This window comes from Coloeus monedula (genome assembly GCF_965178545.1).
Source record: "Coloeus monedula genome assembly, chromosome: 11".
Lineage (NCBI taxonomy): Eukaryota > Metazoa > Chordata > Aves > Passeriformes > Corvidae > Coloeus > Coloeus monedula.
Genome location: NC_138791.1, coordinates 2,605,027 through 2,740,358, shown reverse-complemented (window position 1 = coordinate 2,740,358; position 135,332 = coordinate 2,605,027). Strand labels below are relative to the sequence as shown.

At 43.5% G+C, this 135,332-nt stretch overlaps 1 protein-coding gene across 1 annotated transcript; it reads left to right on the top strand.

Moving 5' to 3' along the window:
• Window positions 1–24,588: 24,588 nt before the first annotated feature.
• Window positions 24,589–107,400, top strand: SLC6A11 (solute carrier family 6 member 11; the record flags this gene model as incomplete). The annotated part of the gene is made up of 14 exons (XM_082288499.1): window positions 24,589–24,808; window positions 27,603–27,737; window positions 27,904–28,044; window positions 29,462–29,552; window positions 45,974–46,106; window positions 65,984–66,118; window positions 93,070–93,173; window positions 98,230–98,354; window positions 99,998–100,110; window positions 101,431–101,568; window positions 103,522–103,628; window positions 104,350–104,446; window positions 105,675–105,845; window positions 107,248–107,400. 14 exons carry the CDS (start codon window positions 24,589–24,591, stop codon window positions 107,398–107,400), a joined length of 1,863 nt encoding a protein of 620 aa, XP_082144625.1.
• Between the last annotated feature and the right edge of the window lie 27,932 nt (window positions 107,401–135,332).

Here is a 135,332-nt window from a genome sequence, read left to right as displayed (position 1 = left end):
CTGGCAAAGCTATAAATGGAGGAAAGTTCAGTAGAACTAAAGTGATAGGAGAACTCCACAGCTGTGTCCAAAAGTAAGACTTTAACTGAAGCCTGAGATTCTACCTGGTTTTAGGGACTCAGCTTTGCTCAGCTGAGCTCAGTGCATTATGGAGTAAATGGAACTCCAAAGTTCTACTTCCAAACATGGATAGAAATAGAAATATATGAATTTATAAATAAGTATTAAATTTTCTTCAAACAGCAGGACAACCTTACCATAGAGTTTGTCATATCTTAATGCAGTGAGGCAATGCTTTAAAATCCCATACGCCTGTGAAATTGGGGCTCTATAACATTCTGCATTCCTCTGTCTCAAAAAAAAGGACCATGAAATTTTGGCAGTCGCTGGAACTGGACGTTTAACTCAAAAGGTTAGAGATTTTTAATCCTTTTGTTTTATTCCTAGTGCAGGTAATTTGCCTTTTTGCAAGTATCCTAGCAACCTTTTTTTTCCTCCCCTTTCCCCAGCACCGTAAAGGTTAGGTAAGGATTCTGGAGAGATTGGCCTAAAACATAAAACAAACTGACAGAAGAACATTTCTTAAAGGCACAATTTTCTTTAGTACCATTCCGACAATTCCGACACGTTTTAAGGGAAAGGGGACAAGAAGCAGAGAAACAATCCTGGAATAACTTTCAACAGTTTGTGACTCTGTGAAATATTAAACTGAATAAGGGTTTAAGCTTCACAAAGGGCTAGGGATCATTCCCTATGGAGACTCAGGGACCAGTCCTTTAAAATAATATTTGGTGGAGTGCAAACTTGAAGCAACAAAAAATTGTTGAAGCCTATTCAAACCCAGAGTTTGTTGTGCTGCGGCCAAACATTTACAGCTGGAAGTGGGAGCTATCAAAGTTCCCCTGCATTTTGCAGAAGCTCTGATGAGATTTATATCAATAACACAACACAGAGATGGCGTGAACAGAAACCATTTCCTCATCACGGCGGGTGCAGTCCCAGGAGCTGTCAGACATCACCAGAGTTAACTCCAGTCTGGTGTGAAATGTTCTGGGTGCACTTGGGTTACCTATTGCAGCTCCACGCCTGCTCCTGACCTGCTGGAAGGTTCTATCCGTGCAGCATTTCCTGACTGGCAGGCTATATTTAGCCATGGATGAAATTTTAACTACTTCAGTCAAAATCTGGTAGGTCTTGGGCAGGACCACATGGGATCAAGGCTGAATAGCCAAGTGCAAGTGCTGGAAGCTGTGCAGTGATGCTGATTACACAATCACAGGACCCTTGGTTTTTTATTTTCAAGGGTGAAATATGCTTATTTTTTAAATTTTGACAACTTTTTGAGATAAAAGACATGTGCATGTCCAGTATCAGCTTTTTCAATTATTTACACTTTTGGTTTGTTGTTTTAAACGTCTTTCGGTCTTCTTTTCTAAACATCATTTTATTCCTATGCCTCTAAAAAGTAGCAAATATCTACTTTGAAGTAACCACAAGGATGGTAATTTTTCAAATGAAGCAGGGGTGGAATTAATAATCAGAATTTTCAAGCATTATTAAATAAAATTACACTGTTTCACCGTTAATATACTTGTTTTAAAAGGCTTTTATTTTTAAAAAAATGAAGATTTCTCTGCGCTTTCACAGCCTGCATAGCAACAACGAGCCTGTACAACCCCCGAGTCTTTACTCAAAATAAAAGAATTTGTTGTTCAGAGCCTTACAAAAAGCCGTAGAGCTTCCTGAACCTACGTGCTCTCAAACAGGTTCCACCTCATCCAGCCAATTCCAATGGGTCAGACTGCACAGAATATTTTTTTGGGGAAAAAATTGTCATTTATGGAAATGAGCCACCAGAGGGAGCCTGTACCTGCGCTGGTACAGATGTGATCCTGTAGGAACTTCAAACCCAAATGAACCCCCAAACCAACCCCAAACGAAACCAAAAAATCCCAAGCCAAACGAGCTTGATGGATTTGAGTTAAATATGCTTCCCATGCTGACTGCACCCCCGTGCTGCAAACTTCAGCAGCAGCCAGTTTTAGTTTTTGGTGGTAAAAAGTTGGATAACTCTCCCTTTTCTCTTCCCGGTTTAGATTTTTGCCTTTCTCAGGTGGTAAACTGAGGGCCACCCTCAGGAATGAGCCCCACTCCCCTGTTCCTCCCCAGATCATGATCCTGTGTTTTCTGGATGCACTGGACTTTCTGCTTTCCTGGAAGATGGTCTGTTCCTTAACCAGCAGCTTGGAAGTCATATGGAAAACCAGCTGGGAACAGCAGCAAGAAAGGGTTTGGGAAGCATTCCTTCCACGTGTTTTTCAAGGCATCTTTTGGATGAAATGAGAGCGTGTTGCAGGAATGCCTCGATATGGGCATGGGTTACATTTATGCATTTAATACAAAGGTTATATTTAATAAAGATTACAGCAAAAAGAAGGTTGCACTGAGAAGCCTTTTTAAAGGGTTTGTTCCATCCACGATCCGTTTGTCTGTCCTACAGCTCAAAACTGTTTTGCTGCCAAGCTGGTGAATTCCCAGAACACAGAGAGGAAACAACAAATATCAGAGACTACCAAAGTCACACCTGTACATTGTGGCTTCAGAAAAATTAACCGCCAGCCCCACCAAGCCTTCATCTTTTCCTGAGGTTAATTGGTGTAATTGCAATCAGACACCTGAAAACAGAGCACCAGAGGGGACCATCAGACGGGAGCACAGGGACAGCTCCTTATTATCCTTAATCCACAACACTTGTGCTTAAAGCCAACGCAAGGAGGAGATAAAAGCTGAGGTTGGGGGCTGAATCTCTCGCTTCGCAGGCTCACACAGCCAGAGGGAGCAGCTCCTGCCCAGGGAAGTGTTGCCAAGGTCACTCTGAGGTGAGAAGGACTGAAGGAGCCAACAGAAAACTTTACCACAGATGAGTACTTGTACCTGCACAGTGGGCACAACTTTTGCTTCCTGAGCCTACTCCCAGGAAATGTGGCAGGGATTTGGGACTGGGAAGCATTGCTGCCTCAATAAGGAGGAGTCTCCTCTCATTCCCAGAGACCCACGGTGAGGATTTTCCCAGCACAATCTCAGCATAATCCAACTTTCCCCTTCTGCTATTTACACTAAATACCTGAACGATGTTTTCCAAAACCCCATCTCAGTTCACATCCGTCAAGCAGCTCCTCAGGCACCTTTATTTTCACCAGCAAACAACTTTTATGAGTTATGTGAGGAAACTCCTTCCTATTCCAGCTACAGAAAGACAAATGTGAACTCCTGGCATGAGTTTAGATTTCATGCATGTTCCTGTGTGAGCAGATGTCCCATTTTCTGTATAGATTTGGTTGCAGTGTGGAGATTAAAGTAAAACAGATGAGTCAAATTAGGTCACCTTGGTTGAAGGGGGAGACCTGAATTCCATGGTGGTTACTTTGGGGGTTTTAATTGATATTCTGTGTGCAGCTTCGCCAAATAAAGGGAAGAATGGGTGATGCTTAATTACCAGCACTTACTGCTGCACAAAAGCTCTTGCCTGTGTTTTCTTATCTATGAACCATCCCCAAATTCTGATTATAGTCATTATGTAATTCATCCAAACCAAACAGGGATCCTAGTCTGACTAGATGAACAATGGGCCTCCACTCTCAAGCCCCAGAACTGTAAATGCTGCCTCTCCTAGGCTGGTACCCCATGGCAGATGTCAAAGGAAGGATGGAGGTTATTCAGGGTGTTTTATGTTTCTAAAGTTCAGGTAAAATCAGCCTTTTCTAGGAAGACCCGCTGAGGTTTCACTGCACATACAAATGAGGTTGATAACCTTTTCCATTTTCGTAGCAGTTTTAAATGATGTTGGAACTCCGCACTAAATTCAGCATGTGGTTTTCTAAGCACGGCTGCTGGAATTCTGCTGCTGCCGTAAATGACGGTGAGGACTGCCAAGGGCTGCCTATCCTTCTGTGAGTGAGAGAGATCTTTTGTTCTCCATTACATTTTTAGAATTCGGGAGATTCTGATCACTCAGTTATGCACAGGACCTCTGACAAGTGCTTTGGCTTTCGTTTCTTAGTTGTAAATTGGGAGATAACTCTGTCCAGCGAGGCTGTATAATCAATAGGTCATTAACTGAGGTTTGAATATCATAGCCACTTAACAAGGACCACAGGGATTTGGAAATTAGTGGTGTGATTGTTCACTTGAAGTTTAGTTTATTTTTAACACTCTGGCCACTGTGCTGTGTGAGCAAGTGCTCTGGAGCCAGAGGTGAGCAGAGGAAGTATTTCTGCAGCACACAGAGTGGACCACCCTAATTTGGAGGGCAGTCTGAAAAGGAATTTTTGTTGACCATCTTGCCCGTTACTCTTTGGTTGCTGTCTGAATGGGATAGCACTGCCTTTGTCTGTAGCTTGGCTTTTTAACTGGGTCTATAATTTACCTTCCTACTTTCACTACCTCATTAACACCTCATTAGTTACTCTGCTTTGCTTCCAACCGCAAATATTTCATCTCTTTCAAGGGGGTTGCAATGCTAAACTCAGGGAAACAGCAGAAAACCCTTCAGTCTGCTAATCCTCACAATCTCAGCTCTTGCCCTCTGGAGACTTGCTCTTCTCTCGTGCTGCAGCACTGCCCGTGCTCGTGTGACTGACAGGAGTCAATCACTGCCCCAGTAGGTTTACACCAGTTTACTGCATTCAAACAAACTCTGAGCTATAAAAGCTGAAACAGGATGCTTTTATAAATTTCTCAAAAACAGAAGGAAGATCAAATGCTTGAATGTAATAGAGCTACAGCCCTTTTGAGTTTGGAAATCTCTACTGTGCAGTTCATTAATAGGAAATGCACATTTTAGTACTGGTTGACTGAAGAATTTAACATATATCATCCACACTGATACTCACTATATTAACAAAACCTTAATTCTTATTAATTGTGAGTATGTGGCCAAAAATACTGGTGTGGTTTTATGGAGTGGAGGATACAGAGGTAACCTGTAATCTTGTGCTTCACTCACACATTTATACTGAAGATACTTGAATTTCAAGGCTTGACAAGACGAATGGCTGGCTGTGATCTGGAATGGTACTCTGCCTCTACTCCTGTAGTAATCCTTTTTGTGTGATTACAGCAGTTAATGTAATGTTTGGTGTAAATCATTTTTCTACAAATTCACACCACCAGCTATATCAGGATCATTTCCACAGAGGCAATTCCCGAGCATCTTGTCTAAGACTCCCAGTATCGTGGATACAACAGACAGACAAACAATTTATCTTCACATCCATTAGTGCTGAGATTAACTATTGCCAAATATCAACTTTTTGTACTAAATTAGACTTTCTTTCATCTTGCCACAAACTATACGACTTTGATATGCCTCCAGTTTGCTTTTCAAAGAGAGTGGCAGTGGATGGGTGCTCATAGGGTCTTCTACCCTCTAGGACAGGCTGACCTTGTGCTGGGACAGAGAGGATTCCTCCCCAAAACCCACTGTGTGTCTGGAGCAAAGCCTTCATCCCGGGAGCTTCCAATGGAAGGGAAAGGCTTTGCTTGTAACAGGACTAAGATCTGAACCAAAAATCCCAAGGATGAGGGTGAAAGGTAACTTACCAAAGGGGCCAGAGGAGATTTATGAGTACGAGTCAGTGCCTTGGATGGGGTTTGAGGTGCAAACGTATCTTGAGGCTCTAGCAGTGTGTCCTGGCAGCCTGGGGGGACATCAGTGTGCAGGGGGCACCATGCCCAGCATGGCTGGCCAGGCCAGAGAGGGGATTGTCCTGCTCTGCTCTGGGCTGGGGCAGCCTCACCTTGACCATTGTGTGAAGTTTTGGTGCCAAAATACAGGAAAGATGTTAAAATATTAGAGAGTGTCCAAGGGAGGGATGGGAAGATGGTGAAGGGCTGTGAGGGGAAGGTGTGTGAGGAGCGGCCGAGGGCACTGGGGCAGTTCAGCTGGAGGAGACTGAGGGGAGGCCTCAGGGATCTGCAGCTTCCTCGTGAGGGGAAGAGGAGGAGCAGACACTGATCTCCTTCTGTGGTAGCAGTGTTGGAATGACCTGAAGTTGTGTCAGGGGAGGGTTAGGTGGGTATCAGGGAAAGGTTCTTCCCCAGAGGCTGCTGGGCACTGCCCAGGTTCCCCAGGGAATGGGCACGGCCCCGAGGCTGCCAGAGCTCCAGGAGCGTTTGGACAGCGCTGCCAGGGATGCCCAGGGTGGGATTGTTGGGACAGGAGCTGGTCTTGAGGATCCTTGTGGGTCCTTTCCTGCCCAGGACATTCTGTGGCACAGCTGGTGTCCTGGTGGCAGCACTCAAAGGTGTTTCTGGAGTCGTTCTGCTCCTTGGGAACCAAGATTTGCTCTCTGGGCACTATTGTGAGTGCCTGACGTGTAACGTGAGTGCAAGGCCACACAAGTTAATTTTGTTTTTTATTTTATTTTAATGCCTGCTGCTCTTCCTGCTCAGAGGAGAAAATGTATGTGAGCTTCTGTTCCTCTAACAATCCATTAAGCTTCTCTGCATTTATCCCAGAGATTAAACTCCTAGAAGTGTGCTCCCATTCTTCCTTTCTCCGTAGGATGAACACAAAGAAAGCCATTCCAGCATTTTCCTTTCTCCAGCATGTTTTCTGGCTGCCTGGAGTGATTTTTCAGTGTGCACTGCAGCCCTCCTGCTCCGTGTCAGTGCTGATCTGCACCGTCACCCTTGGATCCCTGCCCACAGGCTTCAGGAATGCATCCAGCCTCCGTGTGACACCTGGGCCTGGCTCTGGGAATGCACAACAGACTTTGATGATATATTCAGCTTCTAAAAATAGCTCCATCAGGTAGCTAGCAGTCCTTTTCCAAGACCTAACTCAAGAACACAGTAGCACGATGCACTAGATCGCTGTAAAGCTACTCCATTTCTCCTTTTAAGAAAGGAGAACGATATGGGAAAGAAAAAGTAAAAAGATGAATATATCTAACTTCTCGACAAAGAATATTTTTTTAACTTTAGACCGTTTGCCTCAAGGTATTTCAGTTTGTAACAGGGATTTTTTAACTCTGTGACTCAATTGGTTTTTAATTAAATGAATGCATGTAATGTAGATTACTTCATGTGCCTCGTCTCTGTAACACAAACTGTTGACCAGATGGGGAACAAAAAATTCTAGAAATTATCACCAATGCTAATATTTTAATTTTTTTTTCTTGATCATTGAATTGTGTCTGTAAATGTGTCGATAAATTTTGTTTGTTTTTTCCAAACAGTGTCTTTGGATATACTGTGGCAATACAAGCTTCCACATACATGAGCTCTATTTATGTAAAAATATCAAAGCTTAATGCTGCTCTCAAAGTGCTGGGATTGAATGTTTCTATTGCCTGGTCATGTGTACCAAGGCTAAGCAATAATTCACTTCTCACAGTGAATGTACGCTCTCACAAACTTCTGTGTTTCCCCGATGATTCATAAATTTTAATTTTTCTTTTTTTGAAGGCTGCATCTCTTGATTTCCGTGTTTTCCACATTCAAAGATCAGATTATTGCTCAAGGAATATTGCAAGATGTCTCTTTTGTGCTAAGTACGTATATCTTTCCCACAAGGCCACCAGGTGTGGGTTTTCCCTAACGTGGGTAGCTTTAGCTGTGAATTTTCTCCTGTCCATGGGTACACTTAAAATAAATTGTTTTTCAAATGACTTCATATTGCTTTGCTCTTCAAGAGAAGATTCATGTGAAATGTAGCATTTCTTTTCACAGTCTATATTTAAACAGTGTTGATTTCTAGTTCCACAATGATCCTTAGGCTTTATTTTTACTTTTGGAGAATCCCTGTGGTTTGGGGTGCTGGTGCTCAAAGACACAACTGAACCACATGGAAAGTATGAATATATCTGTATAGTGGTATAGCTAATTTCCAAATATTAATGTAGGAGAAAAGTGGAAAATAAATGTTAGATAAATTCTAAGAACCTTGGTCTGCATGCTGACTATTGCCACAGAGTAATTCCCACAAGCCATCCCTGCTCTTGCCTGAGCACAAGGAGAACTCTCCAGGAAAACAACTGCAGGCTTGCAAAATAATTAAGCAAAATGCTCACATCCAGACTGAAATCCTGTTAGTGAAATCTGAAAAAAGTTGTAAGTTGTTATTGTAACCGTGGGCTCTTAGAGGAGCACCAGCAGCTTCAGGGAAGAAACACAGAGAGGGAAGAGGCTCTTTTTAGTCAGGAAAGGTAAAAAATATTTTGCTTTTTTTTTAGAAGCAATTAAAATACAGAACATGAAAGCTGCTCAGTCAAGGCCAGACTGAGGTCAGGATTATTTGAGATTCACAGCAGAAGCTGCAGGTGAAATCATAATGTGCTGAATATTTCAGAGCAACATATAGATGTTCAAAAAAGGTGAAATGAGGCTCCCTCATTGTGCAAACATTGGGCCAGGCTTTGGTTTATAATATCCTGTGATTTTTGTGGTGGTTATTCTTTCCCATCACAGTTGATATTGCACCTCCACCCACAGATTTTCTGATGTTACTGCAGTGGAATATGATGGATTTCCAAAGCAATCAATAGTGGAGTGTTTTAACTCGTTAGAGCTCAGCAGTGCCACCACAGTCCGTGGGTGGTTTTTTTGAAGTTGAACATGATTTCCCACATCCTTTCTCCCCACAATGTTTATCTGGAACAGGGTGCTGCCTCACCAAGTTGTCCTTTCCTAACTTGCTCTAACCACTCTCTAAATAATGTTATAAATAAATGCAAATAAATCTCTCTCTGCCTTCCCATCACCTACCGCTTATTACAGCCATTACTTCTTGGCTGAAAGGAAAATTGTAACTTGCAAAGATCATTCTGAGGGTGGTTATAACATTTTTCTTTGTGGACAGCAACAGCATTCAGAAATTTTTCTGTAGTGGTGTGAAATTACAGATGAGTTATTAAAAGTCTCTCCTGCAGTCTGTGTGCAAACCTCAACTGAAATCTGTTCTAGATGGCCAAGGGTCCTTATCTTTCACAAGGTATTCACCAGCCAAACCATAAAACTTAACTGCTTTTAATATACCTCAGCTAAACTTTTCTAAGCAGTTTATTTTGCTGCAATTTCTCCACCAAGCGTGTGGAAAATGCATCCTAGTAGCCACAAAACCAAGTGAATCCTCACTGAACTACTGTTGCATTCAGTCATGTTTAGAAAAGGCAAAAAAAAAAGCAAATTCCATTTCTTCTTTAAGCTGTTTTATCCACATATTACTAAGTTTTTTAGTGCATCTATCAAAAACATGTCACATATAAAAAAAATTCTGCATGCATTCATATATTCCTGTGGATTTCAAATGATTGTGCTGCGTAAAAACACGTTTTGATAACTCAGAGGACTATTACCAAAAAAAGTAACAATTGCAACAGTCACAAATCATCTTGACTGTGATGTAAGTTGATAAATGCAGCCACGCAATGAAATTATAAACAGATCAATTTTTTTTTTATTGACCAAAACCAGTCCCTTATTGTCCTATGGAGAATTGAGCTTGATAGAGTTTGGGTTAGGGATTAATTACTTGTAAACCCCAGCAAGCTACTCAAATATACAATAAATAGGCTGAGAGTATAACAGCAAATGTGTGGATTTAGAGAGAAAATATCCCCCAAGTCCTGCTCAGCATTAGCAGGATTAGCACTGAACATGTGCCAGAAGATTACAGCAGACAAGATTCTTTTTTTTTCTTCTTATTTTGGCAGGGAAAAGCTGACTCTTTCTGAAGGATCAAGCTAAGTGATTCTGTTGTATTATAATTTTCAGCATTTTTTTATTTTTATTGAGAGTTACTGCTGGCTTTTCCCCCTTTCCTGGGCAGAGCCTCTACGAGCAGAGCAGGAATGTCCTTTTTCAAACTGCAGGAAGGGGCTCCAAGGCTCTGACTGCTCAGTCTGCTGTGTGGAGCAATCAAAGCAGTCACTTGCCCTTGCTCATAGCATAAGAATGAACATATATTTTTTGTATAACAACTTGGAGCTTGCTTTGTTTGCCAGAGCAAATGAAAAGGTGCTTCAACTGAAAGTCAAATAGACACAGTTGGTAGAGGATCTGAATCCCTGTCCTTCCACCAGGTGATATTTGTGAGCAATGCTTGATATACATACCATGTTCGGAGCACTGCCTTTGCTTGACATTTTTGATGTAGCAATTTTCTGGTTGAGAAGTAACTTTGTTCTGGCTGTTTCCTCTTCTGATGGAAAGAATATATTTTACCCTCTAGAGGTAGAATAGCTATATTTTTTTACCCATAAACCTGAATATCATGAAGTCAGTTTAAAAGCGTTCTTAAAAATACATTTTCTGAGAGTAGTGGAAACATTTGGGAAGAAACACACGATTTCTTTGGCATACCAGTGGAGTTTATCAAGGTAATATAGAAATATACACCTGCCAGCTGGGCTCAGGCCACCACAGCTGATTTAAATCACTGAATTAATCCAGGGGGACTGGTTTGATCACCTGCTCTGACCACTCCCTTTGCAATGAAAGCCAGGGACCAGGGCTCACAGTTTAGACAGTGGAGTTATGATCTCTCAAATTATTTTTGAGCCCAGGCAGGTTCTCATGATTTTGTTTGCTGATATTGTATTGATATTTTATTGTATTGGTATTGTACTACCCCACAGTTGGTGTTTTGTGCTGCACAACTCCCCTTGCACTTCAGATGAAAGTGCTTTAGGAGACTCCAGCTTTACCCAGATGGCCTCTTCTCAACTTCATCTTACAAGGTAAGGTCCAGACCCCAATTCTTAACTCTTCTCTGTATAATTGCATTTGAAATCCACAACATTGTGGATTTTTAAAGAAGTGCTTCCTTTTTTTCTCAGTGGTATTTGCACAACACAAATTTGCCATGGGTAGATTGATGACTTTAGCCTGCAGGAGTGTTGGAAGTCAGTGTGTATTAGAACTCTAATATTTGTATTCAAATTTTAAACTATTTTGAACTCCAGGATCCTTTCAATTGTCATCTGAACTGACACTCATCCAAAACCTTGATTTGTTTTGGTTATGCTGGAAGAAGTTATTCTGAAATCTTTCTGGACTTGTGTAAGTGTTTAATCATTCAGACTTGGTACAGGATGAAAATGATCTCTTCCTCAACATGAAATGAGATCAAAATGACACAGTTTTGCCACCAGTAAAAACTCATTTTCTGTTTGCTTTAGCAGAGTGGTTCCAGAGGCTAAAGGAGGAGCAGTTGTCTGTGAGTGGCCAGAACAGGTCATGTCTGTGGGTAGTCATTGGGTAAAAAGAGACTTTTGGGTTTTAGTTGTTTAGAGATGTTGCTATTTGGATTTATTGAATGTTTGAAGCTAAGCAGGGGTTAGGCCTTGGAGGCTGCAGTTGCTGATATCTTGGGGAACTCTGATAGTGGACAGGCAAAGGAAAGATGGGACTTGCACAGAACGAGGCCGCACAGAACGAGGCCTCACAGCCTTTTGATTGCTCAAGTAGCTGACAAATTCGTGATTGTCTGCATGAAAAGCCCTTAGAAAATAATCCAAGAAAGCGGTCAGGGTGAAAATAAATTTTTATACTTTTTTATCCATATATCAGTGGTGTAATTGATGTGGAAACACCCTGAACGATGTTGTCATGAACACAAAGCTCTGGCGAGTCCCACATTACTGCGCTCAGTTAATGGAATCCCCAGACCTGCAGTTGCTCCGTTTACCCCGTTCCAAAGATTAACAGCAGCAACAAAATGTGCATTAGTGGAGCACAAGCAGAATTATTGCTGTTTGCCAGTCGTTTTGGTCACTTGTAAAAGTGCTAAACACACAGGCAACTGGTCAGCTTGGGAATTCAGCATGGGGGGGATGTTTGGGCGCAGGGACTGCCTGTGCCCTGGCTCAGCAGACATCGCATTTCCGAGGCACTGAAGCTCCCAGCAAAGTGTTGGAGAATGTTAATGACTTTTAGCTGGTTTCACTGGAGCCATGTGTTCTCTGGGCAGCGGGCAAGGCCAGCCTGGGCTTTGCTTTCACCCACGTCCCTGCTTACAAACGGATGTCCTGGCATCCTTGGTGGTCCAGGGCTGTGTTTGGGATTGCATTGATACTTTTATCTTCCTAGGAAGTAGAAAAGGTCAAACAGTTAATGAACTTATTTTAAGGAATATCAAGTCCTGTTCCAGGCAGATATTCAGCTCTGACAACATTGGGTTGCTGAGCCAAGGGCCCATTTTGTTGTCAAGCAGCTCCTGCTGAGAAACTCATTTTGTAGATAATAGAGAGCCCACTTGAGGGTGGGAGGGGGTGGAGGAATGCTGCTCCTTGGAAAGTTCTCTCATTCAATAGCTGCATGTTCAGGGGAACTTGTGCATCTCCAGCAGTCTGGAATACCTGTCAGAGCTGCAGCAGGCAGGTTTCAGGGAGGCAGGAGCAGGTTTTATAGCTGTGAGCTCGAATTCGCTGCTGTAGGTCACACACTTTAAAGAAACCCTGAACCTTTCTCTTCTGCCAGCACAGGACAAGGTGACAAGAGGAGGCTTTTCTTTTAAAAAGAAGTTATGCCATGAAGATTCAGCTGTAAATCATAGATGTCAACCCTTTGGGGGAGTAGTCATACAAAAAATTTTCTAAGCTGTTTCTAGAGTCAGGGGGAGATTGAACCAGACTCTTCACAAAAGGTAACAGGGATGGGATGTTGGGGCACTTATGGTTCACCCAGACAAAGGATTCCTCTGGGATTTCTCTCTCCTCCTTGCTGCTGCCTCTCTCACTGATCTACTGTTGCACATTATCCCTGCTGAATTAAGAATTCTGTCCCTACATTTATCTCTACCTAGGTGAGGTTTTTAAATCAGTTTACGTGCTGGCATCCCAACAGTGATGTGCAAACAGCTTCAGCCACTGAGGTGAGCCCGTTGGTGACCCAGAATGTTCTGTTTGCAGCGATTCCCTGGGAAGTTTATTGGATCACAGCACATCTGGGCAGAGTTCAGAGCTGCTCAGGAGAGCAGGCGAGACTGGCTTGGTTTCTTTTTCAAGTGCCAAGATTTTGTTCAGCTCTGTGAATCCCTCCTTGCAGCAATTAGGCACAGTGCTCCCGAGGTAATGACAAAAATAAATGCAGGAAGTCCATTCCTCAGCAAGGAATTTTTGCTGACGGTGGCATTTTTTGCAGTCTTTAGAAAGCACCTGTAGGAACAGCGTGGAACAATACAGAAAACTAGAAATATTCCATATAAATAGTCACCTGTTACACCTAGAAGTGGAGCAAACACAGCCTGATGGGGAACGTGATTTAGTAAATCAGTCAGTATTAATAAAAAGGACAGTGTAAATGGGAAGTCCATTTTCATAGAATTCCAGAATGGTTTGGGTTGGAAAGGACCTTAAAAATTACCTCGTTCCCATCCCCTGCCATGGGCAGGAAACTTTAAGCCACGAGCTACAGAATTAATCATGTCTAAATATAAATGTTTTTTAATTTTTTGTTGTGTTTCTGAATATATTTTAAAGTAATCTCAAGTGAAGGAACTAAATGCAAGGTGCAACCTGAACAATCAATTTCAACATCATAATGCTAGAGTTAAAATGACCTATAAAATACTTATGGATTCTACTTATAAGTAAAATTATTTTCATGTTAAGTAATATGTTAAATAATATTAAATAATACATTACAGTATTAAATAATGCATTAAATAATGTTAAAGATGTTAAATAATAAATTAAAATAAGGTTGTAAAACCATAGAGAGCTCTTTATGGCCCAGAGACATATTTCAATCAATGGAAAAGCTGTTCTGATTACATCCAGGTAATTATGCCTGGCAAGCCAGTAATAAAAATGCTTTAGAGAGGCATTATCAAGCATTAAGAGAAATAAAAACGAAAACCTGACAGGGCAATCCAGCTGGACTATTCCATCCAAACCATTTAGTTCCTAACAGTGAACTGAAAAATCTTGGAAGTTTTTGCTCTGAAAAAACAAAGAGCTTTGTGAAAAATTAATTCAAAGCAGAAGAAAAATGAGCCTTAATTTGTCAGGAGAGTTTTAGGCGTGCAAGGGTTTTGATGTCTTGCTGTAGAAAATCCCTGGAAAATATATCCTTTCTATAATAGGGATTGAAGTACTCTACAAAGTTTTAGGAATATTTTAAAATGTCCTACTACTGCAACTTAGTTTTCAGTGTCATATTCAGGACTGGGACGGCATTTGCAAGGACTCATTTTTCCATACTTTAGGGATACACCAACGGGAAAGGAAAGCCCAGTATTGGAATGGAAAGGGAATTTTACCAGGAGCTGCTTTTCAAACACTCCCCCCCCCCAAGTCCTTAAATAAAACAATGAGCATTAATTTGCTTTAATTGTGTGGAAATCCTTTCCACTTGAGTAAGGCCCTGCTATAAAGGGTTTGCAGAGGTGATACCACAGGGTCAAGAACAAGGGACGAGGAATCATTTGGGAAAAGGCATTTTAAGATAATCTTAAAGGCTGCAAACATAAGAAGAAGGTGTGAAGAAACCAACTGTAAGCAAAATACACTATAAGGTAACCCTTTTTTATACAAACATAGATGCAAGATGTATTTACTTCTCCTGAAAGATCTTAATTAGTGCTTGGAACATGGAAAGTTTAAATACTTTTTTTCCAATTTTGAGAATGTATGTTCAGCACCATGAATTATTTTAGATTCTTCATAGCTGTGGATGCAGAGTGAGAATGAATTTCAGCCAAGAATTGGAATAGGATGGTGTTTGTAGAGTGGAAATTGTAGATTTGTGCAGATTTTCAGATATTTTAGTGCACCTGACAAGAGCTGATAACATCATCTGTGTTAGAATAATATCTTGTAAAACAAAAACCTTCACTAAGATGAAACTTCTTATGGAAAAATAACATTAACTACAGGACTCGTGTGTCTTAAGTTTATTGCATTTAACTACCACAGTTTCCTCGAAGAAGTTTTCTTGAATATCTCATTTGCGTTAATAGGAAACCATAATTTAAATCTGCTTCAGCTAAGAATAGAGTGCTAAATGTTGAAGGTGATAAAAAAGAGTTCCTGGAAGCTGTTCCACAGATTAGGTGCCATTCACTCTGGTGTTTTGACCTTTAACATCAGATTTTGAATGCAGCTCAGGAACTTGCTTTGGCCTCTTCATTTTAATGCAACTCAAACGCTTCCTGAGCAAGCCATTAGGCAGCAGCCAAATTTTGTTGTAATCAAATGGACTCATAGATGGGTTGTTTTCTGTGTCTGGCCAGGATTCTGATTTGCAAATTTAAAAGGGGACTCAGGGCTTCAGGATGCTGTTAGCAAAGGGGCACTGAAACAATTTGAGAAAGCACGTAGGGCTCCTGTGGTTAAAAAATGATGTATTCATGAGAGTATAAAGTACAAACAAAGAGTTGCAGGGTTTGGAGCTGTGCCAGGGCAGGTTTAGGGTGGAGATCAGGGAAAGGTTCTTCCCCCAGAGGGTGCTGGGCACTGCCCAGGCTCCCCAGGGAATGGGCACGGCCCCGAGGCTGCCAGAGCTGCAGGAGCGTTTGGGGGATGCCCAGGGTGGGGTTGTTGGGGTGTCTGTGCAGGGCCAGAGCTTGGACTGATGATCCTTGTGGGTCCCTTCCAACTTGGGCTATTCCATGAGTCCCTCTCGTGAATCAACACGAAATTCAATCTGTGTCCTGCTGAGGGATGGCACTGCCTTCGAGGGGTCAGCGTGCTGTGACACAGCCCCAGCCCTGCAGAAAGCTCAGTGCCCAAACCCCAGTGTGCATCTCAGTGTGCAGAAACATTTGGTAGATAATGATTTGTGTTACAGTTCACAAAATCCACATTTAATAAGTGCAGTCTGTTGCAGATTTATTGGCCATGCAGCAAATGAGCATAAATTGTTATTTCTTTGAGTGTACAACAGCCCAGGAAAAAGTTTCCAAAGCAGCTGCTATCTCTGTATTAAACCAGGTCTTGCACCTGTAAGTTCAGCCTTCGCTGGAAGCAGCTGAAGCATCCCAAGGGCTGAGCAGCTCAGCTGGAGAGGGAAACTTTGCTCTGCTCCGTGTTCAAGGCTCTTGTAAAACCCAGAGCTGAACTGGGAAACTCTTAATCAGCTTAAGGAGACTTAAAATAGAAATCAAGTTAAAATCAAAAATCCATGTAACACAAGCAGCTGAAATGTAATGCTTTCTTATCATCTGAAATTCAATGCGTTCTTATCATTACTTACAAGGAGCTGAAATTAATTGCACTAAGAGCTGGCTGCTCCAAACCCTCCCTGCTTTGTTTAAAAACAAACCTCAGAAGAAAACCTTGCCTGATTTAAAACCTTTATTTCTATGTGTATTACAGCTTCCTATTCTGTGTGTCAAGTTAGTAAGGAACTGAGGAAACTCACACTTCCTGGAGAGATAAAAGCACTTACAGATATAAATCCATATCTCCTTAGTCTCAGCTACTTTAATCATCAAAACAATCAATGTCTAAGGTGCACAAACCCCTTTCAAACTGCAAACTATGAATCAAGTGCCATATTCTGTCCCTTTTCAGCAGAAAGACACCTCAGGAATTTAGCTCCTGAAAAGTTGATCTTTAGGCCCCAAATCTGTGAAGCGTCTTAAGAAATGAATTTCTGGCTGAATATGCAGAAAGTTTTGTAAATGAGGCGCTGGTAGAAAATTTCACTGTTTATTTGCAGCATATTCTGTAGCCTGTAAAAGTTAAAAGGTTGTGATTATGGAGATTTCTGCAGAGGAAATTTTCCTCTTCTGGATGCAGTTTTTCTACTCTTAAATGATATTTCATCTCTGCAGCAGGTGGAGAAGTTGACTGCAAAACACAGAATGATGCTCCCAAAAATGGTATGCTTGTGATATCAGGGCTGATGAAGATGTGATATTTGTGGATGTGCCACTGTCACTCATGATCTGACATTTTAGGACATCCAGCCTTATTTTCCTTGACTCCATCAGCAAAGACTTCCTTTTCCAGTAGGATAAGTCAAAGTGGCATGGAATAAGGAGATCTTTGTAAGTGTTCTTCCTATTCTAGTTAACTACACATACCTAGTAATGAGGAAAAAAAAAAAACCTAGAACAATATTCAGAGAAAGTTAAACCAAAAAAATTTGTTGTTTTTTCAAAGTGATGCCTAGCATTCCTCAGCATAGGGAATTTTTCCTGTAAAAAAAAAAAAAACACCAAAAAACAAGTAAACTTTAGAGAAAGAGTTTGAGAAATAGGTGCTGCTTTGGGGATTATGTTCACCAGATATTGCTCTTAAATGAAAACATGGTTGGAGCACAGAATCCCAACTATTTCCTTCCACTGAGCAGTTCTATTGCCACCTTCCTTATTACAGACTGCAAAGAAATGAGTCCAGCTTCTTTTTCCTCCTGTTGTGAAGCCAGAACTCCATCTCTCAGTTAATGACAGAAGGATGTTTCCTCTCTGCCTGATAAATTCCCATAACTCACCCTACAAACCCCAGGGTGTTGAGGGAATCAATCATAGGCCTTTGGCAGAAGTCATGCATAAAATGACCTCCAGCAAAATTCCTTCTCTTCTCCTGCATTCAGTTTTCCATGGATTAGGCTCTGTGTTTCTGGTAGTTTGATGATTCTCCTCAGTGCCAGACACTTGGAAAAGAATTTGAGACAAGTGTATTTTAAGCTTCTCTTTCCAATATAGTCAAGCCCTGTAGGATCAGTTTCAGCTTTCCTGTGGATAGAAAAGAAGCTGAGATGAGAGGCAGTAAGAACTGTCAGAAATACCCTGAAACATCAAAATAATCACAGAATATCCCAAGTTGGAAAGGACCCACCGGGATCATCCAGCCCAGCTCCTGGCCCTGCACAGACACCCCAGCAATCCCACCCTGGGCATCCCTGGCAGCGCTGTCCAAACGCTCCTGCAGCTCTGGCAGCCTCGGGGCTGTGCCCATTCCCTGGGGAGCCTGGGCAGTGCCCAGCAGCCTCTGGGGGAAGAACCTAAAATCAGCTCAGGACTTTGTGAAAGTTTCCAGGAAGGCTTTTCCCCCTTATAGGAATCTGCCTGTTTTGTTCTCTGTGCCTGAACTGTTCATCCATTTCCAGAGGAGTGCAGCAGCAATTCCCACATCTCCTCTTGCCCTCCCACCACACCCATTGTCAGGCTCCTGGAATCTGTGCCAGCAGAGTCGGGATCTCCCTGCTGGTCTGTGTTCCTCCAGGCCCAGCTTTGTGCACCTAAATATGTTGCTTGCCTTGTTGCTGTAGGGCTCTTCTCTCTCTGAGTTTCTTTGTTTCTTTCTTTAACAAGTCATTGGGAAGAATCATCATCCAGCAGAGATGAAATTCTGGGTAATCTGGTGCGCTTGTATCATCTCCATTTGCCTTCCCAGAGGATGAGAGTCTACAGTGAACTACTCCCTCTTTTAGCTGGGAAAGACAAACAAGTCCCTGCATTTTTAGTGAGTGGATGCAATAAAATTTGAGAGTATTTTCTCTTTTGGCTCTTGGAACAGAGATGTTGGTGGGTATAATTGTGTGGGGTTTCAGAAGAATTTATTTTCCTGCTCTGCCAGCTAAGTTCTATTTTGACCCAATTTTCAGGTTATAAACCTACAGGTGGCAATTAAGAACTGATGATTCACAGCTGTAAAGAAAGTATTTCAGTAAGAGGAGTTTCAGTATTAAAGTACTGCAAAATATTTAAAAAAAATAACAAAAGGAATATATTTCTGATTAAAAACACCATTACAAAAAGCAAAACAGTAAAAGAAATCTCTGGGCACTTTGCAGCACTGCATGGAAATGCAAGTTGGCTGAAACATCTGCAGTATCACATCATCTGCTCTGCAGGAATCTTGTTGAAGGCAATTAATTGTTAATTAGCAATGTGCCAGCAGACAGCTCAGGAAAGGATTGTTTGCTGAGTTAGTCCAAGTTGTCATCTGTAATTTGTGTGGCAGAGCAGTTGCAGGAGCTCAGTGTCTGTGGGAATGGACTGGGGCTGCTTTAGAGAACTTCACACACACCCCTTAAACTCCTGTGCCAGTGCTCAAATGCTGACAGAGCTGAAATGAAATCCTCAATAGAAAAGGGTGTGTTTCACAAGAGCTAATCAATATTTTCCAGGCAATTACTTTGCTTTACTGATGTGCAGCATCAGCCAAAAAGACTTCAATAAAGGAAATGTTCTGAGAATACAGGACCTCTTTTTAACTTTTGAAGCAATATATTGCTGTTGCACTCTAGTTAAAAAGTAAAACGTGATTGAGTTGAAATTTTAGGGGCTAAAACATATTTCTTATTATTTTGCATTGGGAGGAAAAATAAATGATCTTCATCATGGGTTGACCTGTGTTTTGGAGCTTTGTTCTTGTTTCAGATCTGACACAGAACAAAACCACTCCCTCATTCACACCAGTGGTTGAGTTTCTAATGGTAACTTGCTGGGGATTTTAATGCATTTTAAAGCAATACTTGGCAGAGTGTGCAGTGTTGCTGCCACCCCTCACTGAACCTGAATATTGCACAGGTTCCCATACTGGGAGGGTAGACAGTCAGAGGGGGAAAGGTGGGAAAACTCATGGGGTGAGATGGAGATGGTTTAATACGTAAAGCAAAGCTGCATGTGCAAGCAAAGGATGAATTCCCGATTTCCCTTCAGCGGGGAGATGTTCAGCCATTTCCAGGAAGGCAGGACTTCATCCCATGGGATATTTGGGAAGAAAAATGCCACCACTCAAATCATCATCCTCCCTCCCTCTTTGTCCCATTTTTTTTCCTGCTGAGCATGACACCTCATGGCATGGGATAATTAACTTCATCTTTAAGCTGGAATTTTATTTCTTTAATTACCATGCTCTAGACTCAACCTAAAGCCGACTTGGATTTGTGACGTTCCAGGTTTAACCCAAAGCCTGGCTCAGTGGGCTGCTTGTAGAAAAGAAGGGCACTGGACCACTACCTCAGGGTTGGGGGAGATGTTTCTTCCTGTCAGGCTCACTCTTTTCTATCAGAGGTGTGAGAGTTATTCAATTCCTTGAACTCTGTAGTTCCTAACAATTTTCCCTTATTGACCTGGAGCATCCAGTGCACAAAGCAACCCCTTACCCTACTTTACAACAGGGAAGAAAGAGTGGCTGGGATAAGATAAAGGACTTTAGGTGCCTGCAGAGAGCATCTGTAATTTGAATTAAACTCTGGCTTTTTCATTGAGTACCTTTAATAATACAAAATATTTTAATATAATCAAAAACGTATTGAGAGGACCTGAGCACAAACTCTCCTCAGAGTTCATGCCTTTTCCAGGCTGGAGCAACTCCCACTAATTATGAGTTAGGCCTGCTGATAACATCTATATCTTCATGAAACCTGCAAATTCAGGCTTTGATCTGGAAGAATGATTGACTATTGACAGTTGTGGTGTTATGCATCGAGTTTTCCTCAGGTCTCTTTGGTGTTTCTTTTATTTGGTCTCACCTGTAAGTCCCATTCAAACATTCCAAAGGTGTCTTCTCATTTAGTGCTGTCATTTATTTGTTATTTTCCAGGTTTCAGTTCAGTCAGATGGGTGACTGCTAATTCTAGGAAGGTGTGTTTAACCTCGGGGTTGGAGGTTCTCTCCAAAATTCATGTTTAGGAAGCTCAAGGTACCATTACCCATTAGCAGAGGGGTGTGTCCCTAAACCACAGTGGGAATGGATGAATCAACTCAAGGAACCCACAATTTGTGCTGCCTCTTCCAGGAGATCAGCACAAGTCTGCAGCAGAAACTCCTTTTTGTGGAGTATTATCACCCACTCCTGTCTAGAAGAGGGTGTGGAAGATAAAATGCAAGTAACAAAACACAGATCTCACACTGACAGCAAGGAACAAAGAAAAGGCAACACCAAGAGATAGAAAACTGATTTTTACAGCTCTCCTCAACCCCAAACTCAGCATCTCACCCATTGTGAGGCAATAAATTGGATGGAGAGATATCTACGGCGATAGAGGTTAAGCCTTTCTAAATAGAAGCCAAACAATCAGGTGTTGCTTTACTTAAAATTATCTGCAACAACTAAATCTTTTTTTTTTTCCCATTGCAGAAAACTGATTAGGCACAAATCAGCCTATTTTTGATTGAAGTCAGCTCACAAAAACAGCCAAAAGCGTCTGTGTTGCTCATCATGGCTTTGTGATTTTAGCCTTTTGATCCAAAATATTGTCAGATTGTTATCACTGATGAAATTCTTACGACGTTTCTTTGCTTTTGTGTAGCTATTTACCCACAAAGAGTCCAGCTTTATGAAATCTTTATATAAGGCTTGTGCAGATTTTGCTTATAGCAAATCTTAACAGAGGTTTTTAAATCTGAAGAGAATTGTTGTTCCCTCCCCCCCAACCATATTGTCACAGGGTTCTGTATTGCAGAAACAACACAGAAATTCAGAGTTACAAAAAGGAGAAGAAAGGACCCAAGCCCCAGTTTTTAATTTCTGAAACTACATCACATGACTTTAGCTGACATTAATTTTGGCAGTCTGGCAGAATCTTGTGGAAATGTGGATTTTTCTTGGAGGTTGCTTTCCCAAGTTACTCTAGGTATGAATGACTTCCCTTGATTAATTTTAGTTTATAAATCTAAATAAATGTAGCCTTGGAACATTGGGTACTTCACAGCACCATTCTCTGGTTAGCAGAAACATCTGATTTCCACCCCCACCCCTGTACTTTCTGCACAGAGTTGTAAAGGATTCCTTGGGAGTGTGGAAATAAACCTGAATAAAGCAGGACTTGGATTGCTTTTTAGGGCACACCATATTAATGTAGGGCCTGAAAGGTGTGGCCAGGAAACTTATGCAGGGTCTCCCAGCAGGCTGATGGGAAAGGGCAGGATGAGGAGCACCAGAGACACAGGCAAGAGCATGAACTGAGAGCCAGCCTGCAATCCAGGGAATTTCTCTCATTGCTACAGCAAAGGCTCCACCAGAATTAAAAAACTCCAGGGTTCTCAACGTGCTCTAAAATTTATCATTTTATGTTGCAGACACTGTGCAGTGTTGACAAGGATTAGCAGCCAGCAATTACTCCCATAAACATTTCAGCTGGTAGGAGACTGAATGGGAGTTGGGGCAGGAGTACAGCAGTGGGTAAAACACTCGACACCAGGAATTAATCATTTCAAATGGTGACCAAATCAGCAGTGAATAAACACCTTCAGCATCTGCCCGTGGCCTGTCTCTTGCAGCAGGCCCTTCAATTGGGGGTCATCAATCTGTTTGGTGAAGGTTGGTCTCTCCTCTGTATTGAATCATCAAATGTTTACTGTCCCTTAGCTCCCCTCCAGTTTTAGAATTACTCTCAGGAATAAAGTGAGAATTCACTGTCAGCTTTGATGTTCAAGTGTATCCTGTTGAGCCTGTTAGGCCTGGCTGGAATACAGAAAAGCAGTGTCTGTTTTGATCCCTGCTGAAAACAAGATGAAGGAGGGGGTAAAAATAAATATACAAAAAAAAGCCCTTCGAGTTGAGTTTGGTTTATGCAAAGTCAGCTTGGGAAAAATTGATCTATTCCATCCTCAATTAATTAATACCAACTACATTAAAAACAGAGACAAACCACAAATAGACCACCCCAGACCAACCTAGATCTGGTAATACCCGTGGGGAGGATACTTTAAAAAAAAAAAAATATAAGAATTTTGCATTTTTTTCAGCAGTTTTTTCTTTCCCAAGATAGGTGTGACTAGAACTGGCATCAAGAAGAAAAGAGAGAGGCTCATCCTGCACCTGTTAGGTGCAAGGGTTGATGTGACAGAAAGTTGACAAAGTGAAGCCCCAGCACCCACCCTTGTGACAGGCATCGTTGAAATGCAAAATTCTGAAAACTTTAACCACAGCAGAAGCTCCAGTGTGTAATGTACAAGCAGGGTACAAAGTCAGCTCAAGTTAATATAAAATCTATCCGTGGGCATCTTTCCACTGTCCTCCGTGCTAATAGGAGTCCAGGCAGTGGGAAAAGTCCATGGAGCTGGAGAGTGAGGGGGGGAGTATCCACCTGGAAGAGGAGCAGGCTCTCTCTGGGGCATTGTCCAGCAGAGAATCCTGCATTTAGGAGCCTGTGTGTTCCAAAGTGCATCCCCTGGAGCTGCAGAGCAAAGCCTTGCTGATCGTAGCTGCAGCAGAGTGTGGAGCCGAGGGAAGATTTGAAGCAAGAATCTGGCTTGGGTGCTGCCATTTGCTGAGGAGAAGCTGCAGAGATGAAGACAGGAAGAGGTATTTAATTTGGGTTTGGAAACATGGGATGAAACTGACTGACCTACAAAAAATTTTAAAAAGGAGAGGGTTAAATGGGAAAAAATTCTCTACTCGAAATATTTGATTCAACCTGAAACAAAACCATTTGTAATAATTTTTTTCCCTATTCTCGCCTCTTTTACAGCTTGAATTTTAAGCCAAGCCCCAGCTAGCAATGCCCACATGGGCTGGTTCTGCATTTTCCTGGTGTAACTCGAAAGCGCCCACATTGTTTCCACACTTCCCAAATGTTCCCCCTCCATTTATTTTTTCATCCCGTCTGTCCCCCGGCTCCCCTCGCCGCCCTTTCCAGCTGAAGTTTCTGTCATCTGTTCCCGGCGGGTTCCTTTTTTTAACTTGCCGGGCCTGCGCCAGCCCCCGAGCGCCGCAGGTGCGGGGCTGTCCGTGCGCCCCGCCCGCCGCATGCGGGTCCCCCCTCCCCGCCCGAGGGGTGCGGAGCAGCGCCGGGATCCGCAGGGGATGCGGAACGGGGCTGCCAACCTGCCGGGCTCGGCCCTGCCCGCGGGGCGGGGGAGCGCAGGCTGGGGATGCTCGGTGGTGATGCTCGGTGGTGATGCTGGGTGGAGGAGAAGGAGGAGGAGGAAGAGGAGGAGGGGGGAGCTGGCGGGACAGCCTGAGGTGGGCGGAGGGGGGAGGCGGGTGTTAAACCATCCCTCCGGGGAGGGCTGAGCATTTGCAAATTCCGGCTCCAGAGCGCGGGGAGCATCCTACTACCCACGCCGGGCCGCCAGCAGCGGCAGGGCAGGACGAGGCTTCCCGGCTCCCGGGGATCCTGAACGCCTTCTCCCCGCTCCCGGAGCCGCGGCCATCCGCCCGCAGGCAGCGCTGAGCCACAGCCCGGCCCCTGTCCCCGGCGCGCAGGCACGGGCAGAGCCCTGGGTGAGTAATCCGGGAGCTCCCCCGCTCCTCCAGGCAGGCCACAACCATTCCAGCCCTTCTGCACGTCCCCGAGGGCTCCTGGGCTCAGGTGTGCGCCTGGAAGGTGCAGCAGCTCTCTGTCCTCTGGTAGGTCAGTCAGGCTGGGATCTGTGCCCGGGGAGGGATTTTTGAAAGGCTTTCCTCGGTTAGGAAGTTGTCTGTCCGCACTTGGAAATAACTCCCTTCCCTTGAACATAACCTTCTCTCTTCCCCCCACCCCTTTCTTTTCCTTTTCCCCTGCTTTACAACTTTTCCAGCCCTGTGGAGTTGCCTCCCTCACTTTCACCTGCAGATTTCCACAGGTAACGAGAAGCCAATGCCGCGCTGGGAGATTTCAGTCATTGGAGATCAGTACCAGCAAGCGTCCTAACACACCTGTGTGTTTTTCTTTTGTTCTCCACTAGGCTGAAAAGTCATGACAGCTGAAAAGACTATTCCTATAATTAATGGCAAGCCAGAAGATGCTTTGGACCCAGAAGCTTCAAGTACTAACCTCGTCCACATCAATGATAAGAAAGTTCATGAAAGAGGCCACTGGAACAATAAGGTTGAATTTGTGCTTTCTGTGGCAGGGGAGATTATCGGGTTGGGAAACGTCTGGAGATTCCCATATCTTTGCTACAAGAATGGAGGAGGTAAGATGGCATCACGTGTGGATTTGCATGGAATTAAACACGGGAATTAAAGCGTTAAGAATGCTTTGCAGTGATTTATTGCTCTAGTAAGAGATATGTGTTCAGGATTTCAGTGCATGTGCAGACAGGGAAGCTTTAAACATTTGACAACTAAGAAAAATCGTTGTGTTTCTCTCTCCTTCTCTCCAAACACTGTGTGGTTTATTTTTACAAGTTTCTTCTGTGTTAGTAAATTGAGATATTTTTCTCAGTAGCATTTTTCGTGCAGAAGAAGCCAGTGTTCTGTAATAGTAGTACAGGCTGTCTTCTGCATGTGAATACACACCCAGGCATACTTAACTAAGTTTGTCTGACACAGAAAAGGAGGCAGCACTTTATTTGTCACAACACTGTACTTGGGAGAGGATGAATTTTTTTTCTAATAATGCCACAAGGACTAAATATTTTTTCTTTGTTACTTGAAATTTTTTATACCTCAGTGTACCTTTTCTTCCCTCAGTACTTCCCCAGTTCCTACAGCAAGGTAGGGGAAGATGTAAAACTACAGGTTACTCAAAGAGAGCAAGCACTAATAAATGTAAAATGTGAATGTTGGTTGAGAAAGAAAAGAGCAGACTCAACTTCTACAGAAGTATGACATGTGCCATGTGTTGGTTATAGCTGACTATAAACCGTGTAAGATGTATGACAGTTGGGAATAAGCACATCAGCTCTGCTCGGGAAGCAACGAAGGAAGAAAAGTAAATTACAAACTCAGTTTAGAATTCTGTGGACTGGGTTCAGCATTCTCCCCACTTAAGGCCTGGGTCAGTGGTAGTGTAAACACAGAGGCTGGGAGAAAAATGGGATGTGCAGGGCTGATAAGCAGTGATCTGCTCTTTGACGGGCTTGTTTGCTAACACTGCTGGGCCAAATTTCTATTCCTTGTCCTTCCTTATCTGAACTCGGGGATGGTTTTTAGCCTGTTTTGTCTGCTGTTTCTACAAGACAAACACTGCTGTGGAAGTTGTGTTTAGTGTTGGAAGTTCCTTTCTTTATGGATCTGTATTTTGGCAAAACTTAGGTCACAATAGTTCACCCTTTAGAGAATGCTGCTACCAAATCCTGCTGTTATACATGAATATTAACATGCTGCATACCAGATACACAGCACTTCTTGTTGATTGTTAAAGTGCTCCCAGAGAACTTCTGGCAGAGAAAATAACAGAAATATATTTCTGGTGTGTAATTTTTGGGTTCACACGGCCACCTTTAGGTGCCTATTTATAGGTATGTGCCAGCTTGTCAAATGGTGATGCTCTCATTTTTAAGGCTGTAACATGAGGCACAAAGAATTCTAATCATTGTTTGGGGTGATTTGATGAAAGACTAATTACTTGAATATGATATTTAATTAAGAATAGAATGAGCGGGTGTGATTGAATTGGTCATGTCCTGGCACCATGGGACATTTGCCATTGAGCAGTTTTAGTCAATGAAGGCTCAGTCTGTGACCTGTGGCTTTGTAACCCCGCGCTGGAATTAGACCAGAGCTTGTTCTTAGTACTTTCATCTGATGCATCAAACTCCTTGGTGTGTGGTAGGGGGAGGCAGTGGTAAATATCTGAGCTAGTTGTGAATAAGTTGCTGCTTACAGAACAAATTTGGAAGCTGTAGTATGGAACTTGTGAGGTCTGACCTCTCTGGGACTTACTCCAAGTCATAACATGGAGTGCAGGAATCATCTGCTACAATTTTAGGTTCTTCTTGTGGATGTTCAGGTTTTAAGGAAAATTAATTTCTTTGCGTGCTTAGAATTAGGTATTTCTTGGAACGTGATCTTTTTGCAAGCTGGGAAACCTGATGTTTTCTAATTTTCCTGATGTATGCCTGTTGGAACAGTGTTGGAAAAACAGTCTGAGCTGATACTTTGGTTTTCCACAAGTTGCCATGTTAAACTCACTATGATTGTGTGCATGAGAGGGCCAAGTGCATTTGATATTGACCAGTAAATCATCCAGAGAACCCATGCAAATATTCCATTCTTTGTGGAATCCCCATGGATTGCTTGAGAGGCACCTGGGATTCAGCTCTAGGGAAATTTCCTGGCTGAGGGAAGAGACTCCTGGTGATGAGATGTGAAAGAAACAGAGTCAGAGCAGGTGGATTTAATTGTCTCAACTTTCTGATCAAGGTGGCTGAAGTACAACAGCTGTTTTGGGGTGTGGGTGTGCTGTGTTTGGGGTTTGCTGTGGTTCACTGCCTGTGCTGGACTTTACTGCCAGCATCCAGCAAAAGTGTTGATGCTTTGTTATTTTCCTAGAATTTCACATTAATATTTCTGGCTGATGAGGCCAAGCCCTGCTTTCCTGTCCTTGTAAGTAGTTCTGAAGTTTGTTTCCTCATTCCCTTTTCACAATCCTTATCATCAGGCTCATATAAATAATGTGAAAAGGATTTCTTGGATTTAATATCTGTAACCCTTCTTCACCCCTGAAAAAAGCAGGGGAGGTAGTGTAGACTGTCGTGGTGCTGAGCAGAGCAGAACTTTGTAGCTGAGCATGGCTGGGATCTTTTCTGTGTTTGAGAGCCTCATGAGCTGACTTTATGCTGAGGAACTATGAGCTGGTCTGGTTTAGCCCTGGCTTACAGGTTAGCTCTTGATATTTGGGGCAGGAGTAAATCCTTCCTGCCCTGCCAGCGTGATGCCTGGGGGATGGCTCACAGCTGATCCTTCCTTTACTGGGAAAATCCTCACTGTGCTGCTGAGGAACTGGATTCATTCTAACCAACACCCCCCAATACTCACTTGCAGGTGCTTTTCTCATCCCCTACGTGGTCTTTTTTATTTGCTGTGGAATACCAGTATTTTTCTTGGAGACAGCCTTGGGACAGTTTACAAGTGAAGGAGGCATCACATGCTGGAGGAAAGTTTGCCCTCTATTTGAAGGTAACAATTCTGTGTTCTACTACAAAAGAAAGCATTCAATTTGAAGTAAAATGAAATAAATAGTATCAAAATGGAAGTTAGGATATACTTAAGAATAAGCATTTGTTTTTAAATTACCTGACAAGCAGTTTTCTTTTGTATCTCACTTTTTATTTTGCTTCTCCAGGCATTGGCTATGCTACCCAAGTTATAGAGGCACACCTAAATGTATATTACATCATCATTTTAGCATGGGCTATCTTCTATTTGTTCAACTGCTTTACTACAGAGCTTCCCTGGGCTTCCTGTGGCCATGAATGGAATACAGGTATGACCTCAGCAGAGATTACTGCTATACAAATCCTTCCAAGTGATTTATTGACACTGAAATGTCCTGAACAAAGCCATTGGTGTGGCCAAGTCAGTGGAAGTGGGCCAACCACATCCCACTACAGCAAGAGAAAGGAAACCTGGAGTGGAACTGCCTTGGACCTTTCTGGGTTGGGTCATTGTGTAAGCATTTACTCCTGGAGAATTTAATGTCAGCAGAAAAAGACTATGGATTTCGTTAATTCTGTAAGATGTTCTGGCTAAATCCCAAGACTCTCATTTGCAATCATATCTATTCTCCCTGAACACAGAGAGTGAATTCTGCAGCAGAGAATGACCTGATGACAGGTTGCAATCTTGCTCTTTCACTCTAATGAGATCAGGAGGAGTTTGAATGGAGAGGAAAAAATATTAAATGTGGATCTTTGGATTTGCTCTTTTAAATGCCAGATGTTGAGGGATAATGTTCATCAAGCTACTTCTGGAAATTTAGTCTCATAAATAATCCTTACTGCATGTAAAGTAGCCTCCTGCATGAAGGATGAGGTGTGCATTCATGAGGGTTTGCAGGGTAGGGCTCTGCATCTGTCCTCTCATTGATATTTATATCTGTAATTCTCTGCTCATTGAGTCTGTAGATCACAAACATCCATGGGGAGGATCTCAACCCAGTGCCATGTTCCCATGTTCCTGAAGTTTTGCATTTTTCCCTTAAATCCCAGTCCAATTTCAAATCAAGTACCCATTGTATTGTCTTTCATGGTTTCACTCATTGGCCATTTGTTGTGCTCTTTGAGCCCACCTAAAGCTGCCTGAAATCTTAGTTTATGTCAGGGAATGAACTTTGGGCCCAGTGGATGTAGAAGGCTTTGGTGTCAGTTTTGGCAGCCCTGCAAAGGAGCTTGGCCAGTGTTATCACTGCTCAAATGCTCAGCAGCGCTGAGCTGCTTTGGCCTTTCTCTGTGTTAGAGATATTATGATAAATCAGAGGAAATATCCACTTGTCTTACCAGGAAAAAGTGGAAGTTTATGGCTGGCCATGTTCCCTAAACCATTTGTAGCCGTAACCCATTGAACCAGAAGCTGGAGTAGGAGCATCTTGCAATTCCCAATCCATCGCCTCAGTTTCTCAATGTTTGTTTCTTCTGCCTGAGGGGATTTTTTGGCCCTGTGCCTCTGGGAAGTGTTGTAGGAGGGTCCTCACGGATGTTCCCCTGGGTTATCCTAATCTGGTGTTGCAGAAGTAGCAGCTGTTGCATTTAGTGCACCCAGAAACCTTTAAGCCCACCCAGAAAATGTGGTGTAGAATGGAGGCTTTTTCCTATTCCCAAGGTGCACAAACTGGGAGATGAACAACAACAACTGTGCTTGCATGTCAACAGAGCAAACTCTTTTTTTTTTTTGTTCTTTTCTAGAAAACTGTGTGGAATTTCAAAAACTTAATATGAGCAACTGCAGTCAAGTCTCCTTACAAAATGCCACCTCTCCAGTGATGGAATTCTGGGAGTAAGTGCACAGGAACTTTATATTTGATCAGACTGTTTGTTACCTTGCAATGATTTGATCATTTACACATGGTTAGATACCTCGTAACCCTATAGCACTTAGGGATGTGAGCTCAGCTGGAAATTTTCTTATTTGCCTCAGTCAGAATGAGAGTTTTTAACTCTTTTTTTAGAGGATACAAGGAAAGGAATTCCATATCCTGAAAGGACATAGAACAAAGTGTGCCACTTGCTCGGGAGCTTGGCTCCTGCTGCTGGAGGAAAGAGCCTCAAACCCATACTAATGAGGAGGCAAAGGTGAAAGAAAGAGGATGATTTACAATATTCTTTTTTTTCCTTTTCTTTTTTTTTTTTTTTTCTTCCCAAATGTTTCTTCCCTTAGGAGTTTGAGAGCTGCATCCTCATCCTTGTTTCAGCTAACTAATACTCTGGCTTCTGTATCTCATTATTGTTTAAAGGACTGTGCAAGTGCTAGTTATTCAGCTAGAATAACAGCAGAGTTTAACTCTCTCCTGTCCCCCTGACTCTGATTTCTTGTTAGACTAAGAGAAGGAAATCATCTGTTTGCAAAAGATGATCTGCTTTTGTGGTGGCATATTTTTCCTGACTATCAATATTTAATCAGGGCAGTGTAGTCTCCCATTTGCTCCTCGCAGGGCGTTGTGTGTGTTAAGCCAGTCACACAAATGGAATGTTGCTTTTAACGCTGAGTGATTTCACAACTCAAAGCCTGCTACAAAATTCTGGGTTACTACAATTTCTTGGGGACCCATTCATTTTATCTTGAAGACAGAGCCTTATTCTGAGGCTGTTTTGTGTTCAGGATAGCAACAGCTACACTTTGAAAGAACCAAGAATGAAAACTCCTTGAGGGGAGAACTCTACATGGACATAATTTCCTTGAATATTAGGATGTGCTGTTGTCTGCCTGAACCTCTTTTTCTTGCTACATCAGTTAACTTAGACTTCATGGGTTCTTTCAGCAAATAATACTGTTTTATTTAAAAATAAAATACCCCCCCCCCCCCCCCCCCCAACTAAATTAAGCCTGAACAATATGAGAGGTACTCACTCTCTGGGTAAAACTGAAATTTTATTTTCTGTTCAAATTTTCAATAATCTGAACACCTAGCATCTTAAATCAAAATATACCTGCTCCAGTGTTTCAGAATAAACAAGAGTTTCTCAGGTGGCATCACTTAATGCTACAACTTAGTTTTATTTTAGTAAAAATCTCTTATGGCTCTTTGGGATAATGAGAATTTTCATATCATTAGAGTCAATGAACAGAATATTTTCTCAATTATTAGCCAATTTACCCCTGCATTTATATTATTTTTCAGCAGTATTCCCAACTCAGCCACTGATGGTAACTCCAGTTACCCAGAGAAGTAAGAAATGTTCAGTTCAATTGCATGGAGGGCACAGAGCAAGTGTTATACTCTCACGTTTCTATGGTTTTGTGGGTTTTGTGTTAGTGCTCATCTCTGGATTGCCTGAATTCCTGTGTCAGTGTTATTTTGAAGCACATCCAAAGCCATTTTAAGCACGTTCCTTCTCAGAGATCTCTAAAAATGAAGCCAAACAAGATTCTCTGGCTCAGCTTGCAGTCAAGTTGCAGTGGGTTTTAAACCCTTCAATTTTGGGGCATATTTCCCTACCTGACTTTGGGTAAGTCAGGAATGAATTATGAAACTAGAAGGGATAATCGGATTTCAACTTTTCTCTTAACTGGGTTTACAGTCTTGTGTATAAAAAGTTGAAAACATATGGTCTAAACCTTTTAAAAATCACAAACACCAAAAGAAAAGATAAATTAAATAATCTGTTATATATCTGAAACTTCTTTCTTTACTGTGCCACAGACAAACTTCTTGTAACACTAACAGTTTACTGGCCAAAATAACTTAAGATATTAAATTTATCTGCTTTCTCTGTCCAACCAAAACTGGAGTTCTTCACACAGAAGAAAAATATACTTTCTTCCTGCTAAGGAAGGGGTTTGCCTTGTTTAAAACTTAAGTGGTTATGATGTTGCATGGCTTCAAAATTAAAAAAAAAGACACAACAGTTTCAAAGTGGAAGAATGAGCCTCATTAAAAATTAGGACTGATTTTGCATTGAAATAACTCATTGGAATTAAGATTATAATTGAATTATATGTCTTAATTACACAGCAGTGGCCTTTCTGTATAAATGTGCAGAGCAGATCCCAGAGCAGTTAATACAAAGTAAATATGAATTTGTTTGGAAGATAAGTGTTACCAGCAATGTTATTTCCCTCAGCCAGAGGTGGTGTTCTCGTGATGATGCTTTACTACATTGTAAATTCTGGTGCCAGGAGCCATAAACTCGTTGTAAACTTGTTGAAACAATTAGTAAGTGGCGAGTAGCTGGAGTAGACTGCACAGAGCAGCTGCTCAGGGCTATTTCCAGAGCTCGCATGGGCAGCGTGTGAGGATCCTCCTTGCAGCAAAAACCCTTCTCAGACCTGGGGTTATTTGCATAACCACCAGGTTCCTTACAATTAATTAACTACAATTAATATAATTAATTAAAATTAAGTTAAAAATACAATTGATGCTTGGCAAGGGGAGGGGAAAGCTCGAGGTTTCTTCTGAACAACCATTCAGAACCTTTCCCTGTAATGCCAAGGCTGCCATTGAAATTCCTCCAAGTCGTGGCCACGTAAAGCCAATTTATTGTGTGAGGGGTTGGCTTTGGGGAAAAAAAATTGGGGTTTTGTGGGATTTTTTTGTATTTGTGGTGGTTTTCTTTGTCTGTTGAGTTAATCTGTGGATTAGAGTGGGGATTGCTGTGCACAGTGATGCTGTTTGTTTGCTGTACGTGAGCTTGTTTACACGTAAAACTCAATCCTGCATTTCTAACGTGTCAGGCTGATGCTGCAGCTTTCCTTTCAGAGCTGTATCACATTGCCACAGCCTTGCAGAGTAATCACAATGTCTACAGATGGTTTTAATTAAGCCCAGCCTAACCAGAAGAGTGCTTGGGGAAGACTCAGTAATTCCCCAGCGTTTTTGCTGTGCTCTGTATTGCTCTCAAGTCCAGTGCTCCCAGTCTGAGAGTTACTCGTGCTGAGGGAGGTACAGGAGCAGGGGGACAAGTTGGATTTGGTTTTGTGTGTGCAAATGAATACACCAGGCCCAAAACATCTTTATTTCTGGCTTTAGAAAGGAATCTTTTTTAACTGGTGCTGCTAATAATTTTCCACCAACTATGCTGTAAGGCTCAGCCTTTATTTACTCGTGACTGGAATTAAATCCAAATCCTCAGCTGGCTTGATGATTGCAAACAAAAACTTCAGCCTTTCTGCTGAAATGTTTGTAGCTGTTGGTGCTTCTGTGGCCTTGGCGACTCCTAAAGCTGTGGCTTGAGTCAGGCAGGGATTCACCCATGGGCAGAGGTGGCAGAGGATACCTGGCAGTGCCATGAAGCTTTTCCAGTTCCCCTTCCTCAGGTGTGCCCAGAGGATGCTGTTCCCTTGTTCCCTGAGCAGGTATAGCCTCACTTCTTCTGATAATTCATCATTATCTACCTGCTTTGGTAACTGTCACACAAAGGGTGTGTGAGGGTTTCGTTTTTACCTTTCATGGATTGATTATTTGTTAAAACAAATAAAAAAAGGATTCAGAGAGAAAACCTGCAGCAGGTCTTAGATGCTGTTTTCCTCTTGGTACATGCCAAAGAACTCATTAAACTTCAAAACTTTAAATATTTTTGTGAGGCTGTGATTGATAACCACCTACCTGTAGCTACACAGTGAAAACGGTCTGATCCTGCTGGAGGAGCAGCAGGCAAAGTCTGGGAGTTTGAACATTCTTTTCTTCTTCTCCTGCTTGGAAATATCTATCCCTGTTATTGTTTTAAGACCTCATTTGGGTGAGGAGACTAACCACTGGCAACTGATCAAAATTAAGGGATTAAAATGTTTCTTGCTTTACTCAAAAAGGCCTTGCAAACCACAGCCTCGACAAGTTCCACACTCTGTGGGTACAGTTCCTAAGATAAGCAGCTAAACTGATATAAGTTCACTTTTTATTCCTCAAACTCTCTGCTGCTGTGTTCCAAAGGACAGACCAGAGTCTGAACCTCCACTTTCCCCTTCATGGTGGTGCCAGCATTCAGAGACTGACCTGTTTTCTCCCTTTAAGGCATTTCCCTCACTCCAATCGTATAGTTTACTTATGGATTTTCTAAGAAAAAGTAATAATCATAGCTTCAAGGTGTGGCACATGGAAATTTAGTGCCCAAATTTCAAACATAGTGGAAGCTGCGATGTTGATAATTACTGATAAATTTAAGCAGGACATTAAAGAGAACTGTGGCTGTAGGTGAGGGTGTATTTGTAGGAATCAGAACAGGAGGGGGAGATGCTCTGCTCCATCACTTTTCTGCTTTCCTAGGAGAGGGAATTGCCTGGCAGGTGTGGGGGCTGCAGCCATGCCTTGTGTGCTCCTTTGGCTGCTGCTGCAGTCTGTCACCACGGGCAGGGATTTGAGGTTTCCAGCGCCTGGGAAGGGAGCTGGACAGAAAGAGGACCCACGGTTTTGTGGCTGATTCCACCTCAATAGTTTTTTATTGGCTGTGGAGCAACAACTTAGTCCTCTGTTAAAGGAGGTCTGGTTGTTGGCCTGTCACTCTCTGGAGGGGGTGACACATCCTTAGCTTTTCCAAGTAGAGCCTAGTGAGAAAAAACATCGGTTTTGTCTGGGCAAAAGAAAAGGGGCTGTTCTCAGCAAAAAGGAAAAGGCACAAACCCTTTCCTTGCAAAGTCAAAAAAGAGGTTTTTCCTGTTTCATTCAGGCTACAAATGAGTGCAGGAGTCACATTGTGGTTAATCCCCAGCACAGTGAGAAGTCAGGGGCGAGCTGAGTCTGGTCCTGCTGTGCTCAGTACCCAGGGGACTCAGCACCACTCCAAACCAGCCCTTTGTGGGTGTCTTGTAGGACACTGAGCTGTGCCAGACCCTCCTCTTTCTGCCCAGTTCGTAAGGGGCTGTGTGAAAATTGCTTTTTGTTTGGAGCCACGTGAGCTCTCCATCTGGGTTTGCCTTAAGATCACTGACTTTGCCTGACTTTAGCTGAAAAAAGCAAATGAGATTGGTGTCAAAATGCTGCCAGTTTCTCCTGTATTGAGGGCTGAACCCTAAGCCAGGTGGATGAACTTCCATGGTTTTTGATTTTTACATTTCCTGTTGTACATAACACTTTTGCTATGGACAATGAAAAAGGGACCTTCAAGTTTGCAAGTTCTCCTGACTTTCTACTCCTTTGGGAATTTGTAGCATTTGGTTGATTCCTGTGTTAGAATATGGTCAAGCTTTGGCTTGCAGTGGTGTCAAAACCAGAAACTAAATTTTTGTGGCAAAGATCATACGTGAGCCACTTAAAATATCCCTTAATTGTGTAATTGTCAAAGTTCTAGAATGCTATTATAACTATTCATAGTAGGTAAACACGCTCAGAAGCTGAGCGAGGTGCTTAAATTATGATCTTTTGAAGCTGCTGGCTTAGATCTCCAGTTTGGCTGCAAAATGGGAAATCTTGTTTATTTGTAACCATAGGGGCATTTCCATGGCTGTGGTTAACACAGGAACGTGTGTTTACAGACGTGCACATCTACAGATGCCAGTTTTGCTATTGTAGGGAAAGAATTATAGGAGAGAAGCACATTTAGCTCCAAGGGGTAAAATTAATATAAAATGAAAAGTCTAAAACAGCAAAACCTCAGTTGTGCCAGGATGGGCTTGGCCAGGAGCAGCACGAGCCAAAAGAACCAGGGGTGTTCCTTCTGCCTTTGCCAGGGGTTTCATTGCTTTCTCATGAGCTGTTGGTTTGCTGGGTTTGTCATGTGAGGCTTTTTGGTTTTAATTTTTTTATTTATGAACAAAACCCCTCTACTGAAAGGCCTCCCTTCAGCTAGACCTGGTTTTATGCAAGTATAAAACCAGCTCATCCCCTTTTTCCCCCGAGTTATCATGTACAACCTCCCACAAGTATCTACACAAACTTTTAAATCTTCTAGAAAACTGAAAATAAGATATTTCTGGTGCTATTTGCTGCCTGAAACCAATGAGTCCCCTCCAGCAGCTCCCCTGTGTGAGAGGTCCTGCCTAGCACAAACTGAAAAGTCACATCCATGCTTGACAAAGTTGCCCACTCCAGGAATTATTTTCTTTCCTGGCTGACCACAGGAATGGGATGTGCAAGGCCGGATGTGTGAACAAATCACATGAAACTCTTCCAAGGCATATTTTTCAATGCCTCTGGAACCTCTTAAATATCCAAGTGGCCTTGTAAATAATAGATTGTTATTTCCAACTGTCCAAGAATGAGTCCATTGCTTTTATTCTCTGTCTTGGAATTGGGAATGTGAAGGGCTTTGGTGAGAGGCATTTTAGAGATGAACAAGTAACTGGAAACATTGTCAAGCAGGAATCACATTCCTCTGGTTTTTGGCTATCTCAGCACGGACGCTGTGTAAAGGACTTATTTCCATGCAATTCATCAAGCCTCTGTCTATTTTTGGCTCTTGAAAAAGTATCATCATAAGAAAAATCAAATGTTTAGACACTTTTTAAGAGTATTTCCCAAGTATGGCTTTGTAGATTCAGGGCATTAACAGAAAGGGTGGTTGCTAGGGATTTTAAATTGAATTAAATTTTATTTTTTTCATTATTTCACTGTTTTCTACTGTATTCCTATAAGGCAGCAAAATTGCTTTGCAGTGTCAGGAGGACTTCCAGAGGAAACTCATTAAATATTGCAGTGCAGTTCCTGGAAAGGCTACAGAACCTTTCCAATCAGTCAGTGCAGGCCTGGGAACAGCAGTGTGGGCATAGCTGTCCTCAGCTGCAAAGGAAATAACTGATCTCTCCCCCAAATCCCTTCAACAGCTCTTCTTTCATTATCTCCTATCTGATGTCCATAGGTTTTACTTCATAAATGAAAAAATGAGTCAGTAGAATTTATCTGCATTTAATTAACAATACTGCAAAATTTGCAAGTGCTACAGCAGAGTGATATTTTGTGAAGACTCAAGTCCAGGGTCAGTGAGTATAAGAAATGTGTTGAAGGAGGGATTTTTTCAATTTTTAAATTTTTTTTTGCCGGTCAGGTAATGGTTTTCTTTTAGCCTGCTCTGTGAGGAAGAGATAAGAGCTTATCACCATTCATTTGTTACATGAGTTTGGAGCCAAAACCTCTATTTTACAAGAACATGCAGTAGTTCTCAATATTTTGTGCTCTGTAGTTCTCATTTGATGGACATTTAATTAAGAGAGAAAAGCTGAGTATAACTGCACAGGTTGTCTAAAAAGCTCCACAGAAATTCTGAGAGGCAACAGCTTGACTCGCATTTCTTCTGGGTGCTTTCAGTTCACAGCTGGTGCTGTGTGCTGAGCTAATTTATACCACTTAAGGTGAATAAAAAGGGAGATTTTTGTCACTGGATGACTTCTTCAGAGAGGAGAAGAGGGGAAATTACAAAAAAAAGCCTGAAGGAGTCGTTGGATGTATTGAGAAAAGAGACTGTAGAGCAGAGGTGAGTGGAACAGCACAAAAAGAGATTGAACAGGATTAAACCCTTGGGCTTGCTGAAGGAGAACGTGCCATGACTTCAGTGAGAGGGGTAAGGAAATAGGTCAGGAATGGTTGTAGGAATGGGATGTTCTGTGCTTGGCCCCCACTGTCTCTGTGTGACAGAGACACAGACACACACACACAAGTAAAAATGATAAAAACAATATATACATAAATGCATACATTCAAATAACCTAAGTCCTGACCTTAATGAGACAGGGGTCGGCACAAGAAATGTGTGTCCTTTTTTGCAAGCTGTACTAGAAATTTTAGAGAAAAATCTGCAAAGAAAGCCTAATTTCACTTTTTAATTGGATGTGTGGAGAAATGGGTAATGAATGGAACAACATTCAGCCCTAGCAGGAATTTAAGAAGCAGGAACCAGTCTGAAGAGCAGCAAATGTGGCTCAGCTAGGAATGGTTCACTGTGGTATGTGTAGGTCCCACTGGATCTGCTGGAAGAGGTAAATATTTCAGAATAACGCTGGAGCTGAGGGATTCTTGCTAATGTGGCCACCGGGAATTGTCTGTCTGCTGCTTTGAGAAATAAGCCAAGTATGGAATTAAGTGGATTTCCAGAAATGAAGTCTTACACTCTAAAGGATTTCCAACAAATTTCTCTCAGTCTGTAACCCACAGATTACTCTAAAAGCTGAACTACATCTTTGTAATCCCTGAGCGCTGATGGTTGGAGAGTACGAGTGGGTATCAGGCAATATCTGTCAAGGATAATTTGTAGCTCTTTCACAAACCTGTGGGTGTGCTCTATTCCCTATTTCAGAGTTGACATGAAACCTTAAAAAGAGACGTTTGGACATTGCAGAGAACCTGTACCTCTTGTTCTGGATATGCAACTTCCAGAAAAGCCAAAGTGTCAGCTCACGTTGACTTCCAGGGAGAGTTTGGCATCCAGACCCTCTCTCCTGATTTTAAATACTTTTAGGGGCTAAATCTGCAACAAATCCACTGGGAGATTGCCTTTGTTTAACTTTACAGCTGTAGCCATGCTTGTTCTGGAGGTGTTTCAGTGATTACCACACCGCTGTACCGGGAAAACCCCTGGCACAACCAGCCCATCTTTAGTTTCCCAAGTATCAGCCTCTAGAGGGGGGGAAAGAAAGTCTGAAAGGAATAGATTCTTTGTAAGGCATCCTCTCTGTCAGATCCCTGCCCTCTGTATGGTTCATGTGTCACCGTGCCACTCCTGCCCATGTCATCCTCACATCACTGAGCTCCTCAGGGCAGCAAGACAAAGCAGGCTACAGCAGCAGCCAGTGTCTCTCTGCTTCTCTCCTCCTCTCCTACTAATCCCAGACTGTAGAATTTGGATGGAAGTGAGGTCAGAACCAATTTAGTATCCAGCCTGAGTCATGTGCTGCTAAATTCTGATGTTCACTCAGTGTGTGCTCTGGGCAGTACAGGAGCAGTGTCCGGCCCTGGGGCCAGCACAGGAAGGACCTGGAGCTGCTGGAGAGAGTCCAGAGGAGGCTCCAGGATGAGCAAAGTGATGGAGCAGCTCTGCTGGGAGGAAAAGCTGCGAGAGCTGGGATTGTTCAGCCTGGACAAGAGAACCTTTGGGGTGACTGAATTTTGGCCTTCCAGGACCTGAAGGGGCCAACAAGAAGGATGGAGAGAGGCTTTTTATAAGGGCCTGGAGTGAGAGGATAAGGGGGAATGGCTTCCCACTGCCAGAGGGCAGGGATAGATGGGATACTGGGAAGAAATCCTTCCCTGTGAGGGTGGGCAGGCCCTGGCACAGGCTGCCCAGAGCAGCTGTGGCTGCCCCTGGATCCCTGGCAGTGCCCAAGGCCAGGTTGGATGGGGCTGGGAGCAGCCGGGGACAGAGGGAGGTGTCCCTGCCCGTGGCAGGGAGTGGAACTTGGTGATTTTTAAGGTCCCTTCCAGCCCAAACCATTCCATGATTCTGTGATACTCTGGGGCTAAAAATCAGAAAGGTTATCACTGCTCAAATAGGTGTTCTCTTCCTGGAAAAAGGAGAGGTCTCCCACACATTTTTGTTCAAGTCCCTCATCAGAGGTATGCAATCTTCTACCTATTAATTTTTGTTTATGCAATGAAGCTCAAAAAAATCTCTAATTTGCCAGTTATCTTTTAAAATACAGTCCTGTAATGTGTAGAAGAGGATGTTTAAGTGTTACAACTAGAAAATGTTTGCCAGCTTTGATATTTCCAGTACATAGAATGTTCTATACCCGTTCTCTAAGACAATATTGCACCATTCTTTACGTTTTCTGTGTCAAAAGATAAAAAGCCACACCAGAGAAATCTTGCAAACCAGCACAAGTGAGAAATGCAGTCATGAATTGACTGAAAAATTAACAACACTCTTTTTAGGTTCATTTTATTGCAGGATAATTTTCCTTTTTACCTTGAGCTATATAAAATATGGATATCTTTAGTTAAAAATCCCGAGAATTTCACAAAGTAAGCTGCCAGCCTTTTGGTTTCACAGTTTTATATTTAGCATTCAGCATAGATTTTTTTAAGTTTATCAGTATCATTTTCAAAAGTTATCATATGAGTAGATAAGGCAGTGGAGAACATCTCAAATCTTTAATATCTTGTGTACTCTGGTTCTTCCAAAACAGCTTGTTCCTTCTCAGCTGTTTCTTTTCCACCTTGGAGCTGGAAATGCATACATGGGTACGTGGATCTGCCTCTCCCAAATTAGACAGTAATTAGATTAGACAGCCACAGGGAAATGTTTGACTTTCCTGACAGGTATTTTGGCACGGGAAAGTTCCTGGCACTTCAAGCATCCACAGAGGATTCTGGTGCATGGAATTGGAATCCTACAATTTACAGAATTCAGTAGTATCTGTCGAGTTTCTGAGTCAGAAACTGTCTATTTGCACAGGATACTTGAACACACTTGGGGTTGGAAATACACCAATAAATTAAAGAATATTAATTGCATAAAGCTCAAGGAGAGAAAGAAAGGTGTGAGTTTAGGAAATGTCTTTAGATGGAAACAAACTCACTTTCACACAGGAATAGAGGATGTCTAAAAGATATCAATCCTTTTCTCCTAAACTGATGGGAAATCTGTGCAGCACTGGCACTCAGGTGTGTTTTCTTTTCGAAGGGGACCTCAGTGACGAGGTTCACAAGGGAAATATGGACTGGGTTTGACAGCTGTAGGGATAAAATGCACCAAAATATAAAATAACAAAGGCCTCTCTATAGTGGCACTGTTCAGTGGCATCATTTTGTTGTCCTTTCATCCCCCCAGAGTTCTCTGAGGGCAGAGTGTGGCCCAGGGTAAAAGGGAACTTTGCCCCTGGCTGGGCACGTCCCCAGGGACAAGGGACCTCAGGAGGGCTCCTTGTTTGGATGGTGTTTGGTGTTGGGTTTTTTAAAGCAAAGTGTCTTGGAAACTGCTCCAAACCAAAGTGGGAACATGAAGGGAGCTTCCCCAAATAGATGGAAGCTGTTCTTCAGCTTCCCAAATCATGAAATGACGCAAGAAGTACCCCAGGACATTCCTTTCCAAGATGTGTTGGCAGCTGTTAATCCTCTTTCTGTCCAAGAGCCTGCTCCAGCTCCTCACACTGGAACACTTTAATAAAGACCCTCTTTCCCAGGAAAATCCAGTGTTCCCATGGCCAAGAAATAGCGTGTAAGCTTTCAGAATGTTTGCATTCAAACTTGGGTGGAAAGGCTGCTTTTCAGTTATCTCACAACATTCCCCTCTCCAGAAATTCCAACAAGGGAGGGGCCCTTCTTCCTCTCAGATGTACTGAGGCACCAAATTGGAAGGTATTTTTAGTACTTTCTCAAACAAATTAACCCCATTTTCAGTAAGTATCTAATACTTGTTGAAATCATCTCCCAGTGGGATTTTATCTGTGTAAATTTTGGGTAAATCTTGCACGTGCAGGGATCTTCATTTGGACAGCAGAGGTGACCCTGGACAGCAGGGTGTCCCCGGCATGTAGGGAACACGAGGTCCTTGTATGAGGTCTCATTTCTCCCTGGGTTTATTATTTTATGTGTGCTGAAAATATGCTGAATTTTTTCTTTCTATCTTGCCTTCCATTTTTATTTTTTTTTTATCCCCATTTATACTTAGATTCAAGTGAAATTTAAACCAGGCCTCCAATATCTGTTGCTCTAAGCAGAATAAATCTACATTGTAGTAACTTTGTTGTGATTTTGTTCAGTCCAACCACACAGACCCTTGAGACCAAACCTCAGCATTTCTGACAGCCACCCTTTGGAGATGTGCCTGTTTATCCCACCCAAATTTATCTTTTATTCATTAGGATTCCTGGAACTTTCACCACTTTTATTCTGTGTTATGCGTAGGAAGAAAAGTAAGAATCTCCAATAACATTTAGCCAATTTAAATTTGTGTGACCAGAGGCAGTGAAACCTTCAAGCACAGAGTGAGACACCACAAATCCACTCTGCTTGGGGTTTAATATTCCACTTACAAGCAAGAGCTGCTGTTTAGAATTAACACTTTGCTCCTCCTGAATTAAAACCTTGCCCTGGTTTGGATTAACCTTTAATTCCAAACTCACCCCCATGGCAGTGGAGTTTGTTTCCCTCAATATTCTGCTCAAGAAGCTCCAGTGCCACCACCTTGGCTTCTCTCCCAGGCTCTGGGTCAGCTCGAGGGGCTGAACTGCTGAGTATTTTTATGCAACAAAAATCACCCCCCTCAAACAGCTATGACAACAAACCAATACCTACAATAAACATTTTCAAACTCCCATCAATTTTTTGTTTTCAATGAGAAACAGTAATTAATGATTTTTGTCTTCAGTGCAGGACAAATCTTTCTCACAGCGAAGTTTCACACAGTCCTAAGCTGCTGCCAGCAAACTCTTCTTGAACTGGCTTGTACCAAGCAGGGATTTTTATGGTCTGGAATAATTCAAATGGGTACCTGCAGCTGTAGTGCCAGCTACAGTGGTCTCCCAGGCTTTTATCTATCAAGGAATGTTGTTGGTGTTTTTCATTTCTTCAAATAAAGAAGTGGCAGCAGTGAATTCTAGTGAGAAAGTTTCAAGATATTTCAATGAAATGTCTGTTAAGATATTTCTCATTTACTTTAAGGGGGTTTTAAAGATGCTCAGCTTTAGTAAGTCTTGATATACAGAAGGATGAAGTTATTTCTTTTCACCCAGGTGTGGTGCAAAGCAGCTGAGCTGATTTGCTATAGAACATTTCTTCAAGTGTTTGCTCCTTCAAACCAGGGAGGAGCACATTCAATGCTGATTTTGCTGCTGGTTTCTTTATTCTGTGCATGAAGAGCTGAGGAGAACAAGGCAGTGCAGAGTGCTTGAGAGAAGAGGAGGAAGGCTAGAGGAAGCTACACAACCTTTTTTTGTTGTTGTCAGTGGTTTATGCAAGGTCATGGCAGCTTTTGGATAGAAGCTGCACTGCTGAGGAGCAAAGAGCTGTGATCTGACCCCTGAAGGCATCAACCTCCCTTCTCACATGCAGGGGACGATCCTATCTTCAAAACGCTCCCCCTTTTCCTTTTATATCAGTTGAATAAGAAAAGAATTGGGGTAGATATGGCTGAACTGAGGTGTTGTGAGAAGAATTTCTTGTTCTGATTGCTCCCTCCTTTCAAAGCTTCATCCACAGCTGCTGTTTCAGATGGTTCCAGCAGCAGAATTTAGGTCTGGCTTTAGGGAGAGCTGTGTTGTCCCTGCTGAGGAAATCCCTGCTGGCCTCTGGGCAGGACTTCCCCTCCTTGGATCCATCCTTTGCATACATTGTGTGTTACAGTTTAATTATAAGTTCTGGACTTGTTGCTGCTCTCTTTCTGAGGGAAACACCAACCCTTTGTTCTGCTGGAACAAAGGAAATCAAACCAATTTCCAGCACTTGAGGGTAATTAAATCCTCATTGTGGTGCTGACCGTTCCAGTTGATTGGCACCACGTGTCTGTTTTAAATGGGACCCGCAGGGATAATTGCGGTGAGCCCATTAATTTGCCATTTGCTTCCTATGACACTTTGCAAAAGTATCAGGCCAAGAGTTTTGGGTGGATAAAGGATAAAGGTGGATAAAGGAGATGTCTCAGCTCTTCTCAGAGCATCCAGGAAACACCGAGCCTTGATTTCTGCTCCCAGGAATTGGTTGCTTTTAAAAATCTTCATCTCAAGCCTTCATTAAAAATTATTTTCTTAAGGCAAATGCATCTTTTGGTGTGTGAAATATTTCGGTCACGAGAGAGAGAGTAATAACATTTATTTATGAAGGGGTTTTGCACTTAGGGAAGAACAGTGTAGGAATTGAAGTGTCTGGCACACCCATTTTGGAAAAGAAACCTTACTCATGTTTAGGTTCACATGCACATAAATAAGTCCAAATAGCCATAAAGAAATCTGGTTTCATAAAAACCTAAGGAAAATTTTTCATCATTATTTTGCAGTGGAAACAAAGCTAAATGAAAAAGGTTTCCATTTCACAATTATTGTGGCCCAAGTGTAAATATTTTGTCTCAGTTTTCATCTGAAAAATGTACTATTCTAAAAGGCCTTTTATTATTTATTGCCCTATATTATTTATTCCCTTTTATATCATGTTATGCCAATCGTTGTCCTGGTTCTCTTGCAATAACTTCCTATTCCAGGTGATCTAAGAATTCAAGGATTTCATTTAGGTTTTGAATGAGAATTTGTAAAAAGAGTGGACTTTATCCTAGGCAAAATTCCACGTTCACCTGTCAATAGCTTAGAAGAACTTGAATTTTAACGATGCATTTCATCACCTCTCTGTGTAATTATGGCTCAGTGATGTTGTTTGCAGGTATCAAATCTGCGCTTCCTCTTTTTGATTAAAATGATCCTTCATTAGAATCCACCTCTCTGCATTTGGATGCATTTTGATGACAGAGCTTCAGGCTCTTTGCAGGTCTTGGCTAGCTGAGGGTGTTCCATGCTGGATCACTTCTCTCCCAAATTATCTGGTGGCAGATTTGAAGAATAAAGATTTGAAGAATAAAACTAATTCCTGGATGAGGTCGCAGCAATTTTACATTTAGGCAGATAACATTCAAAAAGTCTGTGTTAACTCCCCGCCCCCTTTTATTTTGACTGCGAAGATCTACCTTTATATTCACTGGAAAATAAGGAGAAAAACCCTGAGATGTGGTGTTTTAATAGTTAATTCTGTCCTTCCCCAGCTAAGGAGGAAGTTTTTAACGCACATTTTACGAGTGGCTGCATCCATCAGGAGCAGCAGCTGCAGCTCTCGGAGGTGTGAAACCTGCCCGGGTGCTGCAGCATCTGTACAGGCACCTGGAAAACCTGGGAAGAGTTCAATATTTTCATTTTCCCCCCCGTGACTCCAGCTGTTGGCATCTCCAGCCTCCTGCTCCATCCCTAAAGGCAGGGAGGGAATTTCCCTTCATCCTCACCTGCTGCTGGTGACAGCAGAGCCAGAGCAGATTCCTCCCCACCTTTTATTGTTTATATTCCATATAAATATTATCTTCTCATATATATTTTCTATATCATTGAACCATTATATTTTATTGTCTGGAATTACAGGATCAGACTTTCTACCCCTGAATTTATTGCCTCAGACAATAACTGAACAGAATCCAAAAGGAAGAATTATTTTATATATTTAACTGTAGTTTGCTTACTTTGCTTTAAATATAATACTCAACCTTTCTACTAAACTGTAATTAAATTATCTGTATACCTATGTACACATCAATCATATAATCAATTCAAACCAGTGAAAATCAATTAATCTGTGTTCCCTCACAATGTGGAGGGAGAGTAGTGCAAGTCTCAGGTCTCTGAGGTTGTGATAATTTATATTAACTTGAAATATGGATTTCAAAGAAATCTCTGCTCAGGATGGTTGATGGCAGGTGTTAAAGACTTGTATGTGAATGTGTGCATCTGTTGCTTTAAGCTGCCTCAAAAGGTTGAGGTTTTGAAAATATTTTAATGTTATAGCTTCAGTTACGGAAGGAAACTCATGGAAATAAAGGTTAGCGTGTAAAAATAAAGGTTAGAATTTTTTTTCTGGAAAAGGAATAAAATTGGAAAAAACCATTTGCTAACGAAGTGTTTTATTTTTGGCTCATTTGTGTTGGTAACTAATTCAAACTATTTCCTTTTCTTTGACTTTAAGGAAAAGCTGTTTTAAAATTAAAATTTTGTCACCAACCTGAAAAAGTGAAACATTTGTTCATCTGTAACCAGATAAAAAACCCACTGAGAATATTGTGGTTTTTCCTTTTGTCTTCCTTTCTACCTTAGCATGGGGCATTTTCAGTAGAGAGTAACGAGGAGTCCTTGGTTCAAATTAATTCACTGTTATCCCAGTCTTTCATGGGTAATGCTGTTTTTCTTCAATATTATAATCTTTTTTTTATAATTAATCCAGTTTTATCCCAGTATTTCATAGGTAATGTTGTTTTCCTTCAATATTATACATTTTTTGTAATTAATCCAGTTTTATCCCAGTATTTCATATGTAAAGCTGGTTTCCTTCAATATTATCACCTTTTTTTTGTAATTAATTCAGTTTTATCCCAGTATTTCATAGGTAATGCTGTTTTTCTTCAATATTATCACTTTTTTTTTTGTAATTAATTCAGTTTTATCCCAGTATTTCATGGGTAATGCTGTTTTCCTTCAATATTATCATCTTCTTTTGTAATTAATTCAGTTTTATCCCAGTATTTCATGGGTAATGCCGTTTTCCTTCAATATTATAAATTTTTTGTAATTAATTCAGTTTTATCCCAGGATTTCACACCTAGTGCTGTTGTAGCTCAATGTCATAATCTTTTCCCCTTCTTTTTCCTCCCTGCAAGGCGAAGGGTGCTGGCAATTTCTGATGGGATTGAGCACATTGGGAACCTGCGCTGGGAGCTCGCCCTGTGCCTCCTGGCTGCTTGGACTATCTGCTATTTTTGCATCTGGAAAGGGACCAAATCCACTGGAAAGGTGAGGCTGAAATTTGGTGCAGCACTTTTAACGGGATGTGCTCCAAACCTGTGTTGGCATTAATATTTATTTCCATCAGAGCAGGCGAATTTTGCATTGCTGTGAGGAGCTACACTTGGGGGTGTATAAATAGCAAAACTAATTGTAATTAAGAGTTGCTTGTGCTTTGTGGGTTTTTTTTTTTGTTCCTCTTGGTTTCACGATTTGCTCTTCCCCTCCTTCTGTTAGGTGAGGCTGGGTGGTTTTGTTTTGTTTTTGTTTTTGGTTAATTTAGCAATGAGCTTTACCAGCCAGTCCTTGGGCTCTGAAACCAGGTTGTGTTGATTTCTGTGCACAAATTCTGCAAAATTAGGGTTTTGCCCTAAACTGACAGGAGTCAAAACTCTCAGTGCCACAAAAGAGTCGCTGAGAGCTTCGATGCACATAAAAGGAGAATTTAAAAATACAGATGGAACACCAAGAGCAGAAATAATGAAAACACTCAGAGAGGGGAAAAATTATGGGGAAAATTAAAAATATTTAGCACTTTTTGAGTGAATGGCCTCAATACTGGGAGCAGAGAGAGGGACCCATGGGATGAGGGCGAGGCTGCCCCTGGAGTAGTATCAGACACAGCTCTGAGTGGAATCTATGAATAATCAACTACACAGAGAGAGGAAAAGAGCCACAGATCTGGAGGGAGGATCTAAAAAAAGCACTGGTTTCTCATGTTGGAATTAAAGAAACCAGGAAAAAATTGGTGCATTGAAACATTCAATTTTCAATTGTTTCTTACGTAGTTTGGGTTGTGGTTGGGGTTTTTTTTTGGTTTGTTTCTGTTTTAGTGGCCTCTGTTTACGAAAGAAATATTTGAAATGTAATTTTTTTTGAAGTTTGGGAAATACCAGAGTGAATTTTTTCAGCTTTGTCAACTGTACACATCTTTCACACTATCAGCATTTTGGCTGTAGCTAATTGCTGATATTCTGGGTGTGTTTGCCAACTGTGCCAGTCAATCTGGTGCTGCGTTCTCCACTCAGGGGTTCGCACGCACACACAGAGATTTCTGCAGCCCTGCTTTCATCGAGTCACTGCAGGGAAAATGCTGAGAAAGACTGTCTAGGGATGGGGATAAGAATGAATAGTTTAGAGGAGGGACAGGAGGGGAAAAATCCTAAAGGGAGGAATCTGGAGAAGCAGAAGTGATCTAAGGGAATGACAAGATCAATGTCCCCGCGTCCGTGACCCGGGTACTCCGGGGAGGTGCACAAGTGCCTGGGAGTTGTCTGAGGGGCTTCAGCTGGCGGGCAAGAAATGAAACTGAGCAAAACTGATTTTTTTTTTTCCATCAGAAGGAATGTCTGAGGATGGGAATCTATTCTAGCATGGTTTAATCTGCTGCAGGGGCTCAGGGAAAAGCTCTGTGGTGCAGGTGTGTGCACGCACACGAGGCCAGGCCGAGAGCACGCACAAAAAGAGCAGTGGGAGCAGTCCTGGGCTCAGAGGAAGGGGCTGTAGTGATTTTGGAGAGGATTTACTTTACATTTCTGGAGTTTACATCCAGGATTTCATTGTTCTTCTATTTTTCTTCCCTTCTTTCAGTTTATACCATTTCCCCAGAAACAGATCTTGTGCTTTGAAAGTGGTTAACCTGTCTGACCTTTTTTTTTTATTTTCTTTTTCTGATAGCTTAGCTAAACTCTCAGCTTTAGGTAGGTGGAATAAATTGTCTTTGATTTTAGTTCAGTGGGATTTTGATAACCACCTCTCTGATGAGGTCAGGAGAAGCAGCCTGGGAGAGAACAGCCTGTCTTGGCCACGTGAAATGGGATGATAAACTTTTCAACCAGCAGAATTAACTTCTAGTCTTGCAACAGAAGTGCAAAGAAAATGGAATTAACACCCAATATTCAGCTTTGTAGGTCTCAAGCTTAAAACATTTAGATCAGGGCTCTGTAAGAGGCAGACTCATCATATACTTGCACCATTTAAACCAGTTTGCCATGAGCAGCTCTTCTGTTTCCAGAATCCTGAGGAATTCCTGAGGAATGGTAAATTCCCACATTTCTCAGGAGACACTGTGGTATCCGTGAATCTGCCTTTCCAGCATGTCCATTGCTCTCAGTGAGGATGTGTCTTAGCTAATATTGATAATTTATCTTTCCAGCTCTCTACCTGTGCTGCAGGTTTTTTCCCTGGGCATAAATTTGCTGTTTATTAATTTAATAATTCCAATATTCTCTCACTTGCCACTTTTTCCAGCCTAATCTCTGGAAATCTGGGCCGTGTCACTGCCTTCCCAGAGCAGCAAACTTCCCAGGTTCAAAACAAAGGCAGCACTCAGGTGCTGGGGATGCTACAAAGGAATTAAATGTTCTGAAATACAAATGGTGCAGCAGATTTCTGGGCTGCAGTTTCCATTTCCAATATAATGCCATTTCTAATATTCATATTTAAGCTCATCCAATCACAAGCCTTCCCACTAAACGGAATGTTTCATATGCTCATTTCCAGGAAACATTTACAATTGACTTCCAGGTTTTTTATTACAATAATATAACAGTCTGTTAAATTTATGATCTACTTTAATTGGACTGAATAATTTCAATAAAAAACCACATGTATTCAAAGCAAAAAACTTCTTAAAGTTTTATCACCTTTGGAACTTTTTCAAAAGGAGGTGTCTGTGGGACAGGCTAGTAGAGAGAAAGAGGACAGGGGATAGAGATGTGAAAGGGAGAAGGTGAGGAGAGGCTTCCTCTCCACATATTTGTGCTTTGTGAAATATTCAGGAAGTTGGTTTACCCTTCTCCTCTTTTTCACTCTGCATTCTAATGCATGGTGAAAAAAGAATCCAAGCCTTAAAAGCTGTTATAAAATAACTCCATCATTCTCCAAGCAGCACTACCCCAGATCATGAATATTTAATATTTCAGGATATTAAATATATTAAGGCTAACATAAAGTTTAACTCCAGGGGAAGTGCTTATTACACTGTTAACAGGATATTCCAAACTTTTCCATTACTGTTCTTGAAATTCATCACTTTCTCACAAAGCATTTCCATTTTCCATTCCAACAGATGTGCAATAGCAGAATAAATCCAGGTGATTCTGGCAGCTTGCAGGTGAAATGTATTTGTGCCTTTTCAGATGATCTTGTCCTTAATTATTCAAGCTTTTCTTGCCCTGAATTACCCCATCTTAGATCTGAAGGTGTTTGTGTGCCAACTTGCACATTTTAGATGTTGCATGTATGCAAAATGTGGGGTCTTGCAACGAGAAACTCAAAATCAGAAGGAGGAAAATGTGACAAGGCAACATCCCATAATGTGATGTGTGTTGTGCAACTTGCTTGGTAATGTCTGATCTCCGTCTCACAGAGAAGTGCTTCCAGTAGCTGAGATCAAATGCTTCCAAAGATGGGGTAAGGACTGTCTAGAAAAGTGAAGAGAGTTAATTTTTTTAGCATTTAAATTATTGTTCCAGTCTCTGATCGTTAGGCTGGTTCAGTATCTGATTCTCTCAAAATACTTCTGATTGCTGGTTATGACAATCCTGAGTTTTTCTGTGATGTGCATAGGCTTCCTGAGTCTTCCCAATTTTTTGATCTTCCTGTTTCATTGATGAAATGTTCAGGTAGAAGGGAAACAGTTTGTTTATGGATCTTGATTATCCATTTATTAATTTAACTAAATGTCCCTGTGCTTCAAACTTTGAGGGAGCAACACCAGTAGCTGCCAATGTATTTTTCCTAAATTACTTGCTGAAGGCAGCAACCCTCATATTTTCCTTTTTATTTTTTATTTTCGTGAGATTTTTTGCAAACAAATCATTCCACTGAGCTCAGAGTTGTGTCTCCCTTGCAGCAACTTCTGCCCAGCTCCTTTAGAAGGGAGGGGCCTGCTGGACTCGAATTTATAGCAAAGCATTTTAAGTCTTCTTTCCTTCTCTTTCTTCCTTTTTGGGTGCATCAACACATCCCTGTCTTGTGCTGATATTCCTGGTTTGAAACCCTGGCAGGGGCCTGGATTTAATGAAATTGTACAGCTTGGGAGGGACCTTGGAATGTCTCTGGTGCAACCTCTTGGTTGAAGAAGGTTCAGCACCGAACTTGGAACTGTTGCCTTGGTGTTTGGCTGCCTCTGAAAAACCTCCAAGGACAGAGATTGCTCATGTCTTGGGGCAACTTCTTCCAATGCTTCATTTCCCTCACCATATGAGTCATTAATCAGTTATTCCCTACATTGCGGTTCATTCCAATATTTATTTTGTTAATAAATTATTTCATTTTTATTACCTTGTTACATTTCTGTTACCCAGCCCATTTTTTGTATCATCTGTGTCGCTACAGACCATGGATTTGAGTGTCTTTAATTATTGATGCACACAAACTGATTTAAAAAGACTTCTGTATTAATAATCTAAATTACTAGACTCAAGTTAAAAAAAAAATCCAGCTTTCCTGCCTGGATGTCTTGAATGAGAATGAGAGCTCATCAGCATTGATGTGCTCCAGCTTTCTGTGCTGTAGATGAGGAAGAGCTGAATCAAAAATATTCTAAAAACCTCACAGTCGTGCTGCCATTTTCAATTTGTTGATAGTAGAACATTTTACCCCACCCACAGCATATTAATGTCTGGTTTCAAACTCTAGACCAGGTTTTGTCACGTTATGACTCAACACCAAGCCAGCATTTTCTAATGAGGAGTGTTAAAAGAACATTGTTGTTCCTCCAGGATTTTATTGAGTATTAGAATATCACACTGATTGTATGAACACTGAGAGCAGTTCTCATAGATTTGGGGTCTTTTTGAATGGGTTCTTGTTAATACCATGAAAATATTCTTTTGCCAGCGCTAAACTCAAATAGTTCTTGCACAGTGATTTTTACTTCTCCGCTAGTTACTGGTTAATAAGTGATGAGAAATCCTTCCCATTGTGCAGAACCAGCTGCAAGAGAGAAAAATCTCACAGGAATCCATTCTCCAACATTTTCTGGAACTAATCTACATACACAATCACTGAATATTATTCTGTCTAATTCTGACTTCTGAATATTTTGATCCTTTCCTTCTCTTTGTGCTCAGTTCCCTGAACTTCCACTTCATGCTGATGTTAGAATGTGTTCACTTTAAGCTGCCTCTCCACTTGATATATTTTAGAGCTGCCCCAGGAACAGAGGCTCATAAATCCAGGGGGTGATGGTGAGAGGTGTATGCCCAGAGGCTGGGATGTTCCAGCTAAAACTGTGGATGCTGCTCTAAAATAAATCTGCTTGGTTTTTCAGATCATAGTCAACCCTGCAAATGTCTTGCACACTGCCTCATCAAGCTTTTGACATTAATAGGGCGCTGTCTGTCATTTTTACCCCTTTCCACTCTGCAGATGCTCTGTTAACCACAGCCCAGAGAGCTCTGCTGGGAGGTTTTGCTGTAATATGAGAAAAAGCACGGATGTAGCTCCTCTCTGTACATAAATACGAGCTAAGATTCTTGGTTAAATAGTTCTGTGAGTCAAAATCTAAAATAAGAGATTAAAGACTGTACAGGCTCTCCATTATGACTTTTCCCTTGATTTATCACTGGATACCCACTGCATCTCTAAAAAGGACACTGTTCACTTTGCAGCTCATCATTGTAAACCCTTCAAAATGACCTGGCAAGCTTTCTTGGTGGTGCAGTTGTTGGATATACACATAAAAGGCTGAGGGGCTCTGATGTTTTCCTTGTCACCTTCATTACTCATTTAAGTATTTCACTTTCCACCACAACACCCCTGGAAAAGTTGCAAACACCAGAGCAAAGCAGAGAACTTTCTTTTCTCAAAGGAGCTGCCACAAGAAACAGGATTTTGGGTAGAATACGTGCAAGTGAGGGCATCACTTCTTGTTTTACTCTCATGCTATTGATTTTTTTCTTTTTTTCTGTAATTGTGCCAATTGCCTTAATCTGTAATGTTCTCCATAGGGTTCTAAAAGTTACATTTAGGAAAATTGGTTAGATTCCATTCAGACTCTCAGATTTTTCCTGGTTTGAGAGTTTTATTTAACCTTTGCGTGCTAAACTTAGACCAGAGTCCTGTAAAGGCTGTTGAGTGCATTTAAAGCTGTGATTGGTATGAGGGGTTTAAGATGAACTTCATGAGGGAACTGGGATTGTTCAGCCTGGAGAAAAAGAGGCTCAGGGGGGACCTTGCTGCTCTCTAAAATTATCTGACAGGAGGGTGCAGCCAGGTGGGGTCAGGCTCTGCTCCCAGGGAACAAGGGACAGGACAAGAGGAAACGGCCTCAAGTAGCAGCAGGAGAGGTTTATACTGGATATTAGGAAAAATTTCTTCCCTGAGGAGGTGATCAGGTGTAGGAAGAGGCAGTGGTTTAATCACCATCCCTGGGGGTGTCCAAAACACACGTGGATGTGGAGCCTGGGGACAGGGGTGGGTTTGGCAGCAGGGCTAAGGGTTGGTCTCAATGACCTTGGAGGTCTTTTCCAACCTTAATGTTTCTGGGATTCTCAGTAATTAATTCTGTACCTGCACTGCTGCTGTCCTTTGCAATGCTGCGCTGTTCCTCACCCATTGATTAGTGCCACTGACCACTTTGATTTGCTGAGCTGAAGGCAGTGAAGGGCCACTGAGGAGTCAGGACATTTTTGGAAGTCTGTCTTAATTATATCTATCAAAAAACCAGAGATGAAAGAGAACAGGTACAGCCTGTTTGCCAGGACATCTTGGCATAGAATCCTGTTAACAATAACAGAAAAATGTCCTGCAAAGGGGTTTTGACATTATGGTTAATCTGTGAATGAGATGGGCAGGAAACATTCACAGAAAACTGGACCATTTAATGTGAATAAATGAGATGGCCAAGGAAATGTACTAAAATATACTTAATTCACACCCATGTTTCAACCAGGTGTAACTAAAGGTAGAGAGCCCTGGTTCTTTTCACTTTTTGGTGCTTCTGAGAGCTGCTTGTCCCAGGCTGCAGTTCTGAAAAGACTGAATAGTTTAATATAAAATAAACACCCGAGCTGTTGGGAGTTTATTCTGACAAATTAAACTCTACACTATGCGCTACTAAAATAAAACAAAAAGGCTGCAACTGGAGTTAACTTTTGGTTATAATTTATTTTTCATTTTTCTCTTGAGGAAAATCCCCAGAATTTTTTGGAACCGTTTAAAATGCAAAATGGGAGCTCTCAGGCTCTGGCTGGCTGAGTGGGGTGTCCCTACTGAATTCCACAAATTCCCCCCTTAAATGTGTTTTTATAGCTCTGCTCCCTCTTCCACCTGCATTTACAGGGGAGCAAGGGATGGTTTGTGGATGTTTCGCTGTACATCCCCAGAAAAGTTCCTTATTCAGACACAGCAAATTATTTTTGCACCCCCCCCTACATTTCCAGCTGATATTTCTTTATATTTTGTGAATGATTTATGTCACTCCCAGAACTTTGCTCTTTGAAGGTTTCCTCCTTTCTTTCCAAGGCTTTTTTTTTGTCCTGGTTCTGAGGTGAATTTCAGTGTTCCTCCTTGAATTTGGCTTTAGTGGCTTTGAAATAATCTACCACACTATGAGCAGGCCTGAACAGTGCTTGTATTTCTGACTGTGGGTAATTTTGTGTTAGTTTTGCACCTCTCTCAGTGCCTCTCTTGAGGTCAGAGGCCTCTCTTGAGACCTTCTAGCTTCCAGTTGTGCAAAAATCACTGCCATGTGGGCCTAAAATAAGAGAATATATTGATCTGCTGGAAAATACAAGCAGAAAAAGGACTCAGTGTGTCAATGCAGGAGAGAAGTGGGGAAATTTCTGGGATTAGGTTGCTCTTTTCCCTTGAGCAGCAAGACACTGCAAGGTATCCAAGGTGCTTGAAGAGCCCAGACTCAGAGATGGGCTTTTCATACCTTTTCCCCATCATTTTGCCAGCTCTCTCCCCTCAGGAGTTAAACCTCGCTCACCAGCAGTTAAGACTCAGCCACTGGTCCCGAAGAAAATTTATTTCTCAATAGCAGGCCATATAAAGGCTTTAATGGATTCAATGAGGCAGAAAGAAGGAGCAAAAGGACAGAAACAAAAAAAAAAAAAAAAAAAGAGAAAGATGTGTGGAAGGAAAAAAAAAAGAACCAGGGCCCATTGTAGGAGCCCAGGAAAAGGAACTGGGCAGCAACGATTGTATCTCCTGAAGTGTCTTTTGTTTTAGCCTGAAGTAACAGCAAAGAATGGCCCTTCATGGCGAGGCTTTAACGCTCTGGCCAAGGCTGATCTCTGTATTCAAAGGGGGAAAGTAGAACATTCATGAGATGCATGCAGAGTTCCTGCTCTCCGCCTCCTCTGTGTGAGGTTTCAACACGGTTTTTTTTCCACTCTCCTGTGCTCTGAGCATTTAAGGACACCTCGGGTTTGTTAAAAAAATAGATTTTTGTGGTTTTCCCGACCTTCTGTTTGACAGCTGGGGAAAGTATCAAATAGCATCAAATTCAGTCAAAATCGTTTCTTCATAGTTTCAGTCCTTCCCAGCTGCACCTTAGGGGGAAAATCCACTTTTATATGAATCTTTAGAGTGGATCTATGCTCCGGTCCACAGCTGAAGAGAGTGAAAAGCGTTTCAGTGCACTGAAAGACAGTTCAGGGCCCATGCAGGTGTGAGAGGGTGTGGGCGCAGAAATCACCTGGTCTGTCAACTTAAAGTATGAAAAAGCAGAAGGGGTGGGCAGCAGTGGAGAGTGGAAGGCCAGCTGAGATATGTGCTGGGGCAATGCAGGGAAAATTGCTGCAAAATTAAAGGGAAAGCCCAAAGGCACAATTAACACAAGAATCTCTGCAGGAACGATGCACTGACTGGCTAAAGGTAACAAATGAAGGTAACAAATGAAGGTTATTTTTTTCCATTGAGGTTACCAGGAACTTTTAGCCTTTTATCAAAAATACACTGAGCCAACAAAGAGACTTCAGAAATGTGATAGTTCCAGTGGTTTATTCCCAGATGATCTCTCCATGGTTCATTTCTCCTCTCACAGAACCTGCCCTTGCTCAGCAGGTAACCCTGTAACCAGTGAATGATGCCCTGCAGCAGAGCATCCAACAGGAGCCAAAATACAAGCTGGCCTGTTTATTATCATTGTTGATGCACGTGTCAGGGCTCAAATGTTATTCCTTCAGGTGCATGGCACTGCTGCTGGCTGGGATTTATACCTGAGGGTTTCCCAAAGCTGCGTTTCCCATGTGGTTGCCATGTCCTGGTCTCTCTGTGTGCACAGAATTTCTGCACAGAAATTGCAGTGAATATCGCTTTTCTCGATCCTTGATTTGGAATATTATTTGCACCTTTTCCTCTGCAGGAACACACAGGGCATCTCCTTGGTCCCTCAGTTCAGATACACAAATGTTCATAGCTCCGACTTTCCTAATGCTGCTCCAATTTCCTATTTCTTCCCATGAAGCAGAATTCTCACACAGGTAGTTTGTCCTCAGCTCCTGCTAATCTATCCAGCTTCAAGACTGGCTCATTGCTTGCAGTTTGGAAGCAGTTTTAGGTATCTATCCCCACAGCACCACATGCCAAAGTTATATTAAATGAAATTCCTGCCAGTGGGAAGGCAGTCTCTGCTTTCTGCAGCCAGCAAAGTCCAGATTTCTGGCTTTATCTACAATGTGAAGATGTCTTTGTAGTACAAGTTTTGTTTACAAGGCTGTTCTTGTGAGATTTACAAACTTGAATTCTGTATCCCACCCCAGTGTCAGCTCCCGTGGCTCAGATCCAAACTCACTCCCAAGAATGGCAAAGCCTAATGAAATAAATTGCCACATGAGCAACAAAGGCAGCTTCAGGCAGTTGCTGGTGCTGGGCTGGTAACTAAAACACATCCCCAGGAGTGACTTGGCTGCCGTGCACCTGCTATTCACTGCTGCTGCTGAAAAAAACTTGTGTGGTTCAGAAAAGAAAGGAAGAAACTCAAAACATCCTCTGAAGCTTGATTGTGTCATAGAAAGTAGACACTTTAGACAATTAGTAGATAGTTGTGTTGTAGAAAGTGTGAGACTCTGCTCTTAATTAGCTGTAATAAAAAATTCTGGGCTCTTTCCTGGGGGTATAAAATATGTTTGTTGCTATGAGGGAGAACTACCACGGCTGAGGTCAGTGAGGATTTTTTTAGTGGTTTGGTTTGTGTGTCCCTTGTTCCTGGAGTGCCCTTCTGAGGCTGGAATCTCAGTGTGCCAAGTGTGGCATGAGCACAGGGAGAGGTCTCTGCTCCCCAGGGAGAGACCCTTTGCATCCACAGAGCAGCACTCAGGGATCTCTGCTGAGCTGAAGGGATGAAGGGAGAGCTGAGAGATCAAAGCATCTCCCTAAGAGAGAAGAATAAATCTGTGGCAGTCACACACTCCCAAGTCACCCCATCTTCCAGCCTAAGGTTTTCATCTTGTTATCCCTCTCATTTTTTCTATGCATCACGTCACCTTTTCTTCTCACACTGAAAATCTGCTCAAACCAACAAATTAATTGCAGCAGTGTCACATTGGTGTCCTACAAGTCATCCTTGAGGTGATTTAGAAGCTACATTTAGAGGCTGCTTAGTGGGGAAGGTACAGAGCAATAAAGCCTCGATCAAGGTGTGACTAACTGCATTAGAAGGGCTGGAGTAGCCACAGGGAAGGGAAATGTGAAGAATTAGGGTCGGGATGATAAGGATGCTTGCTAGTTTGGGTGGTGAGGCTATTTATTATACTTTTTGTTATTATACTTAATGCACAAGTAGGATTGCAAATGCTTCATGGTGAATCCATCTCTCAGCTGTCACCATGGTGATAAGAGCTCGTGTTCCTCGGTGGCTGATAGGAACTGGGCTGTCATCTTGGGGCATACAAACACACACCTTTTCCCATATAAATGGTGAGCTCTTTATTCTCCTACAAAAGTCCTGAACTTCCCAATAGAACCACAGAATGGTTTGGGTTGGAAAGGACAAGACAATTCATGGAATCATGGAGTATCCTGAGCTAGAAGGGACTCACAGGATCACCCAGTCCCATCCCTGGCCCTGCACAGACACCCCAACAACACCCTGGCAGTGTTGTCCAAACACTCCTGCAGCTCTGGCAGCCTCGGGGCCGTGCCCATTCCCTGGGGAGCCTGGGCAGTGCCCAGCACCCTCTGGGGGAAGAACCTTTCCCTGATCTCCACCCCAAACCTGCCCTGGCACAGCTCCAGCTGTTCCCTGGGTGCTGTCCCTGTCCCAGAGAGCAGAGATCAGAGCTGCCCCTCAGCTGCTCCTCCTCTGCCCCTCCTGGGGAAGCTGCAGCCCCTGGTGAGGTCTGACCTGTTTCCCTCAGTTTCAGGATTGCAAAAACCATCAAAAGAAAGAAGAGGTGTGGGTGAGCTATGGGATATCTTCGCCTGCCAGTTTACAAACCACTTTCCCCCCCATGATTTACTGCACAAGATTAAATAATGCTGTGGTGCCCAGAGAACTGCAGAAGTGACTGAAAGATTTAGAGGTGGCTGGTAACAAACCCGCTGGAGTGCTTGGAGGATTGATAGAACCATTTTCAAAGAAAGTCTCAGATATAATTAGTTTTGGTGCAAAATTCTAGGGAAAATTCTTATTCCCATTGAATCAATGTTTTACATTTTTAATATTTGCAATTATTTAAAATATTATGCATTTGTTTGGTGACTTCTCAAAGGCTGCAGTTCCTAATTCTCTCCTTACCTCCTGGTCAGTCAAGGCCTGCAAGGTGATTGGAGACTTTGGTTGATATATTGACCTTTCTGTCTGGCACATTTTACCTTTTGAGGGCACCTGAAGGAGGAGCTCTGGCTGGAAAACCTCCCCTATAACCCTTCTGGTCATAGCATTGTTTCCACTTCCCAGACTTCATCCAGCAGCATTTTTTGCCTCAGTGCTGGTGTTCATTGGGAGTGTGTTTTTGTATTGTTTTTGTTTGTTTGTGGGTTTTTTTTAAATGCAAGTGAGGAAAATGAAGCAGGAGAAGAAAGGAATCTAAGCCGCAGATAATAAGGAATGTTTTGGTAAATTCCTGTTTTCCTGGAAAACGTTGATTCAGTGAAACTAATCATTTCAGGGAATCTGATAATTCCATGAGGACAGCACTCCTCCAGGAAACCCAGTTCTGTATTCTCCAGGAAGAGTCAGAGGGCAAACAAACCCTGCATCAGGAGAATGAGTTGGCCAAAAATTCGGGGTCCATTCCAATGAGCATTTAAGGTCTTACACGTTTTGGAGTGACAGGAGAAATCACCTCCTGCCCTGTTCTGACCTTTGCATCTCTCTCTGCTTTAAGGTGGGTCAGGACCTAAGGAGTGAGAGCTGGCAGGTCTGTCTAGAATAACTAAAAATTCCAATCACATAATGCCTTATTGAATCCTCATTTCTGCCCGTGTAGAACCAGTTACACAACTGGAAATTCAGGTGCTCCTGCGGGATAATTCTGGCCAACTGTAAATTATTTTCACAGAAATGGGGTTGTCATGAGGAATAGTCAACCCCTATTAAGCATTTTTTTGAGCAAAATGCAAACTTCTGGAGGTATATGTAACTCATTGTATGTGGTTTGTCTCTGAAGGTAAACTAGATAGCATTGAGAGGTCTGAAAATCCTGGAAGGTTCTGGAAAGGAAGAGCTTTATTTTATAAAAGCTTGAACATTTTAAAGACCTTTACAAATGGAAAAAACCCCCAACCCTCAGTTGATTAATTAGGCTTAATTTATATTTAAAATTCTTCCTGATTGATTTTTAAAGTTCACTTTTACTTGATTAAATAGCAGCCTTTAATTCTGAGATATTTGTGGCTCTGCAAATTCCCTCCTTGATGGGAGCTCTACATAAACACTTCGCTTGCAGTGATGAGCTCAGCCAAGATGCTGAAATTTGCTTCCTCCCTGTCAGTCCTCCTCTCCCTGCCCACAACCAGAGGGCAGCTCTTTGTCTTTGTGCACTTGAAAGTCAAACAAAAAATCACATTTTAGTTATAGGATGCCATTATTTCACTGCTTTATCACCACTGTTTATGGTGGAGATAAAATAATAAACTTCAATCAATGGTCTTTTCTGAGTAAAAACCCCACCAACCCCAAAACATCCTCTGCTTTTAAAGGAGAAACTTCCAACAAACACATTCCAGGTGCCAGGGACAGTAACACTGTGATTTTAGCACTGGAAATCTGCTTTTGTATTACACAGGGAGAGCTGTGTCTGCTTGCCAAATTGTAGTGCTCGTTTTCCTAAAGGTTTCCTGCAACTTTCTGCTTTTGAGAAATTCCACCACAGACCTTCCCCTGCCTCCCAGAGTTATTTTGGGGACGCCGTGTTTACAACTGTTGGGATTTTTGCATGAGCAGTGTGGTAAGAGCAAATAAACAACGTGAGGAACACATTTTCTAACAAATGGAGAGCACATTCTCGTGTTGGTGTTGAGGATCGGTGCAGCCTTCACTTTTTTCATCAACATAACTCCTCTAGGAACAGTTGGTGAGTGGAGGATTAATGTTGAGTGTGGAAAATATAATTTTGGAGACGGAGGAAGCACTGGGAGGAGGCACGGAGCTCCTGAGTTGTATTCGCTGTAGATATTTATCTTGGAAATAGATAAATACTTTCCTTTTTGGCATTTAATGACAGCAAAAATGTAATAACATTAATGACACATTTCCAACAGTCTCTCAGTTTTTGGCTCAGGTTGATCCTTGTTTAGTGTGGATTCACTTGGGAACATTTAAAACCACTTCAGAGCAGTCACCAAAAACTACTCTGCACTGATTTGTGCACTGTGTATATTTTACTGTGAATTTGATACTGTGAACTTGACCAAGGCCTATTCAGGCCATAAGGAATCCTTGAAATATAAGGAACTGTGACTTAAAGACATTATTTCAGGATCCAGCCCATTATTTTTGACCACATCCCCTTTTTGGAAGCTGTTGGCACATTATTTTTCACTGATTAGGTCATTATTAAGCTGTGCATGTATTAAGAATTAATCTGGTTATCTGCATTTGCCATTATTTATTTTTTAAAATAATTTATTATTCATAAATTTATTTGCCATTGTTATTTATTTCTTTTTAATTTTATTTAGTATAGCGTTTAAATGCAAGTGCTCCCATAAATGATTGCAATAATGGGATAAAATTCACTGGTTCTACATTTTAGATGAGCACTTTTGTGTGTTCTGGTCTCCATGACTGGGATTTCTGGATATGTCTGCATATTCTGCTCTTGGTAGTCTTACAAATGAATGTTTTGGGGCAGGATCTGCTAATTAGAGAATTTTTACTTGAATAAAAGGAAATCTATCTTTGCATTAGCTCTAGACAGTACACCGATATTTTTTTTTATTAAATAGGAGGTCTGTAGAGCTGATTCAAAGAACCACCAAGCCTGAAGAGCAATTTTAGCAGAAAGAAGACAGATCTTGATTTTACTGCTCCTGGACAATCTGGAAACAAACCCAGCTGTTGGAATTAGCTGGGAAATAACACATATTTAGAGAAGTTGATGCTGCTTAAGGAGTATTTATGGGGAGAAGCAGCTCATCATGGAAGTGAATTGTTCACTCAGTTCAGCTGGGAAAATGAGCTGCTGCTGTGTGTGGGTATTGTCTGCCCCTGGTGCTTTCTCATTGTTTTCCAATTTTAGCTGCATTCCTCGGTTTCTAACAGAAAACTTTCTTTTTCTTTTGGCCCTTTTGGCTACAGGCAGGCAGTTTTTGCAACAGAGAATATCTGAAATGGAATTTGGGAAGTGCTGAAAAGTGTATAAAGTCAGACCCAACGTAAAAAGCGATTTTTTTTTGCTGCAAAAAAAAAAAAAGGAAAATAGTTTTTTCACCCGTTTTTAACATGGGATTAAGGCTTCTAAATAACGACTTTGGCTTGTTAAAGCATTTTTCATTCAAGACAGATCTCCCTTCCACCCATTCAGTAGAAAGAAAGCCAAACCAAAATGAAACAGAATGTTTTGGGGTTTTTTTAATTGACTAATGAATTCGGGAGTGAAGTTTTCATTTCATTGGGAAGGAAACTGTTCCAGAGTGACTCAGGCTTTCATTTATTTATTTATTGCCTTCACCACCATGTGGAAAAAAACTGGGACTTGCACAGCTCTGCCAGGTAGCGATTTTTCCGTGTCCCAGGCAATGACCTCAGTGTGATGTGGTGCTGGAAGTGTTTATTCCTTTCTGCAGTTATTATTTCATGTGGAATCTTTTGCTTCCTGTGATCACTCAGGTTCCCGCATCCCTTCCCCAAGTGTCCTCTCTTGGCCTCTCTTTTCTGGCTCATCTCATTGAATTTTCATTCCCAGTGAATTTTTCCTCTTTGATACTTATTTCTCAGCCCTCCAATCTCATTAAATTTTCTTAGCTGTTGGGGTTTGAATTCCTTTCTGCTCGGAGTGAAGCTGTCTGCACTCACACGTGATCCAGTGGTCATTTGGAAGGAATTCTGCAGTTTACAGACAATCTGGTTGAGGATGGTTTACTGGAATTATTCTGGAGCATGATTCCCTCTGTGGATAAACAAAGATGACAAACAGAAGGTGATACTGAATAAATCCATAAAACACTGAGAAAAAACTGAAATATCAGCTGTTTTGCTGATTCTAACCCCTCCCCTGATCCCAATTACACAATTCCACTTACCTGCTGTTCTGTTGGGTTTTTGCTTTAGTTTCTTTTTCAGCATATGAAATTTTAGCTTTAAAATGTAGGTGGACCTCGAACGTTTTCCCCCTTTTGACATGCTGTTAGAACCCTTGTGAATCATTCCTTTATACCATTTGACACCGTTTTTCTTGTAAATCCAATTAATGTGGAAAATCTCTCCTTTCAGTTGTCACCTGTAGCTCTGTGGACGGTGTAGAGTCAGATGAGCAAAAGCCTTTCTTTCCAAACAATGCTGCATGGAATATTTCACACTGCACCACGGCAGCTGGAAATGAAAACTTTTTGCAGTGTTTATCATCTGCTGGTACCATCTAGGAAATCAGAATTTGTGAAACTGGCAAACATTAGTGAGGCCAAGTCTGGGTTGACTATGGCATGTGGGACAATTAAAATAATTTTGATGGCGATCCTGCCCAAATTGGTGGTTCCTGGGTGTGTCTACTCAGACCAGAGCTGCCAGGCAGTGGTATGATAATTATATTTCTATAATTGTGCTAATATGTCCTCCTGGATAAAAATTACTTCTTTCCTTCTCACGTCACTCAGTGGAATTTTGGTTCCTGAGCAGTTTCTCCACACAGGAATGTAGTGCAGTGTGGGCATAGTTGGAGGTTTCATTCTAGTTCTCCATGGTCATGGTTTCAAATAAATAAATGAATAAATAAATTAATAAGTAAATAAAGTTAAATGAACTAGGCTGAAAACACTCAGTGAAAAATAAGGATGAGCAGGGCACGGGGGCAGGTCTGATTTCCCACAAACACTTTAATAGTGAGTTCTGGCAAATCTCTGGCAATTCCTGCATTGATATTCCTCATGTTTACAGGCCAATAGCGCAACAGAGGATTTTAGGGGACAGGGATTAACAAGCCAGTAATTTCCTGAAGCAGCCAGAGAAATTTGATGCCATTTATAAAACGCAGTTGGTTCATTATAGTGCAAACGAGCTTGAACATTGCAGCTTGCAGGGGAGAATTCCAGCAACTTCCTGGCCTCCAAGTCATATTTTGTTCAGGAATCCTGGTTCTGTTTTCTTAGCCAGAGCCAGGCAAAGGAGGGAAGTTCTCTGCTCCATGCTGCTGTGAGGAAATGTGTGAAGCTTGGGCTGGTGTGTCCTGCAGAAGAGAGAAATCTGGTTTGGGGCTTTGAGATTTCCATGGGTTTGGGGCTCTGTTCACTGCATGGAAATCTTCCTCCTTTTTCTCAACAGGGTTATCCTGGATTTCTTATCCTCACAAGCCAGATCTCCCTTCCCCTGCAGCATGATCTGGCTGGAGCGTTCAGAAAAACACCTTTTCAGTTAGGACAAGAAGTTCAGCAGTCCCAGGGGACAAATTGGAACACAGGCACACATTTGTGTTGTTAAAATAATTAGGTATGAAAAGATGAAACTGAAATCTAGTTCAGTTCTCAAAATCTTTATGGTGCCTCACTTATGAAATAATTTCATAGGTACCTAGATATGTATTTATTAACCTTGACTGACATCTAAGCCCCTTGAAGGTTTTGGTATTTAAATTTCCAGTACTTGGTGCTCAACTTAATGCCTATTCTTTGATAATTAAAGCTCGTGGCAGTCAATAAAATATCCATTCTCAGGATCTTTGGTTCCAATGTACTTCCAGTTAAGCACCTGAGTACAGTTCAGAGTTGTTGGGTGCATTTCCACCTACTTGTATGCCTAAATATCGTTGTAAATTTTCCTTTCAACCACATTGTAAGAGGAGAACTTGGTGCAAAAGATCGCCTGCCAGAAATTTTTATTTTGTTTCCAACTGCTTAAACATTGGCATGGCTCTGACAAGGGTTTAAAAAAAGCATTTTGAGCATTGGGATGCAAATGAACATACCAAGCAATTAAAGTCAATTAAAACAGGATGCAGTGTAATTAGAAACAGTTGTGTTCACATTGATATTCTGAGAGGTTCGATACGTTGAAAGAAAAGAAAACAATTCAGGAAACTTTTAATGCCAGACAGATGTGAGGGTGATGCTAATAATGGCACTGATTCCTAAATTCCCCATCCTGCCTCACCTCAGGAGCTCTTGGGAAGGGGGAGAAAACGGGAGTTAATGTCTCTCTTCCAACACAGTGCACTCACCTGTTGCAGTTGGAGCTTTGCAGCCCCAGGAGCTGTGTGAGCACTGACACAGATCAATTATCAGCAGTGTCAGTGGGCTTGGGAAGGAGGGATCTTTCCATCTTTCCCACTCCTGCTTCCTTGGTGTCCCTTTCCTTGTGGTTCTGGATATCTGCATGGGTGTTTATTGCCAGAAATCCTGAGCCAGTGGTGCTCTGTTTATATCCCTGCATGGCAACCAGAGAGCAGGGAGAGTTCTCGTGAGGCAGAGCAGCCTGATGGCCGAAAAATTTATTGGAGGTTGTGGTTCCAGTCCTTGCTGCTGTGGGATTGCACAGATCCCTTTACCTGGCCTCTCTTGGCTGCAGAGATGAATGGTTTTGGCTCTTCCTTGATGGAGCTGAGAGAGGAAGTCCTCCCAACACAACCTGGGAAGGAATCTGCCTCTGCCAGATCGCGGCGTTTGCTCAGTGGGGCGTTCCAAGGCAGCGGTGGGATGTGCAGGAAGCAGTGGATGTGCTGCACAGCAGGGCAGAGAAGGAAGGAAATGCAAGGAAACATTACAGATATTCAGGTGCAAGCCCTTCAGTGCCATCACATGGATGTGTCTGCTGACTACCCTCTGTTAAATGCAGCTATTGATTTAAAACAAGGGGAAAAAATAGCTGGCAAAGAGCCAAATAAGTGAAAACCATTAGATGGCTACTCCATCCTGTCCACCTCATTTAAGGCTCAGAGCAGGACCGTGTCCATCCCCTGTGTTTCTTTTTTAGTTCTCTGTAGCTGCTGATCCTTTTTTATTTGAAACCTAAACATGGAGAGACAAGGGTTGAACTCAAAGTTTGAACTATTTGAACTCAGCCAGTCATAGCAGTTTGCATTCCCACCAACAGTCAACAAATGTAAGCGCTGGGATAAATCTTCCCATTTTGCATTGTATTGACCTATGAATTCATCGGTTCAGGCATTTGGGACCTAGAGGATTAGAATGATGGTCTCCATTTCCTGGGAAATTCAAGTTCCTCCATTTTTGAGTGTACCTGATGAGGCACATGACATCATTTAAAGTTTGGGGTTACATACTCAGTCTGAAAATCAAATTTCAGTTCATTAATTACAAAAATATGTTTGAGAATCCTTTCATAGGTCCATTCTTTGATGTATCCCTTTCATTTATATAGGAAACAGATATTGGACTCCTGAGTTTAAAATGCATCTTTTTTGAGGGTGTATTTTTCACCAAATGATTTTTTTCCATTCTTGCAGCTTAATTAATTTTGACTGGTGCAAGGGAGTTGTAAGAATAACACCTCACATTCGGATGGTTAAACCTACTCTGCACAGGTGGAAACAGCCACAGGGAATTACAGAGAGTTAAATTTCAGGTGGTTATGACATAAATAAAATATTTCTAGTGCCATGGAATTTATCATTTAATCATTCTCTGAGTTTGAACAGCCCTGTGCTGCTCTTGGATGTGGGATTGTAAAACAGGACCAATTCTCCTCCATTTTTCCCTTGGAAAACGTGACTTCTTGCAGGTTTCCTGTTGCTCCTCATGCAGAGAACAAACTGATCTCTGAAAAAAACAAATAAGTGTGGCCACATATGTGAAAACACAAATTGTTGGGGTTCAGCGCCTCAGAAATTTTGCCTGAAGGTTCTTTGTATGATAAGGGTTCTCTATCAAATCCCAAGGAGATATGGACAGAATTTAACCTTTGGGCTTGATGAAATGTTTATTCCTGAAGCACAGACATGCAGGCAGAGCAGCCTGAAGAGAAACCAGTTTAGTAATTATGGGATGACTGAGAATCCATTGCACGTGCTGGTATAATATATAGAATTAATGACATGTTATCATGAGTACCATGATACTTACAGAGGACTTACAGTCTTATATATACTTTATATATATATATATATATATATATATATATTACTTACAGTCCCAATCTCTATAAAAAGTGCTGACCCCTCCCACAAAACCTGAAGAGTTTACAAGGGAATATGGCTGCAGGACAAAAATCCTGCACAAAGGTATCCAAAGCACTTTTCCTCCAGTGAATGTGAAAATGAGGTGGTTTTGCTGCAGCTGGAAGAAAATCCTTTTCTAATGTGTATTTCCTCCTGCAGGTCGTGTATGTAACAGCCACATTCCCCTACATCATGCTGATGATCCTCCTGATCCGGGGGGTGACGTTACCCGGCGCTTCCGAGGGGATCAAATTCTACCTTTATCCCGACATCTCCCGGCTCTCTGACCCACAGGTAGGACCATGGGCCGTGCCTTTATTTGCCTCTCTGACTGAGAAAAACTGCAAGAGCTTCTTGGTTTTGAAGTCTGAATACCGGTGACTGCTGGGGAGTTGTTCCTCGCTGGAGTTCTGGACTTGGGGATAGGGCTGTAAAGTGCATTGGAACAGGTTATTTTTTTAATTGGAGGGTACTTTGGTTGATAAATGAGGATTTTCAGAAGCAGTTGCAGTTGGTGCTTCTGCCACTGAGGGACAAGAGCGTTGCCAGTAGTTTAATGGGAAGAAATTTCACTGGGATTTAGCCGTTTTATGGTTCTTTGGTCATTCCAGATCTAAATCTCGGTCAGAATTAACAGAGAAATTGTTCATTCAGGGGATTGCTGTCTTCATAGCAGAGTATGCAACCAAAGAGGAACAAAGTGCTCAAACCAGGATCTCTGCCTGTTTTGTTGTTTCCAGAGTAGAGTAGAACACGGAAATAATGGATTAAGTTGTTTGGTTCTTTCCCAGTGACAGATGAGTGCCTTAAAACAGTTATTGGACATCATTTGTGTGATATTGAAGGGGGAAAACGACACAATCTCTGTAGCACCTGACAGGTTGCAGACAGCACGTTACTGATCTGCTTTGGCACAGTAAAAGACATTACACAGTGTTTCTCCTGAGGCTATTACATTATTAAATGGATCCTGAGAAGGAGACAGAAGGGAATTTGGGAATATTTGTCAAAATGATTTTTCTTAATCTGCTTACTGAAGATATGTCAGTGTAATTTTTTAAAATCTCTGCTTACTTTAAACATGTATTGTGTCACAAAAGACAATAGAGGGGCTCCTTCAGGTAATTGCCTTGAGGCATCAGAAATATCTGTGGTGTTTGCTTTAAACAAGTAGTATTTATACAGGGGAAAAAAACCAGAAAAAAAGAGATTCATTTAAAAGATTGAAAATTTTAGATGAAAATTTTAGATGAAAATTTGATCACGTTGTGTCTTTTGGACTTGGCAATGTTTGTGGTGCTGTGTGTCAGCATGGATGGGTGAAGGGAAAGGGCTGTGGAAGTGGTGTCAGTGCTGGCTGTGGAATTCCAGCTGCACCTTGCTCAGAGGTGGCCTCAGGTCACCCTGAAATTAGCCCTGGAACAGAGGGAAAGACAGGATTCTCTGGCACACTCCCAGATATTTTTTTGCACCTTACAACAGGCTCAGTGCGCAGTGGATCCAGCCTGGTTCCAGCTGAGCCCTGGGTGCCCAAACACTTTTAGCCGGGACAAGGAATTGTCTGTGGTGTGTTTATCTGGGCCCAGGGGTGGCACTGGTTTGTTCTGCCCAGTTTGAACTGGAGTTTCACCCCGGGGTGTGGGGCTGGCAGCTACAGGTGCCCCCTGCGTTCCCCAGCAGTGCTCAGGTTGCCCTGATCTTGTGCCACACATTGGGCTCTGCTCCACCCGCAGCGACTGTGGGGAGTCATGGAATGGTTGGGGTTGGAAGGGACCCTACAGCCCATCCAGTGCCACCCCTGCCATGGGCAGGGACACCTTCTGCTATCCCAGGCTGCTCCAAGGCACGTCCAGCCTGGCCTTGGACGCTTCCAGGGATGGGGCAGCCACAGCTGCTCTGGGCACCCTGTGCCAGGGCCTGCCCACCCTCACAGGGAGCAATTGCTCACTAACATCTGTCAGTGTGAAGCCTTTCCCCCTTGTCCTGTCACTCCATCCCTTGTAAAAAGTCTCTCTCCATCTTTCCTGCTGGCCCCTTCAGGCACTACAAGGCCACAATGGTCACCCCAAAGCTTCTCTTGGCCAGGCCAAACAATCCCAACTCTCCCAGCCTTTCCTCGTGGGAGAACTGAGCTCCTCGTATGAGCAGGGCTCAGTCCTGCTGCTTCAGTGCTGGTTCCTTCCCTTGTCCAGGGCTTTTCTAGAGGCTGCTAACAGGATTTTGCCCTGCGTTTGGATTTTCCACGTGCCACTGACACCCTTGCTTGTGTTTGTCACTGAAGGAGGGCACGGCAACTTAAGGGACATTATTGCCAGCTTAAGGCACATTATTGCCAGCTCCCAGGAGGGTTTACATGCCTATTTACTATCCTGTTGCCACTTGTAAAGAAATATGTCGTTGCCATGACAATTTGCAAAGCCCACAGCGTTGGTGGGAGCAGCCTGGGAAGCACAAAGCGCTGGGGACACGTGGGGTGTGTCTGTCTGTCCCACACATGTGAGGCTGGAATGCCTTTTGGGAATGCTCAGTGGCTGCTTTGAGGAGCCCATTCCTTCTCAGGTTCAGGGAGACTTTCATGGCTGAGCTGTTGTTCTTCAGTTGTATTTTAAACACCTTTTAGTAGAAAGCAGATGGAATAAAATGTGCCATACCAGAGATGGTGAACACCAACGCAGGTGATTGAACCAGGGTATGAATGCTAAATTGCTTTTAAGAATTATTTTTGTGTTGAAAAATGCCATTCCAGCAAAACTGAAATATGTCGTTGAGAATAATGAATTCAAAACTTGAAGAAAGCTTCCAGAATAATGGGTGCAATCTCTAGTCACTTTTCAAGAAATAGAGGAAGCTTAGTTCTTCAGACTTAAAACCAGAATTTGGCACAACGAGTTTTTATTTTAAAAATAGCCTTTGGTCCAGCTTTAGTACAACTTTTAATGGTGATAAGATGGATGCATGGACATTCTCCATTTTATAGAAATGTGGAATTTAATGTTCAAACCCACAAATATTTGGATAAACCCACTCTCCCCTCTGACTTCACAAAACTCTTGTCAATTGGTTCTAGAGCTTTCTGCCAAGGAACACAGCTGAAACTACCTGGAGATTCGTGCTTCCAGTTCCCACCTTCACTCTTGTTTCTTTTGATTTACTCTGCAATGCCAAAACATAAATCATGTGTACCAGCAGAACTTGCTTTCCCCTTCAGCTGCGGGCCTGTTTCAATAATATTTCAGGGAGGGTGCTGGGTCTGCTTTAGGAGAGAGGTGTTTGAACCCCACAGCCAGCTCTGTTTACTGGGGATTAAACAAATGAAGTTTCTCTTCAAGGCTCACTTTAGTTTGAAGTCCTCGACTCTTTTGTCTTTGTGCAATTTGCATTCCACGGTGGGTTTGAGCTTTGTGAGCAGCTATTCATCTCTGCAGCTCCTCTCAGCCTCCCAGGGCTGTGCTCTCCATTTAATTTTTATATTTTATCTTTCCAGCAGCCCCAATCCTCTCGCTCTTAAAATGCCATCTTCTGTCCTGAGTGTGTGCAGAGCTCATACCAATCACTTTGTGCAGCAGCAGTGGAAGCTGGAACAGTCTGGAGCTCTATTTAAGCCTCAGAAGTGTTTTGCTTCATCAACAAAAAGGTCTCAATAATCTTCATGCTCAAATTGGCTTGAAATACATCCCTCTGCCCTAATCTGGGAGATACAGGTGCTGTTTATAGCTTAAATAACTCACACAGAAGCAGTGCTTCAGCAAGTTAATGGGATTGTTATGGGGTTTGTGTGCAAGCCTGACTCACAATATGGTTCTGGTTGTCCCTCGACAGATTTAAGGCACTCAGTATGTGATTCTACTTGTGTGTGGTGCTCACTGAGTCTTTCTGGGGAAAACATTTGGTGCTCTGGAAGGGGATTTTTCAAACATTTGTGCCTGGAAGAGGTGAAGTGGGTGAGGGAGTGGCAGATGTGGCAGTTTGGTGGGTCAGGAAATGACATTATGGATATGACATGGCAAAACACACACATCAGTGTAACCCCTGCTGTAACAGTGGATTGTTAGAATGGGGAGCAAAATAAGAATAACACTCTCTTGTTTATTGGATGTTTGCATGCTAAAAATTGGCCAACTTGCTGGTTTTTTAAAATTATAAAAATATGAATTGTTTTGATGAACATATGCACTAGAGCATCTATCAACACAAACAGAACTGCACACTCCTCCAAACAGCTGCTGCTCCCCAAAATCTTGGACAAATTTCCATTTCCATGTGGAAAGAATACAGGTTGTACCTTGTCTCTGATAAACTCTCATGTGAATGTTGAGCATGAGGAATGATGCCAAATTAATCAGGCCCAGGAAAATCGGAGCCATCACGGCTAAATTGATTTTAGATTCCTCAGCTCTTTTATTTGCAGTGGGAAAACGTTCAAACTGCAATAAGATTTCTGATTTCTGCAATTCTTTGGTAGCTCAGCCATGAGAATTCTCTTTTAGGCAGCTGGGATGTGCAGGTGACAACTGGGAAAGGGCTTCCAGAGGACCTTTCCCATAAATTCCCTCAGCACTGAGGTTTGGTTGACTGGCTTGAAGCCCACTGGATCTTCCTTTTTGGAAATAAGCACCAAAGCATGAGTGCACAGCAATGAGCAACAGCTTAACCTGAAAACCCACTTACTCTGGAGAGACTTTATACTGCAAAGATCCCCCTCTTCCTCGCATTGCCCTCTGGATCAAAAAATGCTTTTTCCTGCATGGCATTTGGGCTCTTTTCACGTGTGGTTGTAGAGAAAAAGAGCATTTTAGTACATCTCTTTTGGAGAAAACACCTTTTTTTTTTCTGGTAGAAAATCACTCTCAAATAAATGCACATCATTTTTTTCCCCTGAAAATTGCAATTTTTCATGGCATACTCCTTAATTTTTGTATTAGCACAAGTTTATTGCGGTGGTTTTTCCTTCCTTAACATGATTTTACTCTGTTTCAGCATATACATAACAATATAATTAAAAAAAGATGCTACTCATGAAAACTGCAACCAACTGCTTTCTAATTAATCTAATTACAATATATATATTTTGAGAGGCATTTGGGAATACTGGCCTGGTGTGGAGGTGATATTTCCTTAAATCCTGATCTGAAAACCCAAACTGCAAAAGCTTTTGAGAATTTCTCTTCCCTCACCATTTTATTCCCAAAGTTTAGGGATGCTGAGTTGCTTTAGGAAGAAGAAATAATGCAGATTGATTCAGTTTTAGGATTTTCAGCCTTGGAATCCACAATCCTGTCGCCACCTCGAGGCCAGTGAAGCCTTTTTCCAAGGCAGAGGAAAATCCTCTTCTCTGCCTCTGAAAGTGGAGCAAACTGCTGCATTCAAACATAAATGTTGGGGCTCTGCTTTCTTTAAAAAAAAAGGTTGTAAAAGAAATGGTGATTTCCTCTTTGGGTGCTTTCATGCTCAGAAAATCCAGGTTGCTGAGCAGTGGATTTTAGACCTGTCCTGCATCTAAGCCTAGTGATCCTTGCAAGAGAAACCTTGGACTTTTCAGATGTGGGCAATGAAATGATCTCTGCTTGCTGGGGAATTTTTGGGTGCTTTTATTTTTTTGAAATGTGACAGGCAGCAAACTTAGAGGTCTTTCCCAACATTAATGACTCCATGATTCCCTAAGTGAGAAACTTGCAGTGTAATGAGAAACTGCTCCCTAGGATACGTTCAATACAGGCTGGTGAGTTTTTAAGGATAGTACATGAAAAAATGGTTCAGAGACAGGTCAAATATCCTGAATTTTACCAGAATTTTAACACATAAGTCAGTAAACCCTTCAGTGATTTACTGCATTTTCGACTTTTATAAGAGTTTGGGCAGCGATTTAAAAAAACCCCAAAAATTTAATTGGGAAAAAATAGTGAGAGGAGGAAGTGGTCCAGCTCCTGCGACACCCGTGCAGTTCTGCTAAGGGTATGGAATTTACTCTTCTTTTTCCTCCCACTTTCTTCCCATTCTCTGGATTGTTTCCCTCATCGGGTACTCACGGTCTGAACCAGGTGTGAGCTGCAGTGAATTAAAGCAAGAGTGAAAGTCAGAAATCCATGCAAAGGCTGCAGGGTTGGAAATCCTCAGCTGAATTTATTACCTGTATAACAACAACTCCCCCTTTACATGGACCTTTGAACAAGCAGGAAACTAAATTTCAAACTGTTCTTTCAGTGAAAGGAATCCCCTACCCAAACTTTTCAAATTTAAACTGGGAAAAGAATTCATTCTTCTCCGAGTCTGCTGTTTGCACCATCATTACAAATTACTGAGGTTTGAAATTGCAAGGCAAGTCCAGGATACAGCCCAGTGAGATGCTTAGAGATATTTTTCCTACAATGCAGTTTATCACCTCCTCAATGAGGAATTATTTAATTTAATATATCCTGCAGATTCTGCAGTACAGATTGTTTATGTGGCTTTAAAGAGTAGGGAGAGCAACTAATCCCAAATGCAGTGAAAGGTGTTTAACAAGGCCAGAAACCACTCGTGGGATGGATTTCCCATTTTCCCCAAATCAACCCTGAAGGGCAAACCTGGGAACACATTGCATCTTCCCTTCTCCCAGGCAGCTGCATCCCATTCTCTGGCAGAGTCTGGTTGGGAACACACATTCCAAAAGGATGGGATGGAGACATCCAGGGGCTTCTCCTGTGACAAAAACCAGCTCTCTGGGGTGCCTGGAGCAGCTCAGTGTTTGCTCACCACATCAGTTTTTATATTGTATGGATATTTTGGGTATATTTAAGTATATTTAAGTGCAAAAGTTTTGTGTATATTTAAGTGGAAAGGTTTTGGAGTAAATGTAAGTATTCTGTGGGAAAGGCTTGATCTAAATTCCCTACACAAACTTTTGGGGTGTGTGAGTGAATAGAACTCATGGCTCACCAGACAAATCTGATTTATTCAACAGCACGAAGCTGTGGCTGTTAATTTGATGTAGCAAATGTGCTTTCTGAAGTCCAGTGGTTGCTCTGGGGTGTTATTTCACGCCCTGAACAAATACTTTGCCTCCTTCTCCCCATGGTTTCTCGCTGTGTTTCTTGCCCTCGCTGCACAAGCTGAGCAGGCAGCAGCAGGTTTGGGCAGTGAGAAGAGACTTGTTGAAAGAATGGGCTCATTTTGGAATTTCTCTGGGATTTCTGGGCCACGTGGAATCTGTCCCTGCAACCCCTTAGCAACCCTGCCAGTGGAGAGGCATCATCTGATTTTCAGAGAAGCTTTAATTGCTCTTTAATATCAGATTTTATGGCTGGTGCAATGTGCCACTGGAGGGAGACAGGATCCACACATTAACTCGGAGTATGGGCATGACAGCCAGAGATCTCCCACTGTTTTCATGATGGAACCTGAAAAGAAATGCAAGAGAAACTTGAAGAGGCTTTTTTTTTTTTTTTTTTTTTTTGCCTAAATTGGAACATTTAAAGGACTACAAATAATATCAATGGCTTGACCCTGTCGGCTGCTTTAGAAGCCCAGGCTGCTAGCAGAGAAAAGCTGTTGTTAAAAATGCATGTTTCAGATTAAATTAGGAATTAGTGAAACAAAAAGCTAAGTGACAGATGGATATTAATGAGGAAATAATAATAAGGGAGCTTGCACACAGTGGGGGGAGGCAAAAGTGAAGCAAATAAACATTCCGTGCTATTTTTGTGACACAAGTGGGTTTATGTTGCCACATGAATAGAGACACTGGAAAATATGGAGTTATTTTAAGAACTGCTAGTAGGATTCTTCTTAATCCCATTATTCCAGAGGAATGTGAGAAAAAAGCAAAAGATGAGGTTACTACACTGGTGGAATGACGTGCTGCTGGCAGGAAAAAAAAGCTTTCCAATCCCCCTGGTGTTTCTGAGACTCTTTTTATTTCTGCCCTAGAACTGGGGTAACAGCTGAATTCTCAAAATAACCCAACAGGAAAAAGGCTGAGCAAAAATGTAGAGTGTGCACCCGCAGACCTGCCCTGGGAGAGGTGCCTGGCTCTGGGGGTTGGTGTGAGGCTGGAAAGGTGCTTCCCTCAGGATCTACAACCTTGCTTTTGGTATCCCCTAAAATGTGTATGACAACTGTGCTTATATATGGGATTTACTGCATTGCTGCTCTGCCTTCCCTACGGACAAAGCAGCTCCGCTGTGCTGGTGTGGGGTTGGGTTAGGTTGTTGAATTATTTGTTGGATTATGGTCCTACAATTTCAGTTCTTTACCTACCATTACACCACCGTTTCTCCCTTCTGCTTGATAAAACACACGCAGATATATTCACACTGATGTTGCATCACCAAAACTGCCCATGAAATAAATGAAAGGATGAGAAATCAGCATGTTTTCCTGATTTCAGGTTTGGCTGTGGTGCATCATGTGACTGTTCATATCTTTTCCTCTGAAATGAGTCTTTAAAGAGAGAAATGTCCATGTGTCAACATCAAATTCCAGAAAACTTTGTAGTACAGGAATTCCTGCAGAGGTCATGGATATGTTAAGGAAAATCTTCCTTAGCTGTGGGCACAGTCTCAGTTTCCACACACAGACAGATTTGCCCGTGTGGATGTTTATAGGCTTTAAAAACTGAGGCTCAACAAACTCAGCTTTCCTCAGAATTTTCCCCGGAATCCTGGCTGCAGGAACAGCTTCTGCTGCCACTGGGGAAGAGAGGCAATAAAATGGGCTTTGTCCCACCAGGGCCAACCCCACACTGCTGCTGCAATTTGGGTTTGTAAATAAGGAAAAGGGAAGGAAATGTTCGCGTGTCACAAACAAAGAGGGAATGAAATGCATTGAGAAAAGGTGTTACAAACCTGGCAAGAAATCTGCAGAGGTTGGTGTCGTTTGGGTAAGGGTTCACTGATTGCTCACTTGTTGGGGGTCAATTCCAGAGAACACTGGAATAAAAAAGTGCAGCTGACCTCCAAAAGAGTGAGAGGTGGGATCTGGTTCTTGGTGATTCTGCACTCAAGTTCTGTTTGCACACTGATATTTTAGCAGAACAAACAGAAAGCATTTCACACAGACCAGAGCTTAAAATGCTTAAAATAAAAATACTTCTTAAATTTTTAATTACTATTACATTTGGAGACAATATCTTGTTCAGGAGCTAAAAATCAAATGCTTCATTAAAAAAAAAAAGGAGAAACAACATTTGGCTTGTCAAAATAACCTTTCAGTTTCTGGCTAAATGCTTTTCTGTTTCACACAAATTTGCAAATAAAATTAAATTGAAGCTTCATTCTGCTGCAAAATTAAACATTTGATCAATGTCAGTACTTTCAGTAGCCCCAAATGTCAAGAAGCAAGGTCCTGAACACAGTTTCTAAACGACATTTTATTATCCTAGCGCTTTTTTTGTCTTGATCTCAGATTTACTTTACGTTTTTGCCAGCTCTAAATGCAAGATTTTCCACTGCCCAGCTCTCTTGAAAAAGGCCCAGGCTCACAGCAGAATTCCAGTGAATGTTGAGTGACTTGTTTACTAAAATTCTCCAGCTGGGTGTACAGCTCCTGCCACTCTAAAAACAACTTGGGCTTTTCAAATGCTCTAAATCCCTCTGTGTAAAATAATAAAACAACATGGGGACTCTGGGGGATGCTCACAAAAAGCTCCAGGGAAAGCTGGTACTTTCCCAGCCCGTGGGCCTCCGGGAATTTGTTTATCCAGCCATGAAGGTGAGCAGACCAGAGGTGGGAAATGATGGCAGAGCTGAAAAGTGTACAGGTGGGAAGCAGCCCTCAGTGAGTTTCTATCTTATGAGGGCAGAAAACGTGGCAGAGGAGAAGGGATTACAAATTAAAATGATCTGTTTGGTAATTTGATCTTCACAACAAAGTGGGTGAGATGGTCCAGGGTCATCAAATTGAGCAGGGCTTGTTCTTCCAGCGTGGGGAGGGAAACTTGTCTTGGAAGTGTGGGTGGGTTCCCCACTATTTCATCAGTCCTAGAAATTCCTCTTTTGTCCTGACCCTGTGGAGCATTTGGAGCCAGAGCTGAGACACCTCAGCTTGGGTGAATCAGGCAGAAATTAAACAACACAGGGCTTAATTTACTTTCTTGTGCATTTGGACACTGACCAGCCGATGGTTTCAGTACAGGCATATCACTGCTAAATGTATTTTTGTATTTCTATAACTCCCCTTACCTGCAGAATTTAAAGTAGTTTAGTTTTTAAGTAGTTTAGGTGGTTTTTGTGGTTTTTTAAAAAATTTTATGTTCTCGCTTAAATTTTTACTTTAGTTCCTACAAGTAAAAGTAAGAGATGAGTGCATATTTCCAAAATCCAGAGTTGAAGAATGCAACACTAAGTGAGCTTTCAGCAAGTGAGAAAGGGAAAGAAATAAACCAAACTACAGCCCCTTTTTGTCTTTTCTCCATCTTGTGTGGGGAGTGCTGTAGGTTGGAGGGATCAGACAGAAACCAAAGGTCCTTCACGTGGAGGGAGAACATGCAAGGAGTGATTCTGAGGGACAGACATGACCCCAAGGATGTTTTTGGGTTAGAACCACCCCTAAATCAGCTCTTTGATCACTTCAGATAAGCCTTTAAAACAAGCCCAGGCCATCAGTAGTGCTTTGTTTGTTTTCCTAATTAACTTCTCCCAGACAAATCTGTCACAGGGAAAAGAACACCAGCTTGTGCCTGAAGGTCTAAACCAAATCTGCATTATTACTTTGTCTTCCTCCATCCCTCCTCGTATTTGTTTATAAAAGCTCATTCTGATTTTTCTGTCAGTAGCTCCTTACCCAGGAATGCGAGATTCCCTAAACTTGTAACTGAGAACAACCACAAATCCCAAATGCCCCTTTAGGAAAAAAAAAAAAAAATCTTAAATTCTGAGATTGATTGGACAAATTGTTGCTCTGAGCTTGCTGGAGTGATCTCGGAGATTCTTGGCACGTAATCCTGGGTGGGTGCCAAGTTCTTGGGTGGGTTCCAAGCAAATTCCAGCCAGCATTCACCAGCAATTAACTCTGAGGCAGAGGCAGCTGGGCCACCCCGAGTTATCATCTCTGCCGTGCTGCCCTGGCAGTCGCAGAGCTGCGGCTGCGCTCACTCAGCCACAGAATCCCCGTTGTACCACCCCAAATTCCTTCCTGGCACTTGTGGTCCCACACCCTCGATGGCTGTGCTTGTGGGATTCCTACCATAAGAGCTGGGAGTGTGGGGAGAGATGACTTTAAAGCTAATTGAGTTATTCTACAATTCTATACAATGCCAAAATTAATGAGTGTTGATTAATGAGTGTTGCTTTCTCAGTACTTTATCGTTGTTGGAATTCGGGGATGGGGCTATGGAAAAAAATGAAATAAGAGTTAGTGTTTGTGGATATGGAGTCTTTGAGGCTGCAGTAAATAAATGTATAAGGTTTTGTGACCTACATTTCAGAGGAGGTCACTGCAATGAAGTCTGAACCAATTCACTGCTTGTGCTGCCGCAGAACTGCTCTGCTGAGGGTTTAGTGGTGAGGTGGCCTTGGTGGATTCCTGCCTTTGCTCCCCAGAATTGTTCTGACTGAAGGAGATGAGTAATGCTGGAACTCATTTGGGTTTGCCATGCTCAGAGGGGACACATCCATCCACCCTTAAGTGGTGCCTGCAGACATTTATTGCTTTTCCAGCTCTGGCTGTTCCTTGGGGGTGTCCTTGACCTATGGTGACCCCTAGCCAGGGCACGTGGCAGGGGTAGGAGAGGTGCTGGGATTCCCAGGCTTCCTGTGGGGACAGTGGGAAGAGAAGGCCACCTTTGGGGAGCATTCCCATGGCACTGTGCTCCAGCCATTTGAATTGGGCTGCATTTTAACTGCCTAGATCAAAATTGGAATTTGTTGCCGTAACCTTTCCGCTATCGTCTGGTTTTGCAACAATAAAAAGAGGAGAGTGGGTGACCTCTGCACTGACTGAACGTGTTCCTGCTATGTATTTATAGCTAAATAGGTATCCCTTGGAGCTGAAGTGAAAAAATGGCTTTGTTTCTGCCTCTTGATAGTAATTTGAATCTTTTCTGTCCTATTAAATGGTGTTAAATAGAAAATGACGGTTCTCAAGCGAAAAAGGATGTTTTAATAAAGAGGTTCATGCTCTAGGTTAACTTTATGGATTTTCATCATTTCCTGGGCCAGTTTTTGCTGCGTTAGGATGGGATTGTCCACATCTGGAGCTTTGAGGAAGGCTGAGTGACTGAAATGGGATTAAATTAGGATAAAATTAAAGCTTTTCCTGTCCATCCTCTCGGATTGTTGACCCGTAGTGTCAGCACCAATATTTGAAGAATACGTTGCCCCAGATTTCATTTCTCTGTTTTGAGTTTACTTTAGAAAAGATAATTAACTTTTAATTGTGTCTTTAGTATTTATCCTGCCTAAGCTCTCAGTTTTTATTATGCTTGTGAAGGGCAATATTCAGACTATTCTGTGGGCAGCATGAAATCAATGCTGCCTTCAATTAAACATTTCTTTGTGCAGCAGAATGTGGGGTCAGAAGTTGTCACTTGGCCTTTTAATGGGTTTATTAAACACTGAGGGACTTTCTAGGGACATTTCTGTTAAATTAAAAACATTTTCCCTTTTTCCTTTTGGTCTTTAGGCAATAAATTGGGTTTTTTAAATAAATCAAAACTAATAGAGTTACTTAGTGGATAATAATGGGAAGCTGGGCCATGGTTTTGGTGCTATTGTAGAAAATTGAGTATTTGGAGTGGCAGCTCAGAGATTTGGATTCATTTGTGACGTTCATTAAATAGCAGTGTAGGGCACTACACACCCAACAGTCACTGGTGAGGTTTTTGTGTGAGAAGGCAAAAAAAAATAAAGAAAAAAAGCTTTTACACACAGTCAAACCTGGAAACAGAGCACAGCCCTCCTGATTCCTCAGCCAAGGCACCATTCCCTGTTTGGGTGGCACTCAGCCAGGAACTCAGGAGGTCCTCCTGGAACCCTGCCTTGGCTCTGGCAAAAGTCTATAAAAATGGAGATGTAGTGGGTTTAGAAAAATACAAAAGAATGTGCTTTTTCACACAATGAATGACTAAATGGTGGAACTCGCTGCTAGGGGATGTGGGAGGCTGAAAGTATCAATTAATTCCATTAATTACGGATGGGCCAATTGCAAACTGTTAAACACAAGAGTCCAGATTTAACTTGGGGTTCTGGCTGGTTTCTTCAAGGCATCAGTCCAGCTTTCACGGGGAGGTTCCCTGCCCTGGAGTGTCCATCCTGCAGGGCAGTCTCTGTGTCCCTGCTGTAAAACAAGGTGAAGCAAATGGCAGCAGGTCAGAAAATTCTTGTTTGAATAGAGCCCCTCAAAGCAGGTTCAACCAGAACAGGTTGTTGAGGGCCATGGGATCACTTAGGCTGGAAAAGTCCTTTAAGATCATCGACTCCAACCATAAACCCACTGCCACTCCCCTAAAGTCCATATCCAGTCAGGTTCTGAGCTCTCCAAGGGTGGTGACTCCACAATTTCTCTGGGGGCAACCTGTTCCAGGGTTTGACCACTCTCTCTGTAAGTTTTTTCTTCAGTCTTTTTTCTTTTAAGTGGGATTTGCTGATTTTCAGTTTGTGCCTCTTGTCCTTCTATCCGCACCTCTGAGGAGACACTGATTCCCTGTCCTTTGCTCCCTCCCACCAGGTATTCATTTATACACATTCATTTATACACATTTATTTATACACAAGAATACTGAGTCTTCTCTCCTCTAACCTGAGCAGTCCCAACTCTCAACCTCTGCTTTCATGTTAGATGCAGCAGTCCCTCAACCTGGAGCTTTCACTGGGCTCCAGTAAGTCCCTTTTACTCATGATCCCAGCACTGAATTTGTGGTGTTTGGCAAAGGATCACCCACCTCCCTCAGGGTGCTGGGAATACTCTTCCTCATCCTCAGCCCGGGATGCTGCTGGACTTTGCTCCAGGGCACACTGTTGGCTCGTGGTCAGCTTGTCCCCTAGGGCCTTCCAAGAGGTTGTTCCCTAGAGATTTATCCAGCAGTGACTTTCTTAAACCACAATTGCTGAAGTTTCTAAAGAGCTTTTAGTGACAGATTTTTCCAAAGTGTTTCTGAATATAAAACCAGGCTTCCTTCACCTTCAACCACGTGGTTGCTGACCGCTTAAAAAAAACCTTCAGAACAATAATCTCTCTTGGAGGGAGTTTATCTTTTTTTGTTTGCAGTTTCTAAGCTTTACCAGCAGCTTCTGTGCTGTTTCCAATTCCAAGTTTAGAAGGCACAGAAGGAGCAGGCTGTGGAGAGAGAGGGAGAGGAGTTCTGCACTGGTAGTGCCACAGAAAATCCATTGGTTTCTCAATTTTCGGAACGCAGCTGCCAGTGGCACCGTTCCAGCAGCTGGGCCAGACTCCAGCATGGAGGTGCCCACCCAGGGCACTGTGCCAGGGTAGCTGAGAAGGGGAAATCTGTTCTTTCCCTCCGGGCAGGGCCACACTGCCGACTCCAGCTCCGTTCGCCTTCGGGCTGGGATTGCTTTTGGCAGCGGCTGGAGCTGGGAGCTGTGCTCTGGGACTGCTCCCCTGCTCTCCATGGAGGCAGGAGACAGAGATCCCCTCACCAGCACCTGCTGACTGCAGGCTCTGACAACAGAAGGTGTGTGAGCAGAAACTGCGGGCAGGAAAAACATAACGCAGCCTCAGTGCCATCTTCCCCAACAGGGAGGAAGGGAAGATCTGCTCTGATCTGAGGGAGTGGGAATGAAATGTTTGGTGCACTGGCTGCCCCAAACAGCCTCTAATGCTGGAGCTGCTGCTGCAGGAAATGCGAGAACAAACAAGTTCAAAAAATATATCAACATGAAGGACACCTTTTGGAGGAGCTGTTTCCACTGGGGCTGGCGCTGCCCTGGATTGGTCACATCCTCATCCAAAGAATAAAGAGGAGTTGTTAGAGCTCACTGCAGGATGCAACCCGGGGAAAAAACTGTATTATAGGTATGCAAAACCAAATCACTCCCAGATATCCCTTGACAAAACTCTCCAGGGTTTTTATCAGGAGTTAATGCAGTGTTTGTTGCATACCCGAGGCACAATTAACGCCTCGGTCACCTAAGGTCATGCAGGGACCTTGGCAGGGAGCTCCTCTGTCTTTGTGACAATTTATCCAAGGGGAGAGTCTCTGTATAAGTTTATTTTTCCATATTGTCTCCAATTCCCACTGCCACCTTCAGGGATCCTTTGGCAGTCAGGGAATTGTTTTGTCCTCTGAGGGATTTCTGAGGGGAACAAAGCTCTAATGAACACAGTTAAGTTTTGGTGAGACAAACTTTGATTTGCTGCTTAGGAAATTTAAATCGATTCCTGCAGGCTGTTTTTTATTTAGATGATAATTTTAATACACACATTTGATTGTTCCAAACCAATTCAATTTTAAAGTCTTTATACTGTAAGGGATGAGTTTGGTTTTTTTTTTTAATTTTTACTTTGCATATTGTGTCCTCAAGCCCATAATTTGCCAAATGCTGCATTAGAGTAGCAGAGTATATTTATATATATATTTAAACTCTTCACATATTTAATTTAGCTTGAGAAATATTTCTGCAAGGGAAAGAAGCTGATAAAGCAGTCTTTTAGTTGCATTTCTTGTTTTCATGAATTCCAATTCTGTAAAATCTAGCAAGGTAAAATCCAGGCTCCTGGAAACTGATAGGAAAATTTCCTTTGAGTTTTGTGCCCCAACATTGCAGAAGCTTCACCTGTTTGAAATGCAAAAATGTGAAAATTTTAAGCCTTCAGTAGTGAGGCAGCAGATTCTTTCTCTTCTGAGCATCCTTTCCTTTTTCTAGTTTTTAAAACTGCACAGTGCTAAGTGTAGGTTTATCTTAAACAGAGAAATTTGCACATGATGAATTAGACATTAAAGATGTTCAGGGTGAAATTTGGAGCTCGAGTAGAACCTTCAGGACTTGAAGCAGTCTGGGATCTTCAGGACTCACTGAAAATCACTGGGGCTTCCTGAAGAGCAGGAAAAACCCTGGTGGAGTGGTTTTCACTCTCCATATAAGCAACAGAGAGAAAACAGGCTCCTCTGAAGGGAGGCAACTGCAGTGTTTTGGGGAAAAAACAATGCTTTTGATGTGTGACCCTCTTTGGTGGTGCACATGGTTCGTTCTGCAGGCAGGAGTTCCATGTTCCCAAAATAAACTGATCCTCTGGGAGGATCTCTTGGTATCAGATATTTATACAAGGCTGAGGCTGTTTTCAATAAAAGGAAGAACTTAAATCAAAACATCCTCATGTTTCTATAGCTCTATTTTCTTCTGTTTTGAACTGATCCTTTTGGATCCTTTGTTAGAAGTTCAGCTCATAGATAAGTATTCTTCAAGTGGCTTAAAAAGAATTCTGGAAGGTTATTATTTTTAAAGAAAGATTAAATAAGGTTTCACCTGATGTTATACAACCCAAGTAGAGCTTCCTCTTCATTTCTGAGTGAAGTCTTTGCATAATGATTTGTAACCAAAACATTTCACCTTTGCAAAGAATTCAAACATCACAGCTGAGTGCCATGTCTGCCATCTCCACTGTTCCTCAGGCTCCAAGGATGCTGAAGGACAAACTAAAGAGAGTAAGAGGAGTTAATAAAAAGCCATTGGAGAAGGGTTTTTGTCACTGGGATATTACAATTGGGCAGATCTGTCTTAAAAATTGGATGTCTTGAAGGGATCAAGTTGGTGAGAGGAGCTGGAACCCCACTACCTTTGCTACCTCTCCTCTCTCCCCCTGAAAGCCGAAAAGCCAAACCCCCCCCAGAGCCCTGCTTTCTGGCAAATGTCACACAATTAGAATATTTGAAGAAAAAAGACCTTAACACCATCTTGGTTTGGATTCAGAGCAGTGCAGGAATTAATCAGGGTCACCTCTGCCATCAATGCTTCGATGCAGTTGAGTGTAAATAGTTTGGAACTCCTGTGAGTGCATTATGGTGGATGTGGGAGCTGCCAAATCTCTCATCCTGAGAGCACTTGTTGGTGGTGTTTCAGTAAAGTGGAACATTAATCAACACCCTCATTTTAAAAATTAGTTGCCTGCCCTTCCTGCATTTATTTTAAAAAATGGAGCATCTTTATTTATCACTTATAGGAAATGACATTAACAGGCCGCCTAAAAGACCTGGTAAATCCTGGTGTCTCTGGGACACTGGAAATATATGAAATATACACAGGAATACACGAAATATGAAAAGAGAAAGGAAGGCAATGGTTATTCTTTGTACTTTTTCCATATCGTGCACGGAAGGAAAAAGAAATGCTTTTATTTCCAAATGCCTGACGCTTGATAGAGTGAAAATGTAGGAGGAGGCAGAACTTTTGATGCTTTTAAGGAAGAGGGCTCCTCAGCAAACTGGACCATGGGGATGCTCAGCAGTCAGTGGTTTTATCTTCCCAGAGGGTGGGATGATATTCCCCAGAACTCACAGGAACATCCCAGAGGAACAACAGAGCATCCTCCTGCCCTGAACCTGTGCACCTGAAACAAGTCAGTGAAGAAAAAGGTGCTGCTCCTCAGAGATATTGGGATTTAATGATGCTTTGCCTCTTATCCATACTTTTAAAGAGAGATATTGTGATTAAATATCGATACCTTTCTAAAAATATTTCCAGCTTGCCATATTCCCAAATTTAAGCTCCCAATCCACTGAAGACAATTTTATTTTCCTATACCTCAGACACAAAAGAACTGTTACAGATGCCATTTTTTCCCCCCAAAATCATGTTATGATAAGGATAAAAATGTTTTTATATGAACTATATCTCCAGAATACTTTGTGTACCTTATACTGTCAGGCATTTTCTTACCATGTGCTCCAGAACTGAATTAATGGAAAGCTGATACCTATTTCAAGGGATTTGGAACCTGCCCTCAGAGAATGTTGTCAGGGAAGTGACTCCAAAGCCTCTGGCCTCTTCCCTGTCTCCTGTTGTGCCAGGCTGAGTGAGGTAACTTTGAGGATGAAAACTGATAAGGCCAGAATCAAAGAGAATCTCACTCTTAGGAGACTGAAACTGCAGTTTGGAAACCAAAGGCAATTTTTGGATCTCTCAGAACCCTGCTCTGGGTTCGGTTGCTGCCCTTCCCACAGCCACTCATCCTTGCTCTCTGGAGGGAGCATTCCAGCCCCAGTTTTCTCAGCCAGCACTCTGCAGTGGAGAGGGACTTTTTGGATAAAGTTTATTTCTTTTTTTTAACCCATGCACAATCACAGAGTGGTTGGGGTTGGAAGGGATCCTACAGATCATCCAGTGCCACCCCTGCCCTGGGCAGGGACACCTCCCACTGTCCCAGGTTGCTCCAAGCCCCAGTGTCCAGCCTGGCCTTGGGCACTGCCAGGGATCCAGGGGCAGCCACAGCTGCTCTGGGCACCCTGTGCCAGGGCCTGCCCACCCTCCCAGGGAAGGATTTCATGTCCCCTCTTCTCTGTGAACACTCTCATGGTTTACACGGTTGTGTATTCTCTGTACCTTGTACTGTCAGGCCTCTCCTTACCATATCTTCCAGAAGTAAAGCAGTGGAAAACTGGTACATAGTTCAAGAGATTAGCATCCTGCCCTCAGAAAATGCTGACAGGGAAGTGAATCCAAAGTCTCTGGTCTCTTGTTGTGTCTGCTCCTCTTGGAATCACACCAAGGCAACCAAGATACCCCCTAAACTTTGGATTAAGGAGAGCAGGAAAGCAAACCAGTCTCATAACAAACACTATTTCCCTCGTGAAAAGAAGCGAGAGGGAGGCAAAGAATTCCTTCTATACACCCCTGAAGGACCCTCAGCATGCTTTGCTCCAGCACCTGACTTTCCACTTTGGATGCTGCCACAGGAACAAGCAACTGGTGTGGCTCCGGTGCTGAGGAAGGTCCTGTCCCATTTTAACTGGGTGGTACTTGGCTGACAACAGCCCCTGGGGAAATTAGCATCTCAATATCTGTAAAGTGATCCCAGCTATAGTGTCGGGCTCCAAAGGCAGCAATGAATAAACAAAACTCCGAGTATTTAGGTCCTGCTTCTCCCGAGTTTCCATTCTCCCAATGAATATACCGCATTCAACCCTCTGGAAGTGACATTAGCAGAAGGTAGGAGAGAGACTGCCTAGCAACCCACAGAAATCCCAAAGAGAGGTGGAAAGGAAGTGATTTTCATGTAATTATTCACCCCTACAAAAGCTGTTGTCAGGTAGACACTAGAAACATAGCTGTTTTATTCTTCCCCTAACCTACTTTGAATCTTTTGAGAATCACTACCATTAAAGAGAGGGAAAAAGAGCTTAATTCAGCCATTTTCTGCCTGGCCGTTTAAGTGGTGTTTTCCTGCTCTAATGAAGGCTCTGCTTTCAGAAGCTGTGTTGTTTAGAAAGCCCTGGGTAGTAAACTTCAGAAACAAACTCATTCCTGGGTCCAAAACGCACCATTTTTGTTGCTGCTTCCCCACAATGCACAGTTCATATTTTGTTTGGGTTTAGTTCCCCACTTAATGACATTTCCCACTGAGTCGAGAGAGATAATTTTTTTTTTCCAAGAAGGCATTTGGGGACAGGGGACAGGGGCCAAAAAGCTTATTTATTTTAGGTAACGTGCTTGGTGCCAGGCTGCTTGGATCCAGTGGGTTTTTTCCTTTATTTTCTTCAGCCAAGCACTCCAGCTTTGCCCTCAGCCACGACTTCTTGTAGCTGAGGCTGCTTGGAGATAACTGAGGGATATTTTTGTGCTGTTCTTGCCGTCTGGATGAGCCTGGAGGAGCTGAGCATCACTTGTCCAGCATCACACCAACCACTTTTACATCAATGACTGTCAGAAGCGTTGCCACTTCAAGCAGCCTGAGGCACGTCTTCAGTGCCTAGTCTGACTTACATCCTTATTTTTCTACAGTCGCACTGCTAGCATAGGTTCAATAAATGCAGAGAGGATAGCAGGCACTGAAAGCTTGATTTTAAAGGGCTGTAGTCACTGAAAAAGAAGTATATCAGCAGTAAGTTGTATCACTGCTGCAAGCGTGTTTGTTGAGGCAGCGACATCCAGAGTCGTTTGTTGTGAAGAACATCCTAAAAATTCTCAGAGCTTTAAGCAGCGTCTGTAGCTAAAGCAATATTCTGCTTTAAAATTGTATTCTTGAAGTCTGTTTTACTCACTGGCTCTTCCAAGATTCTACTTCCAAGTGGAAAGCTGTATTTTTGTACTCAGCAAAAAGATTCTCGTCGGCACCTCAGGGATTAACTGGTTTAATTTTGTGAAATAACTTCTTTTTGGTCTGATTGCTAAACACAGAATGTCTTTTAAATTGACTCTGTTGAGGAGATTTGTAGCTTGTTTTTAACCAAACATATACCAAGGCTATTTTCTAGTCAAATATGAAAAACTATACAGGTGCAATAACTGTGTTGACAATGTGGGAAAATTAAGACGATAAAGTTTATTCTTCCCTGTTTGATTTTGCCTGCAGGATTGATAGGAAGAAGGTAAAATCAGTGCACTGCTAGTCAGGGAACAGCAGCATGCGTGCAAGGAATGGATTTGTTCACTTTGAACGTCTGCATCCTCCAAGTGTTTGGGTTGTTTTGCAAATGGAACAGAACCTTGACCTCTGCATTCCGTGTTTTGGCAGCTGCACAGCCCAGACATTCAGCTGATTTCTGTGTTCGCTGCTATTCAAGAAAAAATTTCACTTGATTGCAAGAGAGTGACTAGAGAGTGAATGCAAACTGGTTGGTTTTATTTTTCCTGCCTCTGCACAGAGGCTTGGGTTGGTGGCAGTGAATTGTGTTTTGCACCGAAGGTGCTGCACGTTCCTGCTCAGCGGGGCCTGGGCAGATGTGGTGCCTCAGCCTCTTCTTCATCCATTCCACAAAGCATTCTGCACTGCAAATACCCAGGCTGCGTCTCTGTCTGCCTTTGGGAGGGGCTGTCACGTGAATATATAACATTTTTCAACTTGAGGAACATGGGAAGTGTCAAAAGAAGTAGCCAGGTGTAGATCTGTTGCCTTCCTCCTGGTACATGCAGCCTATTTCTCATCCCATGCGCCCTCCTGCTGCCACACCAACAGAGGAGGCTGTGATGTGGTTGAATGTTCTTCATAATGAAAAAGCCAGGAAAAAAATTACTTTATTGGAATATGATCAGAGATAAAATGCTCAGTCCTCCACTACTGCCTACGTTAGCATTATTCCTGGAAATACATTTATATATAGACATAAAGATGGGATTCGTAGCAGAGGAGTGTAATAAAATGCAATTTAGGGAATGATTCTTTTCACTGCACATTACCCTGGTGCTGTGAAGGCACTCTGCAAACAGCAGAATAACTTTTAGTTTCCTGGTGTCACCAAAAGTTCATCTTGGGGCTAAAATTGTCCTTTATTGGAGAGAGCTGGGCTCTAAGGCTGGGAAAAGGAGTGTTGCAAATAGACAAAGGTAAACTCTCTGTGTGGGGAGCTTTGGCAAGGTCAGAACGCCCTGGTGGGATCTGTTTCTCCGTATGGGTGAACCCTGAGCTGCGTGGGAAGCCTCACACAGCACGAGCACCTCGTGTTTGCTGTGGGGTGACAACAGAAATCCCCCCTGGTTTTCAATCCCAGCTCCTCCCAGTCAGGTGCTCCAGCTGGGCACTGAAAGCAGCTGGAATGATCCACTGAGAGAAAAGAAATTCCCAGGATATTGGAGATGAAAGCAAAGGGTGAAACTGGGACTTTGGCTTCTTCCCAAACCTGTTAGAAACTGCATTTTTTTTTTATCCTGGCTTTTTTTAGCAGTTATTTTGGGCTTTCCTATAGTTTATGTCAGAAATTATTCTGAGCTGTTGCAGCAGTGCTTGAACCGCTCTGACCTCATTCCAGAGGACAGGAAGGAAGCCTTTGTTAGGAAGAGGTCTGGCAGGTACTTTTGAAATGCTCTGATTCTCCAAAAGCTTCATTAGTGCCCATAATTAAACCTGGTGCTAATTGCCCCATGTCTGATGGGGTCACTCTTTAAGTGCAGGTGTTGCTTCAAGGTCAAGACCTCACATTCTGATGGTTTCTTACAGTCCTGTCATACCTAAACCTATCTGGCAACAGGTTCTTTTATTCAGGCATTTGTGATAAAATTCTGCAACTCTACTTGAAATTTCATTTATTATCTCCTGACAGCACAGGCTTTATTTTTCAAATTCTCATTTGAAACTGAAGGCAGTCTGCTTTTTAAAATACAAACACTGCTGAGATTCATCAAAAAGTAATGAGTAATTGAAATTAAAAGAAAACCTGGAGTGATTGCTCATTCTCTGATAACAAAATGGGAAATAAATGACTGCCAGCATTTGGAACATCGTGTTTTAAAGAGCAGGCACAGCTTTTAAGTGGTCTGGGAGCTCTCCCATACTCTCAGACAGTGTTTCATGATGGGGTTGTCATTAACCACTCTGGAATTAGGGATGCTTTGAGCTTTGGTGATCAAGCTCACTGTTGAGAATGAGAAAGAGAAAAAAAAAAGTGGATATTTATGATGCTACACCCATGGGATGCAGATTCCAGCCAGTGTGAGATTAATGCCCTTGGTTTTGACAGGAATATTCAAAGGAAGCAAACAGAGCTGTGTGGGCTGTAGGAAAAGCCAGGGCCAGACAGAAAAGCAATATATTCCTGTTATTTACTGGGGGAATCCTCCTGGTGCTCCGTTGCTGTTCCTGTTTACGTGGGGACACTGGGATGTGGCAGCTCCTTCAGCTCAGCCCTTGCATTGAAGCCCCGAGCTGTCACCTGAGCCCCTGGGGTGTAAAATGAGCCCTCTCCGGTGACAACAGAATGTCTTTTCTTTTTTTTAAAAAAACCCCTTCCTATCTTTTAGGCGGATCAGACTGAAAACAGCTGCCTGATCCTCCCATGTTCCCCAGACATGGAACAGTTTTACACCTTTTGGGTTATTCAGCTGTTTGTCATGGCTCTAAAAGCTCATGGAAGTGCCAGCTAAAGTCAGTGTGTCCTGGGAGAGGCTTCCTGCATTCACGGGAGGGTTTCATAACAGCTGCATATCCAAAATATATCCAGAGAGCACAGGAAGTAAAGGGAAGGTACAAAGTTAGAAACCTCTGGAATTCAGAGCTATTCCTTCAGGTGAGCACCATTGTTTTTCATTCCATGCATTGTGAAAATAATCAACACCAACACGTCACAGGTTTTCCCCCAGGTCTCTGCTTTGCTCAGGCACTAAGCTCATCTCAGGACAGTTATGCAATATTTTGTTTTATCCCTCTCACTCCTTGCTTGGCCCTCTAAATTCACTGCATGGGGTTTGAGCATCACCAAAAAAAAAGGCTCAGCCTTGCAAAAGGACTTATTTCTGCACTGGTCACATGCTGCAGAAACGTGGGTTATTTTATTTTCAGTATATGGCATGAGCCCATCCTACTGACAGAAAGACATTTATATTGAGACTGAAATGAGGGGCTGCCACTCTTTTGGGGATTTTCAGTTTGAAATTGGGGTTTTTTAGTTGTTCAAGAAGTGACTTTAATTCACTTTATCTGCAACAGCGAGTGCCCAGTCACTTTGTCCTTCACTTTGGACACCCATTAGAGGATAGCCAAGTTAAGAAACACGTGAGAAAAGGTTTCCTGAAGTGATTTATGGACATAACATCCCTTAGAAACTTTTTGGCAGGGACATGAAAAGGACCTAATTCTCCAGAGCAGGGTTCTGTTGTCTGCACTACAGCACATCCCCCTTCTTTCTTCCTTATCCTGCTTTCACTGCAGGAACTACAAAGGAGGCAAGGCATCCTCCAGACAGCAGCATCCTGTGTTTGTCCAGCTCAATTCATCTCCCTGGGCAGAGAAAGCACTCATGGAAGTGAAGATTGTGTCCTGCACCTGCCACAAGAAGGCCAAGTTAAGGTTACCCAGACAGACTTAAAGTGTGGGTATGGCCAACTTTTGAGAGCTGGACTTTGCCAAGCAGCACTTTCCATTTTTAGTAGAAAATGCTCCTGTTTATTGTTTTGTGGGATTGTTTGTACCAACAGGAGTTATCAGCTGAGGCTGCTGTGTGAGAGCTCATGGTGTGAGTCAGGAAAGCTGTTCCTGGAGTGTGGGAAAGCCCTGGAGTGGGGATCAGGGCTCTGCTTTCCCTTCCTGCTCACAAGATGGGAAGATTCACAGCCTCTCCCCCTCCTGCCTCATTCCTGCTGGGAAAAAGCAGGGATGCCATGGAGTTACATCCCCTTCTCCTTTTGGGAACAGAGCTCATCACAGGGGCTTGGGGAAGGCACTGATTCCTGTCCAGGAAGGAGCTGGAGCAGTGGCTGTGCTGTGTGCTCAGCACTCCACCTGGCTGGAGGATAAAACTGTAACTGGGGAAAAAAACACAACACAGGAGATACAAAGGTCCTGTCCTTTGGCACTGGGATTTTTCAAATATTAGGGTCAGTTACCAAAGGTTTTGGACTTTAATTTTAATCTTGTTTGGCATGGAAACATTTTACATGTGATTAAAAAAGCTGACAAAGGCTTAGCTCCATCCTTTAAAGTAGGAGCTGGTAGAAACTATAAAACAGTTCCAATCCCAAGTGTGTGAGTGCTAAATTGAATTAATTATCAGTGACCAAAGGGTTTTCAAGGTGCACAGTTCATAAAGCACAGACAGGGTGTTCTCTGGTCCAGGTTCTTTCCTCTGGACTTTACTCATGCCAGAAAAGTATTGAGCTGTGTCACCTTTCAGACAAATGTCCTCTTTAGTCCCAGCTGCTGCCCCAGGGTTGCTGGCAGTGTCCTCTGTGTCCCTGCCCTTCAGAACGTCATTGTTCTGCAGAACTGTGCTACCTTCATTCCATGGAAAAGCTTCTGGTCTAAGGCAGACTCAGCGCTCTCAGAAATAACCCATAATGGTTTTGTGACCATGGGCTGGGTGGGTGGCACCTGGATGGCACCTGGATGTGGGATTGGTGTCTACAAGGGCCCATCTGTGCCCACCACAAGTTGGAATGAGAACAATTCCCCTGAGGTGCATTTTGTGAATGGCTAAACTGGGGTCACATAGGCTCATAAACAATGTGGGGAGCTCACCAGATTCCCCAGCCATGACCTGAGCACTGCAGTCCAAGGATAGATGTCAAATGGTCCCTCGCTGTTGGAGCAAGGAGATGGAGAACTGATCTGAAATGTCACCTGCATGGCTTGGAAGTGTTGGCATGTCTGGCAAAAATCCAGCTCTTGTGTTTTTTCAGCTACCAGCAATCTAATCTACCTGGGAGTTCTAAATTTATGTTCCTTTTGCCACTTTGCTGATCACTTTTTGCCATTTTAGAAACCTGAACAAATTAAATGTCCCTGGTCCTCTGAGTGTACAACCCAAAAGAGGCTATACTGATTGTATTATTCCATTCAGCAGATAAAATTGCTTCTCCATTCCTGTTTAAACATCAGCCCTAAGTTCTGGGGGAATTTCCAGACTGATGCCATAGAGTGCAACAAAAACTCTCTTCAGTCTGATTCCAGTTTTACAGGATATGTGAATATTTCTGTGCAGATGTTTCTCATAAAGTGTTTGTCACTTTTTAGGCTGATTCACGTGGGCTGCCACAGTCTTTGTTTTCTTTGAAGGAAATAGCGTCACTTGTGGCCAGAGTTTGATCTGCTTTTCTGCCTGGGAACACAGGACCTCCAGAGGGGTTTGCTCTCTGCTCCTCTGTTCGAGCAGCTCTGGAGCTCCTCCCTTCCAGCACAGCTCTCATTTGCCCCCACTTCCACCAGGACTGGCATTCCAAGGAATAATCAGCCTCGTGGGAGCTGTGCCAGCAGGAAGGGCTGTTGCTCCTCTGAGTGCTCTACCCTCCCCTGCAACTGTGGAAGGGCAGGAAGGGAAGGATCCGTGTGCTGATCCAGTTTCCCAGCTTTTGCCTGGGCCCCAGAAGTTGGTGCATTTTCAGCTGACCCATGCTCCTTACAGCTTTTTGGGAGCTTCCAGTCTTGTTAAAGAGCCTGTCTGTCAAAAGCCTCTCCGTGTGCAGCTTTTCCTCAGCGATGGTGCAGCTCTGGGATGAAACCAGCTGTGTCTTATTCAGGGTGACAGCAGTGAAACCCTTTAAGACACTGATGTAAATCAAATGTGATCTTAATGTTATTTCTAAACAGAAACACTCAACAACTCCAGAGAGCAAGGTCTCACTTGATCACATGTTAAACAAGCACATCCCCTTTGTGTGTTCAGGAGGGTTTGATGGCTGTTGTTAGTCCTGAAATCCTTCCCTGTGTTGCCTCTTCCCTGGCTCCAACCTCGGCAGGGAATGGCCTCACAGCCACTGCCTCTGGTGAGCAGTCAGGGTTTGGTGCTTTGATTGCTCTGCTTTAACAAAGAACTTCAAGAGATCATTTTTCCCAGGAAAACAGGAGCAGGATTTTATTGGATTGGAAGTCATAATGCAGCTGTTTGGGTTTGGGTTCTCCACATCACTCCCTTGGAAAAGCCAAGGCTTCAAGGGGTACCTTCAGCTCCAGTGGGAACACACCCACACTGGTCAAGTGAAATAAATTGCTTTATTGCAACACTTTTAAAGCAAAGTGAACCTACCTGTTAATATTCTAAGGTTGCTGTGAGGAGAAGAATCTCACTGTGTTAACTCACGCTTTCTTCTTCTTTTCTCTGATTTAGAATTAAGTGTTTGCATCACTGTAGGATGTAAATGTTCCCACAATGATATTACAAAGCTACTGACTTGTTAAGCTCTACAGAACTTTTTCTTGATTGTACGGTGACCAGCACCATAACTTTGTACTTGTTGGATCCATTGACTATTGCTAAAAAATCCTTTCCCTGGATAACTGATCCTTTCTTTCCCCAGCTTAATTTATGTGTTATCTAGGAGTGGCTCATTTTGTCTTTAGAGCATTTATTCACACTGAGTTTTTAAGTTTGAATGAATAACAATCCAACCGGATGAGATAAATGCAGGTGATTTTATTTAGGCTGCAGTTACTGACACCATATAAAAGCCATTAAAGAATTTAATGGGTGAGGTTCTCTAGGAATTTTGTCTTCCCTTTTTACTTTAGGCTGAGCCTGTAAAGATCAGCTGGGCTACTCCTCGTTTACACCCTTGGGATGGGGAGGGGGATTTCACTCTCAGCATGTTTTCCTTTCGAGGTTGTGATTTGTGAAAGGTTTGCCAGACTCTGTTGACCTGCAGAGCCTCCTCTGTGGATTTGCAGCCGAGATTTGGCACGAGGGTGACTTCTCCTGGCTGCTTTCTGAAGCCCTCCCTGTTGTCTGTCTGCAGGTGTGGGTGGATGCTGGCACACAGATCTTTTTCTCCTATGCCATCTGCTTGGGGTGCCTGACAGCCCTGGGGAGCTACAACAACTACAACAACAACTGCTACAGGTAACACCTGCCACGCTGCAGTTCTGCTTTTGGGGGGCAATTTGCAGGGGTGGAAGTGTCCATGCACTGAGCTTCACTTGGAATCCCTTCTCTTTTCCTTTTTCCACGGATAACCATAAACCCACGCATGTGTTTTCATAGGACAGAGACCTGTAATGTTTCTTGGAAGTGCCCCAGAGGAACTCTGCTCCAAAATGTGGTGTTTTCATCCCTTTTTGGGCATATCTGACCCTTGCACAGTCCCTCAGTATGCACAGGGATACAAATCTTATGCAAAAATACAGAATTTCAGACAGGTATAATTGCATGTGTGCACATTATTTAAGCTGCTCTTTAAAAAAATACTACCAAAAAATTGTCATTAAAAATCACCTCAGTTTGGTCCATGCCCTGACTGTCACTTTTCCCCATTTTTGGGGGAAGTTTGCAGGCCCTAGCCCAGAGGGAATGGGCAGCACTTCATGGCTTATCTCTATATTCCCAAAGAGGGAATTGCTGATGACTTCAGGAGGTTTTAATCTCCCCTGAATCAATGCCCAAAGGATATGACTTGCACAAAATCCTCATTTCATGGTACTGGCATGGGCAGCAAGATGAGCTTTACTCTTTTCTTCTGGAATCCATGGTTATTGAATCAGATTTCCTACAATTCCTACAAGGACAGTTTGGTTGTAGTGACTCCATTAAGATCTCCAGGTGGAGAATTAAAATTTCATGCTTCTGTAAAGGAAATAACACAGTCCAAAAGTGAAAGAACCCCAAAAAACCATCCCCAAACCTCCCAAAAATATTTAACTCTAAATTACAGTTTTACTTGGACAGCTCAGGAGGCAGTTTTAGGAAATGTCTCCTTCTTTCCATGTCTGAGCAAGACAAAATCTTTTCCTGCAGAAAGGGATGTGAGTCCCCTACAACCTTCACAGCCACCCCACAGAGCATTGTTAATGAACCTTTTCCCTGATCAGCACAAGTGATGCTTTAGCAAGGACACCACTCCCTTTCCTCTCTTACTCAGCTTTATTTCTATTTCTTTCCAGTTGTATCCCAACTAGAAATTGTCACTGCCTCGAGGAGTGCAAGAATGCTTTTCCTGAGGTTTTGTAACCCGCTGCAAAAAGCAGGAGTTTGGATGTGTGTGCTTGTGGAATTTTCCTTCCTTCCTTCCTTCCCTCTGACCCCGGAGCTCAGCTTGTGGAGCTCTGCTCTAAAGCTCCCGAGCAGGATGCTGCAGCAGAGCACCTTTCACTGCATCCAGGCTCCACAGGCCCCCTCACAAAACATTTCCCAAGTTTTCCAGCTGGGTAGTAGATGTTAATGTATCCTGACAGGAGTCTGAGGGAAGGGGTGGTGCAGGGAAGTGCAGAACGTGGCTGAGCTGAGCAGGGCAAGACATAAACAGAGCTGTGATGTGGAAAGCCCAATTTTGTATTCTAACCAGAGCTTTAAAAAAATAAAAACAAGCTGGGGGTTTGCCTCCTGCAACCCCCACAGTCTGATCATAACATCGACTTTTTTCTGCTCTGGTTTGCTCTTTTTTTTCCTGAGGGAAAATTGCAGTGGAATATAATGGCAAGAGGTATTTCAGTGGGAAATGGGAAAATCTGAATGGCACGGGGGTCTTGTGAATTTAAGATTTAAACCTGATTTAATTCATTAACATTGTAAATGAATTGCTAAAGTCACTTCACACCTTTGAATAAGAAATTAGTTTTTATTATCCTTATGTGTGTTTCTTAGAAAAACATAAATACAGCTCCTCCCTGGATGTCCCAGAGTTTCTATCCAGAGTGATTCCTCTGAGAAGATGAAAGGCCTGGCAGTGCCTTCAGCAGGCAGTGTTTCCCCACAGGGATAAAAGACAGGTGTACTGATGTTCCCTCTAATTTTTATCAAGCTCAGAAACCCAAATGCACTCCCAGGTACAAGTCTGGGGTCAGCTCCCCTGTTCCCACTGTGAGGCAGGAGATAAAGGAGTGATTTCACACATGGACAAAACTTTTAAGACCTGAGGATTTGTCCTTTGTCAAGTTTCTAGTCTAGGACGAAAAGAGAAATGGGAATTGGTGTTGATGGGATCCATAAAGGGAAGGAAGGGACTGGAGGGATGCCAGGGGCTCTGTGGGCTTGGAGGAGCTCCTTAAGGAAGGCAGGATGAATTTCCACAAGTGTCCTGCTTGTCAGGCAGGGAGAGGAGAAGTGATGCACATCTTGAATTATTCAGGTGATTGGTAGGAGTTTAATTTGGAAGAATGTGAAGTTTTCCTTTCACTTGACATCAGTCAGGGCTTCATCCAGGCTCTGGTGTCCTCCTGCCAAGGGTGTACATAAAAAATTCATGTTGTCTTCCCGACGGTTCTTGAGCATTTGTGTTTTAAAACTCATTGGTTTCACAATCAATGGATCCAGATCCCCCTTCCAGTTTTTCTTCCCAGAGCAGAGAAAAAAGACTGGACTACAGGTTGCTTCTGCCTGTGGGATAAAAGCCAGGAGTTGGGGAGTTGGTGGAATTCCTGCAAAGACAAAGGAAGGGAATTGCAGGTTATATTTTTATTGGGGTCCCCAGAGGAGCTGTGTTCCATCTGTGGGTGAAATGATTCAGCCAGGGTTGTGTTATCTGAAAAGAACAGGCCCCTCACTGGCTGGAGGGGATGAAAATCCTCTTTTCCCCATTTCCTTGGAGAAAGGTGTGTTTATTCTGCAGGTAGTTTGTACCCCAGTGCTGTGGTTTGCCAGACCTCCCTGAGAGTGGAGATCCCTGGGATGCTCTTGTTCTGTGGGATTGTCCAGCTGGGCTCTGCCCCTGGACCTGCTTCAAGAGGGAGCAGCTGACCCTGCCAGGGGCTCCAGCCTTTATGTCCCACTCAGGAACCAGCAGCTGTCAAATACCCTGAGCCACAGCATTCCTCAGAAGGAAATATCTGGCTGCATTTGAAGCAGGGAATTACCTGAGCCAAATCTTATCTGAAGAAAACAGCCTGTGCCCAGTGGAGGCATCATCTGGCTGCATCCCCCCCAGCAGTGTCTCCCTTTCCCCCACCAGAGGGTTATAAAATTCATCTTTCTGACCTCTCTTATCGACAGGGTTTCATCACAGTTTTAATTTCTCGGTGTCGAACTCACCAGCTCCTGGGGTGAGAGTCCCTCCAGAGCTCTTCAGAGCTGAAATGCACTGACAAGGTTGGGAAGGGGCTGGTTTTTCATTTTTTGTTTCTCTGCAAAGCACAAAGGCCTCTGGGCTCCTCAGTCCTTTCTTTTGGATTGCTGTTTTGCTTTAAAACATCCAAAGTGTAGAACTGGCCTGGCTGGGCAAAACCACAGGAAGAATTTCATATGAAAAACAAATAAATAAAGGTTGCAATTGTATTTTCAGCAAGTATTTCACTGAAAATGAACAGAGAGAGAGTCCAGGCATGAAAGACGTGTGAACATCACTGCCCTTGTCCTTGTCTGAGTCTTCATTACAAATGGGAATATTCACTTTTTTTCATTACTGGGCAAATTTTAGCAATTTGTAGATGATGTGCCACAGAGATTAATTTTACTCTGAAATGATTGAAATGATGAAAACATAAAACCTTCCCAAAATAATAGCTAAAATTAAGTACAGCTGAGGTGATGAGAGGGCGCCGAAGCCTCCCATGGCCCAGAGGCTCAGCTGATCCCTGGATTTGCAGCTCAGGAGTGTCAGGCTCCCTGCCAGGGAATGTGTGTGCCTGGTGCTCAGGTGAGTCCCAGTGGTGGCAGAAGAGTTTGGGACAGATGTGGGAGACAGTGCAGGGCTCACTGGTGAAGGAACAAGGTGCTGGAACTGGTCACCTCACTTTCAGCTCCAAAAACTGATGAGGTGATGTTACAGGATAAGAATACTAAATGAGACAAGCAGCAAAACAGGGAGATTAGCAGAGAAGTTTTGAGGGAATGAATAAAGCAGGAATTGTCTCTGATTCTCAGCACCAAATCTGTGACAAAGATGTGATCCACGACTGAATTACTGCAGCTGTGGATTCAGAACCTGCTGGATTTTACAGGGTCCTTTCTTCTCATGAAAACTTGCACAAGAATTTGCTTCAGAGCCACAGTGGGATGGGGATTAAGGGATGGGCTCGAGACAGCTCCAGGCTTGCCTTGTGTTTCAGTGGGACAGAACCCTAATTTCTTTCAGACATCCGGGTTAGATTATTACTTTCTCTAGTACACGGCTGTCTCTCATGGCAAGCAGTCTTTAAGGAGTGGCTGTCAGGATAAATCATCACTGCCTCCTCATCTGTCATGCCTGGAGAGCTGTCAGAGCAGCATGAACAATGAGATTTCCCTGGGCTCTGGGGAAATTCACACCTTTCTGCAAGAGGATCTTCCCTTTCTCTAAAGTGATTTACTCTTGCGACGTTTCTGGGCAAAGAAATCCTTCCTCACCTTGGCCTTGTCGTGCTTTGAAGTGTGGGATGTGTTTGTCTGAGGGATCAGAGTCCCTGCAATGCCTTTGCCTATTTTAGGCACTTTTTTAGGTGTGCACACACTTCCTAGATTCTATACAGTGCTTTTCATTCCCACAGCCCCTTAAATATGTCTCTAAACCAAACTGGAGCTGTATTTTACATGGATATATTTTGTCAATATTCTGTAACTGGGATAGAAGGAGATGAGCTCTGACCATAGGATAGTTTTTATCCCCAGGAAACAAATGATACCATTTTTTATAAAGTTTATAAATGAGTTCACACCCTCTGGAATATATTACTACAATTACTATGGAGAAATGGTTCTTAGCACCATTCTTACAGTAGTTTTACGTGGTTTTTGAAGATTCTATTGGAAAACTGTGAGCGAGTTTGCAATTCCAGCAGTTAAAACACAAGCAAGGTTATTCTGATGGTGTCCTCCTGCATGTGATAATCCCTGGCTGCTCTAAGGAACACTTTGAGTTGGGACCTTCCTGTTAATGACCAACTTGCTTTCCATTCCTGCAGTCCAGGGTTCTGTCAGTCCTCTGGCTCAGTGGATGAAAGAAACCCCAGCTCTGGAGATCAACTGCAGTGTTTTTTATTTATATTTTCAGAGACTGCATCATGCTCTGCTGCTTGAACAGTGGCACAAGCTTTGTTGCTGGTTTTGCTATCTTTTCAGTTCTTGGATTTATGGCTTATGAGCAAGGCGTGCCCATTGCAGAAGTTGCAGAATCAGGTAAGTTCCAAAAGCAGATTTCTGAGTTGACAAAAAATGCCCCAGAGGTTGTGATCAGAGCTCTTGGTCTGTACCATGTACCTGAGCTGACTCCATGGAGTGACCACTGCAGGAAGAGTTCTGAACTATTTTTGTGGCCATACATTTGTGTGTGAAAAATGCAAATGTTGCTGTGCATAGAACCAAATTCATAAAGTCAAGGAGCCCCTGCCACACAAACTGACGCCAGCTGAGCATCCAGAATATTGTCTGGCAGAGGTAAACTCGGTTGTGAGTGTTAATCCTCATCTGCATTCCATCTTCTTCCAGTGAGACAGGCTGAAATCCACAGATATTTGTTCCTTCTGGGAAAAGAAAATGAAAAAGGATATTAATGAAAAAACCTACAGCTGTTAAAATGAGAAAGCAGACAGACACACAGGCCCAGATTTATGAAACATTACCCATCCACAACCACCATTGGAGCTGGGCATCCAGTGGAGGTTACTCCACCCCCTTATGGCTGTAACATCCTCAAGCAGAAGAAAAAGAACAGGAGGCTGCCCAGAAAAAACCCCAAAGCAATGCTGAGCTGTTGAGGAGGAGAAATGACTCTCATGGAGTTAGTCCCAGGAAAGCTGCAAAAGGAGCAGAGCTCCACTGATATTCTTCTGCTGGAAATTAGTTCTCTTTTCCTAAAGCCCTCAACACAACTGGCTGACACTCAATTATAGGAGCCTGTAAATGCTGCTTTCAGTGAAGAAGCAGCAGTGTGTGACAGGTGTTCACTGAAGTTATTGCAGCAGGAGCACAGAGTTCTCCTCTGTCGGCTGGGAGAGGCCCTCTGTACCCCTGCTTTGAAAGCTGGCTGGCTTCATAAAAAACAGGCCTAGATAAATACAAACAGAAAAACATGAGCAAGGTGAGAAGGTATCTTAGCAGATCTGAGAAGTTATCTGTGCTGGTTCAAAAGCGTTCTGTTTTGAAGATTTCTCTAAATATGTAGCCAGTGTCACACACCAGCAGCAGCACCCAAAGGGACAGAGCAGGATGGGAACCAATGTTTGCCTTGCACCAGGTTAGGAAAAAAATAAAGATTCCAAGATATGTTCCTAAGTTATACAAGGCAATCACAGGACCACACGCTATGATTTATCCAGGCATGCTCGTAGATGCACATCCACACAAAAAAGGGGACCATAAAGCACTGGGATGTCTGAACAGAGGCTGAGCATCCTTTGGGCAGGATGCAGGCAGAGCTGTGCCAAGCAAGCTTCCATTTCTGATAAGCCTAACACCAGTTGTTTAGACTGTGAGAGATGCAGAGTTTGTCAAGGTTTTCAGTCTTGGGTTTAGCTCCTCTTACCTGCCATGAAAGAAGGATCAGGGTGTGGTGGGCTGACCCTCAGCAGCAGCTGAGCATCCACACTGCTGTTCATCCACTCAGCTGCCCCAGTGGGATGGGGAACAGGAAAAGTGACAAAATGGGTGTGTCCAGCCAAAAGAGTTTGATGAGTGATGCTGAGTGAGCCCTGCTCAGCCAGAGCCACAATTTTGATGTCAGCAGTGCTGTTCTCCCACAGCTCAGGCTGCTCTGCAGGAGCTGAACTCCATCTCAAACTCCCCCACAAGTGTAAACTTTTCATTTCTTTATTCCTTTTCAGGACCAGGACTTGCATTCATTGCTTACCCTAAAGCTGTCACCATGATGCCTCTGTCTCCTCTGTGGGCAGCTCTGTTCTTCATGATGCTCATCTTCCTGGGACTGGACAGTCAGGTATGAAACAAACCCCATTTCAGTGCTTTGGCAGCCTCCCCAGCACGCTGACATCACACCTAAGCAGCATCACCCTGATGAAAGACTGAACCCTAACTTAATTCTTTGCTTGAGAGCTTCCACTCAAGTCCCTATTTTAAATCTTAGTTGTGATGCTGGATATTCCTCCACGATCCACTTTAAAGGCTGGTTCAGCCTGACTCCAGCTTTCATTATTAACATGGAAATCAGTCTGAACTTCAACGGGGCTGATCAAAATTCACGGTTCAGTAAAATACCAGCATGTCTTTGCCCATTTTTAAAGCACTTTGCAATGAATTTTGAAGCCGAATATCAGATAGTGACAATGCAATTTTCTATGGTGTATTTTTACTGCAAGATACCATAGCAAGGAACGTGTAGTCATATCCTGCAGCAAAGGGGCAGCAGAGAAGCTGTTGTCCCTGTGTGACTGTAAAAATTGCAAAGGCTGCTTGAAGAAAAATGTGAAGTGGCTGGGATTTTTAGCATGAAGCTCAGCCCTTGGCATGACTGGGTTCAGAAAGTTTGTGATTCTAAAGCTCAGCAGTGCTTGTTCTGCATGACATTTCCAATCATTAAACCTAATGTTTTAATAACTTTTCTTTTTAATGATGTAAGAGGTTTTTAAAAGTTTTGGGGTTTGTTTTTTTTTTTTTTTTTTAAAGTGAGCAATTTCTAGATTCTGCTCTTGACTATTCCAATGTCTGCTTTGGGGCATTAATTTTGGGGCCTGTTTTAGAAACCTTGCTTCAGAGCCCTGAGTCAGAAGCTCAGGCCTTTTGCTTTTTGCTGATGTTTAAAGACACTGAACATGTTCCTGCCCTCCTTCCTTAGAGGTACCTGGCCTGGGCACTCAACAGCTCGGGGGAACTTCTCTCTTCTGGTAAATGGAGAGAAGATCCCCCCAGCCCTGCTGCTCCTTTAGCAGGTTGGAAGGTGCATGGCAAAAGTGCTTGGAGTGACACGATGCCATGAAGGGTTTGTGCATTATTTAATTCCCATTCAAGCCACATTTGAAAGATTTAATTTTCATTTAATCCACCTGCTGCAGGGCAAATGCGCTCTGAGATAATGTCAGAGAATCCAACTGTTTGAATTTGGTGGAACTCCATAACTTTGGACTTTTTCATTCTAAAATGTTCCTCTCAGTTTGAGCTTGTGCTTATGGAGCGTCCCCAGGGATCATCCACTCTCTCGGATGAAAGTGTGGGAGGATATTTGAAGTGTTTGGTGGCAAATCCCAATCCCAGCAGCAGAGGGGACACAGCTTTCATTGGTGTTTGCTGTCCTTTGTTGCAGTTTGTGTGTGTGGAAAGCATCGTGACAGCTGTGGTGGACATGTACCCCAAGGTGTTCCGCAGGGGCTACAGGAGGGAGCTGCTCATCCTCGGCCTCTCCATCGTGTCCTACTTCCTTGGCCTCATCATGCTGACTGAGGTAAGCACTGACTTGTGCAGAGGAAAAGAACTGGGTTTGTGTTTATAACCACAAGAGATAAAACACGAGAATCTTTGCCACAGACAAATCTCCCTGTCAGGAATGTGACAAGGAAATACTTGAGAGCCTGTTCTCAGCTCCTGTGGGACACCTGAAATGGGAAAAGTGTCCTTGTTTTGTCAGCTGGGCTTAGGAGATGTTTTAATCAGAAATACACAGCTTAGCCAAGGAAATTCCATCTGCTCTGCGCCAGCCAGCCACACACATCAGTCATGGTTTCTGCTTGCTTACCCTGGGCATGAACAGCCACATTCTGGATGGAAAGAACAATAAAGAAGATGAAGTAAAGTGAAAAGAGAAAATTAAGACAGCTTTGGTTTCTATATCACCAGGCCATGTCAATCAGTGCAGCCAATCTCTGAGCAGAACTTTTTTTCCCAAACAAAGCAGGGTGTTTGCCTTGGGATATTCTAACCCAAAAATTCCCAGGGTGTCAGCCCATCCATCCCATGGGCACTGGAACGAGCTGGGGTGGTCAGAGCTTGGTGCTGATAACACCAAGGTCGAGGGTTCCACCCCCAGGTGGGCCATTCACTGGTGAGCTGGGCTCCATGATCCTTGTGGGTCCCTTCCAACTCAGAGTAATCTGGAACTTGGAACATTAATATTTTAGTTGCACCAAACAAACCTCCCTCTCTGATAAGAGATACAATTCTCTGTGTGAACTAATGCGTTGAGCAGAAGCTTTATATTCTTATATACTTTATATGTACCTGGAATCATTCTTACTCTCAGTGAAATAAATCATCTTTGCTGTGGAAATGGGAAATCTTGGAATAACCCCTCACAGTGCACGTGTTGGGCAGAGCACAGAGAGATATTATCAAGATATCCAGGCTAAAAGAAATATTAACATGAAGAGTGAAGGGGATGCCAGTTCTCCAAACTGCAGGAATATCCTGCAGGAGTTATTTTGTCTTTACCTTGTGCTGTCATAGTGGATTTCTAAATTTGCATTTTGCTCAGGTATTTGCTGAGCCTCACCATGATGACTTTGCAGTAGAAACTTAGTTTTCTTCCTATTTTTAGGATTCTCTTCCATCTGCAGAAAGCTGTCTGAGATGTAGTGGATCGCATGAGCTCCCCAAAAAACATTAAATTCAGCTCATCTCAAGCCCCTCTTTCCTTCCTTAGGATTCCTTTCCATTGAAATGCTCTCTTGTGGACTGTTCCTCCTCATTATTTCAATATTAAATGCAGATGTGATAAATGATTAAGTACCTCACATAAAAAGTAGTGTAATATTATCTATATCATTTTAACTATTTTAACCATATAATATATTGTATATAAAACAATAACCATTATATGTAATATATAATAACTATAATATGTAACATATAATAACCATTGTATATAATATAATGATTGGATGATTCTTCTTGCTTTTTCTTTGTGACAGATAATAAAGACTTGTTTCAGCCAAGTGGCTTAAAGGCTGTGAACTACACTCACACTTTTTAGGTCACTACTCATTTTACAGTCCCTACACCAACAGAGAGGGATTTTGGTAGCTACAGACTTTACCTTCTTTCCCCACATTTTAGCTGACCATTTTGCATATGAATAGCAGGATCTGGAGGTCAGAAGCACCTGGGAATATCTACAGTTTGATGTGATAACAAATGGAGGTAAAAGCAGAGTGGTGGGAGAGAATTTCCAAAAAAAAAAATCAAATTTACTTCTCTCCACTCCAGATTTACCACCCTAAAGCAAGTGAAGAGTAAAAAAACCCCAAGAAATGAATATTCTCTGTTCAAGAAGAACCAACTTGAGTAGGAAGCTTGCCAGGGAGCCAACAGCATGACTGTGTAATTAAACCAGATTTGCTATGAAATATTCCCGCCGGTGCCAACACAAGATTTGTTTCCCTTTCCTGTTTTTCCCTTCCAGGGTGGGATGTATGTCTTTCAGCTCTTTGACTCCTATGCAGCCAGTGGGATGTGCCTGCTCTTTGTTGCCATATTTGAGTGTGTCTGCATAGGCTGGGTGTACGGTGAGTGCCTGGAAATTGCTCTGGTCTTCTTAGCAAAGTTTTCTCTTTGCATGAAAGCAATTAAAGACCTTGTATCCTTATGGAATGGGACCCTCCACATTCCCATGCCTCCAAAAAATCAGGAATGCCTTTTTCTCCATGAAGATGCACACTGGATAATTTCACTTTGTAAAACGACATAGGAACTGCAGATCACATGTGCCCAGCTACCCCTGGGTTCACACATGAGCTCCTAGCATCTAAATACATTTATAAATAAAATATATACTCTTTAACTAGGGTTGTTTACAACCTGATTCCACAGTGAAGAGAATAAATGAACTAAGCAGAATATTTTGGGTTTCTACGTGCTTTGAAGGAAAGCAAAACTAAAGGCGTGGAGGAAAGTGGAGAGCAGGACTAAATGCAATGTTAATATTTTAGTGACAGCTTGTGCCACTCTAATCAAATCTCCCTCTCTGATAAGAGATATGATGACCTGTATGGAATAAATGCAGTTGAGCAGAAGCTTTATAGCACCAGAAGTTTTTATAGCAGCAGGAATTTTATATCCACCCCTGCCACGAGCGTGGGGCAGATGGCAGGGAGGAGTTGTCCAGGGAAAGAGGCAGCAGCTTCAGCCTTCCCAGCTTTGTGCTTTCCTCTCACTGCTTTAAATCCTGAGCTGGCCAACCCCTTCCATGTGCACTCTACATCTGCTTTTCCCTTGTGTTTTGGGCAGGCAGCAATCGCTTTTATGATAACATCGAAGACATGATTGGCTACAAACCCGTGTCGTTGATTAAATGGTGCTGGATGGTCCTAACTCCAGGTATTTGTGCAGTAAGTACAGAATGTCCAAATAACTTGTCGTAGATAGAAAGAGGGGTTTCTGTACATGCTTTTAATAATTTTGCTGCTGCTAATTGTTGAGAGAAATGCCTATTGATTCGTAGCACGTCTTTCAAATAAAAAGCCCGTTCTGTAGGATCTGTAAAAGTTGTTAAATATTCTGTGAAAAACCTCAGTATGTACAACCAGAGGAAATAAATAATGCCAGGGCCCTAAATGAACATTTGCCAGAACAAGAGAGACCTGTAGTTAGTACACCTTGTGTGCCAACACACAGCTCAAGCTCCTCCAGACTTGTGCTGGGTCCTTTCCCCTCTCTCTTTGGGGGAGTAGACATTTTTACTTTTAAAAGTGAGAGGGGAGGCCAAAAGCCCATCCCACAGCCATGAAGGAGGGGAAGGAAGCTGGTGCCAGCTCTGGAGATGTGTGGCAGTGTCACAGGGAGAAAATTCCCAGAGCAGCGTGATCTGACTGCCCTTAAAAGTGAGGATTGGATGCTCACACGCCTTCCAGCTGTGTCATGCTCAAATAAGGGCAACTGCAAACCACAGAAGCGGGGGCACCTGGACATCCAGGTTTCTTTGAACTCTCATTTGCAAACTTAGGAACGTTTCTGACTCATTTGCACCAAATCTGAAATGACTTTTATACTATTTGCTCTTGTACACTCATTTTACCACTTCGGAGAGCATTACATGGCAGCTTTTCTCTATTTCATACACTGAAATGGTCCAAGCCGCTTGATTAGAAATTTAGACAGATTTTTTAGGGCTTTTGGCAGGATGAAAGCACTGGCCTGCAAAAGTGTAGATACAGTGGATTAAGGCAACTTCAAAAATTTTGGCTTTTCTGTTTCATTGTGACAGGTTGGAGAGAACCCAGCTCGTGTTACTTAATCACAGCTGGTTCACTGTAGCAAAACTTAATCTTTCCTGCCCAGGTGCTGTTTGCCATCAAAGTGCAGGGTTTATTGTCATCCAGAGGTAAATAGGATTAAACTTGAAAGGTTCGTTTCTGCAGGAGCCTCTGAGATGTGTTATTTAAGCTGTACAGAAAAGAGGATGTTGCTGGTGGGTTTTTTCTCTGAGTGAAGAGCTTCCCTCTGCTTTCCCTCCTCAGGGAGCCTGGCCTGGCCTAAACACTCAGTCAGGTCCTTGTAACAAGGGCAGGGTCTGCTCAAATCTGATAAGACCTCTAATAATAGCACTGCTTGTTTCAGGGAATCTTCATCTTTTTCCTGGTGAAATACAAGCCCCTGAAATACAACAATGTGTACATCTACCCTGACTGGGGCTATGGCATAGGGTGGATGATGGCCCTCTCCTCCATGGTCTGCATCCCGCTGTGGATCTGCATCAAGCTCTGGAAGACAGAAGGCACCTTCCTGGAGGTGAGAGGGATTTGCAGATCAGTGGTGCTGGGAAGGGAGTGGGAGTCCTCACCTGCACCCTTTAATCACAACAGCAGTGCCACATCCCTGTTCCCTGGGTTAGGGCTCTCAGTCGCTGCTGGAAACCCAGAGTTCTGAACGTACTCTGGTTTATTCTGAATTCCTGTTGGGTTTTTTGCCTCCAGTGGTGTAAGCCAGTGGTAAACTAACCAAAACTATTGACTTAAGGTGCTCTGTCCCAGCTCAACTTGTAGCTTAAAATATCTGTAACATCCCCTAAATCCCACAAGGTTTGTACCAGCCATTGCCTCAGGTCAGCTGCCTTTTTCCATGGTTTTAGTTACCAATGTTTGTGCTGCCAGCATTTTCTCCAGGTGTTGGGTTGCCCACATTCCTGTTTTCTGGACAGTTTTCTTGATTTCAGCTCTCTAAGTGAGAAACACAAATAAAGAGATTCAGTAGAATTTTCTGACATTTGGTGTCAGGTTAGCTCAGGTCTAGGCTGAGGTTATTATAAAAATTGAAGCTTGGAAGGTTGCTCATTTCTGTGGGAACTGCAAAGAAAGGCAGTGAAGGAGGCAATAATGGAAGAAACAAACCCACAAACCCTTATCCAGCCTTTTGGGATTTCTCACACTGCAGAAAAGCCTCGTTTTGTCCATATTGCAACCACTCCATTCAGCTGATTAAACAGAGCCTGAAGACTACCTAGGAGATCTTTACTGGCTATATAAGCTAAAAGTGAACTTTCCATGATATATTTTTCTTAGAGTGTCAAAAAATGGAAGTCTGCTCAAATCTAACCAGGAAACCCTTCCTCAATGCTCCAGCCTCAGCTGTCCCTGCAGCTGAGCAGACTTTGCTGGAGCTGCAGCACTGCAGACAGGTCGTTATCTTTTCCCTGCAAGGACCACAAGAGGATTGTTTTAATCACAGCTGGGAGCTTCTCAGGGAGCCAATATCCTGCTGTGAGCAGCAACCCTGCTGTGGATGTCATTGCTAGAAAAGAGACAGCTCTTGGCTGAACATGTAGAGTTTTCTTTATTGCAGCTCAATACACCTTGGCTGTCTCTGGTTTATTTGCTTTTCCCAGTGGACATCCATTGATGATAAAAGGAGAAACAAAACGTACCTGTAGAACAGACACAGTGCTGGGTGTCTTCATGGAAGGGGATGATTAAATCAGCATGAAAATTCACTTTGGTTTGAGCTTTGCCTTCTTTGGTCTGGTGGGATTTATCCAGAATTGTGTGGCTGCACACAACAGGGAAGTGAGAAGCAGACATGAAAGAGAAAAGCCTTTTATAATCAACCTGTTAATGAGAGGTGCGGCCAAGAAAAGCATAATGGTTTTCTGTAACCAAGAAAAACATAATGATTTCCAATTTCTCCAACTTTCTAGAAATTCAGGAAGTTGATTACACCTAGCTCAGACCTGAAAATGCGGGGCAAGCTGGGAGGAGGAGCCTACATTGCAGCAATAAATGACTGCGACGCCAAACTGAAAGGAGATGGCACCATTTCCACCATCACAGAAAAGGAGACACATTTCTGAAAGAACTTTTTTTGTTGTTTTTTTTTGGTTTTTTTTTTTTTTTTTTGTATAAAGAAATAAATAAATTCACTTAATTATAGAGGCTGGCTTGTTTTGCACAGAATTTTATTAACCAGTTAATTTTAAAGTGAAAATTGTATACTTGTTTAAAAAGTGATTTTTTTAAATTACTCTATACGTAATGATTCTGTAAAAGAAAAAGAAATAGCATTATATGGTCTGTTAGTGATGACTTCTTGTAATATGGTGATTTTTTTTTTTTTTTTAGACTTTAGAGGGACCTGTATAATGTGCTGTAAAACTTTTCTACTTTGATTTGTGGCAGGTGTAACGTTGTATAGATCTCCTAACCTGTAAGCATTTCAGGCCATTTCAGCTGTCCATGTGTGTATATAAAGGGGACTAGCCCATCCTGTGGTTTGCTTGGGAAGAAATCTCCTTTCAGGGCGAGTTTGGTGACGCCGACGGCGCCTCAGCTGCTCCCACCTCCTTCCCTCCACCCTCCACCAGCTTCAGCAGGGCTGCAAATGTGGAATGGGCCCATCCTGAGCCACTGTTTTCCTGGAGATTGGGCAGAGGCTGGTTCTGAAGGGCTCTGAATCTTGCTGCTGTAAGTTCCTGGTCTCTGAGAGGATGCACTCCTCAGGAGACCTCCCGAACCTCTCCGTTTTCCTCCGTGGGTGGCTGCTCCTGCATTTTGGCTGGCACTTCCCAGCCCCTGCAGTGACCCCTGCTTGTCTGTGCTCCTACAACAGGAGGTCAACTTTGTTTCGCAGAGCAGGACATGTTCTGAGGGGGAAAGAGCAGGTTTAGGGCTCTCTCTGTCTGCACAACTCATTCCCCTCCAAAGGAATCCAGGATCCTACAATGCCAATGTGTAGCACTACACAGCTCCTCTGCTGGCACAGCGTGGGGTTTTGGGGTGTCCTGTGCAGGGCCAGGAGTTGGACTGGATGATCTTTGTGGGTCATTTCCAACTCAGGGTGTTCTGATTCCTCTTCAAGGTCCTTTCCAGGTCCCCTCAGAGCAGGCACTGATTCCTCTGCCCTGGATGGGCTTGAGGCTTGCACTGAAGTCAGAGCAGGAATTTCTTTAGCAGAAGGTTGGAGCAATGGTCCTTTATCTCTGCAGGAGTCCCAGGAGGTCATTTCTGTGTGGTGCAGGGGAAGGGATTCAGACAGGGATGTTGTGACCCCTTGGTGTCACGGAGGGAGCAGTGCTGGGCTTGTCGTGTCAGGCTGGAGTGACTGCCTGGGTTTAAAGCTGGTTTTGTATGTGAATCCAGGTGCTGGATGGTTGTTCCAGGAGGTGTGCAGATGGCCTGGTATCAAAACCTCTAAACTCTGTCTTAGGATGTGGGGTTTTTTTACCTGATAATATTCCAAACACTGTTGTTCGTTCTGGACAATTTTTCTTGGCCTGTTTTTGTTATTTGATGGTTGTGTGAGAAACCTGTGGAGGAACAGCATCCTACACTGCACAGGATTGGAGGGGAGAGACAAGAGACAACCCAGAAGAAATGTCATAAAACCTGCTGCCTTCTCTGCACCTCCAACCCACTGAAGCTCAGACACCAGCACCTGGAGTTGTTAGGAACAGAAGTGGCTCCTGGCCTTCTCCAGAGGAAGTATTTCCCCAGAAATCACTAAATATATCTTAATATTGGCTAGAACTGTACCTGCAACCAGCATTTTTCTGAGCTCTTGTTGTTACTTCCTAAAAAAAAAGCATTTTCATGGAGCTGCTTTGTCTCGTCACTTCATTAAATCTACTAGAGCCATTTCATTTTTACTTTATCTTATTTTTAGGGGATTATTTTGTGTGTGGCAAGGTGGAAACCCAAAAAAGGACTTCAAATCCTCTAAGTCCTGTTTGCGTGTCTCCACTGTGAGGTGCTTGGGGCAGGACATTTGGAAGGAACCTGGATTTGGGAAGGCACAGAACCATCATTTTGTGCCTGCTGGGCCTCCCTCAGGGGCAGCCAAAACTCAGTTCCGTGGGAAAACGATACTGGGAGAGAAATTCCCCCAGAACTGAAACCACAGATTGATTCATATGCCATGAAGAAACTGAATTAACATTGACACCCCAAAATCTAGGAATTTACATTTTTGGAAGTCCTGGTGGGTCATAAATGTCTGTGGCCCATTGTCCCTTCCTGGGCTTGCTCTCCACCCACCCGGGCTGCAGAACCGAGGCCCCAGAGCCCCCCGTGGGTTTGGTTGTGGTCCCTGGCAGGGAGAATGTGAAGACATTTTCTGATCAGTGAAGGGAGATGCACCTTTAGGCTGTGCTTGGCTTCGATTTCAGCGTCATTCCCTCAGCAATCAGGATTCTAAGGAAGCGCCAAGAGGCGCAGCCCCTGCTCCTGGGGCCATCCATGGGCACAGGGTGGCCCCACACGGGCACAGGCAGCCCTTGGCATCGGGATGAACGCTGCTGTAGGGGACAAACTTGGGTCCTGTGCCTTGTCCGAGTCCTTTGGAGGGCTGTCCTCATCCAAGCTGCTCCAGGAAGGCTGTGCTGTGTCTGGGAGCTGCTTCCTTGTGCTGCTATGAACATTTCAGCTGTGCTTTGTACCCCTGCAGGGCTTGGGATGGTCTAAAGCATCCCCGGTGTTACTGATGTGCTGCGCTCTGTGTGCTCCTAATATCTGACTTGTTTAACGCTTTACTGATTTTTAAAAACCTTTTTTTCTTTCTTTCTTTTTGTGGGGAGGGAAGTGGGAGGGTACATTTCCTAATTGTGTTTGGTTTGGGGGTTTTTTTGGAACTATATGTAGGGGAAATGCAAAAAACCCAACTCTGTGGTGAGGATTTTTTTATGCAGTAGCAACCAACTGCCCTTTTCTGAAATATTTGCAGTATTATTAAAAATAATGCAATAAAAATGAACAGCCACTAAGGTCTCTGTAACATTTTGCACAAAGAAAGATTTTGTTTGGTTTTGGAGGGCACAAGATTTCATCTACTTGCTTTGTTCTCAAAAATTAAAGGAAATGGGCAAACCCCATTCTGTGTATTTTAGTTTATATCGATGTATTTACATGACACTCCCCGTATGAATTAAATAATCACAGCTACCCTGGTAGAGCAGACAAATGTCCCTTGACTTGACATGGGGAACTGAGAAACAAGAGGAGGTTTAGTAACTTGTTTGAGGTCATGCAGCAAATCTGTGGCTGAGAGAAACTGAACCCCCCTGCTGTCACAGCTTCATGTCACCCTTATTAAATAGGAATTTCTCTATAAAATATGGATATAAATAAATATAGATCAAATATAAAGCACAAATATAAATAATATAGCTATATTTATAAATAGTATAAACATAAATATAAATATAAATATAAGTATATATAAATAGAAAGAAAGGTGCAGACCAGCCACCACTTTCCTGCTGCTGCCCCTTCCCTCACACTCATGGCTGGTTTTGCTGGGGCCCCTTTGTGTCGCTGGCAGAGTCAGAGCCATGCAGGGAGTGGCTTCAGGAACTGCTGGGGATGAAAACCCAGCCCAACCCAAGCTCCCAGTGCCTCCAGCCCCCTGCCCAGACGGATGCTGGTGCTGGAGGGAGATGTCTCAGGGAGGGGAATTGCATCTTCCAGCTGCTGGATTGAAATCACCTCCCAGCCACGGCCTCACTCCCAGCCAGTGCTCTGTCCCCCTGATGATCTTCTGTGCTCTGATTTGATGCTTTTACGCTCTTCTGAGTGCCTGGAGAATTCAGCTCTGAAGCCTCCAGCATAAGAAGGATGTGGAGCTGTTGGAACAAATCCAAAGGAGGCCACAAAAGTGATGAAAGGGCTGAAGCCCCTCTGCTCTGGAGCCAGGCTGGGAGAGCTGGGGGGATTCACCTGGAGAAGGCTCCAGAGAGAGCTCAGAGCCCCTTCCAGTGCCTAAAGGGGCTCCCGGAGAGCTGGAGAGGGACTGGGGACGAGAGTCTGGGGAAGGGAGAATGGCTGCCCACTGCCAGAGGGCAGGGATGGATGGGATATTGGGCAGGAATTGTTCCCTGGGAGGGTGGGGACACCCTGGCCCAGGGTGCCCAGAGAAGCTGTGGCTGCCCCTGGATCCCTGGCAGTGCCCAAGGCCAGACTGGACAGGGTTTGGAGCACCCTGGGATAGTGGGAGGTGTCCCTGCCCCTGGCAGGAGGTGGAACTGGCTGATCTTTAAGGTCTCTCCCAACCCAAATTTTTCTCTGATCCTTTCTTCTGTCTCTGGCCTGTGTACAGGGAGAAATTCTTGCTTTAATACCCCCATACACTTATGAAAAATTCTGCTCTTGCGCCCTGAGGCATCCCATTATACAGCAGCCTGCAACTGAGGAAATGAAGTTCTTAAAGGCTCTTTCTCATCTTGACTGCCCAAGCCTGGCTCTAATAGGGAAAACGTGCTATGGATTTTGACAAACCCTTTCCACTCCCCTCTGGCTGTGCCACTCCTGGGTGCCTCTGTGCTGTTTTACTCTGTGCCAGAAGCCACAGCCAGGGCCCTGTTTCTCCCAGGATGTTGCTGGCAGCTGATGGAGAGGCTCCTTCCACACTGTGATGAGCTCCATGGCTTTTAAAATTGGGGAATCCTTGTGTCATTCCATAAAGGTAATCAAGAATCCCCTGCTAGCAGTGGCTAATGACAAAGTATTGGGGTGTTTTCTGTAAATCCAGCCCCTCAGCCCCCTCTCCATTCCCAGCACTTCCCACGGCACTCTGGAAGAGGCACAGCAGCTTTTCCTCAATATTGTTGTAAAGAATCTTCTGAGGAGCACGGAGAGGCCAGGCTGACAACACCCCCTTCCTCACCCCAGCCTCGCAGATGAATCATCCCTCCCCTCTTCCCAAAGGGCTGGAAGCTGTCTGCATGAAGGCATACCATGCTCAAAAGAGCAAACAGCAGCTATTCGGGCAGACACCTCCAGGGCCAGGGCTAAGTTTGGCAGCAGCAGTGACGTGGGACTTGGCTGTGCTCTGCTCAGCACTGGTGGCACAGCCCTGGCACCCACACACACAGGGATGGATCCCAGCGGGGCAGAGAACGGGGCACAGCCAAGCCATGGCCCCTTGTGCCTTTGCAGGCAGTCAGAACAGGCTTTCTGTGGGTTATTCACTCGTGACAGGGGGGTCAGGGCTGTGCTTGTGCTCACAGCCCTCCGTGGGTCAGCACAGCCTGGCTGGAGCAGCAGGAGCTGAGCTGTGCCTGTCTGGAGACACTCAGCTCTCCTCCCAGCCTGCCCCCAAATCACCTTTGAAGAACAAATGTTTAAACTCCAACAGGAACCTGCCCGGGAATTATTTTGGGCTTTATCAGTTTGCCTGGCTTTGGTGTTCAGGGTTTTTTTTCTCCCAGTGAAATCAGCTTTGTTGAAATGCAGGCAAAAATCACAAGCCAAAGAAAGCAGGACCAGGACAGAAAAGAGAAATAAGAGCAGAATAGGCCATTAAGATAAACAGGAACAAGGAACCTCTGTGTGCTGTTTGTAGGGATGCAAGCACAATGTGACACTTAAATCAGCCTTTGGTTTTTCCTGCTTATTTTTAGATATTATTTCCAGCAAAGCAGCCCAGGTTCTGCTTAAAAGTCTCTGCTTGTTTGCCAAGCTCTTTCCTGAGACTTCACAGGAAACCTTTTGGTTTGTTGAGGCACAGATTCCTCCTCCCCTCACCTCCTGTAGGTACCACTTTTGTCCTCCCCCTCCCATGCACTTGAGCTTCCCCTTCAACATCTTCAGCTGCCAGTGCAGCCTCTGCCTCTGGAGCAGGAGGGGAAAGGGCTGGTGTTGGGGGGTATTAGCTAATTGGATTAATTAAAAGAACTTGGCAGCACATGGTGACCATGGCTGGGGAAGGACAGTGAAGTGATAGAGAGAGAAGGCAGGAAAAAGGTGTTTTTTTGTGAAGAAGCTGGAGGGAGGTACCGTGGGACAGTTCTGGGTGAGTGCTGGAGCTCATGGTCTCCTCTCCTTGTGCACACAGCAAGGAGGGGTAAGAGCTTTTTTCTCAACTGGTTTTCTAATGTTGTTACTTCTGGAGTTCAGGGGATTTTTTAATGTGTTTCTGGGCTTTCTCAGAGGCCTTTGTGTGATCTGAATTGGCAAATTTTTTGCAGGTTTCTCCTCAATTATTCCCACCCTTTCCAAGATCAACCTCCTCAAACCCGTTTTATCCACCCCACCCCTTCAGGTTTAGTTGTAAACCTGCTCTGTTTATTACAGTGCTGTTGCTAATTTAAAAATCCTAATTACTCAGATGATTCAAATGAATTGGTTTAAAATGGTTGGAATTTAAGGAATTTTTTCAGCAGGTGTTTACAAACCCACGTGTGTTTTTGTTGGGAATGTACCAGATTGTCTGGACTAATCCTCTTGTGCATCACTGGCCTGTTTGGTGTCCTTTGAGTTGGTGCCTCAAGGAAAACACAAGTTTTTTATCTATTCAGATGAAGGAGTTTGAGTTACCTGCATTTGTGTACAGCTTGGGGTTTTGTATGAAATCATCCAATGCTGTTGGAAGCTGTGTTTTTAGCTCGGTTTTGGGAAGGAATCTGCAGGCAGGATGGAGTGAAGAGGCAGCACTGGGGGCAGGAAATGTGGTTCTGCTTCTCTGGGTTTGTTCCTAAATCAATGTGGATATTTCATGGGCTGGTAGAACCGTCTGAGGAACCCTCAAACTCAGGGAACGCTTTGCACACAGAATTCTGCTTTTATATGCAATTATCTGAGAGACATTATTTCTCCCTATCAAGAAGGAAATAGTGAGTGAAATCTGACTTTAAAATCGGATTTCCCCCAGCTGAAACTTCCATTTCAGAACAGAAATTGGAGGCAGCATCTTGTGCTGTGTGCCCTGTGCTGTGCAGGGAGGCAGCAGCTCCCTGGGGAAGGTTTCTTGCTGGTGGGGGAGAGTTGAGGTGCAGGGTAACCTCAGCCTCGGGCTGCAGGTGCTCCAGAAGAACCTTTGAACAGAATTTCTGTGGTGCTGTGGGGACACCTTTAGGTTAGAAGCAGCCTGAACCTGGGTTTGGATCCAAAGCCCACCTCACACCCGCTGCCCAGCCAGCACTACCTCCAGCTTTTCCTACATGGACGTGCCCTGTCCCGTTCCGTGTGATGAGATTTGCAAATCCCTTCTGCAGCTGCATCTCTCTTGGTGCAACTCTGAGGGTTTTTCTTCCAAAGCCTCGGTTCCCATATCATTAGGTGGCAGCACATGCCAGTATAAAATTTGTTTGTCCCCTGGGCTGGAAGACAGAGAGTCAGGAGAGGTCTCCTTGGATCTGCATCACAATGCAAAGAATGCAGCGAGTCTTTACAAGAAGATATTTCATTATATCCTTGTAAAATATCCATAAAGCTTCGTGCTCAAGCTGCCCTGAGTTGCCACTGAGACTGGTAGAGATGTCTAAATTATGGGAATAGTGTGTGGTGTGAGGGAAAATGATGACAAGACATCCTGTGGGAAAAGCCACTGCCATAAATTTCACGTCTGGCTTTGTTGCTTAGCTCTGGTTACATGAACCTGGAAAGGCAAATTCAAATTTGACATTTTTTGGTCCTCACTTTATTCTTGCTCTGTCTGAACCCTGCCCAATACTTCTGAAGAACATCTCAGAACATCCAGTCTGCACAACTACACTGTCAGCCCATCCTCAGCCCTGGCTCATTGAATATCTGGGAATCAGAGCATTAACAGTTGAAGGAAACCTCCTCTTTAAATAGAAGCAGGTGTAATTAACACCTGTAGATAATTTTGGATCCAGGCGTGAGGTGATGAGGGGCAGGTAAAAAGCAGCAGGCAGAGGAAAATGGGAACAAGGTGCAGATTTTTATTTAACTCTGTGTGTGCTTGCATTTTAAGCAAAGCCTTCCCTATCTTTAAACATTCTTTGTGAACAGACTTGGAAAGCAGCTGTGGGAGAGGAAAAAAGCACCTGACATGGGCCAGGCCATGGCTAAAAGGAGGGAAGTGAGGAATAGTTCACACTGAGGCTTCAGCTGAGAGGCTGTGAGAGTTACTGGGAGGTTTCTCATTCAGGAGTTGTGCAGCTGGACCTTTGGTGCTCTATCAAGGCCCTTCAGCTCTAATTTATGGGAATTCCTTGAAATGCCTAGCTTGGACCCTCAGGGTTTGCCCTGGGAATTCTGTGATCCTGCAAAGGAGCTGCATTGCTGAGCTTCTGTCAATATCAGTCAAAATCCCTCTGCTTTCTCCAACCCCTTCTTTTCCCAGCCCTTGTTAATGCTTCCAAGCCTAGTCTTGGATTGGAGCCCCGAACATCCTCAAATAATCTGAATTGTCTTGTCACCTCTGACTAGAGTATTTCTTCGTCAGACAGGAATAAATATGTATCTCTTAAGGATTTCACATGGAAAGTTAATTACTACAGCTCCGTTCTGAACAAAGAGCCTGATTTGCAATCCTGAGGTGGCCTTCCTTCCATTACTACTAATAAACCATAAAAGCTGGTGACTATTTAAAGCCCCAAATTCCCCACGCTCTTCTCCTGACAAGCTTGCACATCGATTCTGACATGCAGACTGACAGCTTCATGGCATTTTGGAATGTTCCAACTGCACTGAGGATGTGGTACTATTTATTTCAGTGCCCCCGTTCCCAGAGCAGCCACTGACTCACAAGAAAAAGCTAAGAGCAATATTTGGCATTTGTTTCCTGAGCAGTACAATTTGCCTGGTTCATTAACCTTCTTTATGTAGATGTAAATCCTGAGTCTGACATGGTTATTTTTGGGGAGCATGTCAAAACCAGATTTGTCTGTCTGAGCAACATTTGCTTCAGAAAAATGTTTGAAATTGCTTCAGCAATTTTGTCTTTTCAAGCAAATTTTGCATTGGATGTTAAGCTGTGTCTGTGTTGCACTTTTGGATCTTTAGCACCATTAAACTTGCAGAACAAAGAGTGTCTAAAGCACCAGCTGGGTGACTGTGTCCTGTACCTGTTGGACCAGAAATGTTCTTTTCTTGTGCAGCACAGCAGACTGGTGGAGGCTGAGCCTAAATTCTGCTGTCACTTGTACCTGGATGTGCCAACAGCACTGGCTTAGTGGCTGGGCTCGGTCTTAGGGGGCATTTCCAACCTAAATGATTCTATGATGGTTCTGCCATCCCTCAATACCTTTTGTATAACTTTCTCCCTGTTTTACCAAGAACTGTGTGGGAAAGGAAGGAGGCAGAGAGGGAAATCCACTGGCCTGTTGTGTCCTTACTGTCCAGGCTTTGTCTCACCCCTTGTTTGACCCCAGCTCTGCCTCCCCACTCCAGCGGCTCCTTCCTCGGAAAAGCTGCTGCTCAAAACACCAAATTTCCTCTGGCCTGGGGCTGAGCCCTTCTCTCCTCCCCACAGCAGGAATTGCCTCAGGAATGGTCCCCTCAGTGCCCTGCTGGCTCTGGGCAGCCCCAGCAGCTGGATCAGCCCCTGCTGGGCCAGACGGAGCCTCCAGCTGCTGCTGGGGCCCTGCCTTGGTTCTACCTCACTTGCCATCCTGACCTCAACACTGGCCCCTTGCTCCGAGTCCAGGGCTCATTTTGGGTTCTCTGGCTGCCTGGTGAAGATGCTTTTTGGAGGATTTCGAGAGCAGGCTGGGAAGGAGGTACAGCCCATAATCCTAGGAAGGACGGGATCTGATTTAACACCTTTGCAGTGGGGAGCTCAGCTAGAAACATCAGAAAAGTTGCAAAATGTGAAACCTGAACATGGGCTCCCCTCTGCCAGGCTTGAAACCGAGCCAGATCCTCCCTCTGTGTCCTTCTTGTGCTGCTCTTTGCAGCACCAGATTACACTGAGGAACTGGGCTCAGGTGGGAGCGCATTCTCCACATCAATGCAAAATTTGTTTTAAATAAAAATGTTTGCTGGACAGAGCTTGGTTCTGCCACCCTGCTTGAGCTGTGCTCTCCTGTTGGAATTGGCTGAGAGCTTTGGCCTGTCTGTAGAAGCTGAAGGAAACCATGAATTAATCTGGAACGTGAACATGCAGAAGCAGCAGGACAGGTTATAATTCGTACTGGAATGGCAAAACTTGTCCAAGTTGGTCCAATGCCTCCTTTCTGTTGGAGCCTTCCCTACTTTTAGTGTGTCTTGTGTGGAGAAGTGTTTTTTGTCTCCATGTTGGTCTTTTTATGATTAACGAATTAATTGAGGTGGGTTCTTTTTCCAGGGCTTGGAGCAAGATGTGCACAGGGATCTGGTTTTGAGGTTCTGAAGCCTTTTCAGTCAGCACAGCTGGGTTAAAAAGCTGTGCCAGAAGAGAGAAGGCTTTCCCAGGTTTAACTCTGCAGCTCCCAGCAGAGTGTGTGGTTATTGCATTAATGGGGTTTGGTGAGGTGATGTTTTAAACCTGACTTTGAAACCAGTGAGCTGGGTTTTCCAGATCCTGCTCTTCCAAAGTTTCCACAAATTCCATAATCAAGTGGAGAGTTCTGCTTTCTCAACACCAGCAGGTAACCTATATAAATACATTATCAGTTTCCATGTCCTACTTTAACCTGGAGAGTTCAGCTGATGCATTTCCTTCTCCTGCCCTGGTTACTGACTGGATCCTGAGCAGAAATGTTTGCACAGCTGATACTGCTCAAATAGGGATTTCTCTGCTTTATGCTGCCACAAGCAAGAAAACTTAAAATGCCACTGGATGTCACTCTAACAAAGCTCAAAGTGCTCTGGCAATCCAAATCTTTACATTTCCATTGTAAATCAGGGTCTCTTAAACTCTGGGCTCCTCAGCAAAAGGGGATGAAGTAATTCAGAGGTTCCCACATAGAACCTGTGGATAACTCAAATATTCTATCAGTCAAAAGACTCCCAGGTTTCATTTTGGGTTTTTGTATCATCTTGGAGGTTTCAGGATTTCTTTCTAGAGCCTCACTTTGCTGCAGGGGTTGTTTTGGGTGCAGAGGGAAGGAAAATGTCAACTCCGACTATTTTTGTGTCCCATTTCCTTACATGTTTGAGAGTTTCAGTGCAGAGTGTGGAAGCTGAATGTTCAAATCAAGTAAAAAATCAGTAAAATCTAACCCTGTCCTCAGCTTTCCATTTTCAAAGAGTGACAAGAAGACAAAAGCTAATTTAGCTCAGGCACCAAGAATGCTGGCATTACAAAATTCAAATGTGAAATGTCTCTGTAGAGAAGTGACTCTCCTGAGGACAAGCAACAAGTGATGGGGTTGAGTTGCTGCGCAGAGAACTTGAGCCACAAATCAGCCAAAGTCATAATTTGAGGGTGGGTGCTCCTAAGACAGATAGAGAATCATCCTTTCAGATGCTTGGCGGGGTGGAGAAGCCCTAAGGTTCCACTCATAGAATACTTTAAGATAACTTGGATGATACCTTTTAAATTATCCAGGTGTGACCTCTTGACCTCTGCTGAACACAGCTGTGGTGATTCTCCCACCCTGCTTAACCTTTATAAACCACTGTCACTCAGCCTGGACTGGTTCTCCCTCCCTCTTCCACCTCCTTTTAGTCCCACTGTGAGAAAAGCTGCTGAAATCTTTGCACAGGGGCTGCAGCCACTGCTTCAAATCTAAATAGACTCACCAATTGCTCCTAAAACATACAAGATAGCTGGAAAATCCAGTAAGTGCTGTTAAAAATGTAAGTTCTGTGGCAAGCTGGATAATTTCCCCATGTATTACAATAGAATGGAATGTCAGGGCACTGTACAAAATTTTAATTACATAATTAGCTGACTGAGTCACACAAGTTTCTCTTTTAACTTGAGCCCTGCTGCGGAGTGGTTTGGCATGCAGGAAGCTGTTTCCTGGTGGAAATTCCTCTGGAATTCTGGTGCCAGTAGGAATCTCAGAGGAACCATCCTAGAAGTTGTGGTCTGGGGCTCTTTTGGGAGAGGAGATGCAAGATGAGGTGAGATGGGTGATGTCAGACAGCTCCTGCTGCAAGGGGGTGGTTCCTTTGTGTCATTCATTACCTGAAGCTGACTCAGTGACTCCAAGAGAAAAATCTCTGAATTCCATTACCCAGCTCATCCCTGGGAAATCAATGGATGTCTCCCTGGTGACACGTAAATAGCTCAGCCCTTTAACAAGTGTTGGGGAAGGGCCTTCATTTCCCCCACGTGCCTCTTTATCACTCATTTAAACGGGCAGGGAAATGCAGCCCTTGGATGTGTCCAAAGGCAGGTTAATACAAAATGTGAGACTCGCAGACCTCCTTTCCAGGAAAAAAACCCCAAATCTTATCCCTTTCTGTTCACGTCACTCAGCCTGTCAGCAAAGAGAGGATGTGCCTGTTATTCTGAAAATATTCCCCCTGAGGTTTTATTTCTCATTTTTGAGGTTGTGCCCCTTAAAAAGGCTCTGGGGGTTGGTGTGGCCACAGCCAGAACCCCATTTACACCCTTTTAGAAGGGCTGGATGTGTTCAGCTCGGTTTCAAATCCAGGTTTGGGGTTTGGGAGGGGATGTGGTGGGAAAAGGCTGCAGAGAGCAGAGCCAGCCCCACAGGTCTGCAGTGCTGTGAGCCAGAGAGGAAGCGTGCTCTGCTGTGGCTTTGATGTGGTACCACCTTCTGCCCCAGCTGGGGAGGGCCAAAATTGAACCTGGAGGGATGAAAGGCTGCTGCAAACTCCTCTGAAAGGACTCCAGCACCAGTGATGCTTTTTTGGGGTTCTCTGATACCCTTTGAAATGCTTAACTGCTGGGGGCGTGGGGGTGGGAAACAGAAGTTCTGTGAGGCAGCAGTGACACAGTGAATGCTTTTTTTCCCTCTTTGCATTGGATTATTGGTTGTTTTAACACCACAGAGGCGTCTTGCTTCATTCCCTAAGCAATTCTGGCCTCGTTTAGCCATAAATACATTAGACCCTGGCCTTGCTTTGGCAACTCCCTGTCTGGTTCCGTCTTTCTTTTACTGCACTTCCTCAAGGTTGGAGTAAAACAGCAACAAAAATAAAGATTGATTTGTACCAGGTAGTTGTGCATTTCAAGCTATTTTGGTTGCTTTCCTGATTAGGAGCTTGATTACACTGGCTGATTGTTGGTGCATTTTACTGCAAGTTTTACAAACCACAGCTGGCTCTAGTGGCCCTAAACATCATTTACCTGCCTGAAGCAGCAAAGAAAGCCCTTCCTGGAAGTCCTTTTAGGAAAGGGATCAGCTCCTTGGATTATTTTGGCATTCTTGCCATGCCAAAACCTTACAGGGTTTGGAGTTGTTTGCTATGGGACACGCTGTGGGTGATTGTTGGTGCAGGAGGAGCACGAGAGGCTTTGCCTGAAGCTTGGCCTCCTCAGGCCTGATCTGTGAATGTCGCACAAAACCTGAAATCCCCCCCAGCTCCACCTAAACTGGTTTGCAGTTCATATAAACACCCCCTGAGCTGGGATCCCAAACAAAACCGGGACTGGAGCAAGTTTTCCAGCCAGGTGAGGCTCCTTTCTGCTCCAAGGGATGAATTTGGTGGCCCTGCAGGCACCACCTGTCCTCCTGCACCTGGGGAGTTTCATAACCCTCAGAAATCCGGATGAACACATCCAAAAGGAAATCTGCAGGGTGAGTGGTCTAGAAAAGGCTTCCCGTGAAAAGTTTCTGGTGGCTTCAGGAAAATCTGCTTAAGAGATTTCATGGAAATCTTCCTGCTTCATTTAGCAGAGCTCTTAAAGTGGGGAGATGGTTCTTCTGGGCTGAGTTTAATTTTGTATCTGCAGTGGGTTGTGGAGGGTTTGTAAGAGCTCTCCTGGATGCAGGTGGAGCTCCAAATTTTGCCCTCAGCCTGATGTGGACAAAAGTTTATGGAATTCTTGTGCCTATTTAAGCTCATGCAGATTGAGGTTTTTCATTATTAAATTTGTTTTATTATGTCAGAAATCCAGGCAGATCCACAGCCCCAGAGCCTGCTGTGCACAAGGGACTGTGGTTTGGGTGGGAAGGGGCTCTAAAGGCCATTTCTGCCATGGGCAGGGACATCTCCCAGCAGACCAGGCTGCCCAGAGCCTCATCCAGCCTCTCTGGGATGTTCCCAGGGGTCAAAGCATCTATAACCTCTGGGTAATCTGGTGTTACACCATTTTCCTGTAAAGAAAAAATTCTGGAAAGCTTCTGAGTTAGTTCAAACCTGCCCCAGGACAGCCCTGTTGTGTTTGGATGTCCCAGTTCCTGTTAAAAGCAGAACATTATTGGCATTAGGAGCAGAGATATCTTATTTTTAGGTCCTTGACGCGTTCACCTACGGAAAAATACATCATCCTTTTAAAACCTTTCCGAATATCACTCGAAGCCTAGACACAGGTGGAAGGTTTGGGCTGATTTTTTCTTTTGTGGTTTGCTCACATCTAACTGTGCTGTCACTGATGGGAAACACAGCTCAGTAAATGTGAGGGGATTTCAGTCTAAACTGAAATCCAGGCAGGATGAGGCCTTGGCTGCCTGAGTTTTTCACTTCTGCATTGCAAGTATCCAGTTATCTGTGGGTTTAGATAAAGATTTCCTGCAGCTGCTATCAGTGAGAGGCTGGCAATAAGAGCCAGCACACGGAGCTCTTGCAGAGCAAAAATATTGGTTTTGGGAGAGCACTTGGTATTGTTGGAATCCTGTTGAACATTTCAAATTACAGCAGCTTCTCCTGAGAGGAGCAAGCAGATTGCAGCCACCTCTTGTCCTCTTCTAGCACTTCTTAAGTGAAAGCCTCCAAAACCTTGACTGACTGTGCATTGTGGTAAAATTGAGATGCTCAGTTTATTTCTGCTTGCTGTCTGAAGCCCCTACTGCCCTGTAATTTGAATTTTTACTGCTGGCAGTAGTTCCTTTAGGCTCTTCTCACTGCCTGAGGGCTGACCTGGTTCAATATCTGCACACCCAACCGTTGAAAATGAATCATAAATAGTAATAAATAGTAGATTAATAGTAAATAGATAGCAAAAGATTCTTAGCCAGTCTCCTTTCAGATGACATGTAAGTTTTGCTCAGGTAAAAGGGTGTTTGAGCAGTGAGAGCTCACTTGTTTAATGACCCAAAGTATTTTGATTTTTCACTTGTCTGAGCCAGGGTATTGACCAGAGTGCCATCAGTTCTTTAATATCACTTTATTTGTGTTGGGGCTTAAATTCCAGCTGTTACATGCTGTTTTCACTGGCAATACTTGAGGGGTTTCTTCCCTTCTCATAGTAAATATTCCAGTAGCTTCCCATAAAAATCCTGTGGCCTCTGCCCACCACAAACCAGGTATTTCACACAGTAAACTGACTAACATCTTCAAAGACTGACACAGAGCCAGCTAATTCTTAAATTAAATCCATCGGTGTCTAACATGGAGATCCACATCATGTGTGTTTAGGAATAACTTTTGGGATTATTGGGAGTTTCTCAAGTAGGACAAAGCCCTCCTGCAGCCCAGGGGCCAACCTGAACTGTGGAAGCAACAACAACTGCTGACCAAGGGATGAATTCACTGGAATGCTTTCCCCAGGCTGTGTCTCTGACCTAGAAACAGCTCTGGGCTCATCAGTTGTTGCATTAAGTATCCAGTGCTTGTGAGGGAAAATTATACCCTGAACATCCCCTAACTATAGATTAGAGAAGTGGTGAAGCAGTTTTATTTCTGGAAATGTATAATCTTCTTACATTAACCTCGTGCCTTTGTGGAGAGGATTGCTTGCACTGAGTGGCTGGGGCTGTGACAGGTTTGCAAGGAGAGAGTGCTGAGCGTGGTGCCTGCTCCCAAATTGCCTCCCCAGTTGCTTGGGAACAGATGCTGAGCTCCCGAAGGGCTGGGAGCAGTGGGATTGTCTGTCGGGGGAGAAACTGCTGCCTGTGTCCTTGGACAGCCTTTCTGGAGGCCTTCAGAGCGAGGAAACCAAACCCCACTGCTGTGGAAATAAGATATTTTAAATATTTATCAATATTACGAGTTTTGAGTTCAGGGGATGGTGGTGGTTGTGGAGTTTGTTCTCTGCAGGCATTTCTTAGGCAGTTATGAAGGCTGGGAAGGTGAACTCACTGCTCACTTGTCCCTCAGCTCCTCAAATCTGGCCTTGAGTCAGACAAAATAGGAGAATTCTTATTTGATGAGTTGATGGGTGACTAAACTGTTCAAACTTAGACAGAAAAAAGTTCACTGGGCCTGGCTAAAAAATGGTCACCCCAGAAAACTGAGCAAACTGAGAGATCACAATCTTTTATGTTATTGATGCTCTTGCTTGGCTCAGATTAACTATAAATTGTAATGGGTTTGGCCATATTAAAACCCCCGTATCATCCCTGATGATGTGGCATCTTCCTGCAGCAGTGATGGAGCTGGAATCTCTGTCTTTGCAGGACACCTCTGTGGTTGGTAAGCTCATCAAACATCCACTGAAGGCACAGGTTCAGGTCAGTGTCTCCAGAGGGCATCAGGTCAGCTCTTCCTGAGGATGCCCATTTACAGGACTTAATGGAAACCTGGGTTTTAGCAGATAGCTTTTCAGCTGAGGAAGATTCCTGGGTTTCTGGTGCAGGAATGCAAGACTGTCTTTGGCAGTTATTCCGGTAGGTAACCACCTTCCCAAAATCCAGCATGATTTAGCTTCCAAGCAGAGCAGCAGCTCACCAGCCCAGGTGATAAAAGCTTCTCCCGTTGCAGTGGCTTTGCAGCAAAAGAGAGTTAAACACTGGGGTTTTGTGGTAAGGAGGGGGAGATTCATCTAATCCTTTCATCACAGACTGAAATCACTCTGCAGCACCACTCAGGTGACTGAACCAGGCTGAAAAAGGAGGGAGGTGAGGAGCTTTAACTCTGTGCTGGGGAAGAAGAAACTCCAAGAGGTTTTCAGAGACAGGAGTCCAGCTCTAAATTTCTGTTCACCGAATAACCCATCAGTGAATGTGGCAGCCTAAGAGCCATGAGAGCATTCTTGTCTCCCCTGCAACTTGGATTTCCAAAGGATACCTCAGGTTATCTACCTGAGAGTGAGGAGATGGACAAATACATCTTCAAATGAATCCACGAGAAAACATTGGGAAGGGTGGGCACAACCAACTTGAGCAAAATGATGGCTCCAGGAAAAATATACGACATTGCTTAGTGCAATTTTATAATATTTACAGGAGCCTGGAGTGGCAGGCCAAGGGGGAATGGCTTCAAACTGACAGAGAGTAGGTTTAGATTAAATATTAGGAAGAAATTCCACCCTGTGAGGGTGGGGAGACCCTGGCACAGCTGCCCAGAGAAGCTGTGGCTGCCCCTGGATCCCTGGAAGAGTCCAAGGCCAATCTTCTGCAGTTTATTCTTTACCTTAAAACTGCCTTTTCTTTTTACTCTAGACAGCTCCAGAGGAATGGCTTCTGGATCCTGGGCATGAAAAGTGAAACCCAAACACATGGAATAAACAAGGCTTTGGTGAGAACACTGAATAAACTATTTGATAGCAATTGAAAGTTCTGATGAAACTCACACGTGGTGCGAGATAAGACATTTTGTGGGCATTTTTGTATTGGGCAAATAAGGACCAACATTATTTCACAAAGTTATCTCCAGCTGAGCAAAACACTTGAGTGTATTCTTAATTTTAAGCCCACAAATAGACATATATCACTTCACTTTCTGTTCTTTATTGCTGTGTAAAATCCTGAGCTCCTTTCTCAGAGATTTTTACTTCTTATTTCTTCTAATCAGGCAAAACTCCCAATAATTCCGCCCCACTCTTGAGGCATTATGCAGGCTATTTATAGCTGCTTTTAACAGAAATAACTTGGACAAATCCAGCGTGCAGAGACTTCCAAGCAGCAGCAGCAGGGTGCAAAGTTCCCTCTGCCTCTTTTCTGCGATTCCACAATGGGAACTGGAAGGGCAAATCAGGTGATTCAGAACCCGTGCAGGATCCTGTGTGCAGCTGGCAGGGGTGTGCTGGGGAATGGAATCCTGGGATGGGTAAGGGTGGAAAAGGCCTTGAAGACTGAATCCAGTCATTAATCCAGCACCGCTAAACCACAGCCACAAGTGCCACGTTCAAATCCTTTGAGCATTTCCAGGAACGGTGATTCCACCACTGCCCTGGGCAGCCCCTGCCAATGTCTGACCGCACTTTCAGTGAAAAAATTGTCCTTATATCCAATTTAAACCTTCACTGGTGTAACCTGAGGCCATTTCTTGTCCTGCCCCTTGTTCCTTAAGAGAGGAGATCAACTTCCACTTTACTACATCCCCTTTTCAGGGAGTTGTGCAGAGCCACAAGGGCCCCCCTGAGCCTCCTTTGCTCCAGCCTGAGCCCCTTTCCCAGCTCCCTCGGGAACTCTCCAGCCCCTTCCCAGCTCCAGTCCCTTCCCTGGACGTGCTCCAGCCCCTCAGTGTCCTTCTTGTCCTGAGGAGCCCAGAAGTGCCCCAGGATTTGGGGTGGTGCCTCAGCAGTGCCAGCACAGGGGACAATCCCTGCCCTGTTCCTGTGGCCTCACCATGGCTGGCACAGCCCAGGGGCCATTGGCCTCTTGCCCCCCTGGGCACCCCTGGCTCGTGTCCAGCCACTGTCCCCAGCACCCCCAGGGCCTTTTTCATCTTCTCATGCCCCAGTCTGCAGCAGACCCAAGGGCAGGACCCACACAAAGCTCCTCAGCTCACGGATCCAGCCTGTCCAAATCCCCCTCTGAACAGTGAGATCTGCTGGTCCCTGCCCGAATTGTGAATTGCATTTGTAAAATTTAGCCTGGTTTGGAATAAAAAGAGAAGGTTCACCCATATACAATAACTTCAGGGGGTGATGGATGGATTTAGCTGGAACAACCTGCTCTAAAAATAGAGCTCTGGTTCTTTTATTTTGGCACAGGAACAATAACATGTGGGAAGAGGAGAAGGAGCCTGAGAAACTCCACATCCCCTGCTCCCAGCCGAGCTCAGAGGCAAGCCTGGAAAGTCTCACCCTCCCAAATTCTCCAGCCAGAGGTTTATCTGAAAATATCTGAGAACAGATTTCTCTTTGTCTGGGGTTCCTAAGGAAAGGCATCTTGGAAGCTTTGACACTCATTTCTCATCATGCCCTCAGCCATCCTTGCACTTGGTAAAGTTCAGGTGGATAAGGGAGGGGAACAGAGGGCTTAAGACACCGAATTCCTATCAGGGTTCTGAAAATATGTGGCCAAGGAGAGAAGAGCCAACCTATCAAAGATTCTGTGTTTGTAGGAATGAAATCTCTTTTCTCACAGAGGGAAAAGCTGCACTGTCATGTTTGACATAAGAAAACTGACATGGAAGGAAGGTGTTGAAAATTCCAGTCAAGGGAGACTCTGGAATGCTTTTGTGGTCTCAAAGAAATCAAAGCTGAAAGGAGCCCTTTGGAAATCACAGCCCTAGAATTGCTGTAATCTTTGTAATAGCTCTTTTATGACAATTTCCCACTGGTTTCAAACCATGCAACAGTATTAGTAGGAGAATGGGAATACCTGTTCTTCTGAGGAGCCTTTCCTTCTTATTCTTCACATAAATAAATCACTTAGAGAAAAAACCAAAAAGGTTTTCAACACGTCCAGTCCTAATAAAAAAGGGACACATCAAAATGAGAAGTGGGCAACAAATACTCAGGTGAGGTTCTTGAATATTTGACACTTTTTACTATTTTACTCTTTTCCCAACTCCTTTGTCATTGATGCAATGGAGCAGCGAATGAATTTTGCATCATTGATCAGTGATATGATAAATGCCATATTTAGCACTGAAATGTGACTGTGGGGTTGAGTTTCCAAGCAGTTTGGTATCCCTGGCACGACCCTGGGGTGAGACCTGACTGAGGCTTTATTTGGTTGCCTGAATTAGTCCCAGAGTCAGTGTGAGCTTCACGCTCAGAGCAAATTTAGACAGCAAAGAAAGGCTAAGTTCACTCACAAAGTACTTATAAAACGTGAAGAAGGTCTAAATTTTATATAAAGCACACTTTGAGTCTGAGTTAAACCCCACTTGAGCATCAGAGTTCCTTTTGTACTTCTGTCTTTGCCATAACTGAAGGAAGGTGATGGTACATTTTTTTCCCTTTGTTTGTTTGATAGCAAAAATAGTACGTTTTCAGAAAAAAAGAAAAGGTTTGCAAGGCATTTCACTAAAAAACAAACAACCCACTGTCGTGAAGGTTTTTGTGTTGGTGCTCTTTTCACCAAAAAATAAAGAAGCAGAGGATCTGGGTTGCAAAGTCCAGAGGAAAACTCGAGCTCTCCTGTGATAAAGGGATCTCTGCACCCTGACCTTTCTTCAGCTGCCTCACTCCAGAAGATAATACTGTTTGCAGTATTATGGTCTGGACAGATGCTCATTTAAAATGTACTGAATATTTCTGTTCAGCTGCTGGTTGTGCATTCAGCTCAGCTGTGAGCACCTCTGGAGGGCTGGCCCTGCTGGAGCTGCACAGGAATTTATCTCATTTCAGGGCCAAGCAAAACATAGGAAATTGCACAATAGACACCTATTGATAAAGAGAGTAGAAAGCTTTTAATTAGGGAATTAAAAGGCTAATTAATTGTCTCTCCCCATCAGCCTTGCTTTGGGCAAACACGAGGGTGGGGGCAGGAGCAGGGGCTGGGTGTTGTCCCTGAGGGTTCAGGGTGACACATCCCCTGCTCTCCCCGTGAGCCACCTGGGCACAGAGTTTTTCCCAGAAACTACTCCGGTGGTCTGGGCACAGTCCATCCCCTGCTTGGAGTGCTCTGTCTGCCACCCAGATGTCCTCAGGCCCCTGCATGGCACCCGTGTCACACAGCTCTGGGCTCTCACACAGCATTTCATGGGCACAGCACTCACCGGGGCTGCAGTCCCTGCAGTGACAGGACAAGGGGAATGGCTTCAAACTGACAGAGAGTAGGTTTAGATTAAATATTAGGAAGAAATTCCACCCTGTGAGGGTGGGCAGGCCCTGGCACAGCTGCCCAGAGAAGCTGTGGCTGCCCCTGGATCCCTGGAAGAGTCCAAGGCCAACCTTCTGCAGCTTATTCTCTGCCTTAAAACTGCCTTTTCTTTTTACTCTAGACAGCTCCAGAGGAATGGCTTCTGGATCCTGGGCATGAAAAGTGAAACCCAAACACATGGAATAAACAAGGCTTTGGTGAGAACACTGAATAAACTATTTGATAGTAAATAATTGAACTGAAAAAGAAAAATCAAAATCAGACTAAAAGCTCTTTTTACTTTGCTGAGATGCTGTCCAAGAGAACGGGGCCTGAGCAGGTGTGAGGAGGAAGGCTTGGCAGGTTCCTTTACTTAAGGAAGGGTGAGATGTGAACTTTTGTTCACACAGCTGTACATGAGTGACCAGGAGTGATGGGATGAAGGCTCAGATCCTCTCCTCTGGTCCAGGAATGGACGCAGTGGCACTTGAGTGGCTGCACCTCTCAAGCTCATCATGATCTGTTGGGGTGGATGAGGAGGAATCAGGATATGGAGCAAAGTTTGTCCCATCACCACGGCACTGGTGTCACACAGGAGCAGGGATCACACAGATGTGTTTGACATGTCCTGATTGTGCCAGATTTCTGCCTAAATCCAGCAGTTGTGCCTGTGCCATGGCTCTGCTGGCTTTGTGTGTGTGTGTGACCTGCTGGGATGTCCTCATCCCAGCCCAGTTCTCCTGCAGCTCCCTCTGGGCCAGTCCTGCCGGGCCGAAATCACCCTGGGTTTGCTGTGGCCAGTGGCACCAGCCTGCAGGGTCACCCTGTGCTTGGAAATCTAATCCAAATTCCACTCCTGCCTCCACCTGGTGCTCTGGGGGTTAAAGTAGTGCCCTGGTCTTGTTTGTGTTTGGGTGGAGAGGGTTGGCATGAGAGGGGTCCAAAGTGCCTTTTTTTCAGAGCCAAAATTGTCGAGTTTCTCTGTTGTCACTTTTAGCTCCTCACCTCAGAGAGCAGAATGCTAAACTGGAAATCCAAGTTAAGCAGAAGAAAAGGCATCCAAAATGAGTCCCTGGCCAGCAAACCCAGCGTCCTGCTGCAGGTCTGAGCCCTGTGTGCCCAGGACAAGAGCTGACCCCGGAGTGATGTCTCCAAGCCCAGGCTGGGCTCTGCTGCCTCCATCCTCGCTCTGCCCAAGGAAAGCAGCGTCAGCCCCTGCCTTTTGCATCCCTGTGCATTTTGCAAGCACTAAAGAGAGGCTGGAAGCTCAGAGCAGCTTTTCCCTCTCATCTCCATCGGCAGAGCTTCTCTTCTGTGTGCTCTCCACAAATTATGTGCATTTAAATGTGGAATGTCCTGGGTGCATCAGTTCTTTTACGCATTTTTTAATGCCATGCCACAATTGAGCCACGCATGCATGTGTGGAAGCTCATGCACACACCCAATCACACCAAGAGCTCCTTTTACTTCCCAGATTTTTTTTAACACACAAAATCAAGCCTACATTTTAGTCCCCACTGTAATTATAATCAACGTCTTCTTCTAGGGAGATAAAAAGAGAAAAGTGGGAATCAGGAAAAGGGAAATGTTACAAGCCTTTTCATTAGGGTTTTATGTATTTAAAGAATTTACATTTTTAACCAGTGGCAAATTTATTTCATACTCCATAAGCTCTGAGGATCCTTTGGGATAAACAGCACGAAAGCTGTCATTTGAGAACAATCATCTATTTTCTGTTTATTGAAAGTTTGCTTTTTTTTGTGCCACGGTGTTTTGCGCGGAGCTGGAAATATTTGTTCAAAATGATAATTGTCAAACTGCTCGTTCTGTTTGGGATTCACTTGTCAAAAAGAGCTGCCTCTGCTGTGAAAATAGAGGGAATGGTGCCAGCTGGTTTCTTTGGGATGAAGGTTGAAGCCGTCCCCAAGGCCAGGTGAGGTCCCATTGCAGTTTCCTGGCAGCCGCAGCAGGGCCAGAGAGGAAAAGTTAAATCTGAGGAGAGGCAGCTGAAATCTGTGTGTGGAGAGCTCTGCAGATCACGATGGCTGAAATTCAGGTTTAAGGTCATGGGTGGCCAGTCATTTTCAGCGGGAGCTAATCCATTCCCCTGTGGAATGAGTGGAATCCTGCTTCCCATCCAACAGTGTTCCCATCACGGCTACTGCAAAGCCAGTCTGGGCTGGATCTCTGGGGGGCTTTGGTATGGAATACCCTTGAAATTCTGCAATCTGACTCCAGCTTATACAGGAGCATCTGGGCAAGGCTTAGCCTTTAGTCTGGGCTTTAGTCTCGGGTCAGGAGTGTGGTGTTCACCCAGGAACTGCACATGACAGGAGCACAAATAACGTGAATGGGGCTGACCTCTGGCCCCCCGTGCTGGAAGGAGCCATCCTGTCACTGCCTCTCTCCTCAGCTCCCAGCCCCTCTCTGTCCTTGTGTCCAAGTACCTGCTCAGGCACAGAGGCTTCACAAACTGGGGGCTTAAAGGTCCTGTTTGGTGTGAGCTGCACATCAGCAGATTCCAACCTTCTGGAAAAAGAATCCTCCGACTCCTGGAATAAATCTGCCTCTTACCTGGGCAGCCACGGGATGTGCAGGAGTAGGGATGTCCTAAAACTTTCCCCAAACACAAATTAGGACCCACTTCTAGGATGTACTGCACACCTTGCTGATTTATTCACTGTAACTTCTGCGTCTCATTGATTCTTACTGTGCTGGCCATGGGATTGAGGAGCCCCAGGATTCTCTGACCCACATTTTGCATTTTAATATTAATAGAAGAAAAATATTTATTGTATCAAGAATGATGACTTCACTGTTCAGCAGAGACAAAGGGGAATAAAGTCCCCTGCTCTGTCACTGATGGCTTTTTATTTGTATCTTTGAGCTGGTAATGCTTTTGGGCTGGGGCACGATGGAACAGGTATTTGCCACTTAGTCCAAGAGTATTATTCTGCTTTCTTAAAGACAAAAATTATTGCTGCCTTTGCCTTTAGTCTGGATTTAAGGTAATCCATTTGTGTGTCAGACACAATTCCTGGGCCTCATACTCGTTGGTTAAAATTATATTCATGGCGTTTGGGTGGTGTTGGAGTGATCTCCTCAACCTGAAATGCTTCTGTTCTGTGACCTCAGAAGTCAGACCCAGCTGTAGTTTCATTGCAAATAGTGACTTTTGTGTGGATTTAAGAGGATCAGGAACGCTGTTTGCTTGAAACCTGTGGTTCTTTTGCTGGACCCAGTGCCGTGTGCTGCTCCCAAATGCCCTAAGAAGCTGACAAACAGATATTCTGGAAAGCAGTGACTTTCACAGCAGCAAAAGCATTAATTAAGAAAGCAGGGTTATCAATGTCCTTTATAATCCCAAAGCATCCTTGGGAACCAAAATCTCAATGCAGAAATCAGGAGCAGGATGATCCCACTGGGCTCAGCTCTGTCGCTAGGCAACCCTTGATGTTGGCTCTGAGGCCCTTGTGCTGGGACAGCATTGGGATGGAAATCTGAGGTGATGTGTTAAAAAACCACTGCCAAACAGGGGTTTGGGGTGTTTTGTGGGACAGGAGGCCGGTCTCCAGGGGAGTGTCACACTGCTCTCAGTGTTTAATGGAGCTATGGGAGGCTGAAGTTGAAGCTTTTCTTCATCTTTTTAATATCTCCTATTTTCTTCTGTCACTTCTCGTTCACGCTGTACTCTTAGCTGAGTTTTAGAGCCTGGGGTGTGTTTTATTGCAACTGTTAATCCCATAAAAATGTCATTCTCAGCTAGTTAGGAAAGCTCTGGGAAGATTTGCCTTGGAACAGTAATAAAATTCCTGCTGCAATACAGAGAAAAGGTTGTGTGCCAGCCTTTGTGTACCTGTGGTGTGGTGAGGGACCCACAGGCAGCACAGGGGATTTGAGGTTTAGGTGACAAGAAAGAGCACGAGGGAATATTTAAGATATTTTCTTCTTCATCCTTTTAACTCCAGGTCTTCGAAATGAGATTGGAAATCATTGCTCCAGTGAGTAGGAGCTGCAATCTCCTCCACTGCAGAGACAGATCTTCCCCTGCTGCAATAAGGAATCCTCCAGGTGATTCCCTACCTGGCAATCACGGACCCGGAATCCCTGCAGGGCTGGGCACAGAGGTTCCCTCTCAAACAGAACAGGCACCACCAGCCCAAGAATGAATCCAAAGCAATTCCTGGCTCCATTTCTTGCTTTTGAAGGAAAGCACCAGGAGCACCTGGAGCTGTTTTTGCTCTGTGTGTGGTGCTTTGGAGTGAGGGCTGGAGAGAGCCTGGAATGGCTTTGCCAGGGGGCTGTGGCACAGTTCCATGGCCAGCCTGCTCCTGGGGGTCTTTAAGGAGGCTGCCACCAGCCATGTGCTGCAGGAGAACGTGGGATTGCTCCAGGCTGAGTCAGAGCTGCCCGTGGAATTCTGGCCATCTTTGGGAGGAGGGAGGATTCAGTTGCAGGGAACATGTCAGGGCTGCAGCCCTAAGCTGTGTTACAGCAGCCTGCAGCCATCCCATCTCCTGTAACCCCGAAGCCTTCTCTAAATCTGCTTCAGAGAAGAATAAATAAGGATCTTCCAGGGGCTGTAAAGCTGTGGTTCAGGCCATGTGTCAGACTGCTAACGGAGCAGACCTGGCTCTGTGTCCGTGTCACCAGCCCAACTCCTCTCTGGCACAGCTCAGCTGATGATTTCTGCTCTTGCTCCGTCACCTACAAAGAAAGAACCCATCTGTGTGTGTGCCCTGATTTGTGCTGCTCTTCCCAAGCCACCCCATTTCAAACCAGAGAAACGTGAGCTTCGTGAGCAGAGCCAGGAGATATTTCTGCACAAAACAGGAACATGGTTGGGTAGCAAGGTTCAATGGCTGTTTCCTGACCCTCATCCTTTTTCTTCCTGGCTTTAATTGCCCCCAATAAAATCCCCTTACAGCACATGGAGCCCAGCAATGCCCTGGGCATTCCCTGTGCCTGGCTCTGCCATACCAGGGCAGTAACACTGCTTTTGACAGCTTTTCCCTGGAGCTTTTCCTCCCTGTGGACTATATTTGGACACTCCAGCCTGTGAGCCCTGAGAACTATCTGCAACATGAAATCCTCCTTGGCTCTCCCATGTAACAGGACAATTAGCAGAAGGCTCGGTTCAGTAATTTGAAATAAAAGCCAAATATCCCACATTTTGCTTCAAGAAGAGGCAGGCAGACACTCCAACATCAATGCACCCACGCAGTGTATTTTGTATTTTCACTCCTAGCACAGCACCTTGCCACGAGAGGGGAGTGCTGCTGGCTCCAGCAATCCCCATGCCAGTGGGGTGGGCTGTAAAATGCCCTGGAAAAGCCTAGGAAAAGGCTCGGTGGCACAGGCTTTTGCAATGGGATGCCCTGCTCTGGGTATCAGGGTGTGAATGAGGTGGGATGTGGGGACTTCTGTGTGTGAGAAATGAAAAAGAAGCTCCTCCATAGCCTCACCTCACCAAAGACATCAGCATAGGAAGAACCCGAAACAGAATATTGACAACCTCACTAGATTTTCCTGTGAGCAGACCTGTTCTTCAGACCAAGTGGTAGCTTTTAAGCTGGAATTAGCTCTGAGTATCCCCGTTTATTGAAAGGGATGTGACTGGGACTGGCTGTGCACCCCAGGCCAAGCTGGACAGAATCCACTGAGGAATCTGAGCGGCCAAAATAAAAATAAATAAGGGATTTACTAAAAGGAAAATCTGGTTTTGCTTAAAACTGGATGGAATATCCAATCTTATCTGAATATCTATAGAATATATGCAATGTATGGAATTTACTGGGCTGGGTGCTGAGTTCTGGTCTTGAACTTTTCTCCAGCAAGCCAAGGGAGGACCAGGCATTGATTACTGAGCATAATCTGCGCAGCATGTAGGAAAAGAGCATGAAAATGCTCCTGAATCACCAAGTTTTACCCTCAGACATTAAAAAGAAAAATAAATCTGTGAATAATAAGGCCTTTCCTTTCTTGGCTCTGCTTGCAGAGGTGTCAGCTCAGCTCTGCCCTGGCTGGCTCTCTGTGAGGTGCAAAGAGTGGCAACTCTACCACCAATGTTTACCAGGCTGTGTGCTTGCTTGGCCAGTGATTAAAAGCAGATCAAGCCAAGCTTCTTTACACTGCAGCAAAACCTTCAGAGCACTTGCATCCTGACTGCCAAATTTAAGAGAAAAGGTTAATATAAAACCCACAGTTGAGATGGTAAAGGATATTAGAGGTGACATGTTGGCCATGAGCTCTGCTTTGGGCTCTGGGGTAAAAAAAACCAGAACAAGGTTAGTTCTAACCTTCAAATTAACCTTTTTCTATTTTTTTTCTGCAGCCAGAAGAAGACCTACAGGCCAAGATGTCGGCTCTAATATTTTGTGTGTATTTCAAACCTCTACTTTGACCCCATTTTCGCGGTTTAGTCTCTGGACTCACCCAAAATCAAGTGGCGCTGTGCTGATCAGTCTGTTTTCCTGGCACCAGAGGAAAGACTAAATATTATTTGTGGGCTGCTTCAGACTTCCTGCTTTGTTTCAGCTGAACCTAATTCAGTTGTCTAGCATTCACCATGCTGGGTTTTTTTTTTCCTCTGGCCCTACTATTTCATTTTTTTTGCTGGCTATTTGTTCCTTGTCATTTGCAGTAATCTGATTTCATTTGTTCAGCTCTTGGCATGGTCTCCCAATTTAGTCAGCTGCTGCCATGAATATGTGGAATTTCTGCAATCTGACTAAATATCAATAGACTATTGAACTTTTATATTATGCACACTTGTAATCAAGTCAACTGCTTGAGAATTTGCACATCCATGCATTTAGATGTGGAAAAAATAGGCTGTGTTCATGTAATTAAAGTCTATATCATAATACTTGTGCATAAAAGGGCCAAATTAAGGTTTTTGCAGGCAAGTTTAATTCCAGCACTTCCTCTTTGTTTGGTGCTTGACTTTGCAACCTGAAAGAGATTTCTAATGTCATTTTTTTAAAAAAAATTGATTCATCATATCCACAGAAAATTGAGCTGCTGGATTGTCTGTGGCCACAGCCTCTTGCAGGAAGTTATAGGTCACTGATAAGGTTTGCAGATATTAAAGGAATATGAAGTGAGGCAGGGCAAGCAAAAGTTACTGA